Source organism: Eschrichtius robustus, chromosome 11, assembly GCF_028021215.1.
Source record: "Eschrichtius robustus isolate mEscRob2 chromosome 11, mEscRob2.pri, whole genome shotgun sequence".
NCBI lineage: Eukaryota > Metazoa > Chordata > Mammalia > Artiodactyla > Eschrichtiidae > Eschrichtius > Eschrichtius robustus.
The window spans coordinates 109131227-109243629 of NC_090834.1; the positions used below are offsets into that span (position 1 = coordinate 109131227).

Sequence of the window (112403 nt, forward strand, 5' to 3'; positions counted from 1 at the left end):
TGGAGATGAAACCAGGGTGAGCATGAATAGCTAGGAGGCTCCACTCACCGACCCTATGGAGACGTTTACCCCCAAGAACTGCTGACTGTTTGTCCAGGAAGTGCTTTTGGCAACAAAACTTGAACTCCAGATCTTCCCATTGGAAGACTTTGTTTGCACCGGGGGTGCCTTTGCATCTCCAGATGGGATTTTCCACAAGGTCAGGAAGATAGCCCAGGATCCCGCGAGCTTTGCTTGCCGTCCCTTCAACTTATTTGCATGAGCCTTGTTCTTAAGAGAAGCACCCAGGGGAGAAAGTAAAACGAAGGCTTTTGGCTTACCCATTGGCTGCATCCTTGACTGGGTTCTGGCTCAAAAGGGTGTCAACAATGAGAAAGTGGTAGCTTCTCAAAGATTCAGGCTCAGTGCGTTTAAGCCTTCAGATAGACCTACGGATTAGGCCACACCTATGGAAAGTTACCATTTTGAGAGTTTGAAGCAGTGGCTTTTTCCTGTTATTCCAAAAATAGGACAACTGGGACTTCGGCTCATAAATCCGGCCAAGGCAGAGTTAGACACACAACTGGGATGGCCGCTCAGCTCTGACCTGGCAATGTCTGTGTGCATCTCCTCCTCCAACCCTGCCAGCCCCCATCATCCCCTGCCGGTACCAGGCCCTGTCCTCCAGACACATGTGACCCACGCCCAGCTAGTCACCAAGCCCCAGCCCCAGGCACAGCGCGTGGTCCGAGGTGTGAGCCCTTGCAGGGAGCTGGGCCCATCAGAGTGCCCGCTGACCCAGCCCGGACAGCGCTGGCCAGGCCCCAGGAACTCCCTCTGCGACCAGAGCTTTCTTTTCTGTACAAGAGTCTGTGAGGATGTGACTTCGGAGCAGACTGTGGGGTTGGTTACAGCTGAGAGAGTGGAGCCTGTGTGTATGTGTGTGTGTGTGAGAGAGAGAGAGAGCGAGAGAGAGAATGAGTTTTTTTAGGCCACAATTCCAGTCCCCGAGAGGCCAGATCCACTCTGTCCTTCCCCTGGTTTGTTTATGTGACCCCAGACATGGCTCTCTTTTGGAGTTGAGTTTCTGTGACTTCAGCTGAAAGAGACTGTGATAGTTTCCAAATATGTCCACAAACCCTTTGACAATTTTCCCCTCAGAATTTGGAACCAATCTCCTACCCCTTGAGTGTGACGGGACTTAGTGACTTGTTTCTAATCACATGTGTGGAAGAGATGGCTGCAGGACATGCAGGACCAGGTCATGGAAGCTCTGTGGCTTGCTCCTGACTCCCGCTGTTGGGCCACCAGCCACCCATCATGAAGACACTCAAGCAGCCCTGGTAATAAGGAACTGAGGCTTCCTGCCAAAGCCAGCACTAAATCACCATCCATGTGAGCAAGCTGCCTAGAAGGGACTCCTTACCCTGCCTTGCGCATTTCTCTCCGTGGAAACCACAATAAAGACTTCTGCCCACAGTTCCCCATCTTTCTCTGCCTCTTGATGGACCCTGGTGCATCTTCGGGCCAACCCCCCCCAAACCCCGCCGCCACCCCCCACCCCACCCCGGCATGGCATGCCTTGTTCTCTTGGGATCTGTGAGAAACAAACTATCTTTTCGATGGCAGTTGCCTCTTGATCTGTTGGCCTTGCCATACCTAAATAATAATAAAACCTATATTTAAAACAGAGGCCCTGGGCAGCAACCGCCCAGCCAAACCACTCCCAAATTTCGGACTCAGAAATGGAGATAATAAATGCTTATTGTTTTAAGTAGCTAAATTTTGAGGTCATTTGTTAGGCAGCAATAGATAACTAATACAGAGTTGGTGCCAGGCCAGCACCATCCAGCCCCAGCGTGGGATGAACATGGAGCAGATTTTAAGCTTCACAAAGCAAGGCAGGTGCTCTGAGGTTTAATGAGCTACTTTCCAGAGGTTTTCTGGTTCCTTTGGTTGAGGTTTGGTGTCTTCTCTGAGGCCACTCGGCAGAAGTGTTGATTAGTGCTTGGGACAAAGGCACATCCTTCAAATAGGAATCTTTCCTTTGATGATCCCAATTCCTGATTGCAAACCCAGCGTGGCCAAACACCCCCATGTATGTTCCAATGATTAGTTTTTCCACGGAGCTCATTCATGTTGAAGAGAAGCTGATGAGCTCGACTTGCCCCTTACTTGCTGTGTCATCCAGATCTTGATACCCCAACAAGAAAATACATCTAAAACATTTAGCTCGGTGCCTGGCCCATAATAAGTGCTCAATAAATGGCTGAACACAATTTTTGTAAGAACCCAGCTCTGCAGATATTATTGCTACGCTTAGCTTCAGGGCTATCTCAACATCTTGAGAAAGCGGCATGTCTTCTTTCACCATATATTTTGTACAAATAAGCAACTGAGCAAGAGGAAAAAAAAAGCTGATGGTCAGTTGACCTCTAGCAAAACTTGAAGTTTGACATTTTCAGCCAGTCATCGTTCTGCACTTGTGTATAGAACGAAACAAAGAAATATTACTCCGTTGCGATTTTCTCTGCAAGTAAAGATTTTTAAATCGAGTTTTTTATTATTCAGTTTTTAAGATCAACACGTCATTTAAGAATGAAAACCAAATGGATTGTTCTAATCACAACAGGTTGAAAAGCTATCTTCTCATAGACAGCCCTCGGTAGGTGATTCTTCTGTTTAAATAGTGTAGTAGTGAGTGTTCTCCAGAGAAACAGAACCAGTAGGGGAGATATACATGGATAAGATTTATTACATGACTATGGAGGCTGAGAAGTCCCACAATCTGTCGTCTGCAGGCTGAGACCCAGGAAAGCCAGTGGTGTGGTTTGAAGGTTTGAGAGCTGAGGGCCGATGCATTGCGTTGGCCAAAAAGTTCATTTGGGGTTTTCTGTAATATGTTAACTTTTTGCCCAACCCCAATATCATAGATTCCAGTCCAGGTCAGAAGGCGTGAGAACCAGGAGTGCTGAGGGCAGGAGATCGATGTCCAGCTGAAGCAGTCAGGCAGGAAGTGAATTCAACCTTCCTCTGACTTTTTGTACTATGGAGGCCCTCAATGGATTAGATGAAGCCCACCCACTTTGGGGAGAACCATGGGCTGGAACATCTGTCCTTCCCCACACATGGCATTCCTACACCTGTACATCTTTTCTCACGTAGCGAAGTTCTTCCATGACGGCCCCGATGCCCTCTGACCTAGGACACCACTTCGTCTTCCTACAAGGGCTGATCCCAGCAGCCTGTCACTGGCCTGAGCTGTTTTCAAGTGACCAATGCAGCTGCTCAGCATTCGCTCTGGTCAAGGCGTGAGATGCAGGGATTGACAGTGTCACTTTGTAAACCAGCAGTTTGTACGAGCTCTCAAGGTGGCCCCTGCTGTTCCACCTCTATGCATCCAAAGCACCGTCTGGGCCTCCAGGTTTCAAGGGCACATTTTATTTCGTGTTAGAATGCTCATTTACATATCCGCTTCCCTATTCTATGATGAGGAGCCTTTGGAGAGAAGGGACTGCATTATTATTATTGTCTTCTTCTTTTCCCACGTTTGTTGTTGTTGTTGTTCTTTTAAAAAATATTTATTTATTTATTTATTTGTTGAAGTTTAGTAGATTTACAATGCTGTGTTAATTTCAGGTGTACAGCAAAGTGATTCAGTTATACGTACATATATATTCTTTTTCAGATTCTTTCCCATTTAGGTTATTACAAGATATTGAATATAGTTCCCTGTGCTATACAGTAGGTCCTGTTGTTTATCTATTTTATATATAGCAGTGGATGTAACCAGATTCGTTGTTTGCTACGTAACAAACCACCCCAACACGTAGTGGTTTGAAATAACTCTCATGTCTTATTTCTCCCAGTTCTGTGGCTTGGTCAGATATCTCTTCTGGTCTGGGCCAAGTCACCTGGGGCTGGATGGTCCAGGTTGCCCTCATGGTCACCACCTGGGCCTCAGTGAGATGCCTGGGACCTCCATCCACATGACCCCTCATTCTCTCAGAGGCCTGCCCAGAACTGGATAATGTGGAAGTTTTCCAGCACTAAGAGAGAGCAAGCCTCAACGCCTAAGTGCTTTTCAGACCCCTGCTGGTGTCACTTTTGTTAATATTCCATTGACCACAGTAAACCACACTGCCAAGTCCAGATCACAGGAGGTAGAGACATTCTTTAGCTCTTGATGGGACAAGGGGCAAATTCATCTTGCAGAGGGGCTTGTGCAGGACAATGGGAAGAACTTGGGGTCAGTTTGCTGTCAGCCACCAATGCTTTCAGGCAGAAGGTGAATGATCAGAGGAAGAACAGAGATACAAGAAAGCAAGCAAGCCAAGAGGTGACCATGTGAGTAGTTTTCAGGGTAACCCTAAATGAATAGAAACAGAGTGTATGTCATATAAACTAGGAGTAAAGAAAAATGGAAAAAAAATACTCAACCAATCCAAAAGAAGGCAAGAAAGAAATGAAAGAGAACAGAACAGGCAGGGCAAATAGCACAAAATAAGACAGGTTGAAACACGAATATATATTAGCAATTAAACTGAATGTAAATAGACTATCCACACAAATATGCCCGACTGATTTTTTACAAAGAGGCAAAAACAATTCAACGGAGGAAAGATAGCCTTTTCAACAAATGGTGTTGGAGCAATTAGACTGCCATAGGCCAAAAAATGGGAGAAAATGTTCAGGGTCTAGGGCCAGGCAAAGAGTTCTTAGACTTGACACTAAAAACGTGACCCACAAAAGGAAAAATCGATAAATTGGACCTCATAAAAATGAAAAAGTTTGCTCTGCACAATGCCCTATTAAGAGGATGAAAAGACTAATTATAAGTGGGAGAAAATATTTGCAAACCATACATGCAACTAAAGACTAGTATCTAGAATACGTAAAAAACTCCTAAAACTCAACAGGTAAAAAAAACCCAAGCAATTCTACTTGAAAATGGGTAAAAGACATGAAGAGACAGTTCACTGAAGATGATACAGATGGAAAATAAGCACATGAAAATATGTTCAACTTCATCAGCCACTAAACAAATGCAAATTAAAGCCGCAATGAGATATCACTACAGGCACTTCCCTGGTGGTCCAGTGGTTGAGAATCCATCTTGCAATGCAGGGGACGCTGGTTCCATCTCTGGTTGGGGAACTAAGATCCCACATGCCGCGGGGCAACTAAGCCCCAGCGCCACGACTAGAGAGAAGCCTGAGCACCGCAGTGAGCATAGAGCCTGTGTCTATGCATGCTGCAACTAAAACCCGACGCAGCCAAAAGATAAATAAATATCAAAAAAAAAAAAAAGAGGGCTTCCCTGGTGGCGCAGTGGTTGAGAGTCTGCCTGCCAATGCAGGGGACGTGGGTTCGCGCCCTGGTATGGGAGGATCCCATATGCCACGGAGCAACTGGGCCCGTGAGCCACAACTACTGAGCCTGCGCGTCTGGAGCCTGTGCCCCTCAGCAAGAGAGGCCGCGATGGTGAAAGGCCCGCGCACCACGATGAAGAGTGGCCCCGCTTGCCGCAACTGGAGAAAGCCCTCACACAGAAACAAAGACCCAACACAGCCAAATAAATAAACAAACAAACAAATAAATAAATAAATAAAAATGCTGGCTTAACTCCAAAAAAAAAAAGAAATCACTACACATTTATCAGAGTGGCTAAAAAAATAGTGACAACACCAAGTCCTGTCAAGGACTTGATGAAGCTGGATTACTCATATATTGCTGGTGGGAATGTAAATTGGTACGTTTACAAACTGGAAACAGTTTGGCAGTTTTGCGTAAATCTAAACATGCAAATTATCGTACCGCCTAGCCATTACGCTTTTATCCCAAAGAAATGGAAATTTGCTGTCACACACAAAACACCTGTACATGAATGTTTATAGCAGCCTTATTGATAACAGTCCCAAAGTGGAACTAACCCAGATATCCTTCAATGGGTGAGTGGTTAAACATACCAAGGAATACGACTCAGCAATAAAAAGGAACGAACCACGGATACACAGGACAACTGGAATCTAGAGAATTGTGCTGAATGAAAAAAAAAGCTAATCCCAAAAGCTTGTGTACTGTTTGATTCCATTTACATAACATTCTTGTTGTGACCAAATTATAGAAATGGAGGACAGGACTTCTCTGGTGGAGCAGTGGTTAAGAATCCGCCTGCCAATGCAGGGGACACGGATTCGAGCCCTGGTCCGGGAAGATCCCACATGCCGCGGAGCAACTAAGCCCGTGCGCCACAACTACTGAGCCTGCGCTCTAGAGCCTGTGAACTGCACCTTCTGAGCCCACGTGCTGCAGCTACTGAAACCCGCGTGCCTAGAGCCCGTGCTCTGCAACAAGAGAAGCCACCACAATGAGAAGCCCGCGCACCGCAACGAAGAGTAGCCCCCGCTTGCTGCAACTAGAGAAAGCCCGTGCACAGCAACGAAGACCCAACGCAGCCAAAAATAAATAAAAAATTTTTTTAAAAAAACAAAAAGAAAAAGGTATGGTGGTTTTAGTTTTCATTTCCCTGATGACTAATGATGTCACGCACCTTTTCTTATGCTTGAGGGTTGTGTAATATTGCCACATGGAATATCTCAAGACAGCAAACACTTTTTTTCCTTAATTTTATTGAAGAATAGTTGATTTACAATGTTGTGTTAATATCTGCTGTACAGCAAAGTGATTCAGTTATACATACATATATTCTTTTCCCTTATGGTTTATCACAGGATATTGATTACAGTTCCCTGTGCTACACAGTAGGACCTTGTTGTTTATCCATCCTATATATACAGCAAAAACTTTTTTTTTTTGACGTTGAGGGTTGGACTGTGAAATATGGACACAGGTGGCTAGTAATTTGCTCCCCCTTCAAACCAGTCTTTAAATACTTAGTCATCATGTATTTAGTTTGGCCATATAGAAGCTGCTTTAAAAAAAAAACGACAACAACATTGTTTATAGAAACAGATTCACTTTCAGGGGCTGAAAAAAAACCCTCGTAACCATTTCCTACTTCTCTGTAGTTCTCATTCTTGCTTCAGGTTGTGTATTAATTGGATATAAGTTCAACTGAAGTTACAAAGCCTTCAAATAACAGCAGCTGAAACAGGCTAGAAGCTTTTTCTCACTCAACTAAAAGTCCAGAGTCATCTGGACGGGCCTGGTATCTGCTGTCTGTGATGTTGGGGACCCAGGCTCCTTCCAGCTGACTCTGTCACGCTAAGGCTGCTGTCCTGTCTCCTCTGAGTTCCAGCCAGGGGAAGGGAGTTCTCTGAACCACACCTACTGGGGAGGCACATTCTAGGGTTTACAGTGTAGATGATAAAATAAGTTACTTGCGGCCAACACCCAGCACGACCCCACGCAGCATTTGGTTTGGAATTTCTGACTTTCAATTGACAATGACTTCTAGTGAATATGCCTTGCAAAAATACTCAGCAAAGAGAGGCAATGTTATCAAGAAGTTATTTTTTTCTCCTTTTTCAGCACTTCAGGGGGTGGGCCAATTCATATTTAACCAGTTATTTAAGGAATCAAGGTGGGGAGTATACTGGCTGCTCTGTAACTGGTTTATTCCAGTTCTGTTTTATATAATGGCCCCCGGGGAAACTCCTGGTGGCCTCCGCCTAAGCCCTGCTCTGACTGTGGTGACAAGTCCCTGGTTTGACAGCAGAGTTTCTCCTACACTCTACCAAGCACCTCGTGAAGCCCGCAAATGGGCCACCCACCACAAGGGTGGAGGGCTCACTCCTAATACTGTCTCCTCCCATTTGTGTTAGGACGATTTTGACTGCAAGCCACAGAAACCCCACTCAAACAAAAGCGAATGTCTTGACTCAGCCCGCTGGGAGGATGGATGCTTCTGACTTTAGGCATGCTGGCTCATCTCCAGATCTGTCCCACTCTCCCTGGCCCCCCACTCCTCCTCCCTGGACCACTCCCCCAAATCAGCTGCCGCATACATGTCCTGGTCTCGGGCTCTGCCTTCTGGGGAGACCCAGCCTAAGACAGCAGGGGCTAGTTATAGTAATAGTTTTTGTGAGTTTTTCCAGTGTTGGGGGTGACTGATATGTTTACTCCTGTGGGCATTTATTGACACAATCTTTCATTGCACAGGGAGGAAGATATAAGGCAGGTTCCATGGGCTTAGGGACTCTGTCTCATCCCCTGCTGAGTTCTCAGTGCCTTGAACAGTGCCTGGCACTTAGTAGATGCTCAAGAAGTAGCTGTTGAAGGAGTGGGGGGAGGGCGGTCCTGTGGCTCTTGGCGGCGTCCTCCGGTCCTGTCTCTCTGAGCTGAGTTTCTTCCTGGGGCGAGCCTTCCTCCTGGCCACTGCACTCCCTGGTTGTGCCTCAGGAGGGTGCCAGAACCTTGGCGTCTAGAGAGAAAAGGTGCTCCCCACTGCCCGCACCTGACGGTCCCTGGCTGGGGGTCTCAGGGTATGTGTCAGGAAGGGGCAGGGAAAAACCTTGCCTGGGTCTGAGTCCTGACCCCAGCTTCTCCCACACTGGGATGGAGCTCATCGGTCCCTGGCAGGTGTAGGGATGGCTCTTGGGTGGTGTGCACTCCCTGGAGTCAGCCTCAGGGAGCAGAGATCCTGGGAGCAGAAAAGGCATCTGGGAATATCCCAGGATAGATGGGGAGGGACAGAGGTCTGGTTCCTGAGCTGGCCCAGTGGGCTCTGACCACCTTTCCTCTGCTAAGCTGGTCAGATGCGGGGAGAAGAGGCTACGGCTCTGCCTGGGGTGGAGGGGCGTGTTGGGAAGGGCTCGGGGTCCTCCACAGCGCCAGGACTACACAGGCCAAGTATGAAGGACCGCTGGCCTGGACTGAGGGCTTGCTATGTGCCAAGTGTCATCTCATTTAATCCCCACAGCTTATCCTCGCTTTGCAAGTGAGCAAAATGAGGTACAAAGTTCTAAGGAGCCAGGCCGAGGTCCCTGAGAGTGCCAGGGAGCTCGGACTTGAACGCAGGCCGCCTGACCCCAACACTGCACTCTTGCCCCTGAAGCCCCAGATGGGGAACTATAACGTGAGTGCCACGAGGGCAGGGGACTTGTCTTCTTTTTTTTTTTTTTTAATTTAATTTTTATTTATTTATTTATTTTTGGCTGTGTTGGGTCTTCGTTTCTGTGCGAGGGCTTTCTCTAGTTGCGGCGAGCGGGGGCCACTCTTCATTGCGGTGCGCGGGCCTTTCACCGTCACGGCCTTTCTTGTTGCAGGGCACAGGCTCCAGACGCGCAGGCTCAGTAGTTGTGGCTCACGGGCCCATTTGCTCCGCGGCATGTGGGATCCTCCCAGACCAGGGCTCGAACCCGTGTCCCCTGCATTGGCAGGCAGATTCTCAACCACTGCGCCACCAGGGAAGCCCAAGGACTTGTCTTCTTGATTGCTCAGTTTGTGGAGGCCTATTTGGCTCTGGACCCTAACTGTGTCTCTCCAGGCCTCTAGCAAAGCAGGTCGGGCATGGGCCGGCCCTGGAGAGCCGCGCAGAAGCGAGCCGTGGTCTATCTGGTGGCAGGGCTATTATTATTAATTTTTAAAATAAATTTATTTATTTTATTTATTTATTTTTAGCTGCGTTGGGTCTTCGTTGCTGCGCATAGGCTTTTCTCTAGTTGCGACGAGCAGGGGCTACTCTTCGTTGCAGTGCACGGGCTTCTCATTGTGGTGGCTTCTCTTGTTGCAGAGCACGGGCTCTAGGCTCATAGGCTTCAGTAGTTGTGGTGCGCGGGCTCAGTAGTTGTGGCTTGCGGGCTTAGTTGCTCTGCGGCATGTGGGATCTTCCTGGACCAGGGCTCGAACCTGTGTCTCCTGGATGGGCAGGCGGATTCTTAACCACTGCGCCACCAGGGAAGCCCCAGGGCTATTATTATTTTTTAATATTTATTTATTTTTTGGCCATGCCACTCAGCATGTGGGATCTTAGTTCCCCGACCAGGGATCAAACCCATACCCCCTGCAGTGGAAGCGCGGAGTCCTAGCCACTGGACCTCCAGGCAAGTCCCAGGGCTATTTTTGCTGCTTTCTAAAGGAACGTGCCTTCGGCCCTCACCTGCCTCGGAGCACGGTGAATGCCAGCATCCTGGCGCTGAGGGGACACAGACCCTGGAAGAGCCTCGCTGCCACCAATTGGCCCTGCTCCCGCAAGACTAGAGGTGAAAGCCCTTCTGGGGTTTCCAGTTGCTCCTGGAGGGGAGTATTCTGAACGTGAAACCGCTAAAGGAGCTCACCCCGTTATCAGGTTGTGCTGGGACACTACAAATGATGTGAGCAGGGCCCCGGAGCACCAGGAATCCAGTCCCAGCCCCTCTCAACCCTCTGGGGAGCACTGGGGTAGAGCCACCTTCCCTTCATGCCCTGGTGAGTGGGGGGTCAAGTCCCTGGCTTGGTCTTTGCTGGCCTGAGCCCTTGGTCATGCCTCACACGGCAGGTTGGCAGGCACAGAGTGGCACTGGATCAGCCCAAGAAGGGGAAAGAGGCCAAGGGCTTTCCCCAGCATCAGCCTGCTCCTGGGACCCGGCACCCCCATGCGAAGTGGAGCTCCCAGCCCTGAAACGGGCCTTGTTGGCCACTTTCAGCGAAGCTCGCACCCGAGGCCCATCAGATGCTAGGCAGTCACGGTGACAGGCCAGTGCTCAGCCAGGCCACTGGGCTCCTTTCCCCATGCGGGGGCACCTGAACCCACCGAGGGAGGGGTCCAGGGCCGTCTGGGGCTGCCACTCCCATCCTGAGCTTCCCCCTGGGGCCTGGCCCACGGAGGTGTCAGCCCAGGGTGCTAGGTGCTGTCAGGGTTGTGGGAGCAGAGAGATGCTCCTGGGTCCCAGACCTTCTACTTTCTTGCTTTATTCCCTGGTTTGGCTGGAGTGAAACTTCACATGGATTCCTAAGAAAGGTGTGGAAGGTAGCTTTTCTGAGACCTTCCTATCTAAAAAGTCTACCTTCCCACTTGACCCATCACTGGTGGTTGGCCGAGTGTACATTCACAACTGGGAATCTTCCCCACCCCTACCTGGAAGGCCATGGCTGTGTGGTCTTCTCACCTCCACCCTCAAGAGGAGGGGGAAGCCCAAGGCCAGTCTGATTTCACTCTTTTGTGGGCAGCCTGTTTTTTTTCTTTTTGTCTCCAGGGAAGCTTTTAGATCTTCTTTTCATTCTGGGTGTTGTAAAACTCCTCAACCATGGTTGTAGGCGTGGGTCTTTTTTCTCTTCATTTTCCTGGATCCTTGAGGTCTTTCAATCTAGAGAGGCGTGTCCATTAGCTCACAAAATTCTTTCATCTCACTTGTGCGATGATGTCATTTTCTCTCTTCTCTCTGTTGGTTGGATGTCAAAACGCTTGGTTTCATTTTCCAGGTCTCATCTTTTTCTTACTTTTACCTCTTTTTAAAATGTCATAAAATGTCTCTTTATATTGCAACCCTTCAGTTAGACTTTGGTTTTGGCAATTATTTTGAACTTCCAAGAATTCTTTCTAGCTCTGGTTTTCAGTTTTCCTCTCTGGGGAGATGCTGTGCTGCCCTGCCGAGAAGTGTCCCCTTCTGAACCGAAGGGCTTACTCCCCAGCCCTGTGCAGGCTGGTGGCGAATAGCCCTGGGCGTCAGCCCTCTTTGGAATTGCTTAGGAACACATTGCCTGCCTGAGTTCACACCTCCTTCCCTGCCCACATCCGGTGACTGGTTGACAAACGAGTATAAACACCCAACCTTTGTCCCAACTCAGGACAATCTTCCAGAACCACCCAGCTTCCATGCTTCCCATGGGATTGCCTCAGACCTTCATTGATACCCCACTGCTGCCCACTTTATCCCTCCACCCAATCCTGTTTCCTTCCTCTCTCTCTCGTGGGTGTTGACGCCAAGAACTCTCCCTAATAATCCTCCCCCAGGCCAAGCTCTGCTTCCTGGGGATCCCAACCTATAACAGCTGGTACCAAAAGTGGCCCGAGAAAGCAGACACTCAGGGGAGTTTAGAGCAGGGTCTCCCATCACCCAGCTGGCAATGAAGATGCATCACACTGGTGGCAGAGAGAGCCTGGCCCAGGTAGCAGAATGACTGCTACACTTTAACTGGGGGAAGAGGGAAGCAGTGGAAAGGAAAGGAAGGCACAGACTGGTGAGGTGGATCAGGCATGTGAGAAATAGGAAGGCAACTGTACCTACAAGGACGGCGGAATTAGGTGTCCATTGCTAAGCTTGATCGACGCTTTGGGAGAAAGACAGTGAGAGGCTGAGAATGATGAATCGGCATGAAAGGCTAAGGGGTGTGAAGGAAGATAGCTAGGCTTCCACCTCCCTGCAGAGCTGGAGGGCAGGGTGCCAGGCCTGGGACTTCATCCTGAGAGCAGCTCAGCTCTAAAGAGGGTACAGTCTCCAATGAGGCAGATCTGCCGTGCCCAGGTCAGGAGACTCTGCCATACGGCATGGCAACATCTGGGCTGACACCCCCTGCCCCGCAGACTCTTGAATCCCCAGCTTCCCCCGAACCCTCAAGCCAGAAGTGGCCCATCTCTCCCTGTTAAGGGCTAATGCTCACCCCCACCCCTACCCCACTTGCTTGAGGAAGCTGCAAGCAAGACAACGTGCAGCCCCCCAGCCTCTCCTGACCACTGTGCAAATAACTAGGCTAAGTCACCATACGACCTGGAGGGGACAGGCTGGGCCGAGAAGGGAGGAAAGAGACCACACTGAAAGGAGCTGGGGACCCAGCCAACATGTACCAGGAGAACATGCCAGGGACTGGACGGTGACTAAAGGAGGGCAGAACACACCGTTGGACCAAGGAGAGTTTATTGACCTGGGAAGAGTGCCCAGGGTTATAGGACTTAATTTCTGGCAAGGACCCCAGGAAATGGGGCAATTAAGCTGTTAGTGTGGCTCTTAGTAGCAATGTCCACAGTAAGTGAGGTAGAAATGCCAGGATTGCCATGGTAGACGGCAGGAGGTACAGGCATAAGGCTCAAAAAAGTAGGCACACAGGACTTCCCTGATGGTCCAGTGGTTAAGACTCCCCGCTTCCACTGCAAGGGGTGTGGGTTCCACCCCCGGCTGGGGGGACTAAGATCCCTCATGCCGCATGGTGTGGCCAAAAAAAAAAAAAAAGAAGTAGGCACGCAAGCCTGGATATTCTATGTAAGGCTGGAAACCCCACATTTACCAAAGCTGTAAGGCATGCGTTGTCAAGGGGGCCCCGCCATCCCCGAGAAGCTCAATGGCAATGCCTCTCTGCAGGCCAGGGCTGACGGTAGGAGAAGCTGTACAGAACTGGACTCTCTGTGGCAATGGGGATGCCAGGACCCTGAAACAATGTAGCCAGGTGGGCGCTTACCCACCAGAAGAAAGTGGGAGCAATTGTAAAAAAGGGCAGAATCAGAATGGCAGCCCAGGTCCTAACCATAGAGAGATATGTTTGTTTGTTTGTTTTTTCACTTCAGAGCAGTAATTTGGTGTCACGGTGATAAAGAGGGAGAAGAGGGAAAATATCTTAGCATTTCTCAGTAGACAATGTCTCCCTAAATAAACATAAAATATCAAAAGTGCAACCATGGCTCTGACTATTGCTGGAGCCTCTGATGCATTTCAAATTTAAGTGCAAGGAGAGAATGAAAAAGTCCTTCTGGACCTGTGGTTTTCAATTGTTGGAGATAGTGCGCCCCCAGGGGACATTTGGCGCTGTCTGGAGACACACTTGATTATCCCAGGGAGGCTACTGTCTCGTCATGGGTAGAAGACAGGGCTGCTGATACGCAAACTGCAATATGCAGGGCAGTCCTTCACAACAAAGGATTATCCAGCCCACGATGTCCATAGTCACATTCGAGGAGCTCCATTTTAGACCAGCTGTCTCATTTTACATATGATGAATCTAAGGCCCAGGGTCTCAGAAGTCTGGAAAGAAGTGGGATTTTCCCTCCCTGCCTCACGTACACAATAGGTTATGCTCCGAACAAGTCTTACAATCAAACTATTGGATCTAAACTGCAGGAAACACATAGTTCTTACAGGAATCCAGGAATCTACCAACATGATCACTAATTTCCTTCCATGGAAATGTTAAATCTCATTGCTTTCCTTCTGTGGAAGAAAAAAAATGACCAAGAAACAAAAACCAAAGTGGTCTGATTTTATTTTATTTTTTGGTAACATCTGATCTCTTATTATTTCTTTTTTTTTTAAATTGAACTATAGTTGATTTACAATATTGTGTTAGTTTCAGGTGTACAGCAAAGATTTTTTTTTTTTATTAAAATATTTTATTTATTTATTTATTTATGGCTGTGTTGGGTCTTCGTTTCTGTGCGAGGGCTTTCTCCAGTTGCAGCAAGTGGAGGCCACTCTTCATCGCGGTGCGCGGGCCTCTTACTTTCGCGGCCTCTCTTGTTGCGGAGCACAGGCTCCAGACGCGCAGGCTCAGTAATTGTGGCTCACGGGCCCAGTCGCTCCGCGGCATGTGGGATCTTCCCAGACCAGGGCTCGAACCCGTGTCCCCTGCATTGGCAGGCAGATTCTCAACCACTGCGCCACCAGGGAAGCCCCAAAGATTTTATAGACGATAGACAGATAGATAGATAGATAGATGGCGTTGGTCAAAAAGTTCGTTCAGTTAGTGAATACATCGTTCAATAAAGTTCTTGGTAAGGGACTTCCCTGGTGGCGCAGCGGTTAAGAATCCGCCTGCCATTGCAGGGGACACGGGTTCGATCCCTGGTCTGGGAAGATCACACGTGCCGCGGAGCAACTAAGGCCGTGCGCCACAACTACTGAACCTGCGCTCTAGAGCCCGCGAGCCACAACTACTGAGCTTGCGAGCCATGCCTAGAGCCCGTACTCTGCAACAAAAGAAGCCACTGCAATGAGAAGCCGGCGCACCGCAACGAAGAGTAGCCCCTGCTCTCCGCCACTAGAGAAAGCCCGCACGCAGCAACGAAGACCCAAAGCAGCCAAAATAAAAATAAAATAAAATAAAGTTCTTGGTGAAAATGAAAAATGTGTCTTTTATTTTTACTTGAAACTGAACGAACTTTTTGGCCAACCCAAAACATATGTCCTTTTCCAGATTATTTTCCAGTATCCCTCCTACCCGCCTTCTCCTTTGGTAACGATAAGTTTGTTTTCTATATAGAGAGATATTTTGATGGTTATTAGTACTCAGTGCTTCTAGGGGCAAAACAAATGGTCAGCCAACATGATTATTGCCCAGTCTGGACCACCCGAAGAAATCAAGAGTAGGTGATGGGGGCTGTGGACGGTTGGCCCCAAAAAGGTCACACCCCTTGTCCAGTTTGCAGATCTGAACCAGTTTTCAGACCCAGATTCACTGATGAAGGGCAGAGCTGACCCCCAGCTCCTGAGTGGAACCTTCAGTGGGACCCACCCAGGCATTTGGAACACGGCGAGGAATCCTTGATTTTTAGGAGGAGCCCTGGCTGTTCTTGGAGTTCTGAATTACAAGACAGTAAAACCAGTTTCTTGTCTCAGCTGTGGCTGGTCCAAATGTTGGGAATGATAGGATGCTTGCCAAGTATCCCCACATATGCGTGACGTGCTGGACCACCCACACAGGACATGCTAAGAGACCAGCTAACCTATTTGGCCACCGTTAGCTCATCACTCATCTCAAGCCCATAAAATTGTTGAGGGGAAAGAGACAGAGAGTGAGAAATTCTTTGGAGTATATCCCCGACCCCTAAACCTTACTCTTGGAGGTGGTGAGCGAAGAGCAGCTAGAATACGGTAGAGGAGGCTACTCCCTCCCACCTCCAGCTTCCAAGCCAGGGTCTGACCCAAGCTGGGGTTCAGTGAAGCTCCAAGTTGGATGAGTTCACGACTTTGAAGATGACACTGGACCAGACCGTTCAATGACCCCAAGGTGCCTGGAAGAGCTTTTATGACTTCAGAGTTAAGCTATGGATGTGCCCTTGATTTCTTCCAGGGAGAGAGAAGGACTCCTTCAATGGAACGCGTTCAATAAGGGTGGGAAGAAAGAAAGCTCTGTCTGCTGGCACCCAGAGGTGTGCAGCTAGCTCAGAAACCGGGCATATGCTCTGAGGTGGTGAGAGAACTGTGAGGGGTGCCCAGCTCAGCCTTGGGAGATGTTCCAGGAGCTCTCAGTGGCTCCCACCCTGGACTGGAATCACCGATAGTGCCAGGATGGCAGGGAGGTGCTGGGCGTTGAAAGGGGATGATAGGGCGTTGCTATGGTGGGCTCCATGGCAACTCTCTTGGTGAAGGTAAAATTGATGACACTGGAAGTCTAGCTGCTCCAGGAAGCTGGGGCTTGGGACCTTGGTCTACGTCAGGGGCTGGCAAGACTCTTCTGCAAAGGGCAAATAGCAAGTATCTTGAGCTTTGAGGACCACATAGTCTCTGCTGCAATTATCTGTTTCTGTCCTTGTAGCACAAAAGCAGACGTAGATACTATGTAAATGAATGAGTGACTGGCTTCCAATAGAACATGTATTCATAAAAGCAGGTGATGACCTGAGGTCCATAGTGGGCCAAACTTTGGTTTAGATGGTGAAGGAGCACATGCTGTGGGCTCCCTCTCTGATACGAATCCTGAAGAAACTTCAAAGAGGAATGAGAATTTCAGGAAAAAGCAAAATTAAACAAAACAAGTGAGCCATACCCCCTTCAGGAGAATGATAGCTGTTTTGAACTTGTGTGTGTCTGTGTACAGGGCGTGTGTGTGCATGTGTGCCTGTGCGTGTGTGCAGGTGTGTGTTCATATAGATGCATGTGGGCGGGTGTGTATTCATGTGTGTGCATGTGTGTAAGTGTGTGTACATGTGTGGGGTGGGGGCAGGGGCTGAGTGTGGCTGGAGGGGCAATAAAAAGATATCCAAGGGGAGCCGTGTGCGCTTGGTTCTCACCGCTCCTGGAGTTGTCAGGGCTGTCAGTGCTCTACCCCAACTTTAGTGGAGGCTTCACCAGGGTTATATCAGGGCTGCAAAACTCTAGCTGGGTGAGGCTTTGGGGAGAAGAGTGGACCCCTCTGGCCTTGGGCTTTCTCCCTTCCATACTTCCCCACAAGCCCCTGGGGGGGGGCTCATTAGAACCTGGAAGCCACCCCTATCAATGTGCTTCCCCAAGGATCTGAAGGGAAGCTCTGACCTCAGATGATAGCAAAGGAAGGGAAGTTGGCTGTGGTCTGGTGGTGCCTGGGGCTCATCTCCTTTGCTCTCCTTGAAACCATAGGCTGGCATATTACCAGACAAAATGACAAATTCCACCAGGGGACATGATCTCACAGGCCCTGGAGGAGACATCTCAGAAGACAAATAGATCATCTGAAGCAGAATTAGTGGACCACACAGACAGAGAATACACGTAATAAAGATATACAAGAATATAAGAAAAGTTACTGGCATTACAAAACAGGAAATGGCAAAAAGAAACAAAGAGAAATATTATTATATATAAAAACAATCATTGAGAAAAGCCATAAAAGATGGGGTGAATCATATGATGAAGGATGAAATGATGAGGGAGAGATCAGGTAGAGCATTCTCTCTGGAAAGCTAAAAAGGAAAAAATATAAATGACAGTGAAGGAATACAGAGGATAGAATAGAAGGACAATTATCCAGAAAATACAAGTCCCAGAAGGAGAGAAAAATAAAGATGAGGAGGAGGAGGGACTTCCCTGGTGGTCCAGTGGTTAAGACTTCACACTCCCACTGCAGGGGGCATGGGTTTGTTGGGGAACTAAGATCCTTCATGCCACACAGCACAGCCAAGAAAAAAAAAAAAACAGATGGAGAGGAGGAAATCTTGGAAGAAATAATGAAGATACATTTCTCAGAATTAAAGAAAAGAAAGCTGATCAACCTCAGGCTAAAAGAGCTGAGTACGCCAAACCAGAGAGCTAGTTTGGAAACCAAGAGTGCCAAACCTAGACAATTAGAGTGAAATTAAAGGATATCTGAGGTGAAAAAAGAAAATTATAAAAGCTTCCAGAGAGAAGAAAGAGATCATTTGCAAAAGAACGTTATTCCATTTGACATAGACTTCTCAGTAGAAACAATGGATGCAGGTAGACTAAATAACAATATTTTTTAAATGTTAAAGGAAAAAAATTGAACTTGGAGTTTTATATCCAGCCAAATTAGTATGTAAATATGAGGGTGTAATGGCAACATGCTCAGGCATGCAAGGCCTCAGAGGGTTTGCTACATGAAGATTCATAGTGAAAATGCTTTGGGAGGAAGTGCTCAAGTAAGAAAAGAAACATACAAGAGATGTTGCAGAGCATGTGGAACCAAAGATGACTGAATAACTTTATAAAGTTTTTTTGTCATCTTTTTAAAAAGCTAGGGACAAAGAAAAGAAAAAGAGGCCATCTATCCATTATAACCCAGAATTAAAGTTCTAGGTAATATCAACATTATGGGGGAAAGGAGGACTAAGAGTCTTGGTGTAGGGAAGGTATAGATGTTGATACTTTTATATACCCTTATTGATTTCCTAAACTTATCAATGTTTATATCTTCCTCCTACCAAGTCTCTTAGGTTAAGAGCAACTGTCATAAGAACAAGAGGAAAATGTGTTTTAAAATATCAAGGAAAAGAAAATAAGATGGCAAAACTAAATCCTAACTCAACAGGAATTACAATAAATGTAAATAGGTTATATTCACCAATTGAAACATAATGTCAAGTTAGATTTTCTTTTAAATATTTAATAATAGTTGTCTAAAGATACTCTCAGTATTTGTCAAGGTAAGCTAATCGATGGTAACAAACAAACACGCTAATCTCTTTGGCTTAACAAAATAAACGTTTCTTTCTCCCTCACATCACAGTCTAATGTAGATTGAGCTGCAATTCTGGGGTGTTCTACTCCAGGCAGTGACTCAGGGATCCAAGCTTTTTCCATCTGTGGTTCTACTGTTTTTTGGGGGCTTTCTTGGGGTCCTATCAATCACCAAACCAAAGAATAAAGAAAGTGACCAGTAACAAGAATGATTGTGTGGGAAAAAAAAAGAATGATTGTGTGGGACAATTTATAGCCATGCCTAAAGTGGCATACATCACTTCTGCCCACATTCTATTATCCAGAACTCAGTCACATGGCCTCAGCCTAACTGCAATGGAGTCTGGGAAATGTAGTTTTTCAGAATACCCAGGAAAATGAAAGGAGATTGGTGTATATATATGTAGTTTATTCTATACACATTTAAAATAAAAAGTAAAGCTGTCTTCATTCACAGATGACACAATATGGAAAACCCTACAGAATCTATAAAACAACCTGAACTAATAAATGAGCATAGCAAGATCACAGATTATAGGGTCTATATACAAAAACCAATTGTAAGTCTATATGCTAGTAACTAAGGTTATAAAAGGAAATTTTAAAAATTCCAAATTTTAAAAAAGCTTAAGAAAGCTACTAATTTTAGGGCTTCCCTGGTGGTGGAGTGGTTAAGAATCCACCTGCCAATGCAGGGGACATGAGTTAGAGCCCTGATCTGGGAATATCCCACATGCCACAGAGCAACTAAGCCCATGTGCCACAACTACGGAGCCTGTGCTCTAGAGCCTGTGAGCCACAACTACTGAGCCCGTGTGCCATAACTACTGAAGCCCGTGCACCTAGAGCCCGTGCTCTGCAACAATGAGAAGCCTGCACACTGCAATGAAGAGTAACCCCCACTCACCACAACTAGAGAAAGCCCGCGCGCAGAAACGAAGACCCAACGCAGCCAAAAATAAAAATAAATAAAATAAATAAATTTATTTTTTTAAAAAGCTACTAATTTTAAAAGTGAATTTTACAAGGTAACATAATACAAAGTCAATATAAAAAAATTTATTATGTTTGTATATACTAGCAAAAAAATTGGAAAATAAAATTTGAAATATATCATTCACAGTAGCATCCAAAAACATTAGAGATAAATTTAACAAATTTTATGCAGGACATGTGCTATGAAACTACAAAACATTGCTGAGAGAAATTAAACAAGATCTAAATAAATGAAGTGACGTACCAATATTGTTAAAATGTCAGCTTTCCCTAAATTGAATTAGAGATTAAACATAATCTCAACAATAATCCCAAACTGATTCTAAAATGTATATGGAAAATCAAAGGAACTAGAATAGCCTGAACAATTTTGAAAAAGAACAAAGTTAGAGGACTCACATTACCTGATTTCAAGCAGTTATAAAACTACAGAAATAAATATAGTGAGGTATTGGTGAAAGGATTGATATATAGATTAACAGAACAGAATAGAGGGTCCAGAAGTGGACCCACACATATATGGTCAAGTGATTTTTGATAAAGTTACAAAGGCAAGTCAGTGAAGAAAGGATAGTCTTTTCAACAAATGGTGCTGGAACAACTGGACATCAACAATTGTACATATGCAAAAAAATGAACTTCAACCTATACTTTACATCATTTATAAAATTCAAAATGGATCACAGACATAAGTATAAAACCTCAAACTATAAAATTTCTTGAAGAAAGCATAACATAAATCTTTTTGTGTTAGGCAAAGATTCCTAAGATAAAACACCAAAAAACATGATCCATAAAAGAAAAAAATTACTAAATTTTACTTCATCAAAATAAAAAACTTCAAAATTTAAAAAAAGCCTCTGTTAAGAAAATGAAAAGACAAACCATAAATGGGGAGAAAATATCTGCAAACCTATACCTGATAAGGACTCATATCCAGAGTATATGAGAATTCTCAAAACTCAGTAATAAGAAAACAAACAATCCAAGTAAAAATGAGCAAAAGATTTGAACAGACACTTCAACAAAGATGTATGGATGGCAAATAAGTACATGAAAATACATTCAACATCATTAGTCATTAGAAGAATGCAAATTAAAAACCACAATGAATTAACATTACAAACCTATTAGAACATCTAGGCGAAAAGCTGACAACGCTAAGTGCTAGTGAGGATTGAGAGCAATCGGATTTCTTACATACTCTGTTGGTGGGAGTGTAAATGGCACAGCCATGCTGGAAAACACTTTGGCAATGTGTTACAAGGTTAAACATACACTTACCATATGACTCAGCAATCCTTCTCCTCGATATTTACCCAAGACAAATGAAAACTTATGTTCATATAACAGCCTGCAAGCAAGTGTTTAAAGCAGCTTTATTCTTAATCATCAAGAACCCAGTGCCCTTTGAGTGGTGGTGACTGGATAAACTACGGTACAGCCATACAACGAAATACTCTTCAGCAATAAAGAGAAGAGAACCACGGATACACACAGAGCATGAATGAATCTCAAATGTGTCATGCCGTGTGAAAAAAGCCAGACTCAAAATGCTATATACTGTATGATTTCAGTTCTATGACATTCTGAAAAAGGACAAAACTATAGGGAAAGAAAGCAGATCAGTGGTTGCCAGGGGCTAAAGGTAGGAGGGGCTGACCACAAAGGAACACAAGGGAACTTTCTGGATGATAAAAATGTTCTATATCTTCATTGAAATGATGGCTTTTGTCCAATTCATAAAACTGTGTACTCAAAAGGATAAACTTAACTAAGTGTAAAGCATCCCTTCATATAAAAAAATTTTTAAATGTTATGTTGTGTGAAAGAAATTAGATACTTACTGATTGACTGCATTTAGGTGAAGTTCAAGAAGAGCCAAAACTAATCTATGGTGACAGAAAACAAAGCACCGCTGTCTACAGAGTGTGAGGGTGAAGTGGAAGGGGCCCAGGGGACTCCCAAGGTGGTGGGCATGTTCTGTAACTTGATTGGCTGGTGATTACATGAGTACCTGTATTTATCAAAATGCATCATATTGTACACTTAAAAATGTGAGCATTTTACTGAATATAAATTGCTTCAATTTTTTAAAGGTACAGAAAAATTTTTTAAGGCTGAATAACATTCCATTTTATTTATTTATTTTAAAAAATTGAAGTATAGTTGATTTACAATGTTGTGTTAATTTCTAGGTACAGAAATATTAAAAAGTAAAAGGATAGAAAAAGATCTACCACATGAACATACCTTAAAAGAAAGCCAGGGTGGGAATCTTAACATGTGAAAAAATTTAATTCAAGGCTGAAAATCACAATGGACAAACACGGATGTTATAAACTCATAAAAGGTACAATAGACAAAGAAGATATATACACTTAACAATAAAGCTTCACATGATATCAAGTGAAAACTGATAGAACTGCAGGAAGCTATAGATAAAACAACAATAATACCGCATGTCTCTCATGTATTGATAGAACATACAAAAAGAATAAACACTAACGTCAAAGGGATGAACAATTATCTACACCCAACAGAAAATGGATTTTGGGGGGAGTACCTCTGAACATTTACAAAAACAAGCTATGGTCTAGACCATAAATAAAACTTCAGTAAGTTACAGTGGATAAATATGAGACTCATTATATTCTCTGACCATAATGTAATAAAATTAGAAATTAAAAACAAAATGGAGAGGAGCTTCTCCCAACTGAAATTGATAAAAATTATCTAAGAATTAGTACTCAAAAAAGAGCTTAGGGCTTCCCTGGTGGCGCAGTGGTTGAGAATCTGCCTGCCAATGCAGGGGACACGGGTTCGAGCCCTGGTCTGGGAAGATCCCACATGCCGTGGAGCAACTAGGCCCATGAGCTACAATTACTGAGCCTGCGCGTCTGGAGCCTGTGCTCCGCAACAAGAGAGGCCGCAATAGTGAGAGGCCCGCGCACCGCAATGAAGAGTGGCCCCCGCTTGCCGCAACTAGAGAAAGCCCTCGCACAGAAACGAAGACCCAACACAGCCATAAATAAATAAATAAATAAAATTTAAAAAAAAAAAAAAAGATAGCTTAAAAGTTCTTTAAGTTTAGAAATTAAATAATATATCATTAAATCATCCTTGAGCTAATTAGGAAATCATGGCAAGAATGAAGAAATATGTATCATTGAATGAACAGAAACATTACATGTTGAAAGTGGTGGAACACAGCTAAAAGGTACATTAAGGAAAAAATATAACTTCAAATATATTTACCAGGAAATAAAAAAAGCTGAGAATAAATGAGCAAATCATTGAACTCACAAAGTTGGGAAAGCATAACAAAAGAAATTTTCAAATCACAGAAATAATAAAGAGAAAAATAGCAAACAAAACCCGAAGGAAAATAGAGAACATTAATAAAAACAAAAGCCGTTTCTGCATAAGATAGCAGATTTTTTTTTTTTTTTTACAAAACTAATCAAGGATAAAGAGAAGATGTGAATAATTTCTATTTTTTTTTTTTACAAGTTATTCCAGATAATAGAAAACCAGGGAAAGTTTCCCAGAAAATGTTATGAGGCTAGTGATGTTTTAATTCCTAAAACCAGATAAGGACAAAACAAGAAAATTACATGCTCATTTCATTTGTGAACATAGATGTTAAAAGTCCCAAATGAAATACACAATATTGTATTAAAAATAATACATCATGATCAAGTATTCTAGGAATTCATTAGAAAACGCATCACTATAATTCTCTACACTAATAAAAATAAAGGAGAAACACAATGTGATAACATCAAGCAATGTAGGAAAAGCATTTAATAAGATTTGTTATTGGGACTTCCCTGGTGGTCCAGTGGTTGAAAAATCTGCCTTCCAGTGCAGGGGATGCGGGTTCAACCCTGGTCAGGGAACTAAGATCCCACGTGCCATGGGGCAACTACTGAGCAACTAGAGAGAAGCCTGCACGCCTCAACGAAGATCCCACGTGCTGCAACTAAGACCCGACGCAGCCAAATAATAATAATAATGTCTCTTTAAAAAGAAAGATTTGTTATTTATTTATGATAAAAATTCTTACTAAACTAGGGATAGAACGGAACTTCTTGAACTCATGCAGCTTCCATGCCAAAAATTCACAGCAAACATTATACATAATGGCCCTTAACCCCCAGCCCAGACACCCTGACCAGGGGAGAGGCCACCCCAAGCCATGAGAGAAATGGGGGTTTGGTTAAGGCAGTCTCTTCTTCATTCATGCCCACGTATCTCTTTAAGATCAGAAGCAGAATTCTCATTATTTGCATATGATGTGAGCATTCATTTAGAAGGCCCTTTGGAATCAACAGACTATCAGAATCAATAAGATTTCAGCAACATTGCTAGATAGAAACCTACAAAATCAATAGTATTTCTAGAATTTCTCTGCATCTCTAATACCCAATTAAAAAACGGATCTTAGATACGTTGCTAGATACAAAGTATCTGTAACATATAAGAATATGTAAAACCTCTTGGTAGAAAATTTTAATAAAGGATATAGAAGAGAATCTGAATAAGTAGACAAATAGATCATAATGTAGTGTAAGATGACAAAGTTATAAAGATGTGAGTTCTCTCCAAATTCATCTCGAAATGTGATGCAGTCCTAATCAAAATTCCAGCTGGAGTTTTTGGAGAAATTTGATAAATTCACGGTAGCATTTTTAGCGATGAATAAAGATCCATAAAGAGCTAAGAAAAACTTCAAAGAAGGAGGAGGAGGAGGAGGAGGAGGAGGGAGAGGGGAAGGGGGAAGGGGAGGCGGGAGGAGGAAGGAGGGTGTGATTTTTTCCTACCACATTTATAAGACCGTAGTAATAAAAAAAAATTATGGTACTGGCGCAGGAACAGACAGACACAGAAGAGAACAGAGAACTGACAGGCAGACCCAATACCTTCAGGAGCTTAACATGTAGGTCAAAACGTTCAGTAGATGGTGTTGGGGAGGTGGATTCCTACCTGACAGCACGTGCAAGGTGGCCTCTAGATGGATTAATGGTGTGAATGTGAAAGTAACTTGATAAAGTTAATAGGAGCATATTGTTGTGATTCAGGGCAGTAATTAAAGACTTTGTTTTTGTTTTTATTATTAATCCCCAAGCTATGCTACCTAACTAGAAAATATTGCCTCTCATAAGTTACGTAGGTATAAATGTTCCATATATTCTCTCCTATCATTAAAACATGCAGTAATCAAAGACTTTTTTTTTTAACTTATTTTTGGCTGCGTTGGGTCTTCATTGCTGCGCATGGGCTTTTCTCTAGTTGCGGTGAGCAGGGGCTACTCCTCGCGGTGCATGGGCTTCTCATTGTGGTGGCTTCTCTTGTTGTGGAGCACAGGCTCTAGGTGCGTGGGCTTCAGTAGCTGTGACACGTGGGCTCAGTAGTTGTGGCTTGCGGGCTCTAGGGTGCAGGCTCACTAGCTGTGGTGCACGGGCTTAGTTGCTCCACGGCATGTGGGATCTTCCCGGACCAGGGCTTGAACCTGTGTCCCCTGCATTGGCAGGCGGATTCTTAACCACTGCGCCACCAGGGAAGTCCCCAGTAATAAAAGACTTTTAAACAAAGTTTCAAAAGCACAAAACACAACCACTCCACCGCCCCCCTCCCCCCAAAAAACCTCCTGATGAATTTGACGACACTGTTTAATGAAAGACACCCAGGACAAAGTAAAGAGAGAGGGTGGACAGAATTGGAGAAGGTATTTGTAATGTTTGAAGCCAAAACATTAAAATCTCGAATAAACGAAGAGCTCCTGCAGATCAACAGGAAGTAGGCAGCAAATCAACTAGAAAATGGTCAAGGTATGAAGAGGCAATTCCCAGAAGAGGAAAACAAAATCCAAGGAGCACATGAAGAGCTGATGCAAAATCTTAGTAATGAGAGACGCCGTTTAGAACAACTTTATACCAATTCGACTGGCGAACATTCCAAAGCTGCTAATGCCACGTCTTGGGGGCACGTGGGGCTGGAGTAGGTTGGAAGAGTAGCTGGGCTGTGGGGTGGGCTGGTGCAGCCGTTGGGGAAGGCAACCTGGCGCTACTTATGCAACTCAAGTGTTCACATACCTGGGACGCAGCAGTCCCACTATTCCCACAGGAAGTGAGAATGGAATGTGGGGATAAAGGGAACATAGAACTAACTAACTAACTAAACAAATGGCGTGGGCAGGACCAGCACGGACTAGCAATGACAATGGACTAGAACCTGAGAAGCATGCGTGCTACACACACACACACACACACACACACACACACACACACCCTGTGCCGTGGTCCAGCATGCAGGAACAGTCCAGGACTGCCCTGCAACCTTGCTGTGGGAGGAGAGAGGGACAAGACAAGCTAAAATGAACCCTGGAGATCTCTGATGGTCCACAGGGCACAGGGATGGAGGTTGGGAGTAGGCAAATGCTCCTGCACACCCCAGGGCCATCAGGGAGGTTGAGTTGGGCTAATGTCTACTCAGAGCGATGGGAAAGGGACAGAGACCTGGAGCTGGGGCCACAGCAGGACGGGTGGGGGAGGGGAACACCAGCCAGGGCCACCCCCTTCCTCCACTTCCCCCCCTCCCCTCCCCTCCCCTTCAATTGCCCAGACCTAGCACCCTGCCTACACAGGAAGACCCTGAGGTCTGGCTGTCCCTGTTAGGCCCTGGAGAGCTCAGAGGGGAGGCCTCAGTGCTGCCTGGTGAGACTTCAGTTCCTATCATTTTGCGTGTGTGTGTGTGCAGGTGTGTTTGAATGTGTGTGACAGTGTGTGAAAGGGCTGTGTGAGTGTGTCTTTGGAGATGGGGGCGTGTTGTCTTTGTCAGGGCTGTGGAATTTGCTGCAAAGAGAGAATGTAGCAGGAAGGGAACTGTTCAGGTTATTTTTTGATATAACATTGCAACTGTTTCTTTCCTTTATTTTTTTCTTTGCTCTTTGTAGCTCATTGCATACCAGACGTTCAGAACTGGGGAAGGCAAATTTCAGGTTACTTTTTGCTCAGGTCAAAGGAGCAAAGGAAGCTCTTCTGGAAGAAAAAGAGGAAAAGGGTTTTGTGTGTTAAGGGATAAAAAGGGTGTCGGCGGGACCTGAGGGAAGAGGGTTGTGAATGAGGGAGGGGCGGAGACCCTAAGTCCTGGCCCACTGGGCGGGAATCTGGAGCCTGTTCTAAGGCCCAGGCACTTGCTGCGGGCTTGGCCCAGCCCTCCCTGGGTCCAGAACTGTCTGCCTCAGAACAGTGCCTGTCCTTGCCTGTACGACCTTTGCCTGCACCACCTTTGCCTGCACCAGTCCCAGAGGGTGCAGTCAGGAAATGACCGTTTCATTATCCACTTAGAAAGTTATAAATTGACGGTGTTTTTCAAGTTTTGCATCGCCCCTGAAGAATCACTGCTGGGGTGGGGAGGGCTGGGTGGTGTAGGAGATGTCAAAAGTGAAGAAAGGAGAAGATCACTGGTCCTTGAGCAGGAGTGTAGTTCTCCTGACTCCGCCGAACTCCTGCCTGGGTTTTCTTTCTGCCTCTGGACGCCCCCTCCTCCCTGCCAATCCCACAGACGCCTGGACTCACTAGGTCCAACACGGGACATACGATGTCCTCCCAGTGGCTGCCTCTCCTCCCGGGTCCCCATCTCGGTCTCCCTGGAGGCCTCCTTCCCCACGCAGTCACCAAGTCCATTAGCTTCCACCTGGATGTGTTTGGAGAACTTGCCCAGGGCCCAGCCCAGGCCCCACCTGGGGCCTGGCTCCCCTGCAGTCTCAGCCCCGCTCAGCCAGCTCTGGGGGAGGGAGAGGGGTCTTGATGAAATATCGCCTGGACAACCCTCACTGAAGCTTTCTCCATCACTGCCACGGGGGGGGGGGGGGGACCCAGAGTAGGGCCTGAACCCCCAGAAAGGGGTTGCCCGGTGGACAGATGGGGATTCAACAGCGTTGGTGCTCGTCCTGGAATCCTTTAAAATTGCCCTCAATCCTGATGGGACTGAAGGACGGTGACCAGCTTGGTGTTACCGTGCCAGAAATGTGTAACCTTGCCAGGGATACTTTTGAAAAGGGAGGGTCCAGTGTCCCATTGTCTAGATAGATTTCAAAAACCATATCGTTCTCCTGTCGTGATTTTTACCAGGCCTACTTATCACAAGTGGTGCCCGCTTCCACGTAGGGGAGTGAAACAGGTTTCCTGTGAAGGTAAGCGTATCTGAGTTGAAGAAATGAGGTAATTTAGAGGAAAAAAAGTAAGAAGGAAGCAGCGGGGTACTCCAAACGGCGGATGGGTCTGAAAATCCAGCTTGGGGTGTGAGTTGAGTGTGCGCGCGTAGGTGCACAGGGGGTGTGTCCGTCTTTGTACAGCATCTGGGAACGAGTGTCTACACGCAAGGGTTTGTGTCTCTGGGGTCTGCGACCCCAGCAGGGGAAGGGGCTGGACTGCGCGCTCTCTCAGGCCTCTGTACGGTTCTGGAACCCAGCCCTAGCTGTGAGCCCATCAGCCCCGGCTGGAAGTTCGGCAATCGGATGCAACCGGCTGGGACTGGCTGCGCGGCGCGGTTGAGGGGCGGGGGAGCGGCTCGCAGCCAGCGCGGTGACTCAGCACGGTGGGGCGGGCCGGAGCGGGGCGCGCCCACCCGTATAAGGCTCGGGGCCGCCGTCGCGGGCGCTGGAGTTCTGCCGCCGCCGCTGTTGCTGAGGCCCGCGTCGCCATCAGTGAGTCCCCGCCGCCTGCGGCTCCCAGGGGGATTCCGAGGGGTCTCCCAGGGTTTTGGGGAGCAGTTGGGGCTCTCGGGGGGCCTACAGCGCCCAGAACAGGGGATGCGACCCCAGGGAGGACGGGCGGGCGCCCTCTCCCCCGTAACACGCCTCTCCCAGGTGCTAACAGACTTCTCTCTGCATCCTGCAGTGCCGCCCTACACCATCGTCTACTTCCCTGTTCGAGGTAGGGGCCTGTGACGGGGAGGGAGGGGAGGCAGAGGTTGGAGGCTGCAGCAGCCCACGCCCCTCACCCACCTGAGGGAGTCCCCAACCTCCCTTTTCCCTCCATCACGTGGCTACTAGCTCCGCCTTCCCTGTGCCCCGGAGCTGCCCCTTGCTGGAGTATGCAACTTCCCGGCCCTGGCCCGTCCCTCCGCAATGTGCTGGGAGATCATCGGAGGAGTCCTCACCTCCTTGGCTCTTTCCCAGGGCGCTGCGAGGCTGGGGTCCCTGCCCATCCCCACTGCCCCGTCCTCCCCTCCCCCAGGGCGCTGCGAGGCCATGCGCATGCTGCTGGCCGACCAGGACCAGAGCTGGAAGGAAGAGGTGGTGACCATGGAGACCTGGCCTTCACTCAAGGCCTCCTGTGTGAGTGCTTCTGTCGTATCCCGGGTCAGCGGCTGGGCACTGGGGAGCAAAACTAGGGTGGGGGGCAGCCAAGCTCAGCACCTCTGACAGAGCTGTGCATTCCCCCCAGCTGTACGGGCAGCTCCCCAAGTTCCAGGATGGAGACCTGACCCTGTACCAGTCCAATGCCATCTTGCGTCACCTGGGCCGCTCCCTCGGTGAGTCCTGAGGCTGCAGGGGGCCCAGTCCGGGGCAGGGGTCGGCGGGCATCAGTCAGAGTTCCTGAGCATCTGCTCAGTGTTGGCCCCCGAGCCTCTTCCATTTAAATCAAATTGTCCTGCAGCCCTGTGGAGCGGAGGCAAGTGGAGGTTATCTCACTCGCCTAAGGTCAGGCCCGGGTCTGTCGAGCAATCCCTGCCCCGTAGCAGGCCACCTCCCGCTGAATTCTGAGCATGGACTCAGATGGTCCTTTTCTTCATCCACATCCTCCTCCCTCCGCCCTGGCGGAGGCTCACAGGCAGCCACGTGGCCTGTCTGGTGGGTCAGGCTGTAGTGGCTGGTCAGGCGCCCCGTCATGCTGTCTGCTCTCCCGCCACCCCAGGGCTGTATGGGAAGGACCAGCGGGAGGCGGCCCTGGTGGACATGGTGAATGACGGCGTGGAGGACCTTCGCTGCAAATACGGCACCCTCATCTACACAAACTACGTAAGCACAGACACGGGGACGGTCACTGAGGACAAAGAAAGAAAGGGGCTGGCTTCCTTCTCACCCTACACAACACCCCTCACGCAGCTCTGACTGATCCTTCCCTTGGGCTGCTTCTGGCTGTGCCGGGGTGGGGGTGGGGGGGTCAAGAGCCATTATGGATTGGACACAAGACTCGGCCTCCCTGCCTGGGGGAGGGACCCAGTCAGGTAGCCGGCAATGGCAGAACAGCGTGAGGACAGGAGACATCCAGCCACGGGTGGTCCCCGATCCACAGCTGGGGGAGGTCAGGAGCACTTCCTGGAGCCAGGTGCAGGGGGAGGAGCACCTACAGTCGGCTTCTAGAAGGGGTGCTGGCACTTATTTCAGGTGCACGAGGCACGGAGCACATTCAGGGACTTGGGAGCCGTTTAGCAGAGGCAAGGCGTGTGTGCCTGTGTGTGTGTGAGAGAGAGAGAGGGAGGGAGGGAGAGTGTCAGGAGATGGAGCTGGAGGGGGCAGCAGGCCCAGGTCCTGAAGGCCTTGAACCAGCTGGCTTGGATGCTGTCTTTGGGGAGTCTAAGCAGGGCGATATCTGTGAGATCTGGAAAGACCCTACAAGGCTTTTGCAACAGTCTGGTGAGCGATTGCGGCAAGAGTGAACTAGCGAAGAATCGGCAGCTGAAATGGACAGGATGTGGCAATGGCCTGGGGTCGGGGGTGAGGAGAGGAGGGGCGGGGGCGGGGGCTGGGTGAGCGGCGATTCACTGAGATGGGGCAGACAGGAGGGGACGTCTCGGGGCAGGGGCAGAGGCAGGGCGTGCAGCAGCGTGAGCGTCAGGAGGATGGTACACAGTGGCATCTTTCTGGCAGGAGGCGGGCAAGGAGGACTATGTGAAGGCACTGCCCCAGCACCTGAAGCCTTTTGAGACCCTGCTGTCCCAGAACCACGGCGGCCAGGCCTTCATCGTGGGCAACCAGGTGAGCTGGCCCTGGCCCGCCCCTTCCCCACCACCCTCTTCTTACAGATGGCAAACCGGTGCAGAGAGAGCACGTGAGCCATTGGTTCAGCAAAGCTGGGCAGACCAAGGGACCGGCTCAGGCTCCCTGCCTCACACCTCCCACACCCACTGAGTCCCTGCCCCTCTCTGCCCTGCAGATCTCCTTTGCCGACTACAATCTGCTGGACTTGCTTCGGATTCACCAGGTCCTGGCCTCCAGCTGCCTGGACTCTTTCCCCCTGCTCTCAGCCTACGTGGCCCGCCTCAGCGCCAGGCCCAAGCTCCAGGCCTTCCTGGCCTCCCCGGAGCACGTGAACCGCCCCATCAATGGCAACAGGAAACAGTGAGGGCTTGTGGCACCCTCAGCAAGAGGCAGGGAGCTGCCTGCTTCCCTTTCCCCAGGACCAATAAAGTTTCCAAGAGAGAAGCAGTGCTGTGAGCATTGAGTTTTCTGGGGAGGGGGCTCCCTGATCCTCTCAGGCTTGGGGGAGGGACAGGCAGCTGGACAGGATACTTGAATCCTGAAACACAGAGTGTCCTCCTGGAGCCCTCAACCCAGCTCTGTGTTTACTGAACTCCAGAAACAAAGAGAAAAGAAAAGAAAGAAACAGGAAGAGAAATCAACCATGGTCCCTGCTCTGGAGATCCCCACAGTCTACAGAGGACAGGCTCACTTAAAGAAACATGCTTTCTGCTCTCAGCAGGCCACCTGCCAGAGGGCCTCCATCCAGGACTGCAGGAGCTGAGGGGCCCTTGGCCGAGGAGGGGCGTGGGGAGGAGCTGAGCCGCTCAGAGCAGCCCTGGGCTGGGTCGGTGGGAGGGTCAGTCACCTCTGCTCAGATGGGGCTCTCCTTTCTTCCTTGTGCGTCGTGGGCATGGGAGCCACACTGGGCGATCCAGGCGGCTCGCCTCCTGCCTTCTCTCACCATCTTTGTCAGCTGGGCAAAGAGAATGACCCAGCCTGGGTGAGCTGGCTGTGGGGTGTCCACAGTGGGGAGGCACTGGGGTGCAAACAGGTTGTGGCTCTCGGGGCTCCCACGGATGGCTGGAGGGGAGGGCCTGTGGGAGGCCCCCTTGGTGCAGCCTGGAGGAGCAGACCCTTCTCTGGGGAGCCTTGCCCAGCATCAGAGCCTCCTGCCCAAAGCAGGGAACCTCTCAGTAAGTCAACCTCTCTTATTGCTGAGAGAACTCAAAGTAGGTGAGACTTCCAGGAAATGTTATTTGAGGGCCCAGAGGGAAGCAGCTCTGCAGTGACTATAAAGTGTCCTGCCTGCATGCTGCAGGGGTGGTGGGTTGGCAGAGGGGTACCTGCACCCATCCCACATACAGAGCCCCAGTTTAGGGGCCATTCATGGTGTCAGAGCAATCATGGCTCCAGCATCAGGGCAGCCATGATTCAGTTCATGCCTAAACACCCTCGGAGCACCCCAGGAGCACAGAACAGCTGAGAGCAGTGCCATTGGGCAGGTGGCTGGGGAAATGGGTTAGAGGCTGGAACAGACATTGCCCGTGGGGGACATTGGCTTCAGGAAGTGTGGATCAAAACTAAGAGGCATGTATCCCTGAACCATCTATAGCTGCCCTTGCAAATAAGGATAATAATTGCTAAAGCTAATGGAGTACCTTCGATGCCAGGCATTATACTAAATGCCTTAGTATATTACCTTCCTTAGTCCTCACCACCCTTGAGTAGGTACTCTTATCCCTATTTATGAATGAGGTAACTGAGTCACAGAACGTTTAACTTGCTGAAGAGTGAATAGAGGCACCAGCAGGGTTATCATTACATTATTGCTTGTGATCACAACAGGTTGAAAATGGAACAGGTGTCCATCAGCAGGAGACTGCCTAAGTACATTAGGTGCACACACAATGGATTTTGCTACTGTGAAAAAGAGCAAGGAGGCCTGGATCAGGCCTTTTGGGAGCATGGGGCTGAGCCAACAGAGTGCAGCCCTCTCTGCAAGAGACTTTTTTCTATTGCTCACAGATGATATTTGGGAAAATGACACTTCTCTGACCCCTCTGCAGTTGGGAGGGGCCATATAACATGTTCTGGCCATGTTGGACTGTGGGCAGAGTGGGTGAATCACTTCCAAGGACACCATGGAGCAGGACACGTGGTGCGGTTGAGCAGTGGCCTTGTGGTTTTACACTGCTGGCATTTTACAGTTGTTTGTTATTGCAGCATAACCTGACCCATCCTGTCTGATCTATCCTTTTTTCTCAGCTCAGGCTAACGGAATCCAGTCACCTCCCAACTTTGTCCTGCCTCTGAAGGTGATCAGGGAAGGGGAGGGGGCTATGACTCTGGGGTATTCTCCCCACTCCAACAGTAGGCCCCTCTGGCTCTCCCAGACCAGCCCCTGAGAGCTGTCAGTGATGGGGAACTGAGAAAATGTCTTCATCTGGGAGTGGAGGAAGACACGCAAGCTGAGGGAGGTGATCGGAGAGAGACTAAAGGGCCCAGCCCTCTCCTTGGCCTGGACATTTGGCTGCAGGGCCAAAGTGGGACAGATTCTCCTGGAGACAGCACCTGGACCTGGAGACCATGGCTAGGTGACTTTGGCCACTGGCGAGAGCAAAGGATGGTTTCAGAGCCGGGCCGGGCCTGCTCCTTCTGCCTGAGAGCACACTGCACTTGCACACCTCGTCCACTGCATCCCAAAGGCCCGCCCCCACGGACTGATGGAGACCTTCTGCACTCCACCATCTCCTGACCTCAGCACCTCCCTCACATCTCTTTTGGAAACTCCACTTCCCTCCTAGCTGGTTCTAGCTGCCCTCTGTGAAAATAAAGACCAGCAAATGACAGCAAGCTGCATACTCAGAGCTGGCTCCAGCAAGGGAATCGGCCACTGCCAAAGGCTGGCTCAAAGGCAGGCAGAGGAGTGAAGAAGCTTTATGGGGGAAAAGGGAGACTTCAGCTGTGCCCTGAATGGGGGCTGTCGGCCCGGGGAGCTGTAGGTGGGCTGACTGGAAGTTGGGGCTTCCTATGTCACTGCTTAGGGGAGCAGATTTGGCTTCCTCTGGTTGGTCCTAAGTTGGACAAGGGGATAAAAATTAAGGAAGCTGTCACTTATTAAGTCCTGGACATTTGGGGTGATGATTATTTAAAAGGGTTATCGTTGGCTTTCCGGATTGTTCCTAGAGATAGCAGTCTGACTTCCTACAAGTCTGACCTATGATGGGCTGGCTTCCTGTCCGGTTATTGTAGATAAGAGGTCGGTTTCCAGGCAGGTTGCTGCAGGTTGTGGGTCAGATCTTTTTCCATACACGGTCTGGCCATTGTCCATTATGTGTTCAGTCTCCTCTGCAGAGAGGTGACCCCAGCTACAGCAACTGGAAGCCTTTTCCTCAGGCATTTACCTTGAGTGTAGAAATCCTGTAGGGGGAAAGCAGGAGCCCACACATTCTCCTTTGAGGAACAGTCCCTGGCTCATTTCTGGGCCCTGGAGGAGACTGAACACTCAGGGGGCACCAGAGGATCAGTCTGAGTTGCCCATGAGAACAGCGAGTCAGAGATGGTGTGCCAAACAGCACTGCTTCCAGGACACGTGAGGGCCTCGGGAAACTGCAGGAGTTCGTGGTTCACGTTGCCAATGTGCCTGCACCTGCCACACCCGGTCTGGAGGGCCCTGGGGGCTAACCAGGAGCTGGGCTTCCCCAGGGCTCTGTGCAGCTGGGCTGCTGGCTCTGGCCAAGGCGGGCAGCCCTGAAGGGCCCTGGAGAAGGAAGCTCTCCCCAGGGAAGAACTTTGAGTGGCACCTCTCACTGCCCACTTTGCCAGGAAAGAGAGAAGGCCAAGGTCAGCATCCAAAGTCCTGGGCAGAGAGAGGCCAGTGCTCAGGAACTTGGAAGGGGCAAGATGGGGGGGGGGGGAGGGGGGCGGGGGGAAGCGGGGGAGGTAGGAGCTGGCGTTGAGGTTGTTGGCATAAAGGATTAAGGGAGGGCCTTAGGGTGGCCAGTGGGATGACCCTGCTGCAGAACAAGGCTCCAAACAATCGGGGGCGCTGACCTCTAGAAGGCGCGCTGCTTCCTCCTACCCCAGCCGACCCAGTGCCTACTCGGTGGGTTTCCAGGCACCTATTGCTGCAGAACAAACTTGGTGGCATCACTCTCTATCAGGAATCCAGGCCGGCCGCCGTAGGCCTGATGCTGCACAGGCCTGGTCTGGCCTCCCGCCCTTGGCTACATGCAGTGGGCGGGGCTAGCAGCCTGCGAGCCGCGGGCGGGTCCCCAAGCTCCACTCGCGCCTCCGCCGGTACCCCCGCCCAGAGCATGCGCAGAGAGGTCCGTACCCGGCTGGGAGAGCAGCGGAGGCCCCTGCGAGAAGTGGAAACTGATCCAATGACAGGATCTGTAGCCAGCAAACCTGCCACGAAGTTTACAGTCCCCTCTGTCACCCAGAACTTCCGTCAAACTTCCTGCTCGCTCCTAACACGACAAATATCAACGGACAACAAACAATTGCCAGATATTTGAGGGAAATCTCTAACATAAAAGAGAGGAACAATAATAAACAGGAGGGGGAAAAGGAACTCAGAGAAGATACTGTGCAGGCTGTGCATGAGAAAACTTCAAATAAACTTTAATCAGTATCTTCAGGGAGATAAGAAAAGTTATTACATCTGGAGGATAAAAGGAGGCTATTAAAAAGAGCGTTTCCCGGAAAAATTAAAAATATAATAGCAGAAATGAAAAATCTCAGGGGCTTCCCTGGTGGTGCAGTGGTTAAGAATCTGCCTGCCATCCCAGAGGACATGGGTTCTAGCCCTGGTCCAGGAAGATCCCACATGCTGAGGAGCAACTAAGCCAGTGTGCCGCAACTACTGAGCCTGTGCTCTAGAACCCGTGAGCCACAACTACTGAGCCCACGTGCCACAACTACTGAAGCCCGCCAGCCTAGAGCCCGGGCTCCGCAACAAAGAGTAGCCCCTGCTCGCCGCAACTAGAGAAAGTCTGCGTGCAGCAACGAAGACCCCACGCAGCCAAAAATAAAGAAATAAAATAAATAAATTTATCAAAAAAGAAAAAAGAAAAATCTCAGATGGTAAAGTTGAAAAATACATATGAAAATAGAACAAAAAGATAAAAGCATGGAAAGATGAGAAAAACAGTATTATTCGAGGAAGTCCAGAGAGAGGGAGAGAAGAGGGTAGAAAAAAATCGGAGGGAGCAGATTATCAAATGAATAATACATTTTCTCAGGACTGAAGAAGATGAACTTTCACGTTGAAAGGCACAATGAGTGCCCAGCACATTGAATGAAGAAGGACCAAAGACTGATACAAAAGCAGATCGTGAAATTCCAGAGCCCCCAGAAGGCAAATGAAGACCCCGCAACCTTCCAGAGAGAGAAAAACACCACACACGAGGGATAAAGAATTTGAAATCGCGTCAGATATCTTGTGGTGGTGAAACATGTCCACAGATACTTTGACGCTCCGGCATCTCTATGCCCTCCCGTGGAAGCTGGGCAGGACTTCGCTGCTGCCTCAGTGAAGAGAAAACAGTGGAAGCCACACGATGGGGCTTCCCAGGCTAAGTTTGAGAAGGTCACACAGCTTTGCAGTTTCTCTCGAGACACTTGCTTCAGTCATTGTGCAAAAGGTCCAGCCACCCTGAGGCTGCCACACAGAGAGCCCATGTGCAGAGACCAGAGATGGGGAGAAAAAGGGAGGGAAGGAGCAGTGATGAAGACACACCTGCTCCCAGCTGCCCAGCCCTGGAAGTGACACTCTTCACTTCTGCCCCATCCAGATACAAGGGGGCTCTGTGCCCGGGAGGAGGAAATAAGTTTGTCATATCTAGTCAGTCCCTACCACATACAACATTAGATCTATACATATACAGGAACTTGATGTGTGATAGCAGTGACATCACAAATACTGAATAAGTTTGAAGAGTTATTTCGTATTAGTAAAACTGATTCACCGTATTGAGAAAAATGACTGGATTCTCATCTCACGCCATTTACAACAATAAACTCCAGAGAGATCAGTTGTTCTCAGCTGGGGGTGATGTTGTCCCCCAGATTATGCTTGGCCACGTCTGGAGATATTTCTGTTGTCACAACTTATGGGGTGCTGCTGGCACTTAGGGATGTTGCTAAGCTTCTCACAATGCACAGGACAGCCACTCACAGCAAAGAACTGTATAGGCCCGAATGTCCACAGTGTCAAGATTGAGAAACCCTGCCATAGGGTTCACCTATATGTGAACGAGAAAAATAAAATAATAACAGGAAAAAAGTAAGAGATTTCTTTATGACCTTGGACTGGGGATGAATTCCTTAAACAAGGCCCCCAAATGAATGAACTTGACTACATCAAAACTGAGGATTTCTCTTGTACAATGATGATTACTATTTATCAGATTATCAGATAAATGATCAACTCAAAGGAAATATATTTGCCACATCTGACGGGGGAGGGCGGACCAGTGGTTTACAATGTTGGAGATGGTGTTCCCACTAATCTTTCAGAATCCCCCCAAAGGGGGCCTTCCTGGTGGCACAGTGGTTAAGAATCCGCCTGCCGGTGCAGGGGACACGGGTTCCAGCCCTGGTCCGGGAAGATCCCACATGCCACGCAGCAACTAAGCCCGTGCGCCGCAGCTACTGAGCCTGCGTGCGGCAACTACTGAAGCCTGCGCGCCTAGAGCCCGTGCTCCACAACGAGAGAAGCCACCGTGATGAGAAGCCTGTGCACTGCAACATAGAGTAGCCCCTGCTCGCCGCAACTAGAGAAAACCCGCGCAGCAACGAAGACCCGACACAGCCATAAAAAAAAACAAAACAAAACAAAACACAAAACCCCAAAGCCACAAAGACCATAGAAAACCAAACACACACTCCTTCTCTCATGTATGTAGGAGACAGCTGAAGTGATTACAGTTATGAGCTTCTATGCACCAAATAACATACCCTGACGTTCACAAAGCAAAAGCTGATGGGAAGACAGGGACTTAGGCAACTGGAAACAACAAATGTCCAACTCTGAAATAAGAAAACAGAGAAGGCACTGTCCTTTCAATTGCTCATGGGACATTTACCATAGTAACCATATGTCATGGTGCAGAGAAAGTTTTAGAACATTCCAGAGGGGAAGAGAGGAACAGTACAGACAACAGTCTCTCATTATAAGGCAATAAAATGAAAAATAGCAAAACCCAGGGAACAAAAAGACTAATGTTTACAGTTATAATATTTATATTTATAAGGATATTTATAAATCTCTCTTAAAATGGCATGGGACTTCCCTGGCAGTCCAATGGTTAGGACTCCACGCCTCCACTGCAGGGGACATGGGTTCGATCCCTGGTTGGGGAATTAAGATCCCACATGCCGTGGTGTGTGAGGCAAAAAAAAAGAAAAAGAATGGCATGTCAAAAAAGAAATCAAAACCAGAATTGCAGAACTTCTAGCAAATTATGATAAAGAAGCACCATAAATCGGAAGTGTTGGTCTGCTTGTCTCGATTACTCTAGCTTTATCATTAATCTTGCTATCTGGCAAGGCAGATCCCCCCAACCCTCTTGTTCCTCTTCAAAATTGGTTTGGCCTTTCTTGGCCCTTTGTTCTTCTATATCCATTTTAGAATCAGTTTTCCCAGTTCCGTGAAAAGCCTTGATGGGATTTTGATTGGAATTGCAAAGAGTTTGTAAATTAACTTGGAAAGATGTGGTATCTTTATGATATTGTCACCCACCTGTTAAAGTCCCCTCAGCAGCTGCAGTACTGGCTAGAGGCAAAGGGAATGGGGGATTCTTGAAGGACGAAGGCAGCCGTAAACACTGGCTATGGTGTCATGACCCATTGCAGAAGTGGCGCCCCTGCATGTGTCCTTTGTGGCTCTGAGTTTTGTGTATTGGGAGGAAATTGTCTTTGGAAGGTGCAAAGTGGTCACGGGAAGAAGAACATGTACCAGCAGATGAATAGCTCAACCTGTCGCTAATAAACACTCAACTGGTTTTTCTTTTTGCTGATTTATAAGGTAGGGCCTGGTGTTTCTAAAAACTGAACCTTGAGTCTCACATTTCTAACAGCTTGGGATTATTCAAGGGGTGTGTAAGCTCTTCCTGGTATCTGTCCTCCCAAATAGCCGTCAAGGGCTACACGGGGCAAAGAAGAGACTACAGTTTTTGTGTTAAGGGACAAAGGGGGTGTAGGCAGAACGCCAAGGAACAACTTGAGGATGGGAAAAGGACCAACATGGAGACACTCCAGATACCTAGACCTGATCTACTGGGTGTCTGAGTGTGGATCTGCTGCCAGGGAGGTGCCAGGGTGGGTGGGCTGAGTGGACTGTACCGGTCCCTGGGACCTGTGCCCAACTGAAACTTCACAGGTCCTCCCTGTTGGAGACTGCATGATGCTGCCCAGTGCTTCAGGACCAGTATGAGCCAAAGAGGGACTCTGAGACACTGGCAGCCTGACAGGGAGTGGTTCTCACGCCAGGACGAGAGTCTGCAGAGCATGTGAGGGCACCCTGCCCCGGAGAGCAGGGAAGGAGGCTGGGTCACATGCATCCTTAATTGTGTTGCTTGCCCCAAATGCACTCACATTGTCCTGTGTGTACCTCACCAGCCATGACTGATCGACTTTACTTGCTCGAATTTAAATTAATGGAAAAAAAGATAGATTTCCAGTTCAAGATATTAGAGTAGAACCTGAAATGCACCCTGTCCTTCTCAAACACATCAAAATCAGAGAAGGGAAAAAAGCGTTAATAATGATATTCCAACCACATAGAAATGAAAAGGGGAATTCTGTGTAGACTTGACATAAGGCTCTCTTTGAAGGAAAGAAATAGGAAGAAACCCACAGCCTGGGGCGGGAGCTGAAGCCTTGTGACTTAGCCAGGAAGCAGGAACACAGCCAAGCCAAATGCACAGGCTTGGGGCCAAGTCCTCAGTCTGTACCCAGTGCTGGAGAGCAAGGCTGAGAGCCTCCCGTGACTGAGGCCAGGTCTCCACCAGGAGCATGAGACAGGGGGCCAGAAATGCCCTCCCTGCCAGGTCACAAACAGGGCCAACCCAGAAAACAGGAGTGCAGAATTTGGGATGGAAGTAAGTACAGAGGGAAGCAGTATACCTGTTTTTGTTTCATATTCAGCAGGAGGATAGACGTATGAACTAGCTTTTGCTGGAAAAAGAAATTTTGCCATGACTGTTAAAAATGTAAGGGAGGGGACTTCCCTGGTGGCGCAGTGGTTAAGAATCCGCCTGCCACTGCAGGGGACACAGGTTCAAGCCCTGGTCCAGGAAGATCCCACATGCTGCGGAGCAACTAAGCCTGTGCGCCACAACTACTGAAGCCCGCACGCCCAGAGCCTGTGCTCCACAACAAGAGAAGCCACCACAATGAGAAGCCCGCTCACCGCAATGAAGAGTAGCCCCTGCTCGCCACAACTAGAGAAAGCCCGCGCGCAGCAACGAAGACCCAACGCAGCCAAAAATAAATTAATTAATTAATTTTAAAAAAAAGGAAGGAAAAAAATGTAAGGGAAACCACTAAAAATAGAAATAAAATGTATAACTTTCAAACCAATACTGGGGAAGAAGGGAATAGCACAAAGAAAACTCAATTAATTCAGTAGAAGTCTGGAAAATAGAGGAAAAAGAAATAAAGAGAAAGAATGCTAAATAGAAAACACAATATAATATGGCAGATATATGTTCCAATGGCAATACCAATAAATGTAAACGGGCCAGACTCTCTTTTTAAAAGACAGAGATTGACTGAGTTAAAATAAAACAAAATGAAATTTAATTAGATGTTGTTTTAAAAGCCATCCCTAAAACAAGAGAATGATTGAAAATAAAATGAAAAAAACCCCCAAATACTAATAAAAAGAAAGCTTGTGTAGCAATAGTAATATCAGAGATCATAGACCTCAAGGCAAAATTGTTAAAAGAGATGCAGAGAAATATTTTATATTAGAAAAAGGAAAGATCCATCAAGAAAACATTCTTTAAAATATAGGTGTTCAGGCACTTCGCTGGTGGTCCAGTGGTTAAAAATCCACCTTCCAATGCAGGGGATGTGGGTTCGATCCCTGGTTGGGGAACTAAGATCCCACATGCCTTGGGGCAACTAAGCCCGCATGCTGCAACTACTGAGCCTGCACGCCACAGCTAGAGAGAAGCCCACGTGCTGCAACAAAAGATCCCGTATTCCACAACAAAGATCCCGCGTGCCGCCACTAAGACCCGACGCAGCCAAATAAATAAATAATATTTAATAGACTAAAATAAAATAAAGTATAGGTGTCCAAAATTGGCTCAAGGAAATAAACAAATAGCCATAAAAGAAATGGAAATGGTGATCAGATCACTCCTAAGCAGAGGCCCCAGTTTCAGATAGCCTTACAGTGAGTTCTAGTGACACTTCAGGAGATGATAACTTTTACCTTCAGAAAACTCCTGCAATGTATAGGAAAAGGTGGAAAGGGGCACACCTCATTTTAACAAAACTGGAAGAGATCTCCTGGAGAAAATCTGAGCTGGATCTGGAGAGGTCAGCACGGGCCTCGAGTGCCAGGGCCGGGGACTTGGGCTTTGTCCTGAAGACACGAGGGAACCACGAAGGGTCTCAGGCAGGAGAGGGGCAAAATGGATCCAAGGTTTACAACAATCCTGCTCGTTCCATGGTGCAAAGAAGTGATTGCGGGGGCCGAGACTTGAGGCTGGGGGACCTCAAGGAGGCTTTGCAAAATTCCAGGTAAAAGCTGATGAGTCACTGCCATGGGGCGGGGCCTGAAGGCACGGGAACAGGGTGTGTTCAGAAGGCAGAGCTGGCAGGATGCAGTGGATATGGGGACAGGGAGGCATCCTGGATGCCTCCCAGCTTCTGGCCTGGAGGCTGGTAGGGGAGACAGACATGGACAGTGGCATAGGATGAGACAGGTGAGAGACAGGGTCTGGGATGCCTTGGAAGAGGGCTTCCTGGAGGAGGTGATACTGAGTGGAGCCTGGCAAGTGGGTGCTCTAGATGGGTGGGGACTGAGTGGGGGACTGAGGGTCAGGAGACCTCAGGCCGAGTTCTGGCAGCTGTGCCGACCTGGGCAGGCAACTCAGCGTGGCTAATATACTCTGTCCTCTTCTGAAAACGGGGGCTTATCACTCCCATGCCCTGGGTTGTGGGAGGATTAAGGAGATAACACATGGCAAGTGCTTGGCACAGAGCCTGGCGCTGGACGAACTGGAGCTCCTGCCCCTCACTCTTAGTTTCCCACGGGCCCATGCCCAGCATCTCCCGTCCACAGCATCCCCCGGCTGCCTTCTCCCCATGGCCTTGTGTTCCCTTGACCCCGTTAGATAGGGATGAGGAAAGAAACCACCCTCTGGCTCCATCTTGCCCCCCTTCTGCCACCCCAGAGGGAGGGATCCATGGACTCGGGTCTGAGCTCCGGATTAGCTGTGTAATCCCCAGCTCTGTCTGGGCAGTCTCTTTCCCTGCCCAGGAGAGGGGGCCTGGGGCTGGCAGTCAGGACTGCTGGGCCCTGGGCCTGGTACTGCCCTACCCATCTGTGAGCCCTCAGACAAGGTGCCCAGGCTCTTGCCGCCTCTTTTGGAAACACCACTGACATCCTGCAATGACTGTCACATGTGTGCCGTGTCTGGGGCACTTTGGGAAGGAAGAAAGGCCTGGGGTTGATTCTAGCTCTACCACTCAGCAGCTTCATACCCATGGACAAGAGACGAAACCTCCATGGGCCTCAATTTTTTTCATGTAGAAAATGGAGTTAACACTATCCAGGGCTACTGTGGGGAATATACGAGAAAAAAAGGGCATATTACTTTGTAAATGGCACATCTCTCGAGAGATAGGAAAGGATGGTTACAGGACAAGAGAATAGAGAAGCTGGGGAGGGCAGACCAAAACCGCCATGCTTATCATGGGACTCAGAGCCAAAGGGTTCCAGAGAACTGACAAACTGATTAACAAGAGTTAATCAGGCTTCCAAGACTTCAAGAGAAGGCAAAGAACAGAGGCCCTCCTCAGGTCACGGGAGCATTGCGGGGTGGGGAGGGAGTGGGCAGAAATGCCCTAAAGCCCCAAGAGGAAGAGGTCCTGGGGAGAGTGGGCATGATGTGGCCTGGGCCTGATGACCTGCATGATAGTGGCTGAGTCCTTAAATGCCAGGTTGCCGAGGCAGTAGGAGCCGCTCCAGGATTTTGTGCGGGAGCACCAAGTGCCAAACTCTCCTGACGGGGGCTGAGGAAGGAATGGCTGGGAGAGTTCAGCAGCACTAGCAAGAGGATGTGCCACCCACTGACCATCTCCACCCTCTTGGCCTCACCCCAACCTAGGACTCTAGACACACCTCCTCTGGGGAGACCTCCGCCAACAACCCCCAGTCTGCCCCGGCTCCCTGCGGCTAATGAGCAATCCTTCTCTGAGCCCAGGGGTGCCCGTAGTGGGTGAGGGGAAAATCATAGTCTGGGAGGGTTTTGGACGGGGACGGAATAATTACAAGGCGGTCATGAGAGTCGGGCTGTCACCGATCTGATTTCTCCTCCTTCCCCCATACATTTGTGCGTACAACAGGAGCACGCGAAATGCGGAACTTGCAGAAAACAACACCAGTAGAAGGTGACATGCGAGGTTTGTTTACTTGGGGATTGAAAGGCTGAGGGTCCACGGGCTAATGCGATGGAGCAGCGCGGGCGAGCAAGAGAGTAAATACCAATCCCGCGAAGGGAGAAAGGAGGTCCGAAAGCCCGCGAGACTGCATCTCCCAGCAGCCTCAGCGCCAGACAGGGCACTTCCGGCCTTTCCGCCCTCCTACGAGGAGGCGGGGCCAAGGGCGGGGCGGGAGCGGTGCAGGGGAGTTTGGGCGCGCCGTCGGCGCCGGGGCGCGCGTGACGTTATTCCTGTGCGCCGCCTAGCGTCTAGGTCGCGCCGGTTCCTCAGCCTCAGAGCCGTGAAGGTGACAGCGGGAAGTGACCGGGTTGGCCCCCGCGATGCTGGCGGCACGGCGGCTGCTCGGCGGGTCGCTCCCCGCACGCGTGTCTGTGCGATTCAGCGGCGATACGGTGAGGCCTGACCTGGCTTGGGCCAGGGGTGCTCCCGGGCCGGCTGTCGCTGCCGCGCCTGTGCGCGCGCTCCATCCCTTGGGTCTGTAGTGCCTTCTGGAGAACATTCTCATCTCCCCAGCCCGGCAGGAAGGTTGCCGATCCGGCCTGGGTGTAGAAGGGGAACGGGTCCAAACGGGAGGCTGACTCACCCCTGCCCCCAGCCCTCCGGCACCTTGGCTTTCCTTATTTAACAGCCGCGTGACTTAGCGGAAAATTTTGCAGGTGGCAAAGCGTCCTTGTCTCATTCCTTTCCCGCCACAGCTTTGTAGGGCGTGAAGGGACCACTGACCCACTTTACAGATGCAGACAATAGTTTTGGAGAGGGCCGTGCGCCTCCTCATTCTTCGTTCAGTGCTCCGATCCCCATATTGGCTTTTAAGGGGTTGGGTGTCTGGAAACCAGGTCCCCTTAGCCCTCAGCTGGGGTGCTCCTCACTGGGTCGCGTGGAATTCCAGACCCATCTCTCCTCAACAGTTTTATCCCGAGCGGGCCTCCCTCCGTCATCTTGTGTCCCAGCCGCAGTGAGGCATTTCTTTTCCTTCAGAAAGTGCATTTTGTCGCCAGCAGAGTTTAGTAACACAAGGCTTTGGCCTAACCAAGTTTTGGTCCAGCAGCACAGCCAGACAAGTAAATGGACATAGCATCACACTGGGTTCGGGGGTAGTATGTGCTGTGGCTCAGGTGTGGGCTTTGGCCACGGACACACCTGAGCTTAGATTTCATCTGCTCCTTTGGGCTGTGTGCCTTTCATAAGCTCATTTTGCTCTGCGCCTCAGTTTCCTCTTCTGTAAAATGGAGGCAATCATTCCTGTCTCAAGGTTATGAGGATGACATGGGGTCTTAGATATAGAAAGCTTAGCTTCGTGCCTGCTAATAGGAAGTGCTTACTAAGTGGTGATGGCAGCTATGATACTACGAAGGGTTCTTAAGCTTAGGCCCCTGCCCTCCTCCCAGCCCAGCCCTCTCTAATCAGGGGGACTCAAAACTCTGTACCTTCTGGCCTGGCCCCTCATGACCCCAGAGCTCTGCTGGGCCTGCTGACCCTCTGTGTCCCCAGACAGCGCCCAAGAAGACCTCATTTGGCTCGCTGAAGGATGAAGATCGGATCTTCACCAACCTATATGGCCGCCACGACTGGAGGTGAGATGGTGCCCTTAGGCCGGTGGTTCCCGAGGCAGGGCCTCCCCGTCACTGCCTTCCCCACTCTGTCCAGGCTGAAAGGTGCCCAGAGTCGAGGTGACTGGTACAAGACAAAGGAGATTCTGCTGAAGGGGCCTGACTGGATCCTGGGTGAGGTCAAGACGTCGGGCTTGCGGGGCCGTGGAGGTGCTGGCTTCCCAACTGGCCTTAAATGGAGCTTCATGAATAAGCCCTCAGATGGCAGGTGTGTGTAGGCAGGCAGAAATGGGGTTGCAGGAGAGACCTTGGGGGTGGCTGTGGCTTACCTGGGCCTTTGGGCTGTCTCCTTGGAAACTGAAAGTGAATGAAGTGGGAAAACATAGCCAGAGCTCAAGTAGGTGGGACTCAGTTCTCTCTGGTCTTCCTCAGGGGAGACTTGAGGGGTAGCAGAATCAACACAAAATTTTGACTCAGTCAGACTTAACTGATCAATTCCTAGCTCTGCCTTTTAATCATATAGCTTTGGGCAGTCTCCTGGCCTTTCCGAACCTCAGTTTTCTATTCTGTAAATGGATATTATATTGTGCAGGGATGAAAGAAATAATGTTCTTACAGCTTTTGGCCTGCCCTTTGGTTGGCACATAGAAGGCAAAGGCTAAATGTCGCCTATTTTGCCTCCTTTTGGCTCCAGAGATATGGTGGAAGTCCACGGAATGCTCTTTGTGACCAAAAGCAGATTTGGGCTCTTGGGAAAGCACTAGGAGAGACATTTGGACAGAACAAAGACTTTTCCTGTGGTCATAGCCCCCTAAATACGGAATAGGCAGTGAGCTCCCTGTCATCGGTGGTGAGCAAGCAGAGCCCCTGGGAACATGTCAGGAGGACAAAGAGGGATTGGCTGTCAGAGGAGGCTTCCCTGGGTGGAGTGGGGTGGCATGTGGTTGAAGGCCCAACCCTGGTGGCCCTGTAGCCCGACTGACCTGCTGGCCCCCACAGGCCCAAGTATCTGGTGGTGAACGCGGATGAGGGGGAGCCTGGCACCTGCAAGGACCGGGAGATCATGCGCCACGATCCCCACAAGCTGGTGGAAGGCTGCCTAGTGGGGGGCCGGGCCATGGGTGCCCGTGCCGCCTACATCTACGTCCGCGGGGAATTCTACAATGAGGCCTCCAATCTGCAGGTGGGCAGGGGCGGGGCGTCAACAGAGGAGAAGGTGCTCAGTGTGCACTTACGTGCCCCAATCCTAGGCAGAGTTGTTCTTAGACTTTAGTTCCTGATCTGTCTGGCGTCGCACTAGGAGAGTGGCGATCACTCCTGCATGCCTTGTGTCCTGAATGGGACGTGGCCCCCAGTGCCTCTGTCTCTTTCTGTATGTTCCAGAGCGTCAACTTGGGCTCCATGACTCCTGGGGCAGGGGTAGGCTGGGGAACTCCCATATGGGCATTTTTCCTGAAGGGTCAAGGGGTCATTTCAGTAATTCTCAGCTCAGTGACGCCTGTAGTAATTGGTCCAGGGCCAAAGCCTCACCTTTCTATTAGGCTCCTACACAGCAGTGATGAAGGATGTGGGAATAATAACCTGGCACATGGTAGCATTATGTGTAAGTGTTATTATTATTATTATTACATATTTAAAAATAAGCCTCCAGGGTCTTTTCCTCTACTCAGAAGCAGTACTCGCTCATTATGAAGATAGGAAACCACACACACACAAAAGAAAACTCTCCCACAGATCCACCACCGGGAGAAACTACTTGCTAAAATTTTCATTATTTCCTTAAAGTCTTTAAAAATACATATAGTTGGAGAATTTGTTAAATGTTATTACAGAAGTAGCACATGCATCGTAAAAATCCCCACCCCCTCCCAGAGCGTCCTCTGCTTGTGTCCAAAGGGAGCTTTTGCTCTGGACTTTGGTGATGGGCTTACTGGGCCAGTGCCCCTCCCTCCCACGCACAGTGTTCCTGGGCTCTTGGGGACCGTGCCCTCACACCCCTGTCCCACAGGTAGCCATCCGAGAGGCCTATGAGGCTGGTCTGATTGGCAAGAATGCCTGCGGCTCCGGCTACGATTTGGACGTGTTTGTGGTGCGCGGGGCTGGGGCCTACATCTGCGGGGAGGAGACAGCGCTCATCGAGTCCATCGAGGGCAAGCAGGGCAAGCCCCGCCTAAAGCCTCCCTTCCCTGCAGACGTGGGTAAGACCTGGCGCCTGGCCCGATCCTGGGCCTTGTCCTGTGTCCTATGGAGTGCGGGATCTGGTTTCAGGTCCCCACTGGTCATTCTTAGGGAATTTCTGAGGCCCTTCTGCACTGGGCGTCTGACACAGAGAGCAGGGTGGGAACAACATAGAGGCTTCACCGGTGCCACCTGCAGTCCCTCATCCTGCCTCACCTCCCACGTCAGATACCCAAGTCCTCTCCAACCCTCCGGGAACTCGGGGCAGGATGGTGAAAAGGCAGCGCATCTCCTGCTGGAATCGGGGGTCCAGTGGGGGACGAGAATAACAAAGGGGTGAAAGCAGGGCTCTCTGCCACCGGAGCAGGACCCTGGATGTACCCCTTTGCCAGGAAACCCGCCCCAACCTGTCCCCACCCACGGGAAGCCACCGATTTCTCATCCCATTCCCCCACAGGAGTGTTCGGCTGCCCTACAACCGTGGCCAACGTGGAGACAGTGGCCGTGTCCCCTACCATCTGCCGCCGAGGGGGTGTGTGGTTTGCCAGCTTTGGCCGCGAACGCAACTCAGGCACCAAGCTGTTCAACATCTCTGGCCATGTCAACCACCCTTGCACCGTGGAGGAGGAGATGTCTATACCGCTGAAGGAACTGATTGAAAAGCACGCCGGTGAGGCCTGGGGCCAGCCAGCAGGGTGGGAGAGCCTCAGGAGCTGGGGCTGGGGCTAGCAGAGGTCCTGGCCTCAGGGCTAGGCAGGTGTGCCGGCCCCAGCCCTGACCATCCATCCTTTTGGGGACTGACTGGGGCCCCAGGGGGTGTCACGGGTGGCTGGGACAACCTCCTTGCTGTGATTCCTGGCGGCTCGTCCACCCCACTGATCCCCAAGTCCGTGTGTGAGACGGTGCTGATGGACTTCGACGCGCTGGTGCAGGCGCAGACGGGCCTGGGCACGGCTGCCGTGATCGTCATGGACCGCTCGGTAAGGGCTGGCCCATGCTCCCCACCCAGTCCCTGCCTTAGGCCAGCCTGGTTAGCAACCCTTCCGGGGCCTCTCGGAGAACTGCCAGCTCTTGGGTCCCGGTTCCTGTCACCTGAGGTACAGTGAGGTGGGAGAGGCGGGGAGCAAGGCTTCTCTGAGCGACAAGCCCGTGGAGCCTGGGCAGGGTGGCATGCCCAGGGCGGGTGGAGGAGACAGCCAGAGTGTCGCTGGAATCAGGAGGGTGTGCCGCCGGGGGGCGCTGAGGCTCAGGCCTTGGGTGCCTCCTCACTGTCCCTTGTCTCCCCAGACGGATATTGTGAAAGCCATCGCCCGCCTCACCGAGTTCTACAAGCACGAGAGCTGTGGCCAGTGCACCCCATGCCGCGAGGGTAAGCACGCTGGGCAAGCTGGGGGCTTTCTCGGTGGCTCACGCCAGGCCTGGGCCGGGCACTGGACCCTGAATAAACAGCTGCTGCCTCCCAGCCTGCTGTGGCTGCTCTGAGCCCCCGCCTCCCTGTGGCCCGCGCCCCTCGGGTCCCATCCCCCCCCACGCCGGCCTAGGGAGCTCGTCAGGCCCTCTCTTGCTGCCACGGCTCAGGTGTGGACTGGATGAACAAGGTGATGGCCCGCTTTGTGAAGGGGGACGCCCGGCCGGCTGAGATCGACTCCCTGTGGGAGATCAGCAAGCAGATAGAGGGCCACACCATTTGCGCCCTGGGCGACGGAGCTGCCTGGCCCGTGCAGGTACTCGCTGCCCTGCTGCGTGCTGCTGGGGGTGGTGCTGAGAGCCGGTGCGTTGGGGGACTTTCAGGCCCTGCTGCACCCAACACCCCGACCCTCACCCCCAGGGCCTGATCCGACACTTCCGGCCTGAGCTCGAGGAGCGGATGCAGCGGTTCGCCCAGCAGCACCAGGCCAGGCGAGCCGCTTCCTGAGCCCGCGGCGCTGGGCTGGCATCCGTCTGCCTGGACGGCTGGACAATAAAGCAAGTGCTGCCCACTCGTCGCGTCTTCTCTGTGGCCTTGCTCTTCACTCTGCCTCTGCGGCCCATTATTCCTGGAGGCTTATTTCCCAGACGGAGGTGGAGGTTTGGGAGGGATAGGTCAGCACAAGGTCTCATTGTGAATTTACACTTGGCCTCCTGTGCGTCAGTCTGTCGTAGACCATCCTGAGCATTGAGCCCTCAGTGCAAGAAGCAGGGGTGGGGAGGGGGAAACTGTGGCCTGGGGTGCAGACCTGGGCCTGGCCCAGTGCAGGCCTCTGGAGGGTGGGAGCAAGGAGGACAGGGCCCAGTCTGCCCTGTGAGGCGATGGGCAGGGAAAGAACCGGCTGTCCGGTCTGGTTTGGAGGAGAGGTTTATTCTTGCTTCATGATTTGGCAGTGGGGTGAACTTGAAAGGGGGGAAGGAAGGAAGCAATTGGCTAGGGGTGGACACGGTGGGTGAGGCAGCCCCAGGTCCTCCGAGCTCCATGGAGGCGGCCGCGGGTCAGTCTGGGGGACGGGCAGTGAGCAGGGCCAGGCCGGGGGCCCCCGCTAGCCGCTGAGCTGGAGGGGCACGCCGTCCAGCGGGTGCCACAGCTCCAGCTGGTGGTCACTGCGGCCCAGGCATTCGCGCCAGTGCTGCTGGCGCTCCCCACGGGCCCAGCTATTCAGCTGCACCCCGCCTGGGTTGGGGGACAGGTCAGGAGCCGTGTGGGAGTCCATTGGGCACCCCCCCACAAGCTCCCCGACATTCCCGCTCACCGGTGAAGTCGTCAGCTGTGCCCAGGTCATCATCCCACACAGACACCAGCAGTGTCTTCTGCGCCAGCTCCTCCCGCGGGCCTGCGCAGAGGAACTCCTGCAGGGAAGGGGCAGAAAGGCAGGAGGGAGGCGGCCTTGGGTCCTTCACAGCCTCAGAAATAGGCTCAGACAGGTGAATGGCTCAGGGTAGCTGGGGCCTGTGCTCTCGGAGGCGGGATGTTGACCCCCCTCCGCCCACCCCCCGCAGCCAGGACTGCCTCCCCCCCAGCCCTGGCCTACCTCGTGGAACTCAGGGTTCGGGGTCTTCTTCTGAACACTGGTCTTACATTTCGATTTCTTCCCTCCATTTGGATGCAGGTAACTGATGGGGAAGAACGGGGTCAGCTCAGGTGCGGCCCTGGAGAGGTGAGCCCCAGAGGGGCTCTGAGGGACCCTCACTGTCCGCCCCTGGTCACACTCACAGGCGGACGAAGGGGTCCGAGTAGCCGTTGGCGTCCGTGGGGGCGAGGTGGGCACAGCGCGGCACACCCACCAGCAGGCCGCCCCGCTGAGAGCTGTAGCACAGCGACAGCAGGATGCACCCATGCTCCTCCCCGGCCACCTCAGCCCCCACCGCCTCCTGCAGGGGGTAGGCTTGGGGTCAGCTCCCGTGTGGCCCGCAGCCCAGCCACCCACCCGTGCTGGCCTGGACATGAGAACGCAAACTGGCTGCAGAGAAGTCAGGGGCCAGTGGTTTGATTTCATGATTCAATTTACAAAAACAGTCACTGGCTTAGTGCCCTGGAAGGAAACTTCCAGGTCAGCTCTATCCTTCAGGGCCTGAGAAGGGGACGGGCTTGCCCCAGGCCACGTGACTGGCCAGCTCGGGGCATCTTTGTCGTGGAGGGGAAGGGAACTGATGTCCCTAAGGGCCACAAACATGCTAGGAGCTTCCTAGGTGGCCTTCCATTAGGTACCCGTCACCACCCTCCCGCAGGGTAAGCCTGCTGCCACAGAAGTAGCTCCAAGAGGCTGTTCTCTACCCAAGGACATGCAGGTCTGTTCAGCTACAAAGCCCACCCTCCTCACACCCCGCAGCCCAAGTGGCCAGATTCTGAACGTCCTTTGCCACACTCGGCCCCCGGAGCTTCCAAAGGACTTGGGAGGATGCCTTGGAGAGAACGTGCTTCTCCCACACTTAACGAGGGATTTGATTTGCCGAGAGCCCAGCCACCTTGCTGGCGTTCAGCTCTCAGTAAGGGAGTGCTCCACGAGCCAAGGGGCTGCTGTGCAGGGCTGGGCCAGGAAGTGCTTGTGGCGGGTCCCTGCCCCACCCGGTAGGGCTCCGCAGCTTCGCCTTGACTGACTGACAGTCGCAGCAACATGCGGCTCCACTAGGCGGCGGGGCAGCAGCACCTGGCCCTCCGGCCCCGGAGGAGCTGCGGAGGGCCCTGCCTCAGCCTTGCAGGTGCCGGGGGCCTGCTGGGCTGCAGGGGTTCTGCCCAGGTCTTTGGTTTCCTATTGCAAATCCCCGGCGATCACCATCACTGCCTCCTGCCAAGGGCCTGTCTGTGACTACCAGCCCCAGGAGTGTGGTACCCACACTGCCTCGGGCAGACCTAGCAGCCGTGGAGACCCACCATATCCATTCCCTCCGGGACCTTGACCTGCCCTCCCAGCTCAGGCCATGGACAAATCCCACCGGCTCCAGCCTCTGCCTCAAGCTGGCCTGTGTCTCTGCCCCCTGAGGGCTTGTGCCAGCACCCCACAGCTCCCCTGGGCTGCCCTGGCAGGGGAAGTCACCCTCTGCCCAGCCCCTGGGGCCTGGCTGTTCCCTGGGCCTATGAGCGCTCACAGGGCCGCTGAGCGAGATGGCCTCAGTTTCTCCAAGCCTGCCTGGGCCTGGACCCCTGTCCAGCCCACATCAATCCCTGCCTGACACACTTCAGCCTGGGCCACCCCAGACCTGCCCCCCCAATCCTCGCTGGGCCCCACCGTCCTACCCACCTCCTCATACAGAGACATGCCACGTGCTGTGTCCAGGCTCTCGGGCCTCTTGGTCTGAAAGAGCAGAGAGCCCGGTCCCCTTGGCTGGACACTGCCCAGGTCTCCCTCCCTGCCTGCCGCACCCTGTGCACCAGCCCACTCACCAGCCTCCGCCTCTCCAGACACACATCGAAGCTCCTGGCTCGGTTGGGCACCAGCTTCCCCAGGGGCACCCGCAGCTCCCCCAGGGGAGGCGCCGCCGCCGTTGCCGTGGGTCCTCCCAGATGCACAGCCTGGTGGCCACCCAGGTCAGACCTGGCCAGGCAAGCCCTCACCCCCGCCTCGGCCCTGCCCCCTTGTGGCCCAGGCCCTATCCTCACCGCAGGGTCTTGCGCCAGGCGTCCTGGAGGGTGAAGCCATGAGTGTCTCCTCCCAGACAGGCCCCCTTGTGCCCCGAACCGTGCGTGTCGCGGCTGGCTGGCCTGGGGGCCGAGCAGGGAGGGTCAGAGCCTCATCGGGCCCCAGGGCCCCAGCCTGGTCCCCCTCCCTCATATGGCCTCTAGTTGCACATCCCAGCAACGGGGGGCTCCCTGTCTGAGGTCGAGGCCTTGGGGAAGAGGGGCATGGCAGGCCAGGTGGGTGCTGCAGGCTGGGTGTGCGGCCAAGGGGCAGCAGTAGGGGCCTGTGTCTCGCCCTCACCTTGCTGGCCCCGGGCGGCAGGTTGGCTTTGACATAGGGGTCCACGGAGCCCGAGGCCGGTGGCTTGAGGCCCTGGGAAGAGACAGTGGATGTGGGACAGGCCCAGGGCCCACGCCTGGGACCCAGGGATGCCGCCCCGTCCTCACCTTGGCACGGTGAGCTGTGCAGTGCAGGGTGAGCTGTGCAGTGCAGGGTGAGCTGTGCAGTGCAGGGTGCTATTGTCCGTGTCAAAAAGAAGCGTGAACTCGAGGGTGCCGAGGGTGGCTAAGGGCAGGTGGCCGGCAGGTCAGCTTCTACATCAACCCCCGCCCCGGCACGACGCCTCCTGCCCTGCCCCTCCCCTGGTCGGAAGCCTGGGATGGGCCCCAGACCCCATCCTGGCTGGGCTGGGCCCAGAGGGTCCCCCTTGTCCCCCGCGCCCACTCACTGCTGTCGTCTGAGTCTCCCTCTGGCTCTGGGTCCAGCTGGGACTGGGATGCAGAGCGGATGGTGGGGGTCACTGGAGGGCGTAGGTCTCGGGTGCGCAGGGCGGCTCAGCGAAGGGGCAGAAGTGCGGGAAGTAGTCAGAAATGAGGTGGATGGGCCGGATGGGGCCCGGGCTCACGTCACTAGCCATGTGTTCCTGCACGCTCACCCGCCCCCGGCCCGCCACCGCCGTGCCCGCCATGGGGGCCCGGACATGGAGGGGGGACTCAGAGGAGCCCCCGAGGACCGGAGATGAGGGGACCGCAACAGGCCAACCAAACAGGGCGAGGAGGCATCACTGAGGGTGTTGGCGGGGGGCGGTCCTGGGCAGCAGCTGGGACCTGAGGACAGAGCGCAAGGTCAAGGCCGGTGGGGTGGGGGCCTCCAGCCTGGAGGGGGACCCCGTGGGCTGGCAGGTAGGCCGGCTGGGCTACTTACCGCTCTGAGAGCTCCTCCACCTGGTTTGGGTCGCTGCCGGTGCTGGGTGTGCGCCTGACGGAGGTGACGCGCCTGACGGAGGTGACCTGGAGAGCCAGAGTGTGGCCCTGGGGGGAGCGGGAAGGGGCGGGACTCAGGACTCAGAACAATCCTCTGGGGCCCAGGAGACCAGCAGCTCCCTGCCCTCCACCCCAAGGGCCCCTTCCCTAGTGCTGGGGCCCAGCCTCTCTCCTCCCCCAACCCCTCCCCAATTCACACACAGCCGGGGAGAGTTATTTTTACCGCCATCACGTGGCCCTGCTCCCAGGTGAGGAGGCTGGAGGGCCAGAGGTGACACAAGGGGTGTGAGGGGCAATGGGAGGGGAGTGTGGGGAGGAAGGGGTAGGTGAGACAGAGGGGTCGGGGGAGAGCCTGTGGGGAGGCGTGTGGGAAGGGGGAGGGGTGTGGAGGGCAGGCTGGGGGGCAGGGGAGATGGGCGGGCGGGGAGGGCTCTGTGGTGGCGGCGGGGGTGGCGCCGCAACCTGGTCCCCTTGGAGCTCAAGCTTCTTAACACCTGAATCCGATCACTTCGGCACCTCTCTCCCCCTCTCCCAGCCTGGAATAAAATCCTAACCCATCACTGAGGATTGCCCCCTTGGCCGCTCACTGGGGCCCCCTGAGTGCTGGACCCCTTCCCCCCACGTCCCCATGGCTCCTCTCCGTTTCCTAGATCACCCCAAGCTGTGTGCACATGCTGCTCCCTCTGCCCCGACTTTCCTCCCTTGCCCTTTGACCTGGCCTGCTCCTGCTTACCTATGGCCTCAAGGTCACTCTCTGCAGGGGAACGTGGCTGCCTTTACCTGCTCAACCTTCCCTGTATTTTCCCAGGGGTCTTTTGGGGGCCACCCCTTCGCTACTCTCACTCTAGGAGGTTCACCCTGCTCCCAAAGCCTGTGCCCCAGACCCTGCCAATCAATGAATTCCAAATCCAGCAGACACGTGACAGGCTCAGGGAAGGGCATGTGACCCGAAGCAGGCCAATAAAGTACAATTCTGGGATAGACTGGCCCAGAAAGAGAAGCTGTTTTCTGTTGATGGGATGCTGGTACCGTGCCATCCTAGAGCTGTTGCCCTCTCCTCACCTCTCACCCCTGTGGAGTAGAGACTGCTCCTGAGAGTGAGGCCAATACAGTGGAAAGCACAGAAAGAAGAGAGTTCCTGAGCTCCTGGATCCAGCTATGCCTGAAGCTGGTCTATCTCTGGAGTTTGTAATCACCATTCCTCCTTTGGCAAAGTCAGCTAGTGGGTGGGGTTTTCTATATCACTTGTCCTGCCTAATACTGCCCAGTCCACCGTGTCAAGGTTAGACTGCCCACCCCTTCAACTCTCTCACAGAGATTTACATAATTGATACATAATTCCATTACATATCTGTGAGTAATTAATGTACAATCACATGATTATCTGTGTGACCTGGTCTAAGATCTCCCACAGACTGAGAACCCCCAGAGGGCAGAGTAGCATCTGGCTGGTGCACAGATGGGACCCCAGCATAGCACCTGGCACATGGTGGGAGCTTGGCACGTTAGAGGTTTGCAGTAGCATGCAGGGCTCCTATCTGGATGCCTACCGCCCAGCACATGTTCAGCCAGGCACGGAAGATGGACCAGGAGCTCGTACAGTGTAGTGGCTAGGAGTTTGGTCTCTGGAGTCAGAGAGGGCCTGGTTCAAATCCCAAACTGGGGTGACCTTGGGCAAGGTGTCTACCCTCCCTGAGCCTCAGTCTCACCAGCCAGGGACAGCGTTGGCCCCACCTCACAGGGTTGTGGTGAGAGTGAAATGAGAAAAAAGACTCCAGGCACCTGGCACACAGTGAGTGGGCACAGCAAGTAACAGTGTGATTATCCAGAGGCACCCCAGCCAGGAGGCCAGCTGTCCCATGGGGTCTGCCCAAGGTCAAGGCTCCAGTGCAGACGGTGCAGTCGCCGCGGAGTTGGCAAAGGCTCTTTATTCAGTCCTGGAGTGGAGCTGGCGTGGCAGGGCAAAGGCAGGGGCTGCTCAGGGCCAGGTCATCAGCCCCTGGGCAGTTCAGGGCTGGCCAGGCAGGGCTGGTAGATGCCAGGTGCCAGCAGCTGCAGGGTGAACTCAGTGATGACGGCCGTGAGCCCCCAGATCCGGTGTGGCCCGTGCAGGAAGACAGGCAGTGTGTAGCGGAAGTGGCCACCATGGCAGAAGTGGGTATAGCCCTGGTTCTGTTCCTGCAGCAGATGGGCCAGGGGCAGTGCAAACACTTCATCCACCTGTGGGCAGGAGGCAGCGAGAGGGCAGACAGAGCACTGGCCACCGCAGCCTCCGCCCATCCGGACGACCCAGACTCCACCCCTAGCACCTCCCCACTCACCTCATCGGGGTTGGGCCTGAGGCTCTGGGGATCCAGTGGGCCCACGCCGGCCAGCACCGGCACCACAGTGGCCTTTTGCTGAGGCAGGAGGAGGGCAGGCAGTCAGGGGAGGCATGCCCTGGACGGGGCTTTGGGGCTGGGGCAGGGAGACTGAGAGGAAGACTCCAGGGGCCTTAAGCAGTGCAGGCCAGGTCCACCCGGCCCCTGCCCTTGGACTTGCTCCAGCCACGCTGACTGACTCAGGCCCCCCAAACACACCAGACCCATTCAGGCCTCTGGGCCTTCGCTTTTCCTTACTTTTACTACCCTAAAATCTCCCAATGGTCATTCAGTCCCTGCCTACCCTGCGAAGCCCTCCCCAACCTTTGTCCACCGAGCAGAGCTGATTCACCCTGGAGCCACCTCCACCCCAGGACCTGAGCCTCAGTATCCCTCGTGAAAGGGGATAAATACCCCTGGCCCCTTCCTGACGGGCTGTGTGAGGCTGGAACGCAACTGCCAGGCGGGTGTCCCCACCGCACTCCGTGACTGCCACAGTCCATGACCACCCTCCTCGTCCCTGGGTCCCTGCTCCTAGCCCAGGGCAAGCAGAGGGGCTGAAAGGGGCAAGGGCCGCTGGTGGTTTCAGGGCCTGGCGGGCTTACCTGGTCGTGCACGGGCCTCAGGACACCCCACACGTGCTCCTCAGGCACAACCAGGCCCACCTCCTCACGGGTCTCCCTCAGGGCCGTGTGCACCACGTCCCGGTCAGCGGGGTCACACTTGCCACCTGGGAAACTGAACAGGCACAGGGAGCCTGGTTCTTGGGCTGCTGGGGCCGTGGAGGGGTGGGGGTGGAGGCTGTGGCAGTGACCCACCTAAATAACGTCTCTGCCCCTAGTTTGCAGAGAGGGCTAGGCAAGCCACACGACCTCTCCAGGCCCGGTTTACTTCCCTGAACAACGGGAGTAAGGGAGAGAGGCTCTGGGGCTCAGACATGCAAACTCTGCTTATGGTGGCCCCAGAGGCGCTGACATTGACCCTAGGATGTCCCCAGTTCCCGCCGGGGGCGGGGCCAGGCGGGAGGCCAGGTAGCCCCGCCCCGCGCGCTTCCTCGGCTCGGGGACACGAATCTCCCAGTAGTCGCCGGAAGGGGGCGGAGTCCTGCCTTTCTGGAGGGGGACACAGATCTGAGCGAGGTGTCGAGCGATCCGCGCGGCGCCCGGGCAGGACCACCTGCGGCGCCAGATTCGGGGCGGAGGGACGTGGGTTGCTGACTCCCGCCATAGCCCTCTGCCGGACGGGCTCTCAGACCCAGAACCCATTCTACAGAGGCGGAAACCGAGGCTCGGAAAGGCTAAGTGCCTTGCCCACGACCCTGCGGTCTCCGGGTTCAGCGGCCACTTCCTAGAAGGGAGAGGAGTTCTCGGCCGGTGTACCTTACGTCACCCTTGTGCCTCCCGGCCAGGCGGCTGGACCGCAGCGTGTAGAGCAGCGCCGGGACCCCGCGCACCGAGCACAGCGGCACGAGAACCGCGGCCGCAGCAGGTCGCGCGCGGAGCCGGGCCGTGGCCCCCGCCAGCAACCGCCGGCAGCGCCGCTCGCCCTCCGCCGACAGGCAGTCGGGCAGCATGTCCGGTCCAGCGCGGCCGGGACACCGAGGTCACCGGGCGGCGAGAGGGAAAGGGCAGAGCGCACACTCCGGGGTGTCCCGGAAATCTGGGGGGCGGGCCGTGGGAGGAGTCTGCCCGCAGGGTGGGGCTCCGTAGCGGCACCGGCCTCGCCCATGGGGCGGGGCCCGATTAAGGGGCGGGGCCCATGCCGGGAAGGGGCCTCTCCGCGAGTTGTGGGGCGCGGCCAGAAGGGGCGTCACCAGATAGCCTGGACTTCCGGTAGAGGGGCGGGCCGGGGGCGGGGCGGAGCTGGAGTGGATGGTCTGGTGAGTGTCCCTTCCGAGCGCCTAGAGCAGCTGGGGTCGCGCCTGGCCCGGCGGCGGGGCTCGGCCGTGCTGAGCGCGGGGTTCTCGAGTCGGGGTGTCTGGCTGTTGAGGCCCCGCCGGGTCCCGCGTTTCTCCGCGCCCGCGGGGATCCGGGACCTCAGAGGAAGTGCTCCAGGATGTTCGGGGTCGACGTTTAGGGGGTCTACGAGGCAGAGACGCCTGGGACCGCGGGAGGAGTGCCCGGCCCTCCCTACCCTCCGGGCCCTCTCTCCTGGTCCCACTGGGTGGCACGCGCCGCGCCCTCTCGCTCCAAGGGTCCCACTCCAGCCCCCGGCTTTCTCCCTGCTTTTCCCGCCGCCGGGGAGCTCGTGTCTTCTCCCGTCCCCCGTCCTCCGCAATTTCTACTCTTAGAGGTGTTGGTTTAAATGTCACTTTCTCTAGAAGCCCTTCTACCTGGAGTGTTGATCGGATTCTCAAACTCCTCCCGCCACCCTCACCTTGATCCCTGTGGTCACTGCCTGTGGTGTTGTGCACCCCTCGGCCAGACTCTGGCCCCTCGAGGACCACACACCCCAGCCTCGCACTTAGCGCCTAAACGTGGAATGGCAGATGTCCCATGTTTTGCTTCGACTTTGAGCAGGTGCTTCCCTGAGCTGCAGTTTCAGTCCTCATCTGGGCACACGAGGCAGAGGGCAGGAACGCAGCCTCCTTCACAGCCCTGCCACTCAGCATGTGTCGCCACCTTTACCATCACTCTGTGCTCCCAGGGATGCCAGCAGCACTGGGCAGAGCTTTGCGATGTCTGCAGCCCAGACTCGGGGGTGTGGGCACTCCTGAGGCCCTCCACCTTGGCCTCCAAGGACAGAAGTGCAGCTGACCACCCATTCCAAACAGTTTAGTGTTGCAGGGAAGAGAGAGGTAAAGCAGGGTTTGGAGGAGTCACCTCCAAGGCAGAAGGGGGCAGGTTGGGAGGTAGGGGCTCTGGTTCCAAGCCTGACACCACCCCAGCTTTGCTGGAACTCTGGGCAGGTAGCTTTCCTCTCTGGCTTCCACCTGCCCTGCTCTCCTTGTGAGGATGTCTCTGCAGAGGTGAGGCTGACGAGGGTGGGCTCCAGGGTAAGAGCACTCTGTCCACGGGGCCTTACCGTCACTGCGGGTCCTGGCCAGGCCCCAGGCGCACTGCAGTGGGGGAGAGGAGCCCCAGCCCAGCTGGGAAGCGGAGGCCCCCCTGATCCCTGTCAGCCTGGATATTGGGTAGGGGGTATGGTGTCGGTCAGGCCCTTGGGATTCGGAGGGGGCTTGAGGCTCCAGGGTACAGGCCCTGGTAGGTGAGGGGCCGGTAGGTGGCTGGGGCCAGCAGAGCCTCAGGGGGAGCCAGCAGCTGATGGTGGAGCCTGGCAGGGGTCCTGGAGGTGAAGGCTGGAACTTTGTTGGGGTCTGCAGGAGGAAATGGTCTGAGTGGACCCCAGACCTCCCCTCACACCTTCAGCCTTCCTGTCCCCTTCCCTGCTCCTCGCATCCCAAGTTGCCCACCGCTTAGCCTTTGCTCTTGCTCTTCCCTCTGCCTGGAATTTCTTCCCCACCTTCTTCCTCTGTCCAAACCCTTCCCAGTCCTCCAAGGCCCAGCTCGGGAACCACCTCCTCCAGGAAGTCTCCCCGACCCCCCTGCCCCTGCTCTCAGCACCTTGTCCCGGCCCTGGTCTCTCTGCCGTGGGTCCCAAATTGTCTCAGATATCTCTGCCTCCCCCTCTCTGTCCACACAGATGCCCGGGGAGCTTGCTGAGCATGCTGAAGCCCCTTCCTGGGGGCCCCGTGGCCCTGTCCACTACGCAGGCTCTGGTCCCACTGTGTCTGTGAGCCTGGGGGCTGACCTTTCTCCTGCTCTGTGGAGCCCTTCAGCACGCAGGGGCGGAGGCTGCTGCGACTCCAGGTCGGGACGCTGAGCAGGGGCCGTGGAGATGTAGGCCTGAAGGTGGGGCAAGCAGGAATGGGGCAGGGGGTCAAGATGGAGAACCCAGGCCAAGGGTCATGGTCAGAGTCAGACAGTGGGACCCCAGGACAAGCCAGTGGGCGTGACTCTGAAAGAAGGGTCGTAGGCCTTAGGAGATGCCTGGGGATAGGGATGGGGTGAGGGGGTGGGTTAGGGCAGCTGGGCGGGACTGTCAGGAGCCAGACGGTACCAGGAGTCCAGGTCACTCTCCCTAAAGCCCTTGGCAAAAGAGTTGCTGGCGATTTTCAGCTGGGTGATCTGCAGAGGAGAAAGGGTAGTTATGGGCCAGCCCTGAGCTGGGGAAAGGCCGTGGGCCCCAGGCTCAGCCACCCTCTCCTCCCTGGACACCCCCGTCCCCGATCTGGAGGCCCTGGGACCTGGGCCCCCCAGCCCAGGAACCACAGAGCCAGTGGGCATGAAGGCAGGGGAAGGACTGTGGGTAGATGCCCACTGAGTCCGGGAAGGAGAGAAGGGCAGGGGTCTGTGTGCCTGTGGGGCCTAAGAGCCTGGCGCCTCAGTTTCCCCCCTGTGAGATGGGCTGGCAGCTGCCTCACGAGCTGTGGCCTGACCCACCCGGTGGTTCTGATACGCCGTCACGGCCGTGAACTGGGTCTCCGTGAAGATGAAGGACTTGAAGTTCTCCTGCGCGTAGCGCTCGCTGTCTTTGCGTGGGTCCACGAAGACCACGTGGAAGCGTGGCTGGTAGCGGTGCATGGAGCTGAGAATGATCTGCGGGGGGTGCGGAAGGGGTGGGGCAGCAGCAAACCCTCTCTGAGGCCGAAGCCCTTCTTCTAGGGCCCGCTGCCCCCATCTGATAGCGGCGGTGCTGGGTCTGAACTTGAGAGTCTGCAGTTCTGTATCAAAGGCCCCTTTGTCTGAGCATCCAGGCTGCTTGGTGTCTCTCACTCCCACGTCCCAGCTGTCACAGAACTATCTGACCACCTCTCCCACCCCACTGGCTCCACCCCGCCCGGCCACCATCATCTTTCTCCTGGATTTCCGCAGCTGCTTCCTGGCTGCACTCCCTTCACACGGCAGCCCCAGTGAGTCAGCTCAGATCCCTCCTGTGGCTCCCGAGCTACACAGAGTAAAGACCAGAATCCTCTCCACAGCCAACTGGCCCTGCAGAGCAGCGCTGGACACCCCTAGGATCCCTTCCCCTCCCACTGCCCCTCTGAGCTCCACCCCAGCCAAACGGGAGTCTCCTCACAGCTTCCCCAACTCCCCAGCATTCTCCAGCCTCAGGGTCTTTGCACTTGCTGTTCCCTCTGCCTGCAACGGCTCCCCCTTCTATATGCACAGGCTCCCTCCCCCACTTCCATCAGACCCCTCTTCAAATAGCGCCTCAGCTGCTTCCTGAGCCCCCTGAACTCAACGGCCACCTCCGTCTCAGCCCCCCTCCCTGCTTCCTTTTTCTCCTGACATTTATCACCCTTCTGCCATCTGGATTCTTTGCTTAGCATCTGCCCGGTACCCCAGGAGGTAAGCCCCCGTGAGGGCAGGGATCTTTGTCTGTTTGACACAGTGTCAGTGGTGCCGGGTTCCTGCACCTACGTGGGCCTCGCCCCACCCGCCTGGCAGTCTCTGCTGTCCAACCCCCGGCCAGGTGAGCTCGGGCACCAAAGGCCCAGCCAGCCCTGGCTTGGGCTTCATCACAATCAGGCCCCAGCATCCCCTGCCCTGGCCCAACCCCTCCCCACTGTGGCCCGGGCCTCACGTGGCCGTTGTCGTCCAACAGGTTGTTGGTCAGCTTGAGCTTGTCGAAGGACACAATCTGGCGCATCCACTGTGCGCCCTTGGCCGGCGAGTTGGGGTGGAAGTGCACACGGCCAGGCGTGGTCGGGTCCGCCTTGCCCGCCACCAGCCAGGCTGAGCTATGGAAGGCATACCTGGGGACAGAGTGAGGTGGCGAGGGCGCCCTGACTGCAGCCCACGGCACCTCATCTGTTGCCCCCACCCGGAGCCAAGACTGACGGGGCACCTCTCCTACTGCCCATGCACTGGCCCCATCTGCACATGAGGATCCGGAGGCTCCAGAGCGCTGTCTGGCCTGGGTTCACCGTGGCTGCATCTGCTGCCCTGGGCTAGCCCACCCTACCTGCCCAGGTGCGCCCACTGCTGCCCAGGATAGGCCCCCCCCCGACACTGCTCCGACTGGCCCCTGCCTCCCCCAGGGTGCTGGTGGGGGTCTACTTCCCCGACCAAGTGCCTGAGGTCTGAGCTGCGACCCCCAGCCAGGCCCGGACCTGTATCTCTTGTCATCCAAAGGCACGAAGTCCATGAGCAGGGCGTAGTCAGCCAGCGTGTCCATGCCCAGGATCTTCACCTGGAAGGTGGGGAACATCCTCCTGCGGGAGGGGGTGCTCAGCAGCCCGAATGTGGTTCCGGCCTGCCCCCAACTCCCGCCACCGCCCCGCTCCCCGCCACTGCTCATACCTGTCCGCCTTGGTGACAATCATCTCTGTGCCCAGCTGGTTGAATTCCTCCCACAGAGCCTTCATCTCCAGGTGAACCGTCACACCAGACACACGTGGGTTCTTGGGGCCCTGCTCTGTGGGCTCAGCCATGGCTTGGGCCCCTGTGGAGCCGGTGGAAGGGCCTGATGGTAACAGGGAGTCCAGCTGGGGCTCCCAGCTGGAGCTCGTCATGGGCAAAGGGTAGGTCTCCGAGGGGGCAAATACCCCGAGGCCAGCAGAGAGGAAGGCTGGGGAGAGAGGACAGAGTGTGGGCCCCTGTTCACCTCACCCACCCCCACTCCACCCAGCCAGCCTTCATCTTTCAGGCTGCACCTAGATGCCTCCTCTTCCAGGAAGCTCTCCCTGACTGCCAGGCCTGTTTTCCCACAGGATCCCCAACTCGGCATCACTTCATGAGGTAAATGCTCACTTAAAGCTCCTGGAGACCACAGAGACAGGACCTGTCAGGCTCCCCAGGGAATCTTTGAGCCATCAGGAGGCCGAGTGGCCTTGAGCAAATTGTTTCACCTCCCGGAGCCTCAGTTTCCACATTTGTCACAAGGGGTTCTTAATATCTGCCTTATAGGGCTGATGTGAGGATTTGTGAGGACACGCACGAGCCTGGCACACAGTAGGCCCTTCATAAAGGACATCTGTTATGGATGATGTGACACGTGGGGTCATGGGGGGGTGGGGGGTCTTTCTCAGCTCTGGGGAGACCTGGCTGCCTCGTGCTGCTTAAGGAATACTGAGCTGAAGGAGATCCCCGAATCACCATGAACGACTCTTACCCATCTCTGACCCCTGAAAACTGGCCCAAATCCTGCCTCCAGAAGCTGGTTCTAACATCTTTCTGCTCTGGCCTCCTCACTTTTTTCTAAGGAGCCCACCTTTTGATCTGCAGTCCTGGCACAAGGCTTGGCCAAAAGCTTTGCCACAGCTCCACCCTTCTGATTAAAAAAAAAGAAATCCTAACTATTGATACGAGATACTACTTTACACCCACAGGGATGGCTATTACCAAAATCCAAAACAATAACAAAAACAAGAAATGAAACATTACAAGTGTTGGCGAGGATGTGGAGAAATTGGAACTCTTGTGCATTGCTGGTGGAATCTAAAAATGGTGTAAACCCTGTGGAAAACTGCTGACAGTCCTTCAAAATATTAAAGATAGAATTACCATACGATCCAGCAGTTTCACTTCTAGGTATAAACCCAAAAGAATCCAGAGCAGGGACCCGAACAGATATGTGTACACTGGTGTTCATAGCAGCATTGTTCACAGTAGCTGAAATGTGGAAGAAACCCTGGTGTCCATCGATGGATGAATGGATAAGCAGAATGTGTCTATACAGACAATGGAATATTATTCAGCCTTTAAAAGGAAGGAAATTGTGCTACAGGCTACAATGTGGATGAGCCTTGAGGATGTTATGCTAAGTGAAACAAGTCAGTCACAAAAATACTGTGTGATTCCACTCATGAGAGATGCCTAAAATAGTCAAATTCATAGACAGAAAACAAGATGGTGGTTGCTAGGGACAGGGGGAGGGGAAGGGGAGTTAATGTTTAATGGGGACAGAGTTTCAGTTTTGCAAGATGCAAAAAGTTCTGGAGATGGGTGGTGGTGATGGTTGCACAACAGTATGAATGTACTTAATGCCACTGAACACTTAAAGGTGGTTAAAATGATAATTTTTATGTTATGTATATTTTAACGCAATTACAATTTTAAAACTAGGAAAAATATCCTGAAAAACAAACTGTTAGTTTCTAGCAGCCCCATAAGGGGCTGAGGACCTGGTAGAACCATGAGATCCTCTGGGCAGAGGTAGAATTTTGGTGTTGGATGGATGGATGCATGGACGGAGAGATAGACGGGTAGAGGGAGGTTCCTGGGATGGTATAGCGTGTGATGTGCTGGCCAGAGTCAGTGCACAGTAGGTGCCTGGTGAGAGTGTGGGGCTCCGGGCCCATGGCCCCATCCTTAGCAGCCCTGAGAGCCACGTGTGAGAGGTGGCACCTCACTAAAGCCCCTGGGAGTTCTGTAGTCTGGAGGTGGATGGGTCTCACTGAGAGGGGATGGGCCATATGGGGTCCAAATCCCCCAGAGGGGCACGAAAGGTGGCTGGGCTAATGTCCCCCACCACCTAGACCAGGCCGTCACATGGGCAACTGCCCGTCACCCAGCTGTCCTGCTGGAACATGTACATCATCCGTAACCGATGCCAGCCCCCAGGGTCCGTGGTGATGCGTCCCAAGTGGGGGAGGCTCATGGCTTTGCTGGGCCTGGGGGCTTCACAGGCTGGTTACTGGCCTCCAAGTCTACAAGCCTACACCCTGCCCATCCCAGTCAATGTGCCACCCCTGAGCACCCTCAGTAACTCTGGGCAGGCGCCTGTCCTCTGCCCAGTTCCTCTAAAAGCCAGCACCTCTTGGGGTCAGGGGTTGACAGTTTCCCACTGGCATGAAGTCAGGTTTGAAGGGGAAGTTAAAGGCTCCTTGTCCAGCCCCCCACAACCTTGATCCTCAAGGGGTGAGGCCCAGAGAGGGGCGGGGCCAGGTCCAAGGTCACCCACGTCTCATAAGGCTTTCACCTCCCAGAAATGGCTGTGTCTCCCTGCCTGTCAGCACCCCTATATTTGCACTTGGGTGGCTGTGAGCCCATCGACCCCGCCCTGGGGGATCTGAGGCCTCAGCCTGGGGTGCCCCTGCCCCATGCTCTTGCCCAGGCCCTGGGTCCAGTGGGGTTTCCTTGGTTCCCACGCCCAGTGCCTGCCCCCCACCCCACTCACCCCAGGGCCTGAGCCCACCCACGGGGCTCCCTTGGCTGCCCGCCCCTTACCTGCCATAGGGACAGCCCGGACTTCCGGCTCCAGGAGAAGGGCGGCTCAGCTGGGGTCCCTGCCTGCCCCGCCTCTGGTCAGTGTCTCCCGGTCTCCCGGTCCATTCGGCAGCACGGCTCAGCTCTCGGGCCCTCAGTCCCCAGTCTCCTGGCAGGACTGTCCTTCCCTCCTCGATCGCCCAGGTCTTGGTTCTCCACCCAAGCCAGGCACCTGGTCTCTGCAGGCAGGACCCTGGCTCTGGGGTGTGCAGAGCCCCTTCTCCAAGCCACCCTCTCGCTGGACTGCGCGAGGCCCCTGGCTGGGCTCGTCCAGCTCCAGGCGCGACGCCGTGCGGGAGGAGGGCAGGTGGGAAGGCTCTGACGTGGCAAAGCCTCCTCTCCCTCTCCCGGTCCCCCTCCCGGCTTCCTCCCTTCCCCAGCTAGGAGCCCCCCAGCCATTCCTGATCAATGGGCCCAGACGCAGGGCAGGGGTCCATCTCGAGGACAGGCTGGGTGATCTGCAGGGGGCCACGCCTGGTTGACTGGAGGGGCCGGGGCTGACAGGGCCTCGGGGAGGTCAGGGGGCTGCGGTGGTGGCAGGAGCATGGAGGGCTGAATGGCAGAGGCGAAGCTCTCTCCCCAGGACCCAGACACCTGACCTGGGGCTGCTGGTATGGAATCACCAGGGAGCTTGAGCAGGAAAGGCAAGGGGGCAGCAGCCGTAAGTACTAGCAGAGGCAGAGCCCCAGGACTGGGGATGGCAGGAAGCCAGGTCCTCCTGACCGCTCGGCCCGATGAGCTATGCAACGCTGGCAGGACCCTGACATCTCCGTGCCTCAGTTTGCCCAACGGAACTAAGTGCATAATCGCTTCTGCCTGGGATGGGCTGGCCCAGCCTGGGGGGCAGTAAGCTGTCCCCATCCTGGTTGACGGTGCCTACACAGTCCCCACGGGGGGGACGCTGGCCCAGGTCAGAGGCCTCTGGGGCATGTCCTGACCAGACACCCTCCCCAGGTGGCCCCTGCCCGTCTGGGGCTGGGCATTCAGGGAACACACAGATCTCCAGTCAGGAAGGCAGAGGAGGGGGGTTCCCCGAAGCTGGTGTCTGCCATGTGGTGCGAGGAGGGCCATCGGGCTAGAACCCGGTTAGCCCACTCCAGGGGGGAGCATGGCAGGCTAGCCCCCAGGCCGGGGCACTAAGTGAGAGCACACCGAGCTGGGCATGCTCGACTGGGGTCCCCAAAGGTGGCTGGACCCCCACACCTCCTCCAGAGTCTGGCATGGGAACAAGGGGTTGGCAGAGGCCATACCTAACAGGGGGCAGAGAGGGGTTGCTCCTCTCGAGTGTGACACCCTGGCCCCTCCCAGAGCCACATGTCGCATGTCGGGGGCAGACCTCTCCTCCCTTCAGCTCAGGGAGGCCTGCTGCTTCCACCCCCTGTGCCCCCGGTCCCTGCCTGCCAGGCTGGGAGCAAGCCCTCGGGGAGAGCATGGGCCGACCCCTGGCATAGACCCACGGCCAGCTTTGGGAGGAAGGCTGCACCAGCACTGGGGTCTGCTGCTGGGCAAGTTGGGGGAGAGTTCTCTGCGCCTGTGATGGAGGGTACCAGCGGCTCCCAGGTGCGACCCTGTCCCAAGATGCACAGTGGGGCAGGTGAGAAATAGGCAGGTGATGGAGGGGTTTGGGGGATCTGCACCAGTCCTAGTGGCTCCCCCTCAGCCCGGATTCCCAGGGCCCCGGGGTTCTACTGGCTCCTGATGTGTGTGTGTGCTTGCACACGCCTTTGGTCTGTGTGATGGGACACCCCCCCACACACACACATGCTCATGCGTACGTGGGCACACTCACATGTCAGCCCAAATGCATAAACGAACTCAAGACCTGATGACCTGCCACCACTCCTGTGCACATGTGCACAAGCTCCTCTTACACACACGCACACAAACACATACACACCATGCACACAGGCACGCTTCCCTTTACAGCCTCCTCCCCGGCCAGTCTGCCCTTCCTGCCGGAGGCGCCTGCTGGCCCCCTGCCCCCTCATCCATCTTGCCTGCCAGCCTGTCCCTGGTGCCCCCATATCCTTCACACCTTCTCATCTCGCTGCTCAATAGCAGAAGTCAGCGTGGCAGCTGTGCCCGCGGGAAGATGGATGGGCCAGGCGGCGGGGGTGTAGAGGGACCAGGGAGTGATGCCTGGAGAGGACGGAGCTCTGGGCTCCACCAGCCCCACCGTCAGGCAGGAGCGATGCTCTCAACACAGGGGTGGGGTGGGGTGCGGGCCCGGGGGGTGGAGCATGGAAAGGGTGAGGCTGTGTCCAGGCCCCATCCCACCCCATCCAGTTCAGCCCTGCTGCGGACACCCTGCAGAGAGTGTCTGGGCAGGACTGAGGGGACCCCGCCGCAGACCCTGTGCCCGCTCTCTCCCCGACGCTGACTTCTTGTCCTGGGTGGTGCAGACTTCCGCCTGCCCTACCTGCACCTCCTCCCTGCATCCCTGTGCCTGGACGGCTGTCCTGGGTGGGGAGAGCCTTGTCGAGCTGCACCCCTTCCCCAGCCTTGATGCCCCCTGAGCCCCCATGAGCCCTGAGCTCATTACATACCTGGAAATGAACATCTGGGCTGTGCCACCAGCCACATATGGATCCCCCCGGAAGAATGCCCAAGACACTGAGGCTCTCAGAAACACATGTGTGTGCAGACACACACACACACACACACAACCACGGAGCACCTGGGGCAGGCACACGCCTGGACACACACACACACGGGCACACAGAGATCGACCTTCTGGCCCTGGGAACGCAGAGGGGTTGGAGCCCTCCTCTGGGTCATGGCCTCCTCTGGAAGCCCCTCTGCTGGCCCCAGGACAGTATTTCTCCAAGTCCTCCCCCAACACACACACACACACACACACACACACACTATGGGATCTTCCCCCTGGGCACTGATGAAAAAGCGTGGGCACAGAGACAGACACCCCTGGCCCCAGTACACACAGAATGTCCAAGAGCACCCTGAGCCAGACCTGCCCCAGATCCTGAGGTCACAGAGAGGGGCCATGCAGGTGAGAGGACGTGAACTATGGACCCCTGGACATCTATTTTATAGAATGGGAAACTGAGGCAGGGAGGTGTGGGGATATGGCAAGAAACATGGTACACAGTGGGTGGCAAAGGGGGGGCCCTGGGCTCGAGATTGTGCCTCAGGACCCACTGTTCAGAAGGGCGGGCTGAGGCCGGGCAGGTGTGGCCTGGATTAGGGACCCTGGCGGGGTGGAGGCCAGTGAGGGCAGGGCAGGCACGGAGAACGTGAGCTTCTCAGTCTGGAGGAAGGCAATGCCCTCCTCATAGTAGGCAACCTCGTTGATGAACACAGGGTCCATGGCGGACTCTCCCTCACAGAGCACGTCCTCACCGCTGAATATCTGGAAGATGGGTGCGCCAGGCCGCAGTGGCTCGAAGTCTCAGTCCTGGGAGAAGAGCCAAGGGCCAAGGTTGCTGGGTCCGACCTCTGCCCTGGCCCCAGTGCGAGCAACCCCAGCAGGGACTGCCTAAGAGATGCCCCTCACTTATGGCCCTGCCCACTTGCTCCTTCACTTCCTCGATCAATGCAACAGGGTCTCTGCTGAGATGCCAACTGGCTCCGTGTCTAGAAATGGAGACACAGGTCACCTTAGAAAGACGCTTGTCATTGTGGAAGTGTACCCTAGTGGTTACGGGCACAGATAGTGAAGGCTGCGTTCAAAGCCTTGCTAGCTGTGTGACCTTGAGCAAGTTACTTAACCTCTCTGTTCCTCAGCTTCCCCATCTGTAAAATAGGGATTATTCTATCTCCTCCTATTATCCTGAAGTCTAAATTAAACAGCTAATAGTGCTTAAAACAGTGCCTGACACATAGTGAATATAATATAAAAGTTTATTAAATAAATTTTTAAATTGTGGGAGAAATCACTCAAAATGACTATTATTCAGCATCCACAAGGAAGATGGGCCTCTAGCCCTAAACACTGAAAGGATGGTGCCCCCTCCACCATAATGCTGTTACAAGTAAAATAACACCTCAAAATAAAACATGAAGCTGTAATAAGAGCAAAAAAGTCCAGCCAAGTTCTGATTTTTCCTACCGTTGTTATTTGGTCCTTTTAAAAGGACCACATTTTTGAAATGTCAAATTCTTCCTAATATTTATCTCTCTTTTGTGCCCATGCTTTGCTGTGCCCTCGGCTGGGGGTTCTGCTTGCCTTGGGAGCCAGACCACAGCTGCCCCTGTCAGGGACGGGCAGGGCTGACGAAGCAAGGCCCCTGAGCTGGAACCCTATCCTTGCAGAGGTTCAGCATTACCTGGTCAGCTCTGGCAGGAGAGAACCCTGCTGGCCCACAAAGACTCATTATGAAGGAGGGGACTCTGGATGGTCACCGGGCTCAGGAGCAGAGCTTTGCGGTGGATGGGGGAGGGCCGGTGCCAACAGAGCAGGTGGCTCTCTCTGAAGCTCCTCCCACCTCTGAAGGCCAGTTGGGGGGCTTGGGGAACAGGTACTAAGCAGGCTAGGACCCTGCCGCCTGGGACTGCAGGACATAAAAGGCCACTGGAGGGCATGGGCACTGCTCAACAGCGACCCCATGTGGCAGCAAGTAGAGCAGCAGCTGGTGGGCTGCCCATTCTTCCCCACCTCCTTTTTCGCTAGGTGTAGAAGCAGGATTACCCCATTCCTGTGACAACGAGGAAAGGGAGGCCTGGAGATGGAGATGCTGGACTCCCTGCTAACGTGCATAGGGATGCTCGCGGAATTAATTGGAAGGGTTTAATTAAAGAGAGGGTTCTGTATTTGCACCTCTAAGCAGGTGAATTGGGTGCTGCCTGCTCCACATCCCCTCCCTTCCTCCGCCTTCGGAGGCGAGGGACGCGTGTCCAGGCTGTTGAGGCGCCCCCCCTGCTCTCCGCAGGCGCTGTGAGGATCACTGTGGCCCCGAGTGCCAGGCCTGCGTGTGGGGTTCCCTGGGAGGCAGTAGGGGCGGGCATGGGGGGCCCAGCCTCCTGTCCTGCTCCTGATTCTGAGGCGCTGATGACCCACCCTGTGGGAGGCACCTGTGATCCCTCCCTCTGGGCCTCAGGCTCCCCTGACACCCCAAGGCTGTGACCCTGGAGTCTCACACACCCGCAGCTGAGGGTGCACGGTGCCGGCCAGGTCCCCGGCCTCGGTGCGTGGGAAGTCCACGCTGCTCACGGTTCCGTATGCCTCCATCTCCATGCCTGTGCAGGAGGCTGGGTCTGTGAGCCCGTCCCTCCCTCCAGGCCCAGGGCGGAGTGGGCGGTGGGGAGCCTGGCTCCTTGGTCCCGGGGCCAGGCCCTCTCCTCTCTGGGCCTTAGTTTCCCAGCAAGACCCCGGGGGTCTCTTGAACAGCTCGATGAAGTCTATAGCTGCGGCCACCAGGACCCTCATCCTGGTGAAAACGTTGTCCCGCAGCACCCTTGAGGTCGGGGCGCAGCTCCAGGGCTGAGGACCGAGAAGGGAGGGGTCAGGCCACGCCCGAGAAGAGGGGGCGCTCCAGACCTCAGGCCCGGACCCCGCCCATTGTCTGGCCCCGCCCTTCCAGGGCCCGCCCACTTCTGAGGTCACCACCTACCCTTTCCCTTCTTGTTCGCAGGGTGCTCGCTCTGACTCTCCTCCCCCCGCCACTGGTGCGGGATGACCGGCCGGGAGCTCGGGGCTCTGCAGCCGGGGGTTGGGAGGGGCGGGTCAGGGCCCCAGGCTGCTCGGGAGTGGAAGATGAGGCGGGAGTGGGGTGAGGGGGGAGAGCCCGGAGGGAGCACTCGCCTCCCTGTGCCCTCCTGTGGGGAGGGGAGAGAGGGACCACAGGGTCTGGAGCACCGCAGGCCCGCAGGCGCCGGGGACTGAAGCCCAGAAGAGGTGGCCGGTCAGGGCCTCTGTCCCCTTCTCCCCCTCCCCTGCTGTGTACTCTGGGAGGCTAGGGCCACCTGTAGGTGGTGGCACTGGTACATGGCATAAACGTTGTAGGTGCCTTCCAGGTGAGGCCGTGGTGTTGTGAAGGTCTGGGATAAGTAGAAGGCCGGCCCGAGGCCTTGGGCCCCAGCAGGTGGTTCAGATATCTGGCCCTTGACAACTCGTGTGGGTCATCTGGGTTGGCCCTGGCATTTCAGGGGTGAAAATGTAGTGTCAGCCCCTGACAGTCTCAGTCAGAGATCAGAGGGTCAGAGTGTGTGAGTGGTGCGGGGGAGGGCAGCCTTGTGCCGACAGGAGTGAAGCCCCCGAGACCCTGCAGGAGGGACAGAGCAGCTCAAGGGTTCATGTGGATGCCTGCCCCCTTGCACGGCCCCAAACCCTCGGCCTGGCCCTGCCCACCTGCCTCATCAGCTCTCACGCCGGCCACACCTCCAAGCACTGTGCTTGTCTCGCCTTCAGGCCTCGTACCTGCTGGGCCCTTCCCTGGAACTCCTTCTCTCCTCTCCACCTGGTTAACTTATACTCACCCTTTGGGGCTTGGCTGAGATCCCGCCTCCTTCCGGAAGCCTTCCCTGACTGCCCTTGACCAAGTTAGATGCTTCGTGTAGCCCCCACACCTGCATTTAGCCTCCTGGTTTGTGGTCGCTGAGTCCTTTCTCTGTCTCTGTCCTTTCTCTGTCCTTAGTAAGCTGAGGACAGCGCCTCAGTCCTATTCCCCATTCTCTCAGCAGAGCTGGCCTGAGATGGGGCTCAGAGATGGGGCTCGGCCAGTATCCACTGAAGGAAGGTATAAACAGCGGTTGCTTAAACGCAGCCTGTGGGGTGCTGATGTGAGGCAAGCCCGGGGTCTGGGGAACCCAGAAGAGGCCCCGTCTCAGCCTGGGATCAGGAAGGGCTTCCTGGAGGAGGTGACATCAATCTGAATTTCTCTAAACTGAAAAGGGGGGAATGGGCATCACAGGCAGAAGGGTGCCTCCTGCCGGGTGGAGGGACTGGACCAGCTTAGCAGGTGGGGGCCCTACAGCAGCAGGGCAGGAGGCTCACCTGAGGAAGGACCCGGTGAAGGCATGACTGAGGTCATGGCCCACGTAGCGGCAGCAGGCGGCTGAGGCCACCGGGCTGGCCAGCAGCACAGGCACGGTGGAGAAGCTGAGTCTCTGCACCTCCCCTGGGACCCGCAGCCAGTGCCGGGCCAGGTAGGCGCTAGCTGTCTCATTGCCGTGAGTGGCCCTGGTCACTGCCACGTGGTGCAGGGCCTCTCAGGGCACCAGCAGCCAGCACATCGCCGTGTGGGGTGGCGCACCTGGTGGGTGGACCTGCTTAGGCAACCCTGGCACCAGCACAACCCCCAGTGCTTAGAGCTGGGCTGGTGGTGAGCTCCCTGAGGCCTGAGGAGCCCAAGCCAGGCGGGGCGGTTGCTTGTCCAAAGCCGTGGCTGGATGTTAGCTCAGCGGTGTCCCACCTGCACCTCCAGTGGCCCAGGTTGGTCCCTCCGGGTGCCTGCAGTCCCTCCCTTGGCACCCTTCCCTCGAGGGTAAGCATTGCCCTCCCCTGCCTTTCTCTGAGGAGATCATTTCTCTGCTCCCTTTGGAGAGAAGGAGTTTCTTTCTCCCAAGTTGAGAAAAGGGGCCCAGACTTGGGAAGATGGATTCACCAAGGCACGCTTCCTATAGCAAGAGGGCTGTGCTCCCATTTTACAGATGGGGAAACCGGGCACAGCACGGGAAGGGGACGTGTCACAGGAGCTGGCTGTGGAGTGTCGGGTTCCAGGCGACTCCTGCTCCTTCCTGCCCCTCCCCCATGCTCCTCTGAGCTGGTGCAGGGGCCTTAGGGAAGGGGTGGTTACCTGTCAATGCAGGTCTCAGCTTCCTGGGCCATCAGGGCTGGGGTGTGCACCTCCTGGAACGATGGGTATTTATGGGCCAGGAGATCCCTGGGCAGGAAGTGTCTGTGCTGAGTTGGTGGAGAGCAGGGGGCAGGAGTGGGTGATGGGCTGAGGTCCACCCAGAGGTCAGTAGTGCTGGGGTCTCCCTGCCTGCCTCTACCTCACACTGTTGCTTGCTGCTGCCATGGTCCATTGAGTCCAGGTCCTGCGGCCAGGACCCTGCCCTTGCCCTTGGTCCCTCCTCTGGGAATCTCAACATCCCCGCCTCCTGGGGCCAGCTGGGGCTCCCGCTGGGGAGCTGCACAAGGCTTTGGGAAATTGCTTTCAAGGACTCTTTAAAGCCTGGGATGAAGACTACTCCCCCAGAGAGAGCCCTGGAGGGCTGCCAAGTGCAGGCCGTTCATTGCCCGGGTGTCCAGCCAAGGGAGGGCAAGCCTGGAATCCACCACTGGATGAGCCATGGGCCACCACCAGACCAGGCCGCTACAAGTTGCCTGTTGAGGAAGGTGCCTTAGTGGCCACCCAGATGAGGAATATTCCCCTCCCTCCATCCCTTCAGCAACATGCTTCTGTCCCTGCAGCCCTCAGAGGGCCAGGGTCACTCCTGGGTCACCCTTTACCCTAAAGGGCTATGAGCTGTGGGGTCCCAGCTTTACAGCTCTTTGATGCTTTAAACAATTTCAAAATATTTCATTGTTTTTGATCGTTTTCAGGGACAGGTATGACTCAAATGATTCAACTTGCTTTGTTTTGGAAATGACCCTCAGATCCATTTTATAGATGTGGAAACTGAGGCTCAGACAGGATGCCCAAGGGTACCCAGGGCACTAGAGGCAGAACTGGAATTGGAACCTGGGTGGGGGGGGGGTCCCATCTGAGCCCACTCTCCTCTTGCTGCTCGCAAGGGACAAGGGGGGAAGGATGAAGACTAAAAGTCCCCTGCACGTGGCCCCAAGTCCTGTCCTTTCCCCAGGAGCCGAGGGCGGTCCAGTGGTCCCTGAGGAGAGAGGCACTGCTGGGCAGTGACCGTCAGGTCACCAGTGCCCACTGTGTGCCAGCACTGGGGCCCTGAAGCTGGGCCTCCCCCAGGCGTCTGGTCCCAGGCCTTCTTCACGACCAGGCTGAGTCCTCCCAGGAGGTGTCAGCCCTGCTCCAGAACCAGGCCCAGCAGCTGGGGCTCCCTCCAGGCCAGCCCTCTTTGCAGCTGCTCAGATCACACGCAAGGGCTGGGCTCACCCCGCACTCTCCTGCTCTCCTGCTCACCCCCATAGGTGGAGCTGTGGGACCTGTCAGGCCTGCTGGTACCTCAGTAGGGTAGCTGGAGGGGTGGGGTCACTGAATCTTCATGGGCGATGGCCCTGGCGGCCGCAAACGGAAGGCAGCTGTAATTCGCTCTGTTCGTGGGGCTGGACCTGGGCTCTGGGAGGTTGAGCGACTCGGCCGACCCCCTGGCCAGTGGTGGCGGAGCGAGTCAGTGGGGTGTCTGCCTCCCTCCGGGTCCCTGCTCCCCGCTTCGCTCAGGGTGGGGACCTCGAGGCCCCACTTTCTAAGGCAGAAGCCGCAGTCTTTGAGAGGCCCGCCCAGGCTGCCGGAGTTCTGCTGATTCTCTCGGTGCTGGGCCTCTTGGGAAGGAAGGAAGGGCCTGAGCAGCAGCCCTGGCTATATGGGGGGTTGCTGGAGACCAGAATGCTTCCTGCCAGGAGGTGGTGGGCCCCCAGCTCTGGGGAGGACAGCCTTAGGGGGTCCTGGAAAGTTTCACTTCCCCTGGCTGGGGTCCAGCGTCCCCATCTTAGAAGGTATATATATATATATATATTTTTTTTTTTTAAAATTTATTTATTTTTTAAATTGAAGTATAGTTGATTTACAATATTGTGTTATATATATATATTCTTTTTAAAATTCTTTTAATTTTTTAAATTAATTCTTCATTATAGGTTATTACAAGATATTCAATATAGTTCCCTGTGCTATACAATAGGACCTTGTTTTTTATTTTATGTATGGTAGTATGTATATGTTAATCCCATACTCCTAATTTATCCCTCCCCCACTTCCTCTTTGGTGACCATAAAGTTGTGTGTTTTTTTAGTTTTTGTTTTAAATTTATTTATTTATTTAGGCTGTGCCGGGTCTTAGTTGCGGCATGAGAACTCTTAGTTGCAGCATGCATGCAGGATTTAGTTTCCCAACCAGGGATCGAACCTGGGCCCTCCGCGTTGGGAGCACAGAGTCTTAACCACTGGACCACCAGGGAAGTCCCATAAATTTGTTTTCTATGTCTGTGAATCTGCTTCTGTTTTGTAAGTAAGTTCATTTGTACTAATTTTTAGATTCCACGTATAAGTGATATCATATAATATTTGTCTTTCTCTGACTTACTTCACTTCGTGTGATAATCTCTAGGTCCATCCATGTTGCTGCAAATGGCATTATTTCGTTCTTTTTATGGCTGAGTAATATTCCATTGTACATTGTACATTCCTTATCCATTCATCTGTCATGGGACATTTAGGTTGCTTCCGTGTCTTGACTATTGTAAATAATACCACTACGAACATTGGGGTGCATATATTTGTTTGAATTAAAGTTTTCTCCAGATATATGCCCAGGAGTGGGATTGCTACATCATATGGTAACTCTATTTTTAGTTTCTTTAAGTAATCTCCATACTGTTCTCCATAGTGGCTGCACTGATTTATATTCCCACAAAAAGTATAGGAGGCTCCCCTTTTCTCCACACCCTCAGAAAGTGTTTATAGAATGGAAGGGCATCTGGGAGCCGGGGCAAGAGCTCCCAGGAACAGCAGCCCCCAATCCCAACTAAGTGTGCAAGCTCGTGCGTGTGTACACTGGTGTCTGTGTGTCTGAGGATCTGTGTATTCACGTCTGAGCTGCGTGTACCAACGTGTGTGCAAGCCACAGCAGTGAGAACAGTCTGGAGGTGGGCCTGCTGAGTCACACCTCTGAGCCCCAGGAAGTAGAGGGGGCCCCCAGCCCCCACTGGCTCTGACACCCCTCCCTGACAAGCTGTGTGACTTGGGGAGTCAGTGCCCTCTCTGGGCCTTGGCTCCTGCCTGTGAAATGGGAATGAGGCTCCCTCCTGGGTCCGGGCAGCTGTGAGGAGTGAGGGAGCAAAGAGGCAGGTGCAAGCTTGGAGAACAGACACATGCACGGCAGACCCTGGCCTGACGGAGGGCAGAGGCATCGTGAGTATCCAAAGGTCCAACTTCTTCACTGCAGTTGAGGAAACTGAGGCCCAGAGAGGGGTCAGAACCTGAACCATCCCACAAAATTGTAAGTCTTGGCTCAGGAGAGCCACGTGACCTGGGAGCCACACCCAAGGGCCACTGTCCAGTGGCTTTGTTTTTTTTTGTTGCTGCTGTTGTTGTTTTTGGCCACGCCGCGACATGCGGAATCTTAGTTCCCCAACCAGGGATCAAACCCACGCCCCTTGCAGTGGAAGCACGGAGTCTTAACCACTGGACTGCCAGGGAACGCCCTGTCCAGTGGCTTTGGAGCCCCTGCCTGACCCTCTACCATCCTGACCAGGCTCTGAGTCCCCCTTTGGCCTCTGCTCACCCCCTCCTGTCAGCCTTTCACAGTGCCCTCATATCAGGTGCTCCTTTATGCCCCCCAGGACCACCCTGCTCACTCCTTCTTGCTGGCCTAGTGTCCTGGGGTGGGGGTGGGAGGAGGACTCACCCCATATTGTTGTTTTTCTTAATGACCCACTCGGGACTGTGGCCTGTTCCCAGAGTGGAACCAGCATCTATGGCTGAAGCTGACCTCTGAGCCCTAAGGGAGCCTGGGACCACCCCCAAGCCTTGGGACAGCAGCATGCCATGATTGCTGGACAAGCAGAGGCTGCTGTCACAGAACCTGTGACTGTGACAGAGCCCTGGGAAGCACTGGGAGGTGTGTGGCCAGGGGCACCTCTGCAGCCACGGCCTCTGCCCAATGCTGGCTTAACTTACATCAGAGTCTGGACTCTACTATGTCCGGGGTGGGGGCCCCTGGGCCCCAGACACATATGATCCCATTTAACACTCACACCAACTGTAAGAGGTAGGTGGGAACCCCATTCTACAAGATAAGGCTCAGAGAAGTTAAGGGACATGCCCAAAGGCACTCAGTAACAATATGGCCATGGACTGACGCAAACCCGAGCTTTCTAGGTGACGGAGCTACTGCAGGGATGGGTAGGGCTCTGTGTGAGCCAGATGAGGGCCACGAGACCATAAATCCCACTGTCACTCAGCTCTGCCCTGCTTTACCGTATAAACTCAGTTCTGCCCTATCCTGGCTCTAAATCTGTTTTCCCATGTGTCAGATGAAGAGACCAGATTTAGATCCTGCCCGCCCTGACCTCCTTCTGGGAGATTAGAGCAGGAATGATGGATGTGGCCAGCATGTGCACAACCCCCTCCTGTGCCCGTAGCAGACATCACTAATCAACCATTGCACTCCTTCCTATAGATTCCACACACACCATCAGAGTGAGTCCTTGTAAACAACGCACTTCAGGCCGACACCACCGACTGGCCAGATCTGAGTTCAAGATCAGATCACTTCAGATCAGACAAACCCAGCTCCCCAAACCAGATGTGACTGGAGCTGTTAGAAATCACTCTGTATTTTGGGAGCTGATTTATAGATCTGACGTGAGGGAGTCTTCTCTAACCACCAGAGCTGCCCAACCTTGGGGGTGAGTTCTCTGTCATCAGATACGTTCAAGCAGAGGGTCAACAAATCTGTCAGGAGGCTGCAGAGGGGACTTTGGCCCAGAAAGGGGCTGGACCAGTGTCCCAGAGGTCCTGCCCAGCCAGGGGTCTGTTCAGACAAAGCCCCAGGAACAGGATCTTTGTGTTCCTGGACAGGACACCTGCCTTTGGGGGGCCACTGAGTGCCTGGGCAGCAGCAGGGCAGGGGGGTCGTGGGGATGGGGCACTGGAGATGGATAGGGTGCTCCCAGAAGGATGCAGCGCTGGTTGCCCAAGGCCCAGCTGAGCAACTTCTCTTTGCAGGCAGAAAAGGGCGGGTAGCGGATGTCCTTGAGCTCCTCCAGGCCCGAGGCGGAGAGCAGGCAGGCGCGGTGGTGGGAGAAGGTGTCGAAGGAGAACTTGCCGTGGTAGCTGCCCATTCCGCTGTTGTCCGCATGGGCACGGAAGTGAGGGCCGGCTCAGCAGCAGCCCACCGCCCAGCAGGGAGCTCAGGGAAAGCCAGGCCATTCTAAGAGCCATCTTGCAGATAAGGAAACTGAGGCCTTGAGAGGCCTGGGGCCTGGATCAACAGTGAGGGAAGGCAAAACTGGGCCTTCCTGGGTCTGGGGTGCCAACCCGAGCTTCCCTGGGAGTTGGGGCTGGAGGGTGAAGGAGGGCAGGGCTCACCGACTCCCCCTAGTGGCAGGGACGGCAGAGTCAGGTAGATGAAGCCCTCCTTGCCTCCAAAGGGGCCGCTGCTGATCCGGTGCAGCACCTGGTTCACTACCTGGTGGGAGGAGGGAGGCGGGGGGCAGGGGGCAGGGGTGGGGGTGGGTGGGTGGAGGGTAGACTCGTCATTCCACAGGGAGCAGAGGAGTCTCCCCTGTCTCCATCCTCTACTGAGTGAGTGTTGCCCCTCTGAGCTCACAGAGGGGAGTCCATGGCCCTGAGAAGCGGCAGCGAGGGTCACAAGCAGCTGCAGTGCACAGGCTCCATGGCGGCCAGCCTGGCCCTGCCTGCCGGGCCCCACCTTTGCTCTGCCCCATCCCCCTTCAGGGGCTCTGCTCGCCCATACAGAACTTTTGCACGATTGAGGAAAAGAGGGCTGCCCCGGGGCAGGCCAGATAGAAGGGGCACCTCCTCGTCCGGACGGGAGCTACCCCGGCGCCAGGGCAGACAGTTGGCCAGCCACGTGTTGGCAGCTTCTTGACGCTGCTCCCCGTCTCTGCCAGGCACCTGCGTGCAGGGAGCCGTTGTCCAGTGGCCTGGATTATAGTCACACTGGAGGCACCTGCTGCCCTAACCCTCACAAGTGGGCCGGGAAAGGGGAGGTGACCAGTCTCACTCTTTTGGGCCCCTCTGCTGCCCCCACCTCTGCCCAGCCCCACCTGGTTGCTGTTGGAGAAGGTGTACAGGGCCAGGGGCTTCTCCCGACGGTTGATGAAGTCGATGGCCTCGTCCAGGCTCCTCACGTTCATGATGGGCAGGATGGGCCCGAAGATCTCCTCCCGCATCACCGGCTCCGTCTCCTGCACGTCCACCAGCACCGTGGGAGCTGCCCGGGCACAGGGCACGGCTCGACCCTAGGGGTGGGGCCTCGGGCAGGCAGGGCCCAGGGACCCAGGGCTCCAGGCTCAGGGACCTTCCGGGGAAGGTGATCTCCCCACAGCCCCCGGGAAGTGACCTTGAGGGGCTCCCCAGCCTGACCGGAGCCCGTGGGGCCCAGAGAGGCCCTGAGCCTTGGTCTTACAGTCAGAGGGTGACCGGACCCGAGGTCCCGGGTCCCAGCCTGTTGGGGAGCAGTGCCACCCTCTGAGCCGTTCGGCCCAGGAGACTGGGGCTGCTCTGTTCACAGCATAGCGGATGCTCAGGACGGGCTGTTGAAGTTCAGAACCAGGAACCGTGGGCTCATAGGACCTGGGGTCATGGCCCCCTGGAGCAGCAGAGCTTGGGGCTGAAGTTTGGAGCCTGGGCCCTAGAACTCTGGGGTCTGAGCTTGGAGAATCCAGAGCCTGGGCCAGAGTGCTGAGTCGTGGGGTCACAGGCTCAGACACGGCAAGGCGGAACACTAGTGACACAGAATCGTGGCACCAGAGCCGTGGACCAGGCTGGGCTCTAGCAGTGGGGTCGGGGAGCCTCAGGGCCCCAGGTTACAGGCTGGGCCCAGACTCGGGGCCCAGCTGTGGCCCCCAGCGTGGAGGGGCCGTAGCTGGGGTGGGCTGGGAGTGGGGCACAGTGGCAGGGACGGCGGGACTCACCGACGTAGCGATCGCTTTCATCACTCTGGCCCCCGATGGCCACTCGGCCACAGCTCAGCAGGCCCCGGAGCCGCTGGAAATTCTTCTCACTGATGATGCGGCCCAGATCTGGGGAGCTCTGGGGGTCTTCGCCATAGAAACGGGTGATGGCACTCTGCAGGGCGGGCAGCAGTCGAGCCTGCATTTCGGGGCTGCACAGGATATAGTCGGGGGCCACGCAGGTCTGGCCGGAGTTGAAATAGCGGAAGAAGGCCACGCGGTTGGCCACGGTCTGGGGGTCGCAGTTGTCGTCCATGTAGCAGGGGTTCTTGCCCCCCAGCTCCAGCGTGACGGGCGTCAGGCGCTTGGCGGCAGCAGCCATGACGATCCTGCCTACTCGGGGGCCCCCTGGGGACATGAGAGTTGACCCCAAGCCTCAACTGCCCTTGGCCAGATGGTTCAGGCACCACCTTCCCAGCCCATCCTGGCTCACCCACTGGGTTATGCCCCCTGCCCTGCTGCCCCAGGATCCCACCATGCCAGGCCCGCCTGCCTGGCTTGGTTGCCACCTGGGATGCTCCCACTGGCCACCACTTCCTCCTTCCTCGGCCTTCTCCATCCCGTTCTCAATGTCCCTCTCCCCCAGGACACTGGCCGGGGCCACCCTCACTCGTGAAGAGGATGTAGTCGAACTTGTGCTCCAGCAGCTGCCCCGTCTCCTCAGGCCCGCCCAGCACCACGGCAAAGCAGCTCTGCAAGGGGGGACAGACGGCTCAGGGGACACTGCAGGAGCTCCTACCGGCAGGGGTGCGGGTGTGGGACGCAGGTGCTGAAGGAGCAGGCCCACCCTCACCTGGTCCAGGTATGGGGGCAGCACCACGGCCAGGACCTTCTCAGTGCTCTTGCTGATCTCCGAGGGCTTCAGCAGCGCGCAGCTCCCTGAGGGGCCGGGCGGGGCGGGGAGAGGGGGGTGGGGCAGGGCGGGGCGGGGAGAGGAGGGGGCCAGTTGTAGCCACTCCCCGTCTCCATTCAGTCCTCACACCTGCAGGGCAGGTGCCGGCCTCACGCCACCTTCAGGTGAAGAATATGGCTCAGAGAGGTGCCGTGCTGGCCCCAAGGCCACACAGCCTGGGAATGGTGGGCCAGATGGGAACCAGGCCTTCTTAGCCACTTGGTGCCCCTCTTTCCTGGCTCTGTGGGCGGCTGTGAGGCCACGAGGCTGGGGGGACTGGCAGGGGGAAGGAAGGAGGAGGCTCTCTTTCACCTGCCGCGAGGGCGCCCACCAGGGGCACCAGGGTTAGGTACAGGGGGTAGTTCCAGGGGGCGGTGATGAGCACCAGGCCGAAGGGCTCCTTCCGGAGGAAGGCCGAGTCCAGCTGCGGGAGCTGGGGTGTGGGACGGACAGTGAGGCCCCACCAAGCATCACCCCAAAGCCCACTCCCCCAGGGTCCTCGGGCTGCCTGTGCAGTGGAGTCCCCACAGGGAGACAGAGGTCCCGAGAAAGTCAGCGACTCTCCCTGGGCCTGGGCCGAGCCGCCCTGGAGTTGCCCCCGCCTGGCCTGCGGGCTCACTGTGTTCTTGGCCACTGGCTCGTCCTTCATCCAGGTGTGCAGGTTCTTGAGAGCCAGGTCGACCTCGTTCTGGCAGAGGATGAGCTCCGAAATGTCCCCGCCAAAGGCCGACTGCGGTGGTGGGATTCGGGGGTCAGGTCTGGGCGGGATGGGGAGGGAATCTAGTGCTTGAGGTCCCCAAGAGTCCCCAGGGTGGGTATGGGGACAATCTCCAGGGGCAGCACAGCTGGACCCCTGGGAACTGCCGTGAGGAGCGTGGGTCCTGGGGTCCCACCCCAGCTCTGCCACTTCCTGGCTGTGGGACCTTGGGCCAGTGACTTAACTCCCACGTGCCTCACTTTCCCCATCAGTGACATGGGACAGCAGTCAAACCTGCCTCGCAGTTTTGCTGAGCTGATGCAGAGCACCTGCCACGCACGGCAGGCCAGGGAAGGGTCTGCAAAATACACAGGACTGAACTGGGGATGCAGCCAGCTCCCGCCCCCTCCCCCCAACCCACCTTGTGCAGGTCCTGCGCCAGCGCCTCCTGCAGAAGCTCCTGTTCTCTTGCAGAGAAAGCAGCTCAGGCCCTTCAGCTGGGCAGCCCGGAACTCGGCCGGCCGCGTGCACCCCGAGCCGAAGGCCTCCCGCAGCCGCTGCAGCGTGTCCGCGAAGGGGTCCATCCTGCCGGGCGGGGCAGCGTGGGCCGGGGCGCCCCACCTCCAGGCGCCCTCCACTGCCCCTGCCTGCACCCGGTTGATTGCCCACGTGCAGTGGGTTGATTGCCCACTGCACCCACATGGGCCCACGGGCGCCCCCATGGGGACCCGGAGGGTTCCTTGCCTCAGAGGCCACAGAGCTTTCATGGTGGCAGATGGGGAAACTGAGGCGGGGTGTGCCACAGGTCCTTGGAGCACGGGGATGGCTCAGTGTGCTCTGGGGAGGTGGTCCTGGAATAGGGTCTCAAAGCAAGGGGCAGAGGAAGCGCTGGGGCAGGCGGGGCGTCCATGGGAAGGCCTGCGGCATGGCTGACTGCGGCCTGGAGCCCATCCGGGCTTTGGCCTGACGCCCAAGGGAACCCCAGTGGGGCTGAGAGTGGAGAGGGATGGGGCATGGGGGTGGGAAGAAGGAGCCCAGCAGGGCCTCTGGGGGAAAACTGCCTGGACCTTGAGCAAGAAAGCGCTCTGAGCACCCCAGCTGGGGCCACAAAACCGTACCATTGCCTGTGCCTCCACGTCTCTGTCTGTCTGTCTGTCTGTCTGTCTCTCTGTGTCTCTGTCTCTCTGTCTCTCTTTCTCTGTGTGTGGACGTGAGTCGTCCTCAGCATCCCACAGGCCTGAGCCCAGGACCTCTGCGTCAGAGAGTTGGCCATGGAGTGAGCTGGGTCTCCACGTCCCCCGTGGGCACCCTGCAGGCTGGGGCCCCATCGTCACCTCCCCCTCCTCCTCTCTGGACCTCAGTCTTCTCATCTGGGAAGTGGGGACAGCACTCCTCCACGGGCGTGTGCAGCACAGGCCTGGCCACTGACGTTATTATTCTTAGGAGCCATAAGACGGGGAAAGCACTGGTGCCCGGCTCAGGGGGCCACCCAAGCTGAGGGGTATGGGGAGATAGGAACAGAGACTGGGCATGTTCCTGGGCAACACCTGCAGGACGACCTCCCTCCGGCCTGGCAGTGAGGCCCTCATTCCCGGCACGTCCATCCCCTCCCCCCATCCCACGGCCTGGGGGAGGACGTGGCCCACAGTAGGTGTTCAGTAAGGACTTGTCCACCGTGTCTTGGGCTGGAACGGGCCCAAAGCTGCGCCCACCCACAGCCGGGCCCAGGGGTGGTCCCACCTAGACCCCTGCCCCAGATTGCAGAGGGGCAGAGGGAAGTCAGTACTAGGCCCAGGCTCCGGGCCAAGAGGGGCAGGGGGCCGTTTCCTCCCCACTGCATCCTGGAGGAGCTGGGCCTGGCTGGGGCTGCTTTGGGCCCAACTCTGGCCACTGGCAGCGCCCACCCTCAGTCCAGGGTTGCCTGGAGCCCATTCAGGCCTTCACGTTCCAGGGCTGCCCCAGAGCTCTGCCTGCGGTGCCAGCATCACCTGTCTCACCCGGCTTTCCCTGCCTGGGTTCAAGTGGCTCGTGGTCCCATCAGCCCTGCTCCAACTTTGTCCATGGCTCCCTAGAGACTCTCTAGGGCTGAATCAAGGCCCAGAGTGGAGGAGTCTGGGGTGAGCTATGGCACCCAGGTGTCCTGAGGTCTGTCGAGGGACCCTGGCCCCAGCTCAGTCATACGTTTCCCAGGTGAGGCAAGCAGGGCAGGGGTTCCCTGACTTTCTCCACTGTCACTGTCTGTGTCCTCACTGTGCACACCTGGAGAGCCTGGGGACAGCCTCAGTCTTAGCTCGTGCATGGCCAAATCCCAGCCCCAGCATTGCCCAGTCAAATGAGGAGGCAGACGGCTGAATGGGACTGAGGTCGGCCGCATCCCCAGGGGCCCTGGAGCTGGACGGCTGGCTCCTGCTCCTCCTCCCGGGTGCTTGTTGAGGTGGGGCTGACTAGGGACCCTGGCTGCTGACCAGGCAGGCCCTGGGTGGACCTGGGCCACAGAGGTGACCGCGGCAGACCTAGCCAGCCTGCGCAGAGCTCACGGTCTAGACATGGAACAATAATGACACTGAAAACAAGATAATTATAAACATGAGCTGGTGGGATTTCCTTGGTGGTCCAGTGGTTAAGACTCCGTGCTACCAATGCAGGGGGCCGGGTTCGATCCTTGGTCAGGAAACTAGATCCCGCATGCTGCCACTAAAAGATTCCTCGTGCAGCAACTAAGACCTGGCGCAGCCAAATAAAGAAATATTAAGAGCAAGACAAAACAAAAACAAAAACGTGAGTTGGTGCCACAGGCCCTGGGAGAGGCTGGCTGGAGAACCAGCAGAGGCCCCGACCGCAGTGGGAAAGGGGCAGGGGAGGGCCCTCGGAGGGCAGGCGTCGGGACAGAGGGGCCGGCACAAGCAAAGGCCCTGTGGGGGCAGATTTAGAGAAACAAGATGCAACTGGGCAGGTCAGCAGCCTGACAGGACCTTCACATAGGGATTTGGGATCCATTCTGTGGGCACAAGAACACAGGCTGGAGGGGAAGCAGAGCTGGCGCCTGGGGCCCAGCGCTCAGCATGCATCGTCTCATTTAAGCCTCAGAGGTCTTTTTGTTCCCTCGTTGTGAGGACGAGCAACCCGAGGCTCTGAGAGGTGGTCCGATTTGCCCTCCTCACAGCTGCTACATGGTGGCTTCAGCCCCAGTCCTTGTGGCCCTGCAGCACCTCCCTCACCAGCATCAATGTGTGCCCTGCACTTTTTTTGACTTTTCAGCACCCTTCTGCAGCTTCCAAATTTCCTACAGTGAGCATCCGATGCTTCCAGAATCAGAAATGAACAGTGAGTGTTGCTTCTACAACCTCCCAAGAAGCTTCCCTCGTCCCAACTCCCTGGCACATCCCAGTCACAGCCCAGGCCACACCTGGCTGGCCCCCCTCTGTCCACACGCCACCTCCTCCCCCAGCCTGGGGAGCCTCTCGAGGGAGGACCGGCTCTGCCTCTACCCCCGGGGCCAGGCCAGCAGAGGCCAGGGATGGAGGGTTCCTCCGAGGGTACTCCTGGGTGTCACAGGGGTTGGGGTGGCGGGGGGAGTGAGGCTTAGACTGCACGACAGGCCGGAGGTCACGTGCACAGCTGGGGCAGGGCAGCACCCACCTCCCTGCGCTGAGCCCGGCCCCAGGACCACGGCCCCCCATCCTGTGGCCTCACGTCCCATTCCTCTCCCCGCACCTCGTGCTGCCTGCCCTCACCCCGGGACCCCAGGTACCCCGCAGGTGTGGGCTCCGACCCTGGACCCTTTGCCGAGCCTTTGCCCTCTTTGCCTGACATGCTGCCTCCAGATGTGCTGACTCTGCTCCTGGCCCGTCTCACCGCTGCCTCTGCTGACGGCCAGTCCTCCCAGGAGCCTGCGCAGCCCCCCACCGGATGCCGCGGGCCCACGTCTGGCAGTGGAGTGGCACCCGGGCTGACCTAACCGAAGCTCCAGCTAGTCTGGCCTCCTCCTGGTTTACACATCGGCACCTCCGGCAGCTGCCTCACCCGACCTGGCACAGCTGGCCTGGGAACAGGTCTGGCAACTCCAGGCTGCTCTGTGATCGCTGGGAGGGCCTGGTAGAAAGTTACCTGATAAGGAGAAAGATAAGGTTACAGGATGAAAATATCAGTGGGACCCTGGCAGCCTCCTCCAGGATGCCCTCAGCCTGCAGGGCTCTCCGGCCCACCGAGGCCCCCGCACCAGGTCCTCATGTCTATGCCCCCATCTCCACCCTGCAGGGCTCCTTCATTTGCACTCTCCTAATGTGCCCGACTGGCATCCTTGGGGCAGAGGGAGGGGCCCTGGCTGCTGCAGAGAGAGCCTCACGGGCTGGGGAACCTGTGGCTGCAGGGCGCCACACCTCGTTCCTTTTTTCCCTTATTCTCCTGTTTACTGTGTGACCCTAGGCAAGTTACTTGACCTCCCTGAGCCTCCCTGGGGTAACATTTGCACTTAATTGTCATGGTTCTCGAGAGGATCACATGAGAAGATGAAAGAATAGACAAGACATTTCATAGCTCCTGGCGCAAAGTCGGTGCTCTTAAGTGTTGGCTACTAATGTTTCCACGAGTCTTTCTTGAGCACCTGCTAGGTTCTGGGAAGCAGAAGAATGCGCTCAGGCCCCACCGCTATCCCTCATGTATGGTCTGACCCTGTCCCCCCACCAACCCCCCAGCCTGTCCCAAGGGACCAAGAACACCCACGGCCAAGGGCTGTGGAGAGCCGTTCCAGGCAGAGCGTGAGAACCCTCTTGCGTCGTGGGCAGGTGGGGTGTCTGAGGTCATCCCTGGCTGCGACTGGAACCAGGCCAGCAGGAGCTGCACAAGACACCAGAAGGGAAGACAGGGCTGGCAAGACCAGTCTAAGAGCAGGGCGCAGAGGCTGGTGACTGAGGAGGCCCACCTCCCTGGAACCATCGGATTTTGCGCTTCAAACGGGTGAATTGTATCTCAGTAAAGCTGTTAAAACTAAACAAACTAGGGAATCCCCTGGCGGTCCAGTGGTTAGGACTCCACGATTTCACTGCCGAGGGCGCGGGTTCAGTCCCTGGTTGGGGAACTAAGATTCCGACAGCCGCACCTCGCGGCCAAAAAACAAACAAACAAACAAACTAAACTGAGCGGAACCGGAACCGGTAAGCAGCCTGAATAGCCCGCAAGCAAATGAAAGTATGTCCAACCTCCAGAGCAATTGTGAAATGCAAAATAAAACAATTGCAAGATGCTTTGCAAACCCATTGGATCAGTTTCCTGCAGCCCTCACAAACGGCCGCAACAGCGGGGTTACTGTCTCCCAGTCCCGGAGGACAGAAGCCCGAAGTCCAGGTGCTGCCAGGGCTGCACCCCCTCTGCAGGCTGCAGGGGAGGATCCTCCCTGGCCCCTGTGGCTTCTGTGGCTGCCGGCACTCCTCAGCTCCTACCACACCGCTCCCAGCTCTGCCTCTGTCCTCACGTGGCCTTCGCCGTGTGTGTCGAATCTCCTTCTGCCTCTCTCTTACTGGGACACACCTCCTCAAAAACCCGAAAGGTCTCCAGACACTGCCAAGTGTCCCCAGGGCAACGACATCGGCCCCGGTTGAGAGCCACCGCCCTAGATGATCCTTTCAAGAAGCTCTGCTGCTCTAGGGAAGCAGAGAAAGGGTGACGGCTGACGGGCGGGGTGGGGTAGAGAGGGGTGGTCCAGGGACACGCTGGGTGCTTACAGGATGATCCCCTTGCTGGGGATGTCAGCGGGGGTGGCGCGTGTGGATGTGGGGTGGGGCGTTGCAGAGTTGGGGGTGGGAGAATGAGGGGCAATTTCCTCTGGGGGTTTCTGTGTTTTCCAGGAAGTAACCACCAGCCAGGGTAGGGGAGTGAGGGATTTGCTGTGACAAATCTGAGGGCAGAGCAGCAGACTCTGGTCTAGGCCATGACCTTTCAGTGAGATCTGACAGACTCCTGTGGTCTGAATGGTGTCTCCTCAAATTCATATGTTGAAGCCCTAACCCCCAATGTGTGGTATTTAGAGCTGGGGTCTTTGGGAGGTGATTAAGGTTAGATGAGGTCAGGAGGTGGGGCCCCTGTGATGGGATCGGTGCCCTAATAAGAAAAGACACTAGGGAGATTGCTGGCTCTCTCTGCCACGTGAGGATACAGGGAGAAGACAGCCATCTGCAAGCCAGGAAAAGAGCCCCCATGAGAAACCGAATCAGCTGGTACCTTGGTCTTGGACTCCCAGCCTCCAGAACTGCAAGAAAGAAATATTTGTGGTATTTTGTTAGAACAGCCCAAGCTGCCTAAGATACGGACCTGGCATGATTCTCCACCTGGTGGGTGGGGCCTGGAGAAAGGGACCCTCTATTCCCTCAGGTAGGAGCGGGGAGAGAGCCAAGCTGCTGGGTGCCCTGTGAGGGGGATCCTTCTTGGGGGGACAAAAAACAGCAGTGCCCAGGACTCCAGGACCCCGGCGTCCTCAGTGGGACTCAACAGGTTAATTCAGGGACCCTCAAACCTCCCTGGGGACCTGAAGATTCCAGGGCCCACTCTGTGTTTCTGCCCCAGCAGGTGTGGGATGGGCCCTGGCATCAGCAGTTTTAACCAGCTCCCAAATGATCTCGAGGTTCAGATGGATTTAGAAACTGCCACTGGATTCCCTGGGCAGAGCAGGTAGTTGCTCCCTGGTCATTCCTGGGAAAAGCTACCCAGTAGGTTTGTGACAGATCTGGGGGCCCCTGGCAGCATCCCCCCGGGCCTCTTCCACGTGGAAGCTCTTCAGCCAGGAACCAGCCCTGTCCAGAATGCCCAGAGCCTCAGTCTCCCCATCCATAGAATGGGGAAAAAGAAGCAAAAATGTGACATCCATCCGACAAGTTTGCTGGGAGGTAGTTACAGGACCAGGTGGGATGCTTTGAGAAACTTCAAAGCACTGCAGGCAGTGAGAAGCCTAAGGGGTGGTGGGAGGGACAAAGGTCGATGTGTCCTCTCCAGCCCCAAGGACCCAGCCAGGTGAGGGTGTGGCAAGGAGCAGAGGCAGGGCCAGAGGAGCCTGCATGCCCCTCACACCACGGGGCGGAGGGGCAGCTGGGGAGCTGTGGTCCCAGGACGGGCTTGAATCGTAGTGAGCGAAAACCCCAGAACCACTCTGTTTTAGCACCGTGGACCCAGGGAAACGTGTAGTCTTGAGAGCTCAAGCTCTTCTTAGCCGCTCGAAACTTCAGAATATGGAGAACACTAGGATTTGGGACACACAGAATCCTCTTTTTTTCTTTATGCCTTATGCGATGTTTCAAGCATACAAAAAATACACAGGATAACATATAATCATCCATGTACACACCACCCAGCTTTGTCAGATCTTGACGTTTGCCTTATGTTTATCACCCTGTGAGTGTCATTATGCTCTTGGTGTATATCTGCTATCATTGAACATTACATAGGATTGCTTTGCATAGCTTAAACTTTAGACCACTAGTGTCATATCCTACTTATCTTTCTGCAATTTGCTTTGTTCCTCAACATTCTGTTTCTGAGGTTTTCCCACCCTGGTCCGTACTTACTCATACTGTGGTTGAATAAACACACCACAGTTTACTTACCCGTTCCGCTGCTGGTGGAAGTGCTCCCTTTTTGAGGATTACAAACATTGCTGCGAGTAACATTGGGTCACGTCTCTTGCTGTGTATCTGGGAGTGAAACAGTTAGGTGATGCGGTTGGTACATCTTCAACTTTCCCAGGATTGGGGATGCTGTCTCCAAAGAGACTAATTAAAAGTCCTCTTGACAATTGTGTGACAGTTCCCCTTGCTGCATATGGTCTCCAACACTTGGTATTGTTGGACTTTTTACTTTTTGCCAATGACTGTAGCAGGTTGAATGGTGCCACCCTTCCCCACGAAGATATGTTCATGTCCTGGGACCTGAGAATACGACCTTATTTGGAAAAGTGGTCTTTCAAGATGTAATCAAGGGAGTTCCCTGGTGGTCTAGTGGTTAGGATCTGGTGCTTTCACTGCCGTGGCCCAGGTTCAATCCCTGGTTGGGGAACTGAGATCCTGCAAGCTATGCAGCGTGGCCAAAAAAAAAAAAAAAAAAAGATGTAATCAAGTTAAGGATCTTGAGATGAGATCATCCTGGATTGTTCAGGAAAGCCCTAAATCCAATGACAACGGTCCTCATAAGAAAACGGAAGAGAGAGATTTGAGACAGAAGAGGAGAAGGCCATATGAACACGAGGCGGAGATTGGAGTGATGCCGCCACACGCCAAGGAACGCCTGGAACCCTCAGAAGCTGGAAGAGGTGGGAAGGATCCTCCCCTAGAGGCTTCAGAAGGAGCACGGCCCTGTGACACCTTGATTTCAGACTTCTGCCCTCCAAAACTGTGAAAGAATAAATACCTGGCTTTTAAGCCACCAAGTTTGTGTAATTTGTTACGGCTGTCCTAGGAAATTGATCTAATAGATGTGCAAAGGCATTTACAATTGTTTTATTTTACATTTTCCCAGTTGCTATCGAGGTTGACCATATTGTCATTGGCTTGTGGGCCATTCAGGCTTCTGGTCAGTTCAGTTTTTTGCTCAGTTTTCTATTGTCTTATTGGTTTGTCTTTTTTTCTTTTGTCTTATTGGTTTGTAGGAATATTTCTTTTGTCTTATTGGTTTGTAGGAATTCTCTATATATTCGCAACAGTAATCCTTTGCCAAGCATCTTTTTTAAATTAATTAACTTTATTTTCTAGAGTAGTTTTAGGTTTACAGCAAAATTGAGCAAAAAATAAAGAGAGTTCCCTTTGTCCCCCCTCCACACACACCCCGTCAACACCCTCCACCAGAGGGGTACATTTGTTACAACCAACAAACCTCCACTGACACACCATCATCACCCAAACATGAACGTTGTCCAGACCACAAAAGTGACTAAACGTTCCACTATCCTGGCTAATATGAGTAACTGCTGGACCAATTACAGCTTTACCCTCATTCTAGTCTATACTCCCTGCAGATAAGATTTATTCAGATACCCAACCATAGAAATAGCCCTGCTTCTTGTATTTTTTTAATTAATTAATTTATTTATTTATTTTTGGCTGCGTTGGGTCTTCGTTGCTGCATGCAGACTTTCTCTAGTTGCGGCGAGTGGGGACCATCTTCATTGTGGTGCGCAGGCTTCTCACTGTGGTGGCTTCTCTTCTTGCGGAGCACGGGCTCTAGGCGCATGGGCATCAGTAGTTGTGGCACGCGGGCTCAGTAGTTGTGGCTCACGGGCTCCGTATCTGTGGCTCGCAGGCTCTAGAGCACAGGCTCAGTAGTTATGGCGCACTGGCTTTGTTGCTCCACGGCATGTGGGATCTTCCCGGACCAGGGCTCAAACCCGTGTCCCCTGCATTGGCAGGCGGATTCTCAACCACTGCGCCACCAGGGAAGTCCCAGCCCTGCTTCTGATAACACCCAATCCAGAGAAAAGTCCAACTTCCTCAGATCCTCCCAGTCACCTGACATAAACCTGAGTCTTACAAGTCCTCTCTAACGCCCTCCTCCTGAGATGCCTCACGGCTCTCCACGGTCTCAGGTCTCATGAGCAATACGTCCAACTTGTTCAAAGATAAGTGTGTCCTCAGTGGTCTTTGGCTGGAGGACATCAACAATATAGTCCAATTAATTTTTTCTTTAAGATTTGTGTTTTTTATACTTTGTTTAAGAAATCCTTTTCTACCCTAAGTTACAAAAAAAAAATTTTTTTTGGTGTTTTCTTCCAAAAGTTGGCTTTTCACAATAAGTTCTGCTAGAATTTATGCACTTTGTAAGTGGTGTGAAGTAGAGTTCCAATTTAATGTTTTTCCCATCAAGATACCCAGTTGTAGACTTCCTTGGTGGTGCGGTGGTTAAGAATCCGCCTGCCAATGCAGGGGACACGGGTTCGAGCCCTGGTCGGGGAAGATCCCACATGCCGCAGAGCAACTAAGCCTGTGCGCCACAGCTACTGAGCCTGCACTCTAGAGCCCACGAGCCACAACTACTGAAGCCCACGTGCCACAACTACTGAAGCCCGCGGGCCTAGAGCCTGTGCTCTGCAACAAGAGAAGCCACCGCAATGAGAAGCCTGCGCACCATAACGAGGAGTGGCCCCTGCTCGCTGCAACTAGAGAAAGCCCGCGCGCAGCAACAAAGACCCAACACAGCCAAAAATAAATAATAATAAATAAAATAAATATTTTTTTAAAAAAAGAAATATCCCTGATGGCTGCAGCCTCTACTGTGTTTTGAATGATGAACTTCTTTTTTTTAATTTTTATTTATTTATTTTTTGGCTGTGTTGGGTCTTCATTGCTGTGCGTGGGCTTTCCCTAGTTGCGGCTAGCGGGGGCTACTCTTTGTTGCGGTGCGTGGGCTTCTCATTGTGGTGGCTTCTCTTGTTGTGGAGCACGGGCTCTAGAGCGCAGGCTTCAGTAGTTGTGGCTCACGGGCTCAGTAGTTGTGGCACGGGGGCTCTAGAGCGCAGACTCAGTAGTTGTGGCGCACGGGCTTAATTGCTCCACGGCATGTGGGATCTTCCCGGACCAGGGCTCAAACCCGTGTCCCCTGCACTGGCAGGCAGATTCTTAACCACTGCGCCACCAGGGAAGTCCCTGAATGACGAACTTCTTAACGGATTTGTCCTTGGGCACACACTGGGCACAGTTGGTGCAAAGAGTAGGCTGCATGTTGCCACAGCCCTTTTAGGCACGACTATTATTCCTTCTTTTCTTGGTAATCTTGGAAGTGGGACCTGAGAGCTGGAAAACTGAATAATTTTTAATATGGCAATATTCCCCAAAGCGATCTATGATACAATGTAATCTCTATCAAAACTCCAATGTTTTGCAGAAATGGAAAAGCCAATCCTCATACATAATTGCTAGGGGCTCTAAATAGCCAAAAATATATTTACAAAGAAAAGCAAAGTTAGAGGACTTACATTTCCTGATTTCTAAACTTACTTCAAGTTACAGTAATCAAAAACAGTTTGGTTCTGGCTTAAGGACAGACATATAGACCAATAGAATAGCACTGAGAGACTAAAAATAAACCCAAACATCTATGAGCAATCGATTGCCAACAAGGTGGCAAGAGCATTCAGTAGGGAAAGAATACTCTCTTCAACAAATGGTGTTGGGATACCAGGACAACCACATGCCAAATAAGTTGAATACCTACCTCACTACACATATAAAAATTAACTCAAAATGTATCAACAACCTAGTATTGGAGCTAAAACAATAAAACTCTTAGAAGAAAACATAGGGGTGGGGGACTTCCCTGGTGGTCCAGTGGTAAAGAGTCTGCCTTCCAATGCAGGGGACGTGGGTTCCCTGGTCGGGGAACTAAGATCCCACATGTCGCAGGGCAACTAAGCCTGCGCTCCACAGCTACTGAGCCCACGCGCCTCAGCTAGAGAAAGAAAACCCCCCACACCACAACTAGAGAGAAGCCCGCACACTGCAAAGAAGATCTCGGGTGCTGCAACGAAGACTCAATGCAGCCAAAAATAAAAATAATAAATACATAAATAAATAAATTAATAAAATAATAAAAGAAAATAAAACTTCTAAAAAAGAGAGAGAGAATACAGAGGGAAATATATTGCATTCTACTTAAAAAAAGAAAACATAGGGGTGAATCTTCATGACCTTGGCTTTGACAATGGATTCTTAAATTTGACACCAAAAGCACGAATAACAAAAGAGCAAATAGATAAATTGGGTTTCACAAAAATTTAAAACTTTTGTGCATCAAAGGACATTATTAAGAAAGGGAAAAGACAACCTACAGAATGGGAGAAAATATTTGCAATTCCTATATCTGGTAAGGGTTCTATATCTAGAATACATAAAGACTCTCACAAGTCAGCAACAAAAAGGCAAACAACTCAATTTAAATATGGACAAAGTACTTGAGTAGACATTTCTCCAAAGAAGATGTACAAGTGACCAAAAAGCATATGGAAAGACGTCTAACCTCATTGATCATTATGGAAATGCAAATCAAAACCACAATAAGATACCACTTCACACCCATTAGGATAGCTATAATGAAATGACAACAATAAAACCCCATAAAAGCAGAAAATAACAAGTCTTGGTAAGGATGTGGAGACATTAGAATCTTCATACATTGCTGGTGAGAATATAAAACGGTGCATCTGCTTTGGAAAACAGTTTGGCAGTTTCTCAAAAAGTTTAACAAAGATACCACATGACTAAGCAATTCCATTCCTAGGTGTATACCCCCCAAAACTGAAAACAGGTGTTCAAACAAATATTTGTTCATAAATGTTCATGGAAGCATTATTCACAACAGCCAAAATGTGGAAACAACCCAAATGTCCATCAATGGATGAATGGATAAATCAAATATGGCATATCCATACAATAGAATATTATTCTGCCATAGAAAGGAATGAAGTTTTGCTGTGAACTTAAAACTGTGATAAAAAATAAAGTCTATTTTTTTTAAATGAAGTAGTGATACATGTGCTACGATATGGACCAAACTTGAAAACATTATGTTAAGTGGAAAAAAAACAGATACCAAACATACTGCATGATTCCTTTCACATGAAATGTCTAGAATAGGCAAATCCATAGAGACAGAAAGCAGACTGTTGGCTGCCAAGGTCTGTGGACAGGAAAATGGGGAGTGATTGCTGAATGGGTACAGGGTGTTCATCTAGTGGTGACGAAAAAGTTTTGAAACTAGAGAGGGGTATGGATTGCGTAATATCACAAATGCAGAAAATGTCACTGAATTGCAACTTTAAAATGGTGAGTTGCGTGTTATTTGAATTTTGTTTCCACGAAAATAAAAGACTATTGTTCCATCGCTCATGCTCTTTCTGCTTCTTCTCTTGTTTACTCCCATCTGAGCCCTGAGATGACTGGAATTCTGGCTGATGCCTTGACTGCAGTCTTATAACCTCAGTGCAGGATAAGTGCCATAGACATTCCTGTTGAAAGAGGGAGAAAATGTGAGGCACAGTGGACCAGACTGGTCCAAAGCAATTTTTTTTTTTTTAATATTTATTTATTATTTATTTTTATTTATTTATTTTGACTGTGCCGGGTCTTTGTTGTGGCATGCAGGATATTTAGTTGAGGCGTGCAGACTTCTTAGTTGTGGCATGCATGCAGAATCTAGTTCCCCCGCCAGGGATCAAACCCGGGCCCCCTGCATTGGGATCGTGGAGTCTTACTCACTAGACCACCAGGAAGTCCCATGGTCCAAAGCAATTCTGCAGTCCAGCCAGGAACATGCTGGAAGTTCTTTGATCAGCTTCCAAGGTTTGAGAAGAATTCTCCATGGCTCTTGGCTCTGCTCTCTGGGTCCTGGTCGTCTGAGTCCTTCTGTTTTCATGAAAGGAAGCATGTGTTTGCAGCTGACTGGTGTTCTCAGCCTACTTCCTGCGGTAGATTTGATGGACTGGGGAGGGTCCTGACGGCCTCTTTTTGTTTTGTATTGTCTGCGTCCTTTGAGTCCAAGCTGGCGAAATTTCTCAAAAACTTTGTGGGAATTCTGTGACTTTCACTGAAGTTCATTCCATGTGATGAAAGGTACATCCACAGTTCTTTCTGAGGTAAGTCCTTCTCTCTCTTGAGTTCCAGCAGAGAGGGCTGAGGGATTACCCTGTTAGCCTTCCTGGAGGCCCCACTGTTCAATTGGGGCTTTCCCATGTGGCACACCATCACTCTCAGCAATGCAATTTGCATTCACCTTGGACCAGGCACAGTACACCTGTGTTCCACTCCCCAGGATACCTGAACAGCCCAGCTGTGGCATGAAATCCATGCAGACAGACCCTCAGTCACATGTAGTTGTCCCCAGAATCCAAGTGTGACATTTTATTGACTACAATTTCCACAGACGTGTCCAAATGCTTTTTTTTTTCTGGCTGCGCTGTGTGGCTTGCAGGATCTTAGTTCCCTGACCAGAGATTGAACCGAAGCCCTCGGCAGTGAAAGCGTGGAGTCTTAACCACTGGACCACCAGGGAGTTCCCCCAAATGCTTATTAAACAGTTTTCTAATAATATTTCTTGGGCCTACTTGGATTTTTGAGGTGACATATTCCCATTTACAAATTTTATGAAAACTATTTATACAAGCAGGATACAAGATTCATACCCAGAAATCTGTTGCTTTTCTATACACTAATAATGAAACATCAGAAAGAGAAAGTTAAAAAAACATCCCATGTAAAATCGCATCGAAGAGAATAAAATACCCAAGAATAAACTTAACCAAGGAAGTGAAAGAACTGTACACTGAAAACTATAAAGCATTGATGAAGGAAATTGAAGATGACTCAAAGAAATGGAAAGCTATTCCTTGCTCTTGGATTGGAAGAATCAATATTATTAAAATGGCCGTACTACCCAAAGCAATCTGCAGACTTAATGCAATCCCTATCAAAATACCCAAGACATTTTTCACAGAACTAGAACAAATAATCCTAACATTTATATGGAACCACAAAACACCATGAGTTGCCAAAGCAATCCTGAGAAAAAAGAACACAGCTGAAGGTATAACCCACCCAGGCTTCAGACTATACTACAAAGTGACAGAAATCAAAACAGCATGGTGGGACTTCCCTGGTGGCGCAGAGGTTAAGAATCCACCTGCCAATGCAGGAGACACAGGTTCGAGCCCTGGTCCAGGAAGATCCCACATGCCACAGAGCAACTAAGCCTGTGCGTCACAACTACTGAGCCTGCACTCTAGAGCCCATGAGTCACAACGGCTCACGTGCCGCAACTACTGAAGCCTGTGTGCCTAGAGCCTGTGCTCCGCACCGAAGAGTAGCCCCCACTCACCGCAACTAGAGGAAGCCTGGGTGCACCAACAAAGACCAAACGCAGTCAAAAATAAATAAATTAATTTAAAAAAACAAAAAACAAAAAACAGCATGCTTTGGCACAAAAACAGGCACATAGATCAATGGAACAGAATAGAGAGCCCAGAAATAAACACGCACCTATGGTCAACTAATCTACAACAAAGGAGGCAAGAATATACAATGGAGAAAAGACAGTCTCTTCAAGTGATGCTGGGAAAGCTGGACAGCCACATGTAAAACAATGAAATTAGAACATTCCCTCACATGATATACGAAAGTAAACTCGAAATGGTTTAAAGACCTAAATCGGGGGCTTCCCTGGTGGCGCAGTGGTTGAGAGTCCGCTTGCCAATGCAGGGGACACGGGTTCGAGCCCTGGTCTGGGAAGATCCCACATGCCGCGGAGCAACTGGGCCCGTGAGCCACAACTGCTGAGCCTGCGCGTCTGGAGCCTGTGCTCCGCAACGGGAGAGGCCGCGATGGTGAGAGGCCCGCGCACCGCGGTGAAGAGTGGCCCCCACTTGCCACAACTAGGGAAAGCCCTCGCACAGAAGCGGAGACCCAACACAGCCAAAAGTAAATAAATTAATTAATAAAGACCTAAATCTAAGACTTGAAACCATAAAACTGGAAGAGAACGTAGGTGAAACACTCTTTGACATAAATCATAAATATTTTCTTGGATCAGTCTCCCAAGGCGAAAGAAATAAAAGCATAACTAAGCAAATGAGACCTAATTAAACTTAAACGCATTTGCACAGCAAAGGAAACCATCAACAAAACTAAAAGACAACCTAGGGAATAGGAGAAAATATTTGCAAAGGATGAGACATACAAAGGTTTAATCTCCAAAATATACAAAGAGCTCAGACAACTCAATATCAAGAAAACAAACAACCCAATCAAAAAATGGGCAGAAGACTTGCATAGACATTTTTCCAAAGAAGACATACAGAGGGCTAACAGGTACATGAAAAGATGCTCAACATCACTAATTATTAGAGAAATGCAAATCAAAACCACAATGAGGTATCACCTCACATCTGTCGGAATGACTATCATAAAAAAATCTACAAATAACAAATGTTGGAGAGGGTGTGGGAAAAAGGGAACCCTTGTACACTGTTGGTGGGAATGTAAATTGGTTCAGCCACTATGGAAAACAGTATGGATGCTCCTTAAAAAACTAAAATTAGAACTACCATATGATCCAGCAATTCCATTCCTGGGTATATATCAGGAAAAAATGAAAACACTAATTCGAAAAGATACATGCACCCCAATGTTCATAGCAGCACTACTTACAATAGCCAAGACATGGAAGCAACCCAAATGCCCATCAGCAGATGATTGGGTTAAGAAGATGTGGTATAGGGACTTCCCTAGTGGCGCAGTGGTTAAGAATTCGCCTGCCAATGCAGGGGACACGGGTTCGAGCCCTGGTCTGGGAAGATCCCACATGCCGTGGAGCAACTAAGCCCGTGCGCCACAACTACTGAGACCGCATGCCACAACTACTGAAGCCTGTGCGCCTAGAGCCTGTGCTCCACAACAAGAGAAGCCACCGCAATGAGAAGCCCACGCACCGCGACAAAGACCAAATGCAGCCATAAATAAATAAATAAATAAAATTATAAAAAAAAAAAAACAGGGCTTCCCTGGTGGCGCAGTGGTTAAGAATCCGCCTGCCAATGCAGGGGACACGGGTTCGAGCCCTGGTCGGGGAAGATCCCACATGCCGCGGAGCAACTAGACCTGTGCGCCACACTACTGAGCCTGAGCTCTAGAGCCCGTGAGCCACAACTACTGGGCCCACGTTCCGCAACTGCTGAAGCCCTCACGCCTAGAACCCATGCTCCACAACAAGGGAAGCCACTGCAATGAGAAGCCCACTCACTGCAACCAAGAGTAGCCCCTGCTCGCCACAACTGGAGAAAGCCCGCACGCAGCGACAAAGACCCAATGCAGCCAAAAATAAATAACTTAAAAAAAAAAAAAAAGATGTGGCGTATATATATATATATATATATACATACAATAGACTATGCCTCGGCCATAAAAAAGAATGAAATACTGCCATTTGCAGCAACATGGATGGACTTAGTATTATGCTTAGTGAAATAAGTCAAAGACAAATACTATATGATATCACTTACATGTGGAATCTAAAAAATAATACAAACGAATGTGTATGCAAAACAGAAACAGACTCACAGACAGAGAAAACAAACTTGGGGTTACCAAAGAGGGAAGGCGGGGGGACAAATTAAGGATATGGGATTAATAGATACAAACTACTATATACAAAGTAGATGAGCAACAAGGATTTATTGTATAGCACAGGGAATTATACCCATTACCTTGTAATGACCTATAATGGAATATAATCTGCAAAAAATACTGGATCACTGTGCTTGTTCACCTGAAACTAAGACAATATCATAAATCAACTATACTTCAATTTTAAAAAAAAGAGAAAAAAGAAACCTAATTATACAAGTTCTCAGAAGTCTGCTCGTCATAAATGGAGCCCACCTGGGCACAAGCCCTCAAGGTTCCATTGCGCCCCAGTGACCCGCACGTGTCCACACAGGCCACGCAGGCAGAGGCCTGGACCGCAGCTCATCTGAGTCTTGGCAGGAAGCTATAATCCACCAGGACACAGGAGGGTGGGAGGCCTGTGGGAGCTGCTGTGAGGCCGCCTGCCTCTCGCCCACCTACCCACCTTGGAGGCTGTCCTGAGAGCTTCTTATCACCTCCAGTCTGATGAGGTCTGAGGCTTTCTGCTGCCCACCTCAGAAGAAAGCACAGGATAAAAAGGCACTCAGCAGCGGTCTAGAATCAGCTCCCCAGCTCCAGGGTCTCCCACAGCGGCCTTGCAGTCTGGGCCCCTTGAGCTCGGAGTGAGTGACAAGGACCTCCAGGGGCTGGCACCTTGGGCTTATTCTCCTTTTCACTGTCTATGGAAATAATACGCCTTAAATCTAAAAGTGGCTCCTTGTGCCTTTACCAGCCAAACCAGTCGGGTTGACCTTGGCTTGGCCTTGTCTTGGGTATGAGCTTGACCAGCCGTACCGTCACCTACAGGCAGACCTCGGAGATCCTGCAGGTTCTGTTCCAGACCCCACAAGGAAGCAAGTATCGTAATAGAGCAAGTCTCACAAGAAATTTTTTTGGTTCCCCAGCGCATATAAAACTTCTGTTTACATAACAGCTCGCTGGTTCTGACCTGATGACCTTTCGGACAGTTGCGCATATGTCTTGGGTCAGGAAGGTGGGCCACAGAAGCTTCCTTGCTACAGTAAAGACGACATCTTTAGGGTAAAGCTACACCTGGGTCATCTGGCATAGTCTCTCCCCACGCCTTCCCCATCCCCACCCCCGCCCTTGGTCCCTCGCCCGAGACTGTGACGCTGGGGGAGGCCACCCCTGTCCCAGAGACATTAACCACTTTGGGGTCCCCTAGGAATAAGTGAGTAAACAAGAAAGGGGTTCACTGAGAGCAGCGGTTCCCTCTCTCGTGGGCCTTCCCTGATCAACACGGGGCAGCTCAGCTGGACGAAGCGGGTGCTACTGTTAGCACCAGAGCAGGACCCTGACCAGCCGGGGCCTCATGCGCACTTTTCCTGACTCCTGGGCTGTGCTGATGGGTTGGTTGTCTATAAAAGCAAAACCACAACATCTGTTGCCTCATAAGCCGTAATATACAACACAAAATGATTTGCCTGTGTGCCAAATTTTGAAACTTCAACAACTATCAGAAGGTCTCACCTTCTCATAAAAGGCTCATAGCCTGAACAAGACACTCAGGAAAATGTCCACGTTTACAAGCTTGCTCCACATCCTGTAAGGGATGGAGACCAGACTGACCCTCTAAATATAAACCCTAAGACCCTCTAAATATCGACTTTTACTTTTGGTATCCTGCTGACGTAGATCAACCTAAGTTGCATAATTTATCAAAAATATGGACTTCCCTGGCGATCCAGTGGTTAGGAGTCCAAGCTTCTATTGCAGGGGCACGGGTGCGATCCCTGGTCGGGGAACTAAGATCCCACAGGCTGTGCGGTGTGGCAAAAAAAAATAAAAAATAAAAAAATAATCAAAAATACAAAATGCATAATTAACAATTCTAACGAACATTTCTCACAGTACAGGTGAGAATCAAAATCAGCACATCATAAAGTGTCTTCCAGCAGGAGGTGCTCCCGAGTCCTGAACATGCAGATATTAAGCAAGCCCCCACCCGCACCCCAAACAATGCCTATTCCAAGTCCAGGCCTTCCACTTCCTCAGATCTTTAAACACAGGCGGTTACACAAGAACCGCTGCTCAGCCTTCTGGCTATTCCTTCACTACGTCTTGGGTCTGGGACGCTGCCACACATCGGGGGATCCTGCTCAGGTCTGAAATACTCAGTGGGCCATCTTTCGGTCTCAGAGCCCAGCCCCTCCCCCCTGGGGTACTGCTTATTTTCTTGAGAGCTCAGCTATGTATTTGAAAATCAGTTTGTTTCTGATCCAGGATCTCTAGGTGTTTCTAGCAGGAGAAATTTCAGGCTCTCTAACACGCTACTGAGAAGTTAAAGATAGTTAAAATCTTACACTGTAGAGTCTTGGAATCAGATAATTTTTAAATTACCCTGGGGCAAGGACTTCCCTGGTGGCGCAGTGGTTAAGACCCCACGCTCCCAATGCAGGGGGCCTGGGTTCGATCTCTGGTCAGGGAACTAGATCCCACATGCATGCTGCAACTAAGAGTTCTCATGCCACAACTAAGGAGTCTGCCTGCTGCAACTAAGACCCAGCACAACCAAATAAATAAATAAATAAATATTTTAAAAAAATCATTCAATGCCAACATTGTGAATGTACTATCACAAAAGTGTTCACTTAAAAAAAAAATAGATAAAATAAAATTACCCTGGGGAAGATTGACAAAATCACAGAAGCTGAGACCATGACACAGAGTCTGACCTTCCACTTCAGAGTCCAGACCTCTGCCCGGTCACCTTATCCAGAGGTCACCTTATCCACCTTATTGATACAGAGACATCAATGTCATACTTTACAACCAGGCCTGGAGCTGCCAAGGGGCTCCATCATTCACATCTGATGGCTTAATTAGGCTTTCCAAAAGAACCGGCCTGCAGGGGCTTGCTGCGGTGACAGTTACCCTGCTTGTCCTGGGGGGGTGTGTGTGTGTTGCTTGTCATGGGTGTGGCCTGTTACGTGTGTCTGCCTGTGGGTCTTGTCCGTGTGCCAGGAGCAGCGAGAGGAGGTGTGGAGTCTTCTGATGGGGAACTTACCTTGGTGTGAGGCATGCGATCAGAAGCCGTGCTCCCTCCGTGTGCCTGGGCCACCCTTTCATTTGCTCATCACCGGAAATGACTTTGAAATGAGACCACTTGTAGAACCATCCTCATCCCCTCCCCCACCTTGCCCGGCCTGCCCAGGGGCCCACACGCTTCCAAATGGCACCCTGCCCTGCATTCAGAGGCCTATTACCCAAGCATCTGGTTGCCCATCTCTGACTGGAACTTAGCTGGAATCCTGCCAGGAGGATATTGCCACGTCTGCCGTCAGAGAAGTTCCGTTCCATGCCAGAGGCTGGTGGGGAACGGGAAGGACGGAGTGCTGGTCACACCGCATGACCGGTCTTGGTCTGTTTGTCACTGAAAGTCTGTGTATGAGGCAGGCAGTTTTCAGCCCTTCATCTGTCTGAGTCTAGCGACCACCTGGTAGGGAGGCTGGTGAGAGGAGCCTTGTGGCCCTCCTCGTCGCCCATGACTGCAAGACCCCCGAATCTGCCAAAAACAACTTGGCAACTAGTTCATGTTGGTTCACAGCAGACCCTGGGGGTTCCCTTCCCAGGCATCACAGACCATAGGTTTAATCACCTTCCCTAGGCTGGGTCCAGAAAGGATCCCGCCGGTTCTCTGGACAAGGTGGGGGGTGGAGGCACGGGGTCCAACGAGGGACTCACTGTAAGTTACTCTGCACCAGCCCTGGGCTAACACAGAGCCAAACTTGCCCTGTTCATGGAACCCTCAGTGTCTCAGGAATTTTTTCATGGTGCTCCTAGGCCAAAAGAAATATCGAATAGTTCTATTTGTGAGATATTTTAGGTCCAACCAATAAGTACTTAGGTTCTAATAACTTAGTAGTCACTTAGAAAATATAACACACACCAAGAGAAAGAAAAACGGTGTTTACTTCATTCTTTAATAACCACTATGACTTACTAATTGGCTGTGTGCACCGGCCAGCTTCTCAAACCTTGGAATCAGACTGGAGACCCCCGGCCTCACTTCCTATTCCACAGTGATTTTCACTTTTTATCCCCAAACCACAGGAAACCCAGCTTCTCAAAGATATGACATGAAAGGATCGTGGTGTGAGCTAACAGTGAAACTGTGAACCACCTGAACCTATTAATTTGCTCAGAGTGGGTAGATGTCCAAATTTTAGAAAACTTCAAATATCCTCTCTGCCCTTTTGAGTTTCCCGCAGGGCCTGGGGACCTTGGTGCCACCACAGATACACTTTACAGAGGAGGAAACTGTGGCTCAGACGGGCTGACCCCCTACCTGAGGTCGCAGAGCCTGGCTCCGGGGCCCCCACTGAGGCTGCTGGAACCAAACTCAAGTGAGGACTGTATGAGGCAGAGGAGAGAGGGGGGCCACCGTTTACAGGTGGAAGAATCTAGGAGACCTGACGCTGAAGTGGGTGTAGACCAGGGTCCGGCAGTCAGCCAGGGGTGGAGGGCGTGTGAGGAGTGAGGAATGGTGTGGCCCCCAGCTTTGGTGGTGTGGATCTGGGGCACAGTTGGGGGCTCCAGGGCCCTCCTGTGGCCCCCTTGCCTGTCCTCACCCCGCTGTTCAAAGCTCTTCGCAGTGGGATCTCAGTTCCCTCTCCCCACGGTGGGGGGCGCCCTCGGGCTGTAGGGGTCTGCCCCTCCCACCAGCCTCTGCATCCCTCACGGGCGTCACAGCTGAGGCTGTAGCCCAGAGACATCAGTAGCCAAGTTTACCTGGGCTCAGACATCTATGCCCCAGGCCTACACTGGACACGGGGTGACCTGCACTCGGCTCAGAAGTGGACTTGGCCCCCAAAGGAGTCCCTTGGGGAGCTGTCGGCAGAAGCGTCCCAAGGGATTTAAAAAAAAAAAACAAAAAACATGGGAGTGGGCAGGAGGGCTGGGGACGCCTGAGGAGGGGGCAGCAGGACCTGGGTTTCTTGACTTCGTCCCATCCTCTAGACTGACGAGGGGCTGGCAGCCCCATCACACTCCGCTGAGGTCCCTGCAGACCACCCAGGGCGCTTCTTTGTCTGAGCGGATGGGGTGCGACTGGCAAAAGCCGGCGGGTGTGGGGAGGGGCGGTGCCTCCAGGAGCCAGGACAGCCTGGTGGGTGGGGCTTAAGCGACCACCCCGCCCCCCCACCCCCTCCCCAACCCCGGATCAAGGCAGACGGCCACAGTGCCCAATGGGCAGGGTCAGCCAGGCACACACCCCGGGCGATCAATGTCCTCCCACGGCAGGAGACTTCCCAATCAGGACAATACACAAATCTCTTTATTGCTCATTTTCTTGAAGTCGTACCTCTTGGCAGTCCATGGGGATAGGATGTGCAAAGCGGGCGACGTGCACGGCCCAGGCCTGTAGCCGAGAGCTGGGACAACGGGACGGCGGGGTCCCAGCCCTGGGGCTGGGCCCGGTAGGCGGTCGTGGAGAGCGGCCCCTGGGGTCGGAGGGTTTCGTCTGTGCGGTCCCTCGCACCCTGGGCCTGGCCAAGAGGTCTCAAGGCCCTACCCTCCCTTGGAGGGGGCTGCGGGGAGGATCCCAAGCTCCCGGTGGCCCGGGGCTCTGGGAGGGCCGTTCCTGAACCCGGGGTGCGCCAAGGGTCCTTCCAGAAATTGGCGCGGAATCATAGGGGCCCCGACCTGAGACGCGTTAAACCGAGGCCGGTGACCAGGCCTGGCCCCTCACTGCTCCTCGGGCCCATCGCCTCCCAGCGCCTGTTCGTAGGGGCAGGGCCGGCGGCAGAGACCGGCTGGTTTGGGGCTGGGCCCTGGCCCCGCGAGCGGCGCCTCCTCCTCCGCGCAGTCCCCCCGGCCGCCACCGCGCTCGCCCTCCGCGTCGCTCTCGTCGGAGTTGTCCTCCTCCAGGTAGCGGTAGCCGCGCACCTTGTGCTGGGGCCGCGGGATGCGGGGCTGGCGCGGGACCACGCCCCGCCGCAGCTTCTGCTCCATCCACAGGTACGAGGCCGCGGCCGCCACCAGCGTCACCAGCAGCACCGTCAGCTTAGCCTGGACACACAGGGAGGGATGCGGGGGACACGCGGGCGGCCGGTCCTGCGCCCGCCCCGCCCAGCCCCTCACCCCGATAGGCCCACTCCCATCTGGGACTCGAACGCCGCAGCTCCTCTGCTGTCCCTCCCTCCTCCTGGGAGCCGCCCCACCACCCACGCTTCCTGGGCACCTTCCTGCCCAGCTCTGTCCCTTATGGTCACCCTATCCATCTGGGCCTCGGTTTCCCTAACTGTAATGATAATCCCTTTGCCTCACAGCGTAGATGTGAAGGGAGGCCTGGCCCTCCCTTACCAGAGCTTAGATTACTCTGTCCCTTACATGTGGGATCATAAGTAATGCTTCTTAGAGGTCTTGACTGTAACAGGCAGTCAGAAATAATTTTAAATCATAACTCAGTACGTACACACATGTTCACAGGCATACTCCCTGCTATTCCCTATTCTATTTCATTTTTTAAAAAGTTGGCCGGGACCTGCTAAACTGACCCACCAGTAGGTGAGAGCAAAGGACGAGGACCCCTGAGAGCCAAGAAGGGAGACAGACCCTCGGCATCCAGCTCAGAGCCCAACCTCTAGAGAACAGGTTACCAAACTACCCACAAGGCGGCTGGGATGTGCCCACAAGTAGAGAGCAAACTGTGAACCCTTTCAGAGACGGGTAAACTGAGGCCTGCAGGAGGTGAAGCGGTAAGTAATAAGCCAGTGATGGGTGTGGGGCTGCCCAGTGGACTTGGCCCAGGGCCGGGCCCTGGGGCAGTGGTGCCCTTCAGGGGCTGTGAGGCCAGGGCGGGCACTCAGGAAGTTTCTGTTGTCTAGGGGGTCGAGTGGGGGAGGGGGACTCACCTTCATGGGCAGGCTTGAGCCCAAGTAGACTGTGAAGATGGCCATGGCCTGCCACCAGTGGTAGATGGTGAAGATGAAGTCTTGCCTCTCCTTGTCCTCGTACAGGATTCCCAGGAGTGCTGCAGGTGGGCAGGACAGGGCAGAAAGAGGAGAGGTGCCAGCTGGGGCCCAGAGCTGCTGTTCTCCCACTGGTGACCCCCCGATGCCCTGCGCTGGTCCCAGCCCTTGGCAGGAGCGCCTAAAAAGCCGCTGTAAACTGGTCCTGGCCGGCCCCCTAGTGTACACACTGGTTACCACGCTGCCTGGGAGCTGAGCAGAGGCTGGAAGAGTGGGCCCCCCTGCTGGGATGCAATGGGCCTGCTCTGGGACCCATCTGTGGCCTCAAAAGTGGGAAGTTCCGTGAGCAGTCACATCCTGCCTTCTTCCGAACCCCAGGCACGCGGTGCCAGGCCTGCAGGGGCTGTTTTTCCTCACCCAGGGCTCAGGGAGAGCAAATCGCTGTAGCAACAAGCTTTCTGCAAATCCAACCTGAAGCTGGGAGGGAGGAATTTGTTTCCCAAAGCATCCTCCCCGGGGTGGGGCAGAAAGAGCATCGGACAGGGAATCAGTAAACTCAGATTCCACTCTCAGGACTGAAAGGTGGAGAGAGTTGGCACAGAGATGTGGATTCAGATGTTGGGTCTGTGGGTGACTCGGGGTCAATGAACTCCCCAGAGCCACTTTTCTCATCTGTAAAATGAGATGACACGTATATGCTGTGCCGTGAGGTTTTAATGGGAGAAAGCCTGCACAGCACCTGGCGATTTGTACCCTCGCCAGCCACTCAGGACATTGACACTCCCATCCTGAGGTCCTGCAGTGCGACGGTACCCCATGGGGGTGCTGTGAAAGGACACGGAGGGCCCTCCCAGGGGTGGGGCATAAGAGGAGGGAGGAAGCGGAGCTGGGCAGAAGAGGACGCTGGGATCTGGCCCAAGTCCAGACATATCACGGGCTCAAGGTCCAGAGGCAAAACAGCCAAGACAGTGTGGTCCAGGGTGTGGGGCTCCATCCCCTACGGCAGATATAGTGTCTGACTCTCTCTCTCGGATGTTGGGCGCTGGGGTTGCCTGAACCATCCCCTGCCCGGCCCGCAGCAGGCATGACCTCCACCACGCCATACAGGGGTGATGGTCAAAACTGCTAACGGCACCAGGCCACCAGAACAGATGCCAACGTGGGAGACCCAAATGGCTGCACCCATGTGTACCAGCCGCATGTCACTGGCAAAAGCTCACCTGTGGGCCCAGAGCATCACCCAGATGAACTCTGTCCCACCCCCTCCTTTCTGCAAGCAGGGCCCCAGGCCCCAGTGCCTCCACCCTAGCAGCCCAGACTTGGGGCCTGGGCTCCACTGCTCTGCAGATTGCTGTTGGGATCTTACAGCCTGCTTCCAGCTCCTCTCCATAAAAATGCCGTATCTGCACTTACCCCCTGGGGTGTGGACAGGGCCACCTGCTGCGTCCCATGCTCCCTGGGGCACAGATCCTGATATCTGCTTCCAGTGTCATGAAAACTATGCCAGGCTGCGCCCTGTCCCCTGGTAGGAAATGAGGCATCCCCAATGTGTTTTTTTACACTGTCCCTAAGAGATGTCCACAGAGCCCCATATCCAGCCCATGGAGCCACAAGGTCTCACCCTGACTCCCATGCCCGCCCTGGGGGTCCACAGGATGTCCATAGTGTGCAACGCCATACCTGCCTCAAGGGTGTTCACAGCCCTCCTCATCTGTCCCTGCAGTGTCCACGGGACTTCCTTCCACCCCTAGAGTGTGCACAGGGATCCCCACCTACCTCCACCAAGTACACGGGACCCCATAACGGCCCGCCACTGTGCCCAGCAACCCCGTGTCTGTCGCTGGGATGTCTGTGCTCCCCGCAACCGCCCTGAGGTAGCCACAGGCTCCCCTGCCCAGCCATCCAGGGCCCACAGCTATACTCACTGCTAAGCCCCGTCTTGTTGAGGGCACTGCCCACACCCCAGAGCACGGCTGCTGCATAGAGGATCCAGATGTGCTGCAGGACCCGGGGCACGGGGGCCCAGAAAAAGAGGCTGAGAGTGAGCAGCAGATGCAGTCCCGCCCCGGCCACCAGGGGCACCGGGCGCGGCAGCCACAGCCCCAGCAGGCCCAGGGCCGAGGAGGCCGAGGCGCCCAGGCTATAAGCCACGAGGAGGTACGCCAGGTGTTCCAGCCCCACCGAGCACACGCCATAGCCCTGCGGGAACAGGGGTGAGGGTTGGAGGTCAGCCGGCCCAGGCTCTGGTCCTCCCCACGAGGCCTCACTTCAGGCCACGTCCTGCCCTCTCTAGGCCACCGCAGGGCCAGTTTCCTCCGAGGCTTGTGGGACAGTTCCTCGGGGACAGACAGTGAGAAGACGCTTGGACAGTGTCCCCAGACACCAAGGCTGAAACCCGCATAGAGCCAAACACTTTACGGCTGTTATCCCATCTCAACAGTGTAACTCCTCTGGAAGTGAGCATGGTCATTAGAGACTTCACAGATGAGGAAACAGGCTCAGAGAGGTGAAAGTAACTTTCCCAAGGTAGAGGGGGGGATGGGGGGAGAGAGGGAAAAGGAGAAGGAGGGGAATATCTGGGCCTACAATTGTCCCTTGGTGTCTGCGGGGGATTGGTTCCAGGACGCTTCGCGGATACTAAAACCTGCGGATGCTCAAGTCCCTTATATAATATGGGGTAGTACAGTGGGCCCTCCGGATCCGCGAATGCAGAGGGCCCACTGTACTTGTACATACTTATACATATATATTCAAAACTTATTCGTTGTTATTCTGTGATTCAAATTTAACGGACGTCGTGTAATTTTATCTGGCAACGCTCTTCAGGCTGCACTTACCAGGGCGAGACCAGTGCAGGCAAAGAGCACCTCGAAGCCGCTGTAGATAAAGAAGGGCACGAGGTGGCGCAGGCGGAAGTCGCGCACGTGCTTGAAGGGCAGCTGGAAAATGTTGCCCCAGCCGACGCTGCGCAGGTCGATCTCCTCAGTGGGCCGGTACGCCGCGCCGCAAAGGCCCAGCACCTGCAGGCAAGGAGGTGAGGGTGGGGGCGCGGGCAGCCGGGCATCCTGGCCCCGCCCCTGGGACCCAGCCCCGCCCCGCCCCTCAGCCCCAGCCCCGCCCGCAGGCAAATCCACAGATGAGCCTCCCGGCCCCGCCTCCAGCCCTAGAACACAACGTAGTCACGCCCCCAACGCCTCAGCGCTGCCTCCTGGTCCCACCCCCAGGTTGGAGCCCCACCTTCTGACCCTCGGCCCTAGGTCCAGCCCGTGTCACAGCCAATCCTCTAGAACCCTGTCTTCAGCTCGACCCCGGACCAGGCCTGGACCCCCTCTCACAGGCCTCTGGGATTCCAATTTCTCTCTCAGTCCGCAGGCATCAGCCACACCTCCGAGCCTCAAGCCCAGCTCCTAGGCTCAGGCCCCCTCCCCAGGACTCAGCCCTAACTCTGGACTCAGAACAAGCCTCCGGCCCGCCCTCCGCGCGCCCAGCTCGCATTCCTCTCTCCCCGCCACGGTCCCCAGATCTGACCCCGTCACACCCCCATCTCGGGCCGCACCAGCAGCATGGCCAGGAAAGCCACCGCCATGAGCACGCTCTCCACCACGATGAGGTTTCGGCTCCGCGGCAGCGTCCGCAGAACCGTCTTGTTGAAGCCGATGAGGATGCCCTGGCTGTTAGTGCCTGAGAAAGGGGAGGGTGGGGGGCATCGTGAGGCAGGGAGCAGGGCACACTGTCAGCTGAGCCACAAAGAAATGCAGCAGGGCTTCCCTGGTGGCACAGTGGTTAAGAATCCGCCTGCCAGTGCAGGGGACACGGGTTCGAGCTCTGGTCCGGGAAGATCCCACATGCCGCAGGCAACTAAGCCCGTGTGCCACAACTACTGAAGCCTGTGTGCCACAACTACTGAGCCCGCATGCCACAACTATTGAAGCCTGAACGCCTAGAGCCCATGCTCCTCAACAAGGGAAGCCACCCCAATGAGAAGCCTGCGCACCACAACGAAGAGTAGCCCCGGCTCACCGCAACCAGAGAAAAGCCTTCACGCAGCAATGAAGACCCAATGCAGCCAAAAATAAAATTAGTTAGTTAAAAAAAAAAAAAGAAATGCAGCAAAGCAGGCGGGTGAGGGGAAGGTTAGAGGGGGTGGGCAAGGACCCTGCCGGCAAAGGCAGGGTTCCTTTGGGAAGCACTTCAGAGGTGAGGGCCACTGGGGCTGAAAGCACCTCCCCTCCCTCCTGCCCTATTGCCCCGAGGCTGCCATGGGAGCCAGTCCACCTCCCACCTCCATACATTTGCCCTGCATTGAGGGTATACTTGGTCCTGAGAGATCCCACAGGCAGCCTCAGCCCAGATGGCACCTCCTCCAGGCAGCCTTCCCTGACGCACCCCACCACCACCCCAGGCTGGGTCAGATGTCCTAACGACAAGGCCCTGTGCCTCGGTCATCAGAGCTGTAGGACACCAGGCTCTCAGCCCTGAGCTCTGTGAGCGAGGGCATCCTTTCTGCCCTTGAGGGCCCAGTGTCTGCTGGGTGACTCAATGGGGGAGGTGAGCAGATCTTAGGGACCCCACCCCCATGAGCACTAACCGCAGTTCTGCACGTTGTACAGCGTGTGGTTCAGGTCATACAGGTAATGGTTCAGGAAGTAGATCATGGGCAGCTGGGCGCAGGCAAAGCTCAGCTGTGGGCAGGAGGGCAGCTTGGGTCAGGCTTGGGGCATGCAACCGGGCAAGGAGCACAGGCACAAACTGGGAGGGGGCCTGGGCACAGCCTTGGGGGAACAGGAGCCCTCCCACCTCTCGGGGACAGCCTGGTGGGGGGGGGTGCCCAATGCAGGAAGACTTCCTCCTGGTCAGTGCTGTAGACAGGGAGGGAATGAGGTCTCTGTCACCAGAGGTAAGCAAACAGGAGTTGGCTCAAGAAAGGGCAGTGGGACTAGAGGGCTGAAAAGTCTGTGGAAAGGTCTCCAATATGTGATTCTGGGCCTGGAATACCCCACCCCCCGTGTTCCCATACATGGAGCTCACGTGGAAGAAGCCGTAGAAGATGGCTTGGAAGACCAGGAGATAGGGTGCGTGGGAGCCCCGAGGCGGGCGCTGCCGGGGGCCCTGCTCATCCTGCTCCTTATAGTGGGAGTACTCGTAGTATTTCTGGGCCATCCTGGACCACAAAGGAGAGAAGGCTCTCCCCAGCCCAACCTCCGCCAGATACCTCCACTTCCTGCACCCAGGCTTACGGACTGGCCAGCCAATGTCTCACGAACGGGAAAACTGAGGCCCACAGGGCGGATGGGGCTGGTCCAAGGTCCCCAAGATGAGGTGGGCAACACAGGAGAGGCTCTGCCAGGTCTCCAGTCTCCCACCCTCCTGCCCACCAGGCTCACCTGGTAATGTAGTTGCCCATGGAGGCCCAAAGAGGCACGATGGCCATGCCCAGCACCACGGCTGAGGGCACAAGCGTGTAGTAGCGCTCCCAGTAGTTGGTGGAGACAAAGAGGGCGTAGATGCCCACAGCCAGGAACATCATCCACTTGGTGCCAAAAAACCTGCGAGCAGCAGGAAGGATGAGGATGCTGGCACCATGGGCCCATCCAGCCTGCTGCAGCCCGAAAGCAGCGTGGCCACAACTCCAGGCCCCAGCTCCCGAGGCTCTATGAGGTGGGGAGGGACCCCTGGCCTTGGAGTCGAGGGTCCTAAGATAGAGTCTCAGAGATATGGACTTGCTGGTGGCCTCAGGGGAGCCACTCTAACCAGACACCTGTAATGTGGGCTCTGCCCCAACCTCGAGCCTCTCACGGCCACTGCAGGGATAGAGGAGATAAAGCGGGGAGAGGGTGTCATGAGTCAGTGGGCCTTGGGCACATGCAACCCTCATTTGTGTCCTGGGCTGACTCGCCAGCCCCCCTTCTCCACCCACGTGCAGTGACTGCAGGACCCAGGTGAAGAGCTGAGGGACTTGTCCCAAGCTGGGACTGAGGACCAGGGAGAGGAACCCTGGCGCCCCTTCCCCTCTGCACTTTGCCCTTTCAGTCCACTGTGGTCAGTCGGGAAGTTTCTTGTAGAACAACGGCCTCGCTGGCTCTGGGAAAATGTTGCACCGTGTTAGAGGCAGGTTGACGAGTGACAGGATAAGGGCCCATTCAGGGCACTGGAGGCTGATCAGCCTAGACACAACCATTGCGATCTTTGGGTTGGTTTTGTTTTGGGTTCTGTTTGTTTGTTTTGAGTATTTGTGCTCGTTATTTCCTTTCTTTGTCTGAGTCTCCAGGAAGCTCAAAGCTCAATGACTCTGGTTTTCTGATACAATTACTTTCTCTTCTATTGCAGGGTCCCGGTTCTTTAATTTTATCCTTATCTTGCCATATAATAAATTGACAGGCAGCCTCCTCTGATCTATTTGGCGAAGGGCACCCAAACTGCACTGTAAATTTTGAAACAGCAAAAAGTAAAAATACTAGCACTCATTGCTGGTGAGGCTGTGGTTTTAAAAATGACACATACAGCCAGAGGGCATGCAGATGGTACAGCCCTTTGGAAAGTCAGCCTGGTAGTTTGGGTCGGGGGGCAAGCATGGGGTTTGGAGTCACTGCCTGGGTTCAGACCTTCAATCTGCCAGTTGCTGCCTGTGGGAATGGGTTCAACCTCTTGGTCTCCCTGTGTCTAAGATCAGAGCATCCACCTTGGATTGTAGGGAATGCGATATGCTTATAAAGCGCCCAGCACATAGGAAATGAAATGAGTTTGCCATTAATAATACTGCTAGGTTTCAAGAGCCATAAAGCCTTTTCTATGCTTCTGACCTAGTAAGGGCAGTTCTGAGAGTTTATCCTAGGAGCTTTTCTTTCTTTCCTTCTTCCTTCCTTCCTCCCTCCCTCCCTTTCTCTCTCTCTCTCTCCTT

The 112403-nt window shown here is 53.8% G+C and overlaps 8 protein-coding genes across 10 annotated transcripts in view; 2 read left to right on the forward strand and 6 right to left on the reverse strand.

Annotated features, from left to right (window-relative positions):
* Positions 1 to 28346: 28346 nt before the first annotated feature.
* Positions 28347 to 31173, forward strand: LOC137771434 (glutathione S-transferase P). The gene is made up of 7 exons (XM_068554785.1): positions 28347 to 28449; positions 28643 to 28678; positions 28982 to 29082; positions 29192 to 29279; positions 29663 to 29766; positions 30619 to 30726; positions 30905 to 31173. Coding segments are annotated over exons 1-7 (627 nt in total). The 5' UTR covers positions 28347 to 28448; the 3' UTR covers positions 31094 to 31173.
* A 12448-nt stretch (positions 31174 to 43621) lies between these two features.
* NDUFV1 (NADH:ubiquinone oxidoreductase core subunit V1) lies at positions 43622 to 49105 on the forward strand. Its single transcript, XM_068554827.1, has 10 exons — positions 43622 to 43790; positions 44890 to 44972; positions 45046 to 45216; positions 45948 to 46131; positions 46957 to 47146; positions 47584 to 47796; positions 47940 to 48106; positions 48414 to 48495; positions 48705 to 48850; positions 48955 to 49105. Exons 1-10 carry the CDS (start codon positions 43719 to 43721, stop codon positions 49039 to 49041), a joined length of 1395 nt encoding a protein of 464 aa, XP_068410928.1. The 5' UTR covers positions 43622 to 43718; the 3' UTR covers positions 49042 to 49105.
* A 340-nt stretch (positions 49106 to 49445) lies between these two features.
* LOC137771460 (double C2-like domain-containing protein gamma) lies at positions 49446 to 55344 on the reverse strand. The gene is given in 15 exon segments (XM_068554830.1): positions 49446 to 49770; positions 49850 to 49946; positions 50129 to 50210; positions 50311 to 50468; positions 51836 to 51889; positions 51979 to 52070; positions 52073 to 52107; positions 52195 to 52237; positions 52240 to 52291; positions 52508 to 52590; positions 52703 to 52777; positions 52941 to 53030; positions 53033 to 53319; positions 53417 to 53523; positions 55258 to 55344. Coding segments are annotated over 13 exon segments (1140 nt in total). The 5' UTR covers positions 53181 to 53319; positions 53417 to 53523; positions 55258 to 55344; the 3' UTR covers positions 49446 to 49639.
* Positions 55345 to 55384: 40 nt separating this feature from the next.
* Positions 55385 to 57437, reverse strand: NUDT8 (nudix hydrolase 8). 2 transcript variants are annotated; one of them, XM_068554829.1, is made up of 4 exons: positions 57215 to 57437; positions 56441 to 56573; positions 55797 to 55874; positions 55385 to 55653 (listed from the first exon to the last, which is right to left on the reverse strand). In XM_068554829.1, exons 1-4 carry the CDS (start codon positions 57406 to 57408, stop codon positions 55468 to 55470), a joined length of 591 nt encoding a protein of 196 aa, XP_068410930.1. In that variant the 5' UTR covers positions 57409 to 57437; the 3' UTR covers positions 55385 to 55467. The 2 variants fall into 2 exon arrangements, with proteins under 2 accessions (XP_068410930.1, XP_068410929.1); XM_068554828.1 differs by having other exon boundaries at positions 55385 to 55695.
* A 1424-nt stretch (positions 57438 to 58861) lies between these two features.
* On the reverse strand, positions 58862 to 62955 carry TBX10 (T-box transcription factor 10). Its single transcript, XM_068556159.1, is given in 8 exon segments — positions 58862 to 59151; positions 59586 to 59680; positions 59895 to 59962; positions 60278 to 60433; positions 61422 to 61593; positions 61951 to 62052; positions 62141 to 62408; positions 62952 to 62955. Coding segments are annotated over 8 exon segments (1155 nt in total).
* Positions 62956 to 67076: 4121 nt separating this feature from the next.
* Positions 67077 to 72238, reverse strand: ACY3 (aminoacylase 3). The gene is given in 8 exon segments (XM_068556160.1): positions 67077 to 67186; positions 68207 to 68462; positions 70149 to 70275; positions 70375 to 70487; positions 70618 to 70743; positions 70863 to 71055; positions 71057 to 71149; positions 72003 to 72238. Coding segments are annotated over 8 exon segments (1254 nt in total).
* Positions 72239 to 74146: 1908 nt separating this feature from the next.
* On the reverse strand, positions 74147 to 85242 carry LOC137772306 (aldehyde dehydrogenase family 3 member B2-like). The gene is given in 12 exon segments (XM_068556161.1): positions 74147 to 74288; positions 77730 to 77993; positions 78230 to 78330; positions 78932 to 79098; positions 79802 to 80188; positions 80451 to 80532; positions 80634 to 80719; positions 81045 to 81165; positions 81352 to 81462; positions 81851 to 81901; positions 81903 to 82014; positions 85181 to 85242. Coding segments are annotated over 12 exon segments (1686 nt in total).
* An 18605-nt stretch (positions 85243 to 103847) lies between these two features.
* Positions 103848 to 112403, reverse strand: part of UNC93B1 (unc-93 homolog B1, TLR signaling regulator) — a 10757-nt gene continuing 2201 nt past the window's right edge. The window contains exons 4-12 of one of the 2 annotated variants that reach the window (XM_068556293.1): positions 110890 to 111051; positions 110534 to 110666; positions 110094 to 110187; positions 109062 to 109186; positions 108343 to 108525; positions 107431 to 107704; positions 106919 to 107027; positions 105449 to 105567; positions 104518 to 104603 (exon numbers count right to left, since the gene is read on the reverse strand). In XM_068556293.1, the coding sequence (XP_068412394.1) occupies positions 104599 to 104603; positions 105449 to 105567; positions 106919 to 107027; positions 107431 to 107704; positions 108343 to 108525; positions 109062 to 109186; positions 110094 to 110187; positions 110534 to 110666; positions 110890 to 111051 (1204 nt within the window). In that variant the 3' untranslated portion in view covers positions 104518 to 104598. Of the gene's footprint in view, positions 104604 to 105448; positions 105568 to 106918; positions 107028 to 107430; positions 107705 to 108342; positions 108526 to 109061; positions 109187 to 110093; positions 110188 to 110533; positions 110667 to 110889; positions 111052 to 112403 lie in introns of both variants that reach the window. The other variant, XM_068556291.1, reaches the window with a different exon arrangement.

Bases quoted from the DNA above. Each gene is read 5' to 3' on its own strand.
- LOC137771434 (XM_068554785.1), top strand. The intron at 28,679-28,981 runs GTAGGGGCCTGT...CCCCTCCCCCAG, and splicing joins CGTCTACTTCCCTGTTCGAG to GGCGCTGCGAGGCCATGCGC. The intron at 29,083-29,191 runs GTGAGTGCTTCT...CATTCCCCCCAG, and splicing joins CTTCACTCAAGGCCTCCTGT to CTGTACGGGCAGCTCCCCAA.
- NDUFV1 (XM_068554827.1), top strand. From the start codon at position 43,719: ATGCTGGCGGCACGGCGGCTGCTCGGCGGGTCGCTCCCCGCACGCGTG. The intron at 43,791-44,889 runs GTGAGGCCTGAC...CTGTGTCCCCAG, and splicing joins TGCGATTCAGCGGCGATACG to ACAGCGCCCAAGAAGACCTC. The intron at 48,496-48,704 runs GTAAGCACGCTG...GCCACGGCTCAG, and splicing joins GTGCACCCCATGCCGCGAGG to GTGTGGACTGGATGAACAAG.
- NUDT8 (XM_068554828.1), bottom strand. From the start codon at position 57,408: ATGCTGCCCGACTGCCTGTCGGCGGAGGGCGAGCGGCGCTGCCGGCGG. The intron at 56,574-57,214 runs GTACACCGGCCG...GTGCCTGTTCAG, and splicing joins AGGCACAAGGGTGACGTAAG to TTTCCCAGGTGGCAAGTGTG. The intron at 55,875-56,440 runs GTAAGCCCGCCA...CTCCTGCCTCAG, and splicing joins TGAGGCCCGTGCACGACCAG to CAAAAGGCCACTGTGGTGCC.